The sequence below is a fragment of the Chionomys nivalis genome, chromosome 10 (assembly GCF_950005125.1).
Source record: "Chionomys nivalis chromosome 10, mChiNiv1.1, whole genome shotgun sequence".
In the NCBI taxonomy this organism is placed as follows: Eukaryota; Metazoa; Chordata; class Mammalia; order Rodentia; family Cricetidae; genus Chionomys; species Chionomys nivalis.
The window spans coordinates 27920939-28050056 of NC_080095.1; the positions used below are offsets into that span (position 1 = coordinate 27920939).

The following is a 129118-nucleotide window of genomic DNA, read 5'->3' on the forward strand; positions in this document are numbered from 1 at the left end:
ATGCCTCCCCCTCCATCTCCAGGGCCTCAAACTCTACCTCCATTTCAGTCAATAGCGTTGCTATAGTTCTCAGGGGCTCTCTCTACCTCTGGAGCCACCCAGCCTCCAATCTAGTCGCCATACAGATTCATCTTCCTAACGTGGAAGTTCAGCAATGTCTCCTGTGGTTTGGATATGAAGAATCCTCCCAAAGAGCTTGTTTTGAAGATCTTGTCCCCAGGTAATGATGCTAAAGAGAAGATACTACTACATCATGAAGATGCTAACCTTATTGATGGGTAAATCCATTGGTGAGTTCATACTGAATGGATTATTGTGTGGGGGCTGGCTAGAGGAATTCGGTCATTGGAGCCATATTTTTTTTTAGATTTATTATTTTTATTTATTTATTTATTATTTATTAAAGATTTCTGCCTCCTCCCCGCCACCGCCTCCCATTTCCCTCCCCCTCCCCCCATTAAGTCCCCCTCCCTCGTCAGCCCAAAGATCAATCAGGGTTCCCTGCCCTGTGCGAAGACCAAGGACCACCCACCTCCATCCAGGTCTAGTAAGGTGAGCATCCAAACTGCCTAGGCTCCCACAAAGCCAGTACGTGCAGTAGGATCAAAACCCCATTGCCATTGTTCTTGAGTTCTCAGTAGTCCTCATTGTCTGCTATGTTCAGCGAGTCCGGTTTTATCCCATGCTTTTTCAGACCCGGGCCAGCTGGCCTTGGTGAGTTCCCGATAGAATATCCCCATTGTCTCAGTGTGTGGGTGCACCCCTCTCGGTTCTGAGTTTCTTGCTCATGCTCTCTCTCCTTCTGCTCCTGATTTGGACCTTGAGATTTCAGTCCGGTGCGCCAATGTGAGTCTCTGTCTCTGTCTCCTTTCATCGCCTGATGAAGGTTAATATTCAGGAGGATGCTTATATGTTTTTCTTTGGGTTCACCTTCTTATTTAGCTTCTCTAGGATCACGAATTAAAGGCTCAATGTCCTTTATTTAGAGCCATATGTTTTTGAGGTATACATTTGTCCCTGTTCTCCCTCTCTCCATGCTCTACTCTACCATGCCCCTCTATGATCTCCCCGCCATGATGTTTTGCCTCTTCATAGGCTCATATAACAATGGAACTAGCTGACTATGTGCTGAACCCTCTAAAACCATGAGCCCAAATAAACCCTTCCTCTTGAAGTTATTTTCTTGTGTTTCTTGTCATGATGATGAAAAGCAACCAAAGCCTCTCCCCTGATTAAAACAAGCAAACAAAAAGGAAAACAAAACAAAAATACAACTTAGTGATTTCACATCAAGCAAGGTTTGCGAAAGCCCAAACCCCTACAGGTCTCTCACCCCTTGAGCTCAGCTTGTTCATTTATAAAGGGTTCCACAAGCTGTCCCCAAGCTCCGTTACTCTTAGCACTTAGTGGTGACCCCCTCATCAAAGTGCCTTCTCTCCTAAAGCTCAGCCAGACTTAGTAGGGAAAAGGTGCTATGGAACCAGGCATGGTGGCACGTATCTGTAATCTTAGAATTCAGGAGATCGAGGGAGCAAAAATGTGATATTGAGACCAATCCAAACTACATAGAGCCCTAGGCTGCCTGGACTGTATAGTACTGCCTATATCTACATAATAAAGAGACATGCAAATCATTACCCTGGGATAGAATTGCACACGGTTGTAAAAGATATGCCTAGGTGTGGGAGAATCTTCTTATCTGTATATGAAAGGGGAACCAGGGGTCAGGAGGTTTCCCTCAAATTCTTAGTAATCTATAGCTGCTGTAACAAACCATCACTTAAAACAACACAGGTTTAGTCCTCTACAGTTCTGGAGGTGAGGAGTCTAGCACAGTCTCAGTGGGTTGAAACCAATGTTTGGGCATAGCTGCATCTTCTCTGGAGGTTGTAGGGGAGGCTCTGTTCCTTATTGTTTTCCAGCATCCAAGGCCACTTGTATCCCTTGACTCTTTCCATCTCCAAAGCTGGCAATTCTTCTGCTTCTGCTGCCACATTTCCTCGAACCCTGATTCTCCAGCTGTCTCTCATAAGGATCTTTGTGATAATGTTGGACCCACCAGGTAGTCCAGGATTATCTCCTTAGCCCAGGAACTTACCTTAAACCCCAATGAGTACCTCCTTTGTCATATAAGATGCAGTCTTTGGAGGATTAAGATGTGGCCATCACTGGGCCATCCTTCTGCCCACCACAATGAGGTTTGAAAGTGGCTCTGATACACAAAGGAAGCAAAGGGAGTCAATTGAACAAGGAATAGTAGGAGAATGTTCTAGAAGGGAAAATAGCAGGAACAGGGGCCCTGGGCCATGAAGGAGGAGGAGGACTTGGGGAACTTTAGAGAAGGCTGATGTGGAACCCAGCGCAGGGAAGAAATGTGGAGAAAGGGGAATGGCAAGATTGGGTTGAAGAGGATAGAAGGTGGAGCTTCCTCAGCCTTGGCACTGCAGAAAGTGTAATTAATCGCACGTGTATTTTGTACACGTGGAAGCAGGAGTGGTCACTGGGGATGAGGAACTGGAATCCATTTGAACAACTGACTGACAGTCTCCCGACCCCTCTTGTGGTATCTATGAATCACTTGCACACCTTGCCCAGGAGCTTCGATGTTTATTTTAATAAAAGAAATTCTGAATGCATAAAAGTAGAAGACCAACAAGAAGGCCTAGCAGGTAAAAGCTCTTGCCCTGCAAGTCTGAAGACATGAGTTCAAAGCCCAGTGCCTGTGGAAAGGTGGAAGGAGAGAACCAACTCCAGAAGGTACGCACTGTAGCATGTGGATACCCATAATTATACACCGAACACACAGGAGCTAGTGCCCGTGCCTGTGCACACAGATATATGTATAAGCACACACTCTAATAACAACGTGAAAAAAAGATACGGGTAGAATGAAGGTCATGGATCTGCCCATCCCAGGCTGTGAAGGCTGATTAGTCCATGCCCACTTTTCTGCCGTCTAGACAGTCCCTCGTCCCAGCATTATTTTGAGGCAAGTCCAAAATATCCATAATTTATCCACAAATTATAGATTCAACCTGTTTATATATGGACAAATTTATTTAACTAACTCTGTGTGTGTGCATGTGTGTGTATATATGTGTGTGTGTGATGTATGTGTGTGTGGTGCATGTGATATTGTGATGTGTGTGTGGTGTATGTGTGTGGTATATGTGGTGTGTGTGGGGGGGTGTGTGGTGTATGTGGTATGTATGTGTGTATGTGGTGTCTGTGGTATGTATGTGTGTGTGGTGTGTGTGTGCAGTGGTATGTGGTGTGTGTGCAGTGTGTTTGTGTGTGTGGTGTATGTGGTGTGTATGTATGGTGTGTGTACAGTGTGTGTGTTGTGTGTTTGTGTGTGTGTGTGCAGTATGTGTGTGTTTAGCACATGGAGGTTAGAAGACAACTGAAAGTCAGCCCTCAGCTTCCACCATTGAGGCAGAGTCTCCGTTTCTGCAGCAGCAGTGAGTGTTTCAGGCCATGACCCGCAGACTTCCAGGCAATTCTGTCTCTACCTCTGAATTCATCAGAGGTGTACTGGCATTACAGATACATACAACCACATCCAGCTTTTCACTTGGGTCCTAGGATGGCACCCAGGCAGGATTGTGTGACTAGCACTTTTATCCACCAAGCAATCTACCTATCCTCAAGGCTTTAAATTTAAAAAAAAAAAAAAGAATATTTTAACATCTAAGAAGTCCTTCGTGGTACATTTGTGGAAATAATCAGTGCACGCATTTAGCCAGCCATGTAGGAGCAATATTTCTTTTCTTTTTCTGCTCACAACTTCAAAGCACATTCCGTAATAAAATCCATATCCTCTTGGGGCAGAGGATTTTTCTTCTGCCTTGGTTATTGCATCCTCACCTGAACCTTCTTTGAATGCTTTTTGCAGATGATGAAAACCTGGGAGAGATGGAGCCCATTCATCAGATGGGACAATGAGGCCCCTGGGAACCTGGGGGAGATGGAGCCCATTCATCAGATGGGACAATGAGACCCCTGGGAACCTGGGGGAGATGGATCCACAATGAGGCCTCTGCTCCTGCTCTACTCACAGGGCTGAGCATCCGGTTGGGATGAGTGTCCCATCCAGCCATTCCCATGAGGGAGAAGGCCTTTCCAGCTGAGGCAAGAAGTTTCTGCAGCCCACGCTGCCCAAGTCAAGGGCACCTGCAGCTAGGCGCCTCCATTCCCTGTTCCTCTGTGTGGTTGGATGTGAGGGTGGGAGGAGGAGAAGGCTCTAATTACACCTTTCTTACAGGCCTTTGGTTTTGTGACTATTCAAGGAGGAGGTTGACATCTCTCCTCTCAAATAAAGACACGCCTCAAATGTTTCCGCACTGTCTCCTCTCCAGCGGGGTCTTCGCTGTCTGGTGAGGTTCTGTTATTGTTATCTACTGCTGTGACACACAGCCTACAAACGTGCTGGCTCAAAGATGCAATCATTTAAATATGGGAATAGATTGATGCATTGAGTTCCGGGGATTAGTCTCGGATGTTGTCTTACTTAGGGATTCTGCTGCTGTGAAGAGATACCACGACCAGAGCAACTCATAAAGGAAAACATTTAATTGGGGTCGCTTACAGCTCAGAAGTTTAGTCCATTATCATCATGGTAGAAAGCACGGCAGCGTACAGGCAGATACGGTGCTGAAGAAAGAGCTGAGGGTTCTTACATTTTGACCCTGCAGGCAACAGGAAGTGGTTGGAGACACTGGGCCTGGCTTGAGCATATATGAGACCTCAAAACTTGCCTCTACAGTGACACACTTCCTTCAACAAAACCACACCTACTCCAACAAAGCCAGACCTCCTAATAGTGCCACTCCCTTTGGGGGCCATTTTCTTTCACACCAGCACAGACATATATATCCCTAATACTCTGTGTAATGGCACATCAGTACTTTCTCCTATCCTCAGTTCTTCCTGGCCCAGACTTCCGAGTATCCTTCTGGCCCCTCCTCTTTAGTTCACCCTCTGTAGTTCTGGAGATCTGGTCAGCATGTTTTTTTCTTGGAGACATCTGAATATTACATCATAGGATTGGGCTATGGACACTGATAATATAAAAGTAAACACATGCACTATAGTCAACCCCATGGATGTTTTTCTTTAATACAAATGTCTTCCCATAAACCCATATGCAGAAATATCATGCCAACATGATGTAACTAGCCAATATACAGCACTAAATACAGTCACCTCAATATTGAGAGAACAAGAGCCCAAAGCCTTGTCTCTTTACTCATTCCTGCAAGTCCAGGCTTTATTTGGATACATATTCCCAACAAAATTGGATTGATCATGGCTCTAAATGATGTCATCTTTTAGTCATGGCATCCAGCCTCTTTACCAATATACAAGACACTTGCTATTTAAACACTTACTTGAGAAAAGAGAGAAGCAGAAGTGTTGGCTATGAATACACATGTGTTCTGTGCTGTCAGCTAGGTTGGGGAGCTACCTAATCTTGGCAGAAAAATAAACCCTTGACCCTGCTAGCTCAGGTTTCTTGGACTTTCTTCTTGCTGCCCTCCATTGATGGAGGTGAGATAGGCATGGGGTAGATTGTCATCTGGGAACATAGTTCCTTAGGAGACTATTTCCTGTTGGTGATATATGAGAGGGTATCAGAAATGCACTCACCTGAACATTACCCAGCTAATAATGGCTTAGGAAAGGCTCACATAATGTGTGAGCTTATATTTCTCACACATTATGTACCTGGAGATACAATCGTCTGCTTAAAATTGGTGACTCAATGACATCAAGTGTCTCTGAACTGTGGATCTGTTGACTGCAATTCCAGCCATCATATCTGAATTCCAGGGAGCAGGGAGGGGAAGCAGCAGCTTCAGCAGGTGCACTTCCTCCTCTATTTTTGTCTTTGAGTCAGGTTTGACCCAAGCCTGACCTTGAACTCACTCTTGCCCTAGGCTGGCTATGAACTCTTGATCCTCCTGTCTCCAAGTCCTAGGAGAACAAGCACATACCCTTTATCATGTACTTCCAAAAATCTTCCAGAAGTCTCCAGGCAGCTTTCTTTTAGATCTGAAGGAGTGGAATGATGTCTGAAGTCCACCTCCAGCTGCAGAGAAGACTGGGAAAGCTAGTACCTTGCCTGCTAGGATTGAGACGTAGCAGTTGATCATAGGGACACGCAGGGTGATGCTGCTTTCCAGAGGGATGCAGGTTATCAACTACAAGAGGCAGAAAGGGATGCCAAGTAACAGAAAACAACAGTTTGTTATTGTGATCCAAGACAGACTATTTCTGGATCTAAACGAGTTTTGATCCTAAGGGGAAAAGCTGTGTCTAGACTTGAAATAATAATAGATACCTCAAAGGGGTTTCAGAAAATAAAGTCAACGGCTATTTATTTTTCAGGAATAACATTTTCCTGAGATAACAGACAATGACAACCTGTGATTTCATCAGCAGTTTCAGAAAGGACGCAAAGATCTTTCAAGCAAGCTGATAGGAGCTTTGCAGCATAAGATAGTGCATACGAGATTTCTCACGGGCATCAGAGAAGCGGAATCCTTTCACAAGCCCCCAACTCCTTCTGCCAGCCTAGAGAATGCTGGGCTGTCTCCCTTTCTGATTTACAGAACCACCGAGACTAACCTGCAGCGTTAATATCTGTGGGTCCAGAGCTAAGAAGGCTTACGGGAGATTTTTAGATGAGTCACAGGAGCCAAGTTTCATCATACCCAGGCAGGATTAGTGCTCAAGCCATATAAGCTTAATGGCTCCCTCCAAGCCTCCAAGCAGGGGCTCTTGGTGTAGTGAGACTAGGGGAGCCACTACAAGGTGACATCCAACAGTGTGGGTTCAGCAAGATGGAGGCAGCAGCACCACGGAGGCTGCAAGTTTTCCCAGGAATGGAAAGAAGATGCTGCCATTCCAAGCATGCCCCCAGGAAAATGAAACTGCCAGGGTTGGCATCTTTACTAGGATCCAAGTTAACTTGGAAGCCCTGTCTAACCTAGACGTCTCCTCTTCTTTCTCCCTATCCCCATCGCCAAATAGCCTGAATTAATACTAGAAGTGATTCAAAGCATATCTTCTCTGCAGAACGGAATGGATCTGCTGAGCAGCAATGACCTATTCTGCAAAAGAGCACATGGCTGTGTGGCTGTGTGGCTGTGTGACTGTGTGATTGTGTGTTCGCCTGTTGGTGCCACTGAAAAAAGAACACGCGCAGCCGAAGCCACGTATTACTTTGGCAGTTTCTGGATCATTACTTAGGCAGTTTTGAGATCCCAGGGCTCTTTAAACTTTCCACTCCATGGGGAGGGACTGGAAACCCTTTTTAGGATTCGATTTTAATCTCTCTCCTATTTTTAACCTTTCGATGAAAAGATGACGCCGTAAAAACTAAAAGAAGCTATTATCTTTGCTAAGGTAACTCAACTCCAAGAGAGTCTAATCTAGGTTTTACTTTTTTTAGGCTTTCCAATTCCTTTCAAATTAGAGCAGATGATGGCACGAAGAGCTGGGAACCTGGGGAAAAGATTCTGTGAGTGCCAAGAAACAGAGCCAGATACGTCAGTGGGGCTCCTTTAAATCACACACACTCACGCGCTCCCCAGCGACTTCCATCTACCCCATCCAGCACAACTGAAGGCTGCATTCCTCTCTTTAATATGCCCTCTATAGCTCTGTTGGCATCTCCACAACTCCCGTATTTAACTCTCAGGACCACAGTGAACTCCGCACTGTCTTTAGAAATCCAGGCAAACTCAAACACGGTGATGCACAAACTTTCCAGGTCCTGTCCTGGCACTAGCCATCCTTCCCAAGTAACCTCTGTTCCTGACAGCCAGTGGCCATGGCCCAGCACAGCATGCGCTACACATTTTGGGTTATTTCTTGAGCAAATGTTGCTCAGCCACGCCAGTCACTCTGTCTCCCATGTAATCCACACTTACACTTCCCCATATTTTGTACATTCAGGCCAACCCCTCTGCCAGGTTGCTTTTCCCATTCCAACCACTTGAGGGAACGGGTGTTCATGCCTAGTCTGCTCACACATCAGTGTTCTTCTCCACAGCCTGTCTGACACTCAACTCTCCACCCATGCAGAAACACACTTTGGGTTCCTCTCTGGGGCTCTGCGTTTCTCCAGTGCAGTAGCTCCTGCTTGGATATTATACAGTCTTCCATGCTACAAAGAGATAATCGGGTTCCTGAGGAAACTTGCTTTATCAAAATTGAGTTATGAAGCCATCGATGGAGGGAGAAATGAAAAGATTCAAGGTTAGGGTGTTCAGGGCTCACCGTGACAGCATTTGTTTTCCTGTGGGGGTTTCAGTAAAACTACGATGTTTTAGAGCTCCCAGAGTATTGAAATGCACTCTAAAATATCAAACTACTTGATCTAGAAAAACCACCCAGAAACCACATACCCATGAGCCTTCCAGGTTATCTATGGCCTTGAGCTTCCGACATTGCTGGCATCACAATTCTGAACACAAAGAAAACAGGAGAACACTAAGCACAAACAAGTGTACTTATAATCCTTATCATCACGGGTCCTGAGGTCATGTCTGTGGTAATTATCCACCTGCCAACTTCGAACAACTTTCTAGTGACTCACCTATTGTGACAACTGAAAATTGTTTTTGCTAATTCAATATCCAATTTAATTAATACAATTCTTTCAGTAGGAAATGGCCACCATCTACCTATATTGGTCAAGTATTTTCTTCCATCTAGATGAGAAAGAAGGAAATGCAGAAACAGGGCTAGTGTTTGTGATCCTTAATCTTTGTTATCAACTTGCTTGGAGTGAGATGCACTTAGGAGGTTAGTAGAGAAGTCTCAGGGTTTCTGTGTGAGTGTTTCTGAGAGAACTAACTAATCTGTGAAAATGTGGGGGTATCAATAATACTGCTGTATCATAGTGTGGCGCTGTATTGTAGGGTGGGGGCCTGGGTGGAATAGGAGAGAAAGAAGAATCCTTGAGAGGAGTACCAGCCTTTGGGCTAGGGACTGAGATAATTAATAGAAAAGAGGAGAAAACATGAGCACAGGGCATTCATCGCTCTGCTTTCAGACGGAAGACACAATGTTACGCGACACCAGATGCTTCTGTTGCTCTGGTTTCCCCACTAAGGTGGACTGTAGCCCCTAAAACTGGGAGCCAAATTAAATTCTTTCATTCTTTTACTTTTGTCAGATATCGTCTCACAGCGACAAGAACAATATCTCACACAATAAATAACACTTAACACTTTCGGGAATCATATTGTGTTCTTGCTTGATGGTCATCTGTCATCTGTCTCTTACTTCACACCTACCCTTCTTGCGGAAGCTCCAGATAGGGAGTTATTACACTTGTCTTCTCCATTCCTTCTTCACCAGCACCAAGGATGGTCCTACATTTGCCCTAAGACAAACTTTATGTATACTTCATGAATAAATGTATTCTTGTCGATGCTATCAGCAAATGCTCTATGCCAGTTTGGTCCCTGGGTAGTGGTGAGTTGGGCTTCTGTCTGGGTTGGGAGGAATCACAGCACTGGTGAAGAGAGAAAGACTACAGCTGAAAAAGGGACCAAGAGTTCAAGAACAGACCAACAAGAGAAGCCAAAGGGACCTAACAAGTAATCTCTCAGAACCTACAGAAGGGGCGGTACCCTGAGACATCAGCTACCCTTGAAACATGTGGGTATTCATCCTTCCAGTTTCCCATTGTCTAGGTTACAGCGCTTGGACACACTTCTAAGAGACATTCTCTGAGCACTGCATTTCAATCTCAAGTACAGTGACAATATTCTCTGAACCAAAATTCAAAGCACAGCTTGACAAATATGGGGAGGACAGGACGTGCTGTTCAAGTTAAATTTGCTCCAAAATTTTAGTGACAAAGTCTGGTGTCCCTCCATTCCAAGTCAGCTGGGAAACATTCATCCTTTGAGTCTTGACCCTATGGATGGCATTGACATAGGTAAGGGTTGGCGTTGACTCCTACACACCCTTCCCAGTCTCGCTTGCTTCTGGCATGCTGCAGTGAATCCAATTTCCCTTAACCACTTGGAAAAGTGGCAAATTGTGGGGAACAAATGTCCTTTCCAGCAGAAGGAGGGACACCTGCCTAATGAATCAGCAGTCATGCAGATGGTGAGTCGCAGAAGCCAAGTAGGAACTGGAGCCTGCTTGTCCTGATGGACGGTCAGCACCAGAATAACTTCCCCCTCACTAATCCCACTCAGCTGGACCAGGTGGCTTTCCACACAAATGTAGGTCACTTAAAATGCCACCCCGCATGGGTGAGACACTGGGAAACCTATCATGACAAGGAGGAATTGTTTCCAGGCTAGTGCTTCTCATTTAAAACAGAGAATCCAGATTTTGAGAAGCTGCATTCTGCCATTTTATACTGTGCCATAATTATCGTTCAGTGATGCCCAAAGAGCAACTGAGTTTATGTTATGGGAAGAAAGGACTGAATCCTGCTTTTAAAGGCAGGGGTTAATCTTACACCTGTCAGAATGGCTAAAATCAAAAACACCAATGATAGCCTCTGCTGGAGAGGTTGTGGAGAAAGGGGTACACTGATCCATTGCTGGTGGGACTGCAAACTTGTGCAACCACTTTGGAAAGCAGTGTGGCTGTTTCTCAGGAAATTCGGGATCAACCTACCCCTGGACCCAGCAATACCACTCTTGGGAATATACCCAAGAGATGCCCTATCATACAACAAAAGTATATGCTCAACTATGTTCATAGCAGCATTGTTTGTAATAGCCAGAACCTGGAAACAACCTAGATGCCCTTCAATGGAAGAATGGATGAAGAAAGTATGGAATATATACATATTAGAGTACTACTCAGCAGTAAAAAACAATGACTTCTTGAATTTTGCATGCAAATGGACAGAAATAGAAAACAGTATCCTGAGTGAGGTAAGCCAGACCCAAAAAGAGGAACATGGGATGTACTCACTCATATTTGGTTTCTAGCCATAAATAAAGGACATAGAGCCTATAATTCATGATCCTAGAGAAGCTAAATAAGAAGGTGAACCCAAAGAAAAACATATAGACATCCTCCTGGATATTAACCTTCATCAGGTGATGAAAGGAGACAGAGGACAGAGTCCCACATTGGAGCAATGGACTACAACCCCAAGGTCCAAACCAGGAGCAGAAGGAGAGAGAACACAAGCAAGGAACTCAGGGCCATGAGGGGTAGCACCCACATACTGAGACAATGGGGATGTCCTTTCGGGAACTCACCAAGGCCAGCTGGACTGGGTCTGAAAAATCATGGGATAATACCAGACTTGCTGAACATAGCGGACAATGAGGCCTGCTGAGAAGTCAAGAACAATGGCACTGGGTTTTGATCCTACTGCACATACTGGCTTTGTGGGAGCCTAGGCAGTTTGGATGCTCACCTTACTAGACCTGGAAGGAGGTGGGCCCCACAGGGCAGGGAACCCTGACTGCTCTTAGGGCTGATGAGAGAGGGGGAGTTGACTGGGGGAGGGATATGGGAGGCGGTGGCGGGGAAGAGACAAAAATCTTTAATAAATAAATAAATTAAAAAAAATAAAGGCAGGGGTTACACAATTCACGTTTGAAGGTATTAAAAAGTCCGGTATTCACTTATACAAAGACTTAGAATGTTATTATCTATGTCAAGTCTGGGGGAAACATTTGTCCCTTAATTTGCCAAAAAAAGAAAATTATCCATTCTACTGATTGAATTTACCATTTTTTCAAAAGTATGTCTGTTTAATTCATGAAATTTAATCAAGATCACACTGAGATTTATTGCTTCTCGTTAATGTTTCCTTTGAAGATGAGTGGAAAGACCTAGGGTTGAGAGGAAAGAAAGATTCTTTCAAGGTATTGTAAGACTTAATTTGGACTTCATTAAACCTCATTAGTTCACTAACACAGGATTTATGACATTATGACAGGGAATGGGGTGGTATTTATCTTGGTTTAATCTATGAAAAAGTGATTTTTCTCTGCAGGTGAATGATATGAAAAAAGTCATATGGGAAGAATCTGTTCATGGGATATAATAAATATTCATTATTAGTCTCTTTCTTTTACACACAAGCACTCGGCTGATTTCAAAATTTTAATAGTTTGTTTAACTCATCGGAGTCTCCCACTCAACAGTGCTTTTCTAGTTGTTTATTATTGTTGTTCGTATATTTGTTCTCCAGCCACTTCCAGAACAGACTCTTGCCTTCCTACAGCAAAGGATTATTTTTATAGGTAAAGCTGAGTGGTTTTCTGATTACCAAATCACACGAGATGCAGAAACAGATTTTAACTAGATTCAGAAACTATTTTGAAGGGACTCTGTCTAAAAATATGTGATAAACACGAAATTCATTTTGAAGAGTCCAGAGAAATATTGCAGAAAGATAGTGTAGCAATTTTACTAGCAACCACAAAATAACAGTGACTTCCAAACTACAAACACTCATTTCTGACTAACCTAAGAGAAACTTCCAGCTACTCAGTCTATAGCTGATTAGGGGCTCTTTCCAGTGAGCTCATCTTTTTCTTCCATCTTCAGGACACTTCATGGTTCGAGCCAACCACCATATGCCAGAATGGTACCCCACGTCATGCTCCAGCCAACAGATGAGAAGAAGAAAGGGAGGACCAAAGTCCTCCTCCAGTGCATGGGTCAGCACACTTCAGTAACTCTTAGAAATCGCAGACAAAATTCTCCATGTCTTTGGTCCAAACACACTGTTCCTCAGGGAAGATTTTATTCGTAAGGGAAAAGTAGAGACTTGTTGCTGGTTTTTCACTTTTTACTCTTTTGTGGGGGTCACCCAGCTCTCAAATCAAGACACAGAGGCTTGTTATTACGTATAAATGCCTGACCTGAGCTTGGCTTGTTTCTATCCAGCTTTTTAAAACTTAAATTATCCCATCTACCTTCTGCCTCTGGGCTTTTATCTTATTCTATTCTGTCTGTCTTTCTTTACTTCTTACTCCATGACTGGTTGAAGCACAATTAATAAAAGCTCAGGGGCAGTTATTGGGGTTCAACCTGGAGATCTGGAAAGCAAGGCAGCCAGGCACTGGCTCTTACCTCAACCTTAATCTGAAGTGGTGATCCTGCCTCCAAGATTCCCAGCATGAGATTGAGTCTGAGAGCTATCTCTCATTTTATAATTCTACAACAGAGAATCTTAGGAGGTAAAACCAACCAGTACCTGTTATGTATAGATAGCCATTCTTTAACATAGCTGAACATGGAGTATAATGACAGGGAAATACATAGGCAATCAGAAGCTAAAGAAGTAAAAGAATGTATCCAGCTACACTGGTCGAATAACAGATTGACAATGAGTTTCTTGATAGCTGGGGTAGAAAAAAATTATTGTTACAAAAGGATCAAATTCATCAGTGTCTCAAGAGGGGCATGGCTCATCCCAGAATGAAATTCTCTGTTGTTTCTCACGCAAGTACTACGTGATAGTCATGTGTTCTGCATTTTTAAAAGACTACTTTCATTATTGAATATTCTGTGCCTTTGTTCTGATACATACTCACTCATGCGAGTACAATTTCCATATCAGAATACAGAATCACCAAGGATATGGGAAACAAAAGGAGGTATAATTAAAAGTTCCTGGTAAAGATTATTTCTCAGGGACTATTAAAAGTGGTTTTGTGGGAATTTGGGAGAAGGGATAAGGCAGAAATGTCTTAACGGTGTCATCTGCGTTACCTTTGTGTAAGAGGCTTGGGGGCCTCGTCAGTGCCATGCCTGACTAAGTCCTGGGAGACACAAGACATGCATCCGTGACAGGCTGACTGTTGGGAAGATACAGAGTGCTTTTAGTGTTTCCCTGGTTAAGATGGGAACCACTAACTGTGAATCGATGCCATACTTTGGGTTGATCATAAAAATCTCTAAGACAGGGTCAAAACCTGCTGTGGAATAATTCTCTCGTGCACTGTAAAGATTTGTCACTCAAACTGGTCTAATAAAGTGCTGACCAGTAGCCAGGCAGGAAGTGTAGGCAGGGTGAACAAACTAAGGTTGATGGGAAGGAGAAGGGTGGAGTCTGAGAAGTCACCAGCCAGATGAAGAGGGAGCAGGAGATGAATGTGCTGTGCTGATAAAGGTACCACCATGTGACAGAGTGTAAATAAGGAATATAGGTTAACTTAAAGTGTAAAACCTAGCTAGTAATAAACCTGAGCAATTGGCTGAGCATTTACAATTAATTAATATAAGTCTTTGTGTGGGAGGCGGCTGCCAGTTATTGGTAACTGGAAAGCGGGAAAGAAACATCTATTTACATTTTCCTCTGCAGGCAGATTTACCTAAAAACCCAAAGTAGGCTATGAAAACAAGGCTATAACTTGACTATGAAATGTCCCTAGAAGCTTATGTAGCAGTGGCTTGATTCAGGTCTCATGGCGCTATTTTAACACATTGGAAACTTTCAGAGGTGAGTCTAGTTGGAAGAAGTAGATCTCTGGAGATGTACCTTGGAGGGGACATTGTCACCAGCCTCCTCCATGCTCTCTGCTTCCTGTCTACCATGAGATGAACTCCGCGCATGTTCCCAATACCATGATGTTTTAACTCATCTCTGGCCCAAGAAATGGAGTCACCCAACCATCGCCTAAAAGCTCTGAAACCATGAGCCAAAATACCTCCATCTCTCATTTAGTTTTCTCAAATATTTTGTCACACACACAAAAAAAAATATGACTAACACAGTGTGAGACGCTATACATCGGCGGTAGCTATACACTCATATGAGATAGTTTAACTAGATATTGGAAGACAGGGGAATAATTTGGCTTAGATTTTTCTCCCCATAAGTAAAATGGATGTAGACAACATCTCCTCACTCTATTTTCTATGCTCTTTTGGCAGCCTACACCTGTTTCGTATCATACTATTCTCTCTCTCTCTCTCTCTCTCTCTCTCTCTCTCTCTCTCTCTCTCGCTCGCTCGCTCTCGCTCTCTCTCCCTTTCTTTGTGCGTGTACATGTTATATGAATGTGTGTGCATATGTCCACGTGTGTGCGCTTACCCCCACACAGGTACAAGCGGAGGTCCTTCCTCTATTGCCCTCCACCCCATCTTTTGAGGCAGAGTCTCTCACCAAACTTGAAGCCTGCCATTTCAACTATTCTGGCTGGCCAGCAAAGCCCCAGGACCTGCCTCTCTCTGCCCCCCCAGCACTGGAGTACAGATTAATGTGCCATTCCCAGTTTTTCTGTGGGTGCTGAGGATCTGGACTTATGTGCTCACTTTGTCCACTGAACCATCTCTCTAGCCCGCTTTCTCATAGTGTTCTTTAGTAATGGTCCCATGATCAATCATCACAGCGTGTGTGCTTATCTAAGATAGTTGTCTCTTAGGTGACCTTTCGTTTCTTGGTCCTTCTTCAAGTGCTTCTCTCCAATCTTAACTCCAAGAGGGCAATCCAAGTTGCCATGAAGGCATTATACAGACATCTCCAAGTGTGGGTCTTCAAATGACCTTCCATACATGCCGAAAGCACAGGGTGAGAATCTAGCACTTACCATTCACTGAGGGCTAATATGAACAATTTCCCTACAGTTTTTCATTACATCCATGTAGTATGTGTTGGGAAATTGCTATTCCTGTTTTACAGATAAGAAAACTAAGCCTTGCAAAGTTTATTCATTTCCTGGGTTTGTCATAGCCAAATAACCATGAACTTGATAAATTGAGAACAGGACTGTATTATCGTATCCTGGATGCCAGAAGTTCAGCACAAGGCACTGGCCAGGCTGTGCTGCCTCCATAGGCTCTTGAGACTGCTTGCTGCCTCTTGCAATTTCTGGTGCAGCTGCAGCATTCCAATTTCTGTCTCCAGTTTTGTGCCACCCTCTCCCTGCTTCTTTTCTGTTATAAAGGCACATGCCATCGGATCTAGGGAATACTTAGTAGTCTAGGATGGTCTCCTCTCAGGAACTTTAACCATAACTCCCAAGATCCATTTTCCAAATGAGGCCTTGTTCTAGGTTAGAATATTGGCCTAGCGTTTGGAAGACATTTTTCTATGCACTACAGAGAAATTACATGTCACAATCTGGGGATGTTACTGCATGGGCATGGGTGGGGATGTGAAGGGTGGCTTCTTCTATTTATAGAATAATCTCATAAGTCTTAAAAATAGGACAGAGCCTCACACAAACTCAGCAACATGTATCTCTGCTAAGCATACTGTGAGCATTGCCCCACTGATAAAATACAGAGGAGGGAAATAAGTAGTGAATTTTTTTCTTTATTATAATCCTCTGTTTCCAGGTTGAGTGTTTTTGGAGGGACTGGGCAGAAACTAACCCTGAGAATCATATCATAAGTGAATTAAAAGAAGGTAGACGTTAAGCATCTCTCTGGATGATAGGGTCAAGACTAGAAGTTAATTCTGCTTACAAGCTTCCTGTCACATTAGCCTCTATCTACAGTGGTCTGATGGCATGAGCAGCCATGTCATAGTCCAGGAACAGTGTTGTCTGGCAGATGTGACGGCTGCTTCAGAGTACAAATGTGTCTCCTAACACATCCACCAAGCACCACACTCTGTCACGGACATATGGGTACAATTCAGTCATGCTCTCCACAGCCAAAAGGCAAGAGATGACACAACAGAGCATGGTAAGATACACACACTCTTGTGGAAAGGTTGTTTACACTGTAGAGATGTATCTCTGCCTAAGGAGCCTTCTCATTGGTGAGCTAAATGGCCAATAGCTAGTCAGGAGAGAATATGATGAAAGAGAAACTGGGGGGAGAAATCCAGGTGATCAATTTCTCCAGCAGACTGGGAGCAAGTCAGATGTGCCCATACTAAGAAGTAACCAAGCCACATGGCAGAATATAGATTTAAAAATTATGAGCTAATAAAGTTATAAGAGCTAGTTGGGGGGAAAGCCTAAGCTAAGGCTAAACTTTCATAATAAATATTAAGTCTCTGCATCATTATTTGCAGGCTGGTGGTCCAAAGGTAGAGTCCAACAAGAACATTTGCTACTGCGCACTGCAGGAACACAAATGTCAACAAGGAGGGGGGGGCTCACTTACGGCAGAGATGAGACTTGGGAACATTTTCACAAAGAGGTATTGAGTTCTTTGTCTAAGACTGTATAGCAGATGGAATGAGAGATCAGGCTAGCCTGACTCCAGCACCACACGATGTTCTTTCCATTCCATAAAGACACTGGGGCAAGGGCAAAGCTAATGAAGTAGGAGAGTTCCCCCTAGATGATCTAACCTTGTCCTAGTCTGAGCTTTTGGGGGCTCTGAGGGGTGGATGCAACATTTGTCTGAGTCTTCCGTTCTGACACATCACCTGTCTCATCTGGTTGCTACAGATGGAAAACAAAATGGAGAAAACAACAGCAACAACAAAAAGCATTTAAAGTTTCCCTCCTAGAAGATACTTATGGGTTAGGTGGCTGTTCCCCTGACTGCAGAAACAGGCAATCAAATGATCACACTTTCTTTATTTTTAAAGTATTTTAATTCATTACTTTCTCCTCAACCTTCGTGCATTGTCTTTTAATAGTTTTAACCGACTTTTCCCAATCTCAGCAGGAAAATGGATTTGTATGCTGCTCAGGAGGAAGGTGATTTTGTTTTCCTTTTAGTGGCCCTAGCGGGTCTGGCCCAGATTCCTCGATAGAGATGGTGGAGGTAGAATATTTTTAAGTTTTTACTTGATTTTATGTGCATGGGTATCTTGTCTCCACGTCTGTCTGTGCACCACATGCCTGCAGTGCCTACAGAGGCCAGAGGAGGATGTCAGGTCCCCCAGAGCTGGGGTTACAGGTGTTGTGAGCCACCCTGTGGCTGCTAGGAGTTGAATCCTGGTCCTCTGTAAGAGCAACCTGTGCACTTAATCCCTCTTCCATGGCTTGAGCCCTGGCAGTAGATTATTGTTGACTCCAATAGTTTTATTCAGCTTCCTTAAGAGACATTTTAACCACTAAGAATCTGTGTTAAATTTATCACAGATTCAAATCAGTAAAGCCCACAGATAACATAATTTGCTGGGTACTAATTATCTAAATGTAAGATCACTTTACATACTCTTCTAAATGTATTTTAGGCATTGAATATAATAGGTTTCAAGTGATAATAGAGTTAACACTGTGGCCTCCCATGAAAAGGCTAAATGTTCTCAAGGAGTGAGACACATCTGCAGTGTGCTGTGAGACACGAGATGTAGGGCAGAACGATTTAATCTTAATAGCTTCTTTGTCTTGATATTCTCTTTTATCGTTCCTCCCATTCAATTGTCTAAGGGTGTAAATGAAGTTCTGACCAAATCTTAAAAGAATTTACCTAAAGATGGATCAAGAACTAGACAGTGGGAAGAGAAGACAGAGAAGTCACATATGCCACTTCTAGATTCTAGATTGTTCTCAAACAAGGGACCCAACTATCAGCTACCTGGTAGATACAGCAGACTCCAGAGAGAAGTTGGCAGGTCTGTAACCTTTTGTTGTGGAGAGAGTCCCTAGACCCAAAGCAGCACTGTAGACAGGAACAGGGCACTTTAGTGGGACCTGCCCAGATTCCTCGCTGCTGGTCTCTCTCAGGAAATCTACACCATCTCTCCAATGGGTTGGAACATCAGTTGAAGACAGGCTTGAACTAAAAACCTATGTATGCTTGCTTGCTTGTGGAAGGATTGTTAGACAAGACCCCCTATTTACTACTCAGGGATTCCTTTTGTGGGTCTAGAAGAAGGATAAATTGGTTGCTAAGCAGAATGTGGGTGGTTTTCTGTTTTGATTGATAAGTTTCAGTTAAGTAAGCCTTTGTTCATTAAGCATATAATTTCCCATGATGCATCTGGTCTTAATCTTATGCATACTCATTTATACACAGGTGAAAGATAATAAATAGGTCTTTCCCCTGAATACTCATTTTGAGGACACAATTCGCTTTATTGTACATACACCCCAAACCAGTCTGGGTTAGATTGGACCATTACCTATAGCTTTAGGATTTGGTAACAAACATCTTGAAAGGGCAGTGTTCACAATATTAAATCAAATAGGAAACAGCCAAATTCTCCAATCTCAAGGCCAAATCAGTCACAGGAAGGTTAGGGGGCCCCGTGAACTGACCTGACTGAACTGGACTCCTTTCCCTACACACCCATACATGACAGAGTAATTCCGTAGATGGTCAGTGGACTCCTCAGATCAGCATGGACTGCCTGGGGTACTCCTGCAGCCACCAGGGGAGATGGATACCCAGGAAGAGTCAGTTGGGATTGACCCTAAAGCGATCTATGCCCTTGTGTCCATGAATGTGATCTTGTAATATGATGAAATATTATGCACACTGATACAGCCTGAGGCAGAAGAAGAGTTTCTTTGAAAACCATGTTAAGTGTCTAGGAAGAATTTTCTAGATGGAATTGAAGGGAAAGCTGGCAAAGGAGATGTAGGTGAGACCGCTATGGAGGATTTCTCCCAGGATTGCTTGGTTGATTCGTAAGTTCTCATTCTACGTTGAAGACATAAAAAAGAAACGTCGAAGGCATTATGGGTGTAGTATAAATAAAACAAAGGGCTGTGCATCTGGCTGGTACAATCTGAAAGAACATTCTTTCAAAAAAAGAAACACCAAGGAGATGGCTCAGTATAGCTAAGACATTTGTTGGGCAAGCATGAAAAGTGAGTTCAGATCCCCAAGACTCATGAAAAAGTCCAAGCATGGTGGTGCATGCCTGTAATTCCAGGACTGGAGGAATCCAGGACCTTACTGGTCAGCCAGTGTAGACAGTAAGCGAGCACTAGATTCAGTGAGAGACCCTGTTTCAGGGATTGAGGAAGACATTCGATGTATGTTTATCTCTCTCTCTGTCTCTCTGTCTCTTTTTCTGTCTCTGTCTCTCTCTCTCTCTCACACACACACACCCGAAGAAAGGTCCTTCTCTCTATGAAAAGATTTGTGATTTCATATATATGTGTATGTGTCTGCTTGCATTTGTGTGTGTGCTGTTCAAACCAAACTCCAAAAGCTTCTGTGTGTAGAATATTCTAGAGTGCCACCATCTCATTGGTCTTCTATTAATGATGCAAAGTAGTGTTCAACTGCTGAAAGGGGTGAGCTCTTCTGCTGCTCGAAAAGGAAAGCGAAGAATATTTTTATATGACAAGCCCTTCGCAATGTATCATTGCAATAAAAATCATGTTTAAAATATACACAGTGTAATTCCATTCACGTCAAAAATACTTATGCCAGAATAAAAACTACATTTTGAGGAGCTGGAGAGATGGCTCAGCAGTTAAGAGCACTGGATGCTCCTGGGAGGACCTGATTGGTTTCCAGTACCCACATCAGATGACTCTCAACACCTGTGACCCCAGTCCCAGGGCATCTAATGCCCTCATCTCTTCTCCATGGACATGGCACACATGTGGTGCATGTGTAGAGAAATGAACAAACATTCATACATGTAAAATAAAAATAAATGAAATAAAAACATTAAATAAACATATAATCACTGGGAATATGAGTGAAGTGTGATTTGCTTGTGTTTTTCGTATTTTCTTGTCTGCCTATGATAAATATCATGTGAAAAAAGAATATTAAAATAACTACATCTTTGCTTGGATTAGATACCTGTCTGCACCTAGAGACTTAAGACAGTGGGAATGTCTTCCTCCAACCATTCTCTTTTTATGGTGCTGAAGTTTTAAGGCTTCTTCCCCAGGAATCGGGTGTTGGAAACAAAATCCTCCAAGTTGTAAGTTAGCGGCATTCGGAGGTGGAGACCCTCGGGGTGGGGGAGCAAGAGAGTGAAGTCTCCATGATGGCATTAGTGGCTTTAGAAGAAGAGAGACCTCTTTGCTCTGTGTGGTCACATGACGCCTTCTGTCACGTGAGACTGCAGCAAGAACGTCCTCACCAGATATTGAGCACTTGTGGTTCCTTGCTCTTAGACTTCCCAGACTCCAGAATCATAAGCCATTTTTTTTTTAACTCACCAAATCTCCAGTGATGTGTTACAGAAAGCAGACTACGACAACGAAATTGCCCGGCACATAGAAATGAAGGGCTCACCCTACTCTTCTGTGACTCATCTTCACTAATTGCATCTATAACACCTCTTTCCCAAAGAAAGTCATTGGGGGTCAGGACTTTTCAGGATACGGAGGCTACAAATTCATCTGCTACAAACGTAAGATGGAACCTGCTTGGTTTGTCTCTATCCCTGGGGCCATTCTGCCCATTGGACTTTATCCAGGGAGGTTTCTTCAGTGTGCCCCATTTATTATGTCACAGGAAACAGGACAGAAGAAGGCGGCAGAACCCAGAAGATGCCCACAAAATCCATCATGGGACTTTGTCTCAGCGACACCCCAGAGGAGCAAGCTTTGGACAGGCTCAACATTCTCAAGTGGAAATGTCCCGCCTTGTAGTGGAAGCGCTTCTTCAAGTATGACTCAGGAGGACAGCACCTGGGGTTTCCTGGATCCACTACCTTGGGTCCCTCTTCTCTTCTGAGAATGACCCCCAGCTGCCTCTGACCCTGGGCTCCTCTGTGGACAGTCTGCTCATGTATCTATCCCTTCCCCTTCCTTCTTACCTAAACAGAAGAGCCTCCATCCAAACCCGAGGGTTGACAGTCTGACCTAGGTCATTCTCTTTCTTCTGCCTAGCTGTGACATCTGGGACCACCAGGAAGGCAGTCACGGTGGCCTGTGGTCTGAACCTGGAAGCCAACCCAGCCCCAGCTCACAAGGATGCCATGTTCCTGCAGCCTGCTGTTAGGATTCCTGTCCCCACTCTGGGATAAAGCCCTGTGTTTTGTGGTGAGTGGATAGGGGGCAATAGTATAGTGAATGTCTCCCCAGAAATGTCAGCAAGAAGCCCCATTTTAGCACCCTATGCTCAACCAAAAGAACTGTGGATGCTTCTATCATAAGAGTTGGTCCAGGGAGTGGCAATCCTGAGAATTTCTTCAATACGAGGGGGATCCTTACCTGCTGCCCCCCCCCCCCAGAAAACCATGAAGACAGTGACTTAAGAGGACATACTACCAAGGAGTCTGGCACCAAAGGCCAAGTACAAATTGCAGTTGAGGGCCACCTTCAGGTCACCTCATCACCGAGTAGCTGTGCAGTAGCAGCAATTGAGACAACATCCTTCCCCTTAATACTTCAGAGAGCTGAACTTCCAATGAACGGCCAAGTTCTAGGTCTCAGGATTTCTTTTCTCCTCTTAGCTTTCTCAAGCTAAGTGGATTGAGTCTGAAAGACAGATTACCTATTCTCTGTATCTCCCTGTCTTTCTATATCTGTCTGTTTGTCTGTCTGTCTGACTATCTCTCCTCTTTATCTCTCTTCTTTCTCTGTTGCAGTACTGGGGGTTGAGTCTGGAATCTTGCACACATGAGACAAGTGTTTGGCCACTTGCTAATATATCTAGCCCCTTAAAATACATTAAGACGAGAGCCCATTAAGTTGCATAGGTTGGCCTTGAATTAACTCTGTAGCCTGGGCTGCCCTTGGATTTCTGCTCTTTCTGCCTCTGCCTCAAGAATAGCGGTGATTACAAACTTGAGCCATCAGGCTTGTTTGAGGACGTGGCTTTTCGGGGAGGGAAGTACAAATGAGAGTGAGAACAGAGATTAAGGATAGGGAAACAGGGCTAGACTCACTTGACTAATCTTAAATCCAGAAGCAATTCATCATCTTAGAGGCTACCATTTTCTCAGACGGTACCAGTCTGACACTAACAATGGGGCCTCATTAGCAGAATGAGCAGAAATGAATCCTACCTCTCAGACTTTTGTTTTTTCCTAAAACTCATGACGTGGTATCTCTGTTCCATTGGTGTCCCACTCAAGTATTTTGGGCATCTCTGTGACTGCATAAATGGTTCTCTCTGCTTCAAAAGGGTAGCTGCTGCTGTGGGTAGACTAAAAAAAAAAAGACGCTAGGAAGCCAAGTGAGCCCACATTAGCAAACACCTACCTCCAGCACTTTTTAGATTTAAAAGTTGGAGAAGCCAACTCCAGAGGTAGCTGTCACTCTGATGTCTATAATCATAGAATTTTTTGCCTTAGCCCTAGTCTTTAAAAAAAAAAAAAGTTTTGAGACAAGAAATCCTTCAAATTGTACAGGTTGGCTTTGAGTTTACTTGATGGCCTAGGCTGTTCTTTTTTTTTTTTTTTTTTTTAAGTTTTTCGAGACAGGGTTTCTCTGTGGTTTTGGAGCCTGTCCTGGAACTAGCTCTTGTAGACCAGGCTGGTCTCGAACTCACAGAGATCCACCTGCCTCTGCCTCCCAAGTGCTGGGATTAAAGGCGTGCGCCACCACCGCCCGGCGGCCTAGGCTGTTCTTAAAGGACAGATGTATCAACAGAACCAGTGTGCTGATATCGTGGATGGCTTCTGCTTGTTCTTATCCAAAGAGATTCATCTGTGTTGTTCATGGAACACCATTCCGTGTCTTCTTCGTTACCCTTCAGAGAGCTATCAGAGGGTTATGTATCTGAGAAGCCCCCCTGGTGTTCCCTGTCCATCCATGTCAGTGTGGAGGAAAGTGCTGTCCCTTCAGCTCCATCCAGTGAGAGCTGGTGACAGCTTCAATAAGACGGTGGAGCTAGAAGGAAAGAGCCCCCCCCACATAGCTAAGGAGGCGGGACTAGCTGATGAATAGGGAGCTGTCTTAGGGGCACAGGCCACCAACAGCAAATAATAATACTACAGGTGGAATCTTACAACAGGATAGAGGAGCTAAGGGGAGATCAGCAAACTGTGGTAGTTGTCCTAAAACCTGCCTTCTATAGTCTTTTTTTTTTTTTTTTTTTTTTTTTTGGGTTTTCGAGACAGGGTTTCTCTGTGGTTTTGGAGCCTGTCCTGGAACTAGCTCTGTAGACCAGGCTGGTCTCGAACTCACAGAGATCCGCCTGCCTCTGCCTCCCAAGTGCTGGGATTAAAGGCGTGCGCCACCACCGCCCGGCTTCCTATAGTCTTTTTCCATGGAAAGGAGACCACTTGTGGTTGTTTGAATGAGGACGCTTCCATAGGCTCACATATTGGAATGTCTGGTCCCCAGTTGGTAGGACTGCTTGGGAAGGACCAGGAGGTGTGGCCTTGTTGGAGGTAGTCTGTCACTGGGGATGGGCTTTGAGGTTTCAAAAGCTCACACCTTTCCTAGTTCTCTCTCTCTCTCTCTCTCTCTCTCTCTCTCTCTCTCTCAAACTTAAACTTTCAAGAGAGCACAGAAATTTGAATATTTTGTACTCAAGGCATTATCAATCAATTCATTGGATCATCTAGCGCAATTCGAAAGCCTTGATGTCACCTTCTTTATGACGTCACGTCACCTTCAGTATCTCTTCCCTTTCCAATAGAGAATTCCGGGCTCTCAAGCCTTGCACCTGGGTCCGCTGCTGTTGGCTCGTGGCGAAGGAAGACAAAATGCAACCCTCATGTAGCATGAAGCTTTGTGCAGAACATGAAGATTGGTTTTTGAGCGGAGTGCAGGGCCAGGGAGCAGGGAGCCTGGAAAACGGCTGTGAAATGGCAGTGGGACGCATGTGAGACATTGTTCCTGGACAGCGTTTCTATTTCCCTCTGTATTTTCTCAGAAAGTCACCAGGGAATCCATTCGGCTAAAGCTGGGCCTATGGAATACAGGCAGTGCTCTGTTGCTGTGGCAACCATTATCTGCTCCTAATTCCTTTTCTTTTCTAAAAATAAAGTGTTCTTTCTCAAAGTACCCCCCCCCGGCCCCGCCCGCTTTTTATTTAAATCTCACTCTCTGTAGCAGCCTCACTGCTCCCTCTTGACCTGGCACTGCCTTTCTTTTGCTTGAGGAGAGCCACCCAGGGTGCCCCTGGTAAGCTGACTTCCCTGCCGGCCATCTACAGAGTGTTAAATTAGAAGACCAATGAAAGCTATAGACACAGGGCTACGAAGCAGCCCCAGAGATCTCCTAGAGGGGGTGATGGTTCCTATGCTAAAGAACAGAAGCCACTTGGAACCTGGTATCTCCAGCTCATTATTTTATCTGCTGCTTCCAAGGAACTGCATTTCCATGACAAAAAGAACAGCGGAAAGCTGAAACCCTGGGTGGAGGGCAGAGGGCCAAGGCCCAGCTTCTGATAAGGCTTGAAGCCTTGGACCTCACTCATGCTTTTGATCACTAACTACACAATGCCCCTTCCCTTGGTTTCTTGGCATTGTCCTGGGCTTCCTTTGCCTGCAGAGGATGATCTGCTTCTGAGGCATTTGGAATATTCAGCATTGGCCTAAATCTTGCAGCCTTTGTACATCAAAGACAGAGTCATGATCAGTACAACCATTTGAAAGGGATTGCTTTGGGCTTCTTGAACCAAAAGAGACCGTCCATAGCTGGTGTCCTTCCTGAGACCATCCGCCATGCTGAGATGGTATAAAATAATGGGTCTTATCATGAGTCAAGATTGAAGAATGCATCTGCCAGAGATAAAATAAGGCAGATAGCTGTGACCCCTGCCCTCTACGAGTCCAGACGAAGCCACGTTCATGTGTCCGAGCAGATGAGATGTTGGTGAAGTGGCAGAGACAGCCCTGGCTCTGGGCAGAAGGTGCCCTTTAAGTTTTCTCCATTCTCACTCCTCCCTCTCCAGGCCTACAGGGCCGGGCGGCTTCACAACAGCCAGGCTGCTTTAGCAAGTCCGTGTTGACAAAAAGGCATGTTCTTCCATGCCACGCTAAGAGGCCAAGGCAGGAACAGACAATATTAACTTTGGCTTATAAACATCTGTGTTTGGAGCCCAGCATGTTTAAGGGGAACCTTAAGATTTTCCCATCATAAATATGGTTAGGCAAAAAACACATTATTTTCATTCTCCTCTTATGGTTTCAAGTATGTGTGTGTGCACAAGTGTGTTCTTGCACATGCATATTCCCGTATTTGAGGGCAAGTGTGCATGTGCCACGAGTGTATGGAAAGCAGAGGACAGTCTTGGGTGTCAGATTTTGCCTTCTACAAGGTTTCTTACTCACCAATGCGTATAGTGAGGGAGCTGGTCCACATGCCTCCAGGATTCCCCTGTCCTATCTCCCATCTTCTAGAGGCACACTACTATGAGCTATGGTAGTTATCCTTAATGGCTGCTTCGAATCACCTGGGATGAGTGGCTCAATGAAGGATTATCTACTCGCGTTAGCCTGTGAGCATGTCTCTGGGGGCACATCTTAAGTGAATAGCTGGCCCACTATGGGCAGCACTGTTCCCTAGGCGCGGGGGGCGAGGGGGGTCCTATGTATGTAAGAGTAGAGAGAAATCAGTGTGAGCACAAACCAGTAAGCTTGTGTGTGTTCCTTTCTCTCTGCTCTTGACTCTGGGTGTGACATGACCAATTGAAGTTCCTGCCTTAACTGCTTCACAATGACGGATTGTAACCTGGAAACAGAAGATGAAATAAACTCTTTTCTCCCTAAAGTTGCTTTTGTCAGAATTTTATTCTGAGCAACAGAAATAAAACCAGAACACATGGGTTCTGGGGATCTGAACTCATGCTTTTCTGGTAAGCACTTTATGAGTTGAGCCATCACATAAGTTTTCATCCAATACCCATTCTTACTATAATATTGTTGCTGTGGACAGTGGCCCTTCAACACTGCTAATCTGGAGCCTGAGCTTTGAGATCTTTACTTTGGATATGTCACTTGCTATGACCCCAAGTGTATGCTATGGTCAGGGGCCACGTGGTACTGGCTGAGTCAGTTGGTTGGGTTGAAAAAGAGTTTTTGAGAACTGGTTCTCATGGCTAGGCTGCAGCCAAAAGTCCCCACGGCACTGAGTTCTGGGCTGTATCTTGAGATGGAGGAGTTGGTCACAGGAGAGAATGCTAACCCAGGTGTTAGAAGGACTGCCCAGTGAACTATGGGAAAACCCCAGAGCAAGGACTGCATTGGTGGAGGCGGGAAAGATACAGGAGGAAGGTGCTCCAAGGTGCTCCTCTCTACATACTTCCCCTTGATTTCCAGGGTCTGAGCCCTGAAGCCTCAATCTCATAGAATCACACTGACTTTCACAGTGCTTTCTCTCACCATAGACTCCCCAAGTTTCGTATTAATATCTGAGCAAAGAAAACTTGTTGACACCAGAGAATGGAAAGCAGGATCTCAAAGAGCTACATGTCCACGTCTGTTGAGGGCGGTGAAATTCATGACTAACAAAAAGGTAACACATCCAAGTCGCCACTGACAAGTGGAGAGATAGACAAAATGAGGTGTACACACAGTGGTTTATCATTAGTCAATCTTAAAGAGGAAGAAAATCCTAACACCCACTGCAACATGGATGAGCCCTGGGGAAACTAAGCTAAATGAAATAAGCAAGTCACAAAAAAGATAAATACTATGCTATATGATTCCACTTACATTATATTTTCATAGCAAGAAGTCATGAAGACAAAAGACAGAGAGAATGCTTGTTGCCAGGGACATGGGGGGCATGGAAGATGATTAAAAGTTCCATTTCAGGGGCTGGAGAGATGGCTCAGAGGTTAAGAGCATTACCTGCTCTTCCAAAGGTCCTGAGTTCAATTCCCAGTAACCACATGGTGGCTCACGACCATCTGTAATGAAGTCTGGTGCCCTCTTCTGGCCTGCAGGCATACACACAACAGAATATTGTATACATAATAAATAAATATTATAAAAAAAAGTTCCATTTCAGTCTACAAGCTGAAGAGTCTGGAAGTTCACTGTACAATAAAGCGAATGTAGTTAATTACCCATTTAAACACTTAGGATAAGAAAGCTTAGGCTATACGTACTTAATATTTTAAAACTATTTTTTGTTTGGGTTTATGTTGTATTTTTCTCATAAGTTCATCCATATAGAGAGTATCATATAGTTAAAACCTCCCCATCATTCTGCCGTTTTTCTCCTCTATCCCATAAAATTGCCTCTTCCCAAACCGCCTTCCTACTTTGTGTGTGTGTGTCCCACTTCATTTAATTATGGTCTCCTTTTTGAGCATGGGCTGAAGGTTCGTTATTTGAAGAATGGGGAGAGGCAGTGGCTATATCTCTGAGAAACAGGATTCCTCCTTTCCATCATCCTTGCAATCTGCCTGTAGCTTTGAGATCAAACATAAGCTATGTTGTTTAGGCTGTCCTTGAACATATGACACTCAAACAATTCTCCTGCCTCAGCCTCCTCAGTAACCAGGCTTACAGGTATGTGCTGCCATGCCGAGTCTATGGTAACTTCGCAAAACCAAAATCATTTATGGAATGAGCTCCATCTTCTCCCTGCCACTGGATTTAATTGAAGCCTCACAAGTCGTGTGACCTCAGAAACCCATGAAATCTTTCCGAGCCTAGCTTTGCGAGAATTGGGGCTAGTCATAGTACCCTGGAGGATCATGGGAGATATGAATTAAAATAGACAGCACTAAGCCCACAGTGCTCAACCTGTCGTCTAGAGGCCTTCAGTTTGGTAGGTGATCAGACATTAGGGAAGGAGGGGTGAAGAAATGTGCCGCCCTGGGAGCGAAGAGATGGCTCAGTTAGCGAAGTGTTTGCAATGCAAATCAGAGGACCTGGATTCGGATTCCAGCACCTACATAAAACTTTGGGTGTGGTGCTGCTGTGTGCGGAGGTGACTATAGGAAGATCGGTCTAGCTGAGCCAGTGAGCTCCGGGTTCAGTAAGACAGCAAAAGAATGTGAAGAGCATTAAAGAAGGGGCACCTACATCCTGCTTGACTTCCACATGTGTTCACCCATACGCTCATATGCATGCATCCCATACACACACAACATGCATGCATGTGTGTGATTGTGCATGCGTATGCACGTGCCAACACACGCAGACACACACACAAAGAGGATGACGGTAATTCTGCCTGCTTCACAGGCTTGTGGGAAGGGTTAAACGATTCATTATTTATGGAGTGAGCACTTACCGGGTTAGACATGTAAATATAACCTTATAAATATTTGCTTAATAACTTCTCCAACATTTCAATCCCCTAGATATATTTGCTGCCCCCTCCACTTGATCTTCTCCCTCCAAGTTAGCATCCAAATTCCCTGTGAGGAAAAGCTCCTCCAGACCCAAGCCCCGGCCACGGATATGTCCTTGGGGAAGAAGCCTGACTGCTACTAAAACTGGCTTTCAGACCTCATTTTCTAGTTAGTTGCCTAATTTAGAGACCTTGTCAATTTGCATTACATAGAAATACTGCGATCAGACTTCAAAGCTGCTTAGAACTGTGCCCTGCAGCCCATTGCTCTGAACTTCCCAAAGTAGGTTGGAGCAAGCATAAATTATTCCACAGCATGACACTTCTATGATCACAGGGATACTTTGGGGGAAAACAATAGCAACAAAATGGCCAAATAAATGGGCCGTCTCCTCCCTGAAGATGGAAGCTAGCTGAAATGAAATCTCTTCATAGTAATCATGTGGATGAATCCTCACTGCCACTTTTATTTCTTTTCTTCTACTTCTTACTAGTAATCTAATAGATCCCCAATCAATTAGCTAAAAGAGATAGAATGCACCAAGGCTATCAATACCAAGATTTTCAAACAAAAGCATCCGGAGGCCCAGATGATCCTCCCGGTGGCTGCTCTTCCCACCCCTAAGCATCAACTTACTTTTAAGGGCCCGGAAGATTTCTATTTTGATACTTAACATAAAAGGAGTCCCCCAGAATGTGTGGTCTGGGATCTTGTACTGTTAATTTTTGTCAACTTGACACAAAGTAGAACCACCTGGGAAGAGGAAACCTCACTTGAAGGAATGCTTCCGTCAGATTGGCCCGCTGGGCATTTTTTCTGATGAGTGTTTGATGTGGGAGGGGCCTAGTTCACCGTGGTTGGTGCCACCCCCAGGCAGGTGGTCCGAGGGTGTGTAAGAAAGCAGGCTGAGCAAGCCAGTGAGTAGTATTCTCCCATATCGCTGAGTAAAGGATGGACAGTTCTCTCTTTGGTATTTGTGTTTTCTTAAAACTTCACACACACACACACACACACACACAAGTACACTCACACCCCAGTATCTTAAAACATCCTAGTTTTTTTTTTTTTATGATTTATTTATCTTTATTTTATGTGCATTGGTGTGAAGGTGTCAGATCCCCTGGAACTGGATTTTTCAGACAGTTGTGAGCTGCCATGTGGGTGATGGGAATTGAACCCGGGTCCTCTGGAAGAGCAGTCAGTGCTCTTAACCGCTGAGCCATTTCTCCATCCCAAAACATCCTAGTTTTAAACAATGGGAAGGAAATCAGATTAGCGGACTAGCTGTCTGAGGGTGGAATTGGGAACTGGTTTATTATTTGCTCCAGGTTTTTGCTTGACACAACAAAATGTAGAGCGTGGGGAAAATGTATTTGTTACACGGGTGATGTAATTGGTTGCTTTTTGGCACGTGTATCATTTGACAGGAAGGGTACAAATATAATGAGCCCATTGCCTAAAGAATATGACGACTAGGGCACAGAGCCCTCAAGGTGCACGTCTGGGTCACTCCTATCAGTCAGGTCATTCAGAGCAGGTGCTCGCCCGGGATGCAGTCTGTGATGGATGATAGATGAGGGAGGTGTTACAGACCAGCTGTGTTCCCAGTGAAGACTACAGGGGCTGTAGCTTATCTTACTTACTTCCTCTTCTGGGATCTCCCATCTCCACCAAAGAGGCAGCAGACTATGCTTCCAGGGTGTATTTTAATCTGAGTCTATGTACACAAAGATACTATGGTAGACACTGATACTCCACCTAGATTCCCTTTTAGGAAGAGCTTGTGACAGCCAGAAGCACTGTTGGTGACTGTATTCATCTGTCAGCACTGCAGGCTAGTCATGTGTTGTGACCAAATGTATGATCTAAAAAGCTTTTTCTGACTGTTATTAAAGGGAATGGACCAGATAAAATACTCCAACTATTTTTTTCTGTGTAGCAGATAACTCCAGTACGTTAAGTGAATTACATTATCAGGCATTTGGTGTTATTTGCATTACATGAGGGCTATAGATCAGTGATTATAGAATTAGTTCCATCCTGTCAGGATCTTCTGGAAGGACTGTGGTGGGTTTTAGAGAAGTTCAGCATCACCTGGGACTGGAGGAGCAGCCCCTGTGTGTGATGTACTGTGATGGCAACAATTCCACGGGCTGGAGAGTGAGAGCACACAGCTAATACCCTTCATGTATTGGTGAACCGTGAAGCAGAAAGTGGGGGAATGTTGGCATTTTTCTGATACTTTCCTTTTTCATTCAGTCCGGTTCCCCAGCCCCTGGAATTAGTGCCATTCACATTCAGTATGTGTCTGTCTTCCCCCTCAGGTGTACCTCTTTGGAAATTCAAAGATATCCCCAGCGGTTGCATTTCCCACTGCTTCTCTAGGCATTTTTAATCAAATCCAATCAACAAAATTAACCAGTTCACCTTCACTCATCCCAAATACCTTCAGAAACATGAAAAGATCCACACCGCGTGAAACCACGCGTGCAAGCAATGTGGGAAAGGCTTCATTTCTTAGAATTGCTTCCTCTGAAAAGAAATCTCCTGGCGCAGCCATATCTGATGAGAACGGCAAAAGTCATAAAGCCAGCACAGCTGCTTGACAAAGATCCAGCGAAGCTGAGCCACATGATGGCTGTCATGCCCCTTTTGGTTTTTAATCTCCGCATGCTGCATGCCTGGGGGGCTTTTAATATTTGTATACTTTGGGATATCAGATTGATGGAGATTCTGTATGAACCATTTGTGCCTCTCCCAGGAGTACTGCTTCTTAACTTCCCCAGGAAAATGCTGAGCACACAACCCCTCCCACTTTAGGGGAGATATCCTTATCTACTTGAAGGTCTTCCTTAGGTTTTAGAGGTTGTGACACACTAAAGAAACCAGAGATCTCTTTAAGAGGCTCTGAGATATGATTAAAACATCCACCTCTATACTTACTCAGGAACAAGATAATCAAAACTAAGTAGATTTATAAAGGTCAACAAGATTCTGCGGGCTAGAGGAGTTGGCCACACTCAGATTGCAAACCTCTTCCCACTCTACTACACTCAGCAAGGAAGTTGGATTAGCTGAAGTTAGCCCAGCCCTACCCAGAGACTTATATTGATGGGCAAAGAATGGAACGGAAGGATGATAAGAGAATGGGGTGTCAGGACCTCCCTTTCTTAGCAAAGTTAACTTGCACAGAACCACTGTGGTGCCATATGACCAAGGAACAAAAGAATGCTAGGATTAGACATATAAATACATTCTATAAAGATACAAAATGCAAATGTTGCATTATGCCAGAATTTGAATAATAACTGCAGCAGTTTTGGCCCGAAGATTTTTCTTGGGTACTCTGACAATAAAGAGCTAATCTGCTGCTCAGGACATGGCAAACTGTATGGGCTGCCTCGGAGATGTTTTTTTTTTTTCTTTCTGGCATCTTTGAAGCTACAAGAACTGCCAGCCTGAGGATTAAAAATTGAATTATGGGGTTATGAGTAAAAATGATTATAAAAGATACCTCTGTTGACTAAACTTGGGGCAAAATGATTGTAAAAGATAACTCTATTCTGCCATGGTCTATCAATGATGACTAAACTTTATTCTCCAGACATATAAGAGGAAAAAGTCGAACACATCCGGCAAGAAAAATGATGTGGTCTATGTTTTGGAACAATATGACTCTATCCCTGCATATTGAATTCTGTATAGATAAAGAAGCACTCTGATTGCTAGTCAGTCAGCATGCAAGATTCTCCTGACCATCATGCTTGGCTAATCCTTTCCTTGCGGACTCCTTATATCCTCTTTGGGGACCTGGCCACCACTAAGGCTTATTCTTAAAGGGACAGGACAGATCATTACATGGACTACATGGTGAGAGCCTATGTTAAACAGACATGAAAAAGAAAAGAAACTTGTGTGTTATGACAGTGTCAAAATCCTGTGAAAACTCCTCATGTATTTAAATGAAGGTAAAAAATATAGAGGACCTGATACAAATTGATTTTTGAAATATGTTAATAAATACAGACTTTAAAAAAAAATACCTTAAAAGTAGGTGTGTAGGTCTTTGATTCGGTTCCATTGGTCCTCCTGTCTGTTCTTATGCCAATACTAGGCTGTTTTTAGTACTGTAGCTCTGTAGTAGAATTTGAAGTCAGGGATTGTGATACCTCCAGAAGTTCTTTTATTGTACAGGATTGTTTTGGCTATGCTGGGTTTTTTGCTTTTCCATATGAAATTGAGTACCATTCTTTCAATGCCTGTGAAGAATTTTGCTGGGATTTTGATAGACATTGCATTGAATCTGTAGATTGCTTTTGGTAAGATTGCCATTTTTACTGTGTTAATTCTACCTACCCAAGAGCATGAGAGATCTTTCCATTTTCTGGTGTCTTCTTCAATTTCTTTCTTCATAGTTTTAAAGTTCTTGTCATACAGGTCTTCCTCTTGTTTGGTTAGAGTTACTCCAAGATATTTTAGGCTATTTGTGGCGATTGTGAAGGGTGACGTTTCTCTTGCTTTGTTTTTTCGGCCAGCCCATTTATCATCTGTGTAAGGGAGGGCTACTAATTTTTTAAGTCCTAAGCTTCCTGCACTTGCATCCCAAAGCTCCTGAGAAGCAGGAGCTGCCACTGGCTGAGATGATCGAGAAAGAAGGCAAAGAGGCAGCTCCAAGAGGGCAGCGCCGGTGGATGGAAGCGCCCCATCCGGTCCGCATCCACTTGCTCTCCTAGGCTCTTCCTCCATTTGGCTCCGCTGTGGGCTCTTCTTTCCTAATTTAAGTTTATAAAGGCCAATTTTGCAATGAGTTGTCACAGAAATTGAGCCTGCACCTTTTTTCTCCCCGCACTGCAGTTTGGCTTTTAATAGCTTGATTAGGTTAAGACATCCAACTTGGGAAAATTGCTTTGTTTCAAGGAGGCATTTAGGGTTACAGGGGAAAACAATCTTTACAATGTAGCGTGCTTAAAAAAGATCGGGCTACAGCATATCACTTTAAAAAATTCAAATCAGATATACTGGGTTTAATAATGTGCAGCAGGTGTCCCAAGTTCCCCCTCTCTTAAGGTGAGCACCCTTAAGAATGCCACCTGATCCGCGATGCTTCCAGGGAGCAGGAGGTAGGTCATTATGCACCGTTTTCTAGCTGAAACTGTTTATGGAGCTGCCTATATGTCTATCTAACGCCAAAGCCAGCATTAGGATGCTTCCCCTCTTCCCAACTGCACTGCTCTCGGCTCCGATGCTCTGCAAATTTCTCTCTTCTGGATGTCCTTGCAACAATCCAGTTCCTACCAGTTTCTATTATAGTTCTCAAGAAGGTGCTGGGGACATGTTGTGTGAGACCTTTCTTGGGGTGATGAAACATGCCCTTGTCTACTCATCCTGTGAGGACCTGAGTTTGCAAACTCCATTTTATTTATTTATTTTTTTAATTTGAGGAGGGGGTTAAGACAGGGTTTCTCTGTAGCTTTGGAACCTGCCCTGGAACTTGCTCTTGTAGACCAGGCTGGCCTTAAACTCACAGAAATCCACTTGTCTCTGCCTCCCAAATGCTGGGATTAAATGGCTTAGTTGTTAAAGGCTAGACTCACGATCAAAAATATATGAGCAAACTCCATTTTAAAGAAGGGGCTTCATCTTAAGCCATATAATGAGCTGGGGGTGGCAGATCTCAGCCCAGAAATGTGCAGCGACAGCAGGAATTTGAAAGGATGCCCTGAAAATACCCAATTAAGGAGTAGGGAGCACGACCATTAAATCTAACACGGTCCAGATGTTCTTGGGAGGCATCCTGTTCTTGAAGATACCTTGTCAGTTATTTATGGCTCTCCGTTAGGTTTTCATGCCCCAAAACTGACCAATGGTTTCTGAAATTACCTTACCCTATGCCCTCATTACCTAATCCCAAAATGACAGGACATAAACTCCCCTGACTACAGTGTTGCCCCTTAAAAGTCCTACCCTTCCAGGGCTCCCTGCCACACTTTCTGTGTCCACCATGCTGGGGTGCTGGAAAGGTGTTGGTTCAAACTTGAGTTTGAATATTAAAAAACTCTCATGTAATTTGCATGGGAAATCTGGCTCCATGAATTCATTTGGGGATCAGAAATTTGGGCATAACAATCCCAGAATGGGAGCCCATGAATCCCATCCTATTCTTAATCATCTATATTAATGCCATTGTTTGTGTTCTATAATGCCCCCTAATTAATGCATGTTAATCATCAGTATATAAATTTAAGAGGGACATAATTCAGCTTAAAGCACACTCTGCCTCTACACCCCACTCCAAGCACCCTGGCCTCCAGTGTGGTCTCTCAAGCATCCCAAACTTTGACTCTTTGCATCTTGACTTGCTATCTTCTTTATCGTGACCTCCTTCCCCTAGATATGGTCTCTTCTCACCATATCTACCTTGATCTTCATGCTATGTGGGCTGATTCTATTCCTCTGTGCTTTCACTTTCTTGCCATGAAAAGGAAGCAATAATGGTGCTTCCCTTATAGATTTAGTGCAAAGATTAAATTCGGTCGCACACACAATGCACAGAGTCTGGCACCAAGAGATTCTCAAGTCGGGGTTGTGATTATGGTTGCCATAGCACCTGATATCTTCTTTCACCAGAAGGATGTTGTGCCCAGCACCTGAGATGTGGCTGCTGGAGAGTCAGGGAGATGGTTAGATGTGGACTAGATGGCAGGAGCTAGTGAGTAGAAAACAGCTCAGCATGTCACCTGACTAGGGAGGTTGTCCTTTACCATACTAAAATATCTCCATTCCACACCCCCAACCCCCCTCACACACCCACACATGGGCAGGCAGGCATGCTACTCTATATCTTCTTTATTCTGATGTCACCATTAATAACATGTCACATGAAATGTGATTATGTGTTTGTTTATGATCCGCTTTTATTATCAATTGTATGAAAATAAACAGGGCCAGAACTTTGCCTCTTTTATTTCCTATTTTATCTTTAAAGGCTAACATGAGACTGGAGCTTCTAGCTTTCAAAGAAAGAGGTAGATTAGTGAGCTGTTGTGGGACCAGGCTTCCATGATCCTGTCTCTGTGGAAGAGCAACCACTGTACTTGATAAACAGAGAAAGGTCACAAACAGCAAGGGTTTGAGGAAACGGTAGTTTCTTGGGGAGTTGTCTATTGAGCCATAAAGGATCCAGCCTGCAGGGAAGCTTATTAACAATCAGGAAGTAAACAACTGAATAGTTTGAGGAAGTTCTTAAAACGCACCAGATTCACTAGGCACCTCTTTCCCCTATGTAAATATAAACAGTAAGGACTGCTGGGAGATCCTCTCTGACCAGCTATGGTGCCTCGAAGGTACAGTAGCCAACTGAGCAGAAAACAAAACCCATAGAGATCAGCAGAATTACCCAGAAAAGATCCTTTCCAACCTGGTGAGCTACTTGCTGAGTATGCAGTTTACTGCAGGTTCCTAGCATTAGAGACCCATCACCCATACCTTTGGGTGGGCTTTGGTAATGCAGCTGTCTCTGAGTCTTTTCTGCTCCTGTAAGTATCCCCTTCCCCATACTTCTGTAAGCAGCCCCAATAAAATTCACTGACTCGCCAAATTGGAATTTGGTGTTATCCTTACTTTGGTCTGAATGAACAGAGGTTTGTTCTTATCTCCCTGGGAAGAGTACCACACATCCAATAGAGACAGCAGTTGAAAGTGTCCACAATTTTTATTTGTGAAAATTTTCAGGATTTGAAGACAATCCCCCCCCAAGTCCACTGACAGAAGATAACCACCAAATGGGACCTTAGAGAAAACCGCAATAGCTGACTCATAATACCAAAGAACAGCGCTGTTGTTTTTTAACCAGTCGTCATGAATATCTTTGAGACTCGTAGGAACAATGGGAGAGAGTCTCAGAAATCTGGAGACTCAGTAACTATGGAGGGACACGAGACAGAGCCATAACTGTTCTGTTAATAGAAGCCTCATGTGGACCGAGTCAACCACTGTGCTGGGTCTCATCTGTGGTCCTTGGGCAGGACCCACCTTAGTGTGATCTCCCTAGCACAGCAAGAAGGGAAGTTTGAAGACTTCAAGGGTTTCTGGGGACGAGAAGCACTCGGCTAAGGCTGGAAGAAAATGGAGGCCATGTTTCTGCTTCCTCGGTGGTGGTTAATCACCAGAGGATGCAAAGACCAGTCTGCATTTTCTGTGCTCTGGAGATTGCCATGCCTCCTCTTCTCCCTGCTTTTGTTCCCCCAGCCCTTAAAACCATTTGGTGACCCATTTTCTACCCTAACCGCTTCTCTGCCGGAATACCTACAGCAATCTCTGCCTTCTGACTCACAGCCTTGACGAATGCAAACGCGCATCTTCCACTGGTAGGCTACTTCACGGCTTTTAAAAGGCTTTTGAATCGTCTCATTTAAATTTTATGACAATTCTGTAGGGCTGACAAAGCAGAGGCTATTAAGACCATTTTTTATATGGGAACAGAATCAGACCGGAAGGAGCCTCAGAACTGGTCTTCCTTTTTCTACTAAACAGTGGGAATGTTTCGTGCTTCAGTTCATCGTCTATAACATGAAAAGACTGAACTAAAATTACTAGTTTTTTTTTTTTTTTTTTTTTTTTTGTTTTGTTTTGTTTTGTTTTTCGAGACAGGGTTTCTCTGTGGTTTTGGAGCCTGTCTTGGAACTAGCTCTTGTAGACCAGGCTGGTCTCGAACTCACAGAGATCCGCCTGCCTCTGCCTCCCAAGTGCTGGGATTAAAGGCGTGCACCACCACACCCGGCAAAGAATATTCATGTGTTTTCTGGGAATGAGAGATTTTTCTTTTTTCTTTTTTTTTTTTTTTTTTTTTTGGTTTTTCGAGACAGGGTTTCTCTGTGGTTTTGGAGCCTGTCCTGGAACTAGCTCTTGTAGACCAGACTGGTCTCGAACTCACAGAGATCCGCCTGCCTCTGCCTCCCGAGTGCTGGGATTAAAGGCGTGCGCCACCACCGCCCGGCTACTAGTTTTCGAATAGTTGCGTTTTCTCTTTTCCCACTGTAGTCCACCATAAGAAATATATTCTCTATTACTTCCTAGCACTCACATCTGCATGTCTGGAAAACACTACACAGTTTTAGGAGAGAGATCCCTAAGAAACACAGCACTCTATTTTTTAAAATTGATTATATTCATTTTTAAATTGTTCTTGCTGACCCACAAAGAACACTGGCTTCACAGTCTAATTATTCAGACACGCAACACCAATTTCCTGGGTTTTAGTTTCCTCATCTGTAAAGGAGGAGCAATAGGCACTGGTCAGCAGGTTGTGACTCTTGCCACGGTGGAAAAGAAGAAATAGTTTTCCATGGATGCTCAGAGGCGGCTCTAGACACAAATCAGCCCAGATTTGATCACACGATTTTCATCTAAAGTGGCCTATTTCCAGGCTCTTGCCCAAAGTCCTTTGGATGGATTGTCTTAGGAGGGGATTCTTAACTCCTTAGAATATCCAATCAGGTTCCTGTTTTCACTTAAACAGACCAATCCGCCAAATCAGAAGAGAACCAACCCTGCCCCACACCCTGCCTATTAGAGTATAAAAGCACAGGCTCACCAAAGGGTTGAACCAATACAGATTTGGGATCCCTTCCCTTTCATGGGGAGTCTGTTTCTCTGCACTGGATAGAACGTTTGTTTTGTTCTTTGCCTTTTTTCTTTTTTAGATTTTATGTGTTTAGCCAACGTGTGTGTCTTTGTGCTACACATATGCAGTGTCTTTGGACACTGCAAAATGGTGTTGGATCCCCAGGGACTGGAGTTACAGATGGTTGTGAGCTGCCATGTGGGTGCTACCATGTGGGTGCTGGGAACTGAACCCAGGTCCTTTGGAAAAGTAGCCAGTGCTCTTAATCACCCTTGTTACTTTCATTTTTAATAAACCTCAACTGTGCACCCTGACTTCAAACAACTCATCTTATATATTTTTAAGAGGTGAAGATATAGAACCGAGAAAAGATGCCTAGAGTGCATCACCACCAAACTTGATGACTTGAGTTTGATCCCAGGGAAGGAGAGCATCAATTCCTGCAAGTTGTCCTCTGACTTCTGCATATATACCAAGACCCGAGCAGAGCAAATGTGAATGCGTGCATGTATGTGTGCCTGCATATGTGTGTGTGTGTGTGTGTGTGTGTGTTTGTGTGTGTGTAACAATAGGACCTTATTGATAGTATCCCATCCCATTTTTATCTACGGGGGACACAGCCTTAGCATCTGTCCCACTCCCACCCCTATGGAAGCTGGAAACCACAGATGGTACTGAATTCATCGGGTCTCACCCATGATGTGGTTGTAACTTTTGCTATATAAGAAAAACAACAAAAGTAGCACAAATTTCATTTTTCATCTTCACAACTTCAAGGATAGAAGGCTCTTAACAGCCAGGGCACACATTTCTCTCTTTGATTCTGAGGCTGAGAACCTTCATCTTAACACTTAGAGGAAGACCCTGTACAGCTACTCTCTGAAAACTGAAATGCCAGTACCACTCCTCTTGCAAGGCAGTGCCGCTATTAAATCAAAGAAGGGTTTCTCGCGCATGAGGACTGTGCAGACGGCCTACACTGGATTCACCAAACAAAGGGTGGCTCCTGTCCCAGCAGGGATGGACTGTAAGATTTCCTCACACTACTTTAAACAATATGCAATTTAAGATGCACAAATTTACTATCCTTGCAATTTTCCAATAATATTTTCAGATTTCGGTTGGCCACAGATAACTGAAACCTCAGAAAATGGATCCCCCCCCCAAAAAAAAGAAACAGGGGCAGGGGACTATTATATGAGGTTATGATAGAATTAAGTATAATTCTATCTCTGGGTTTAGCTCAGAGTTGATGCTAATTTTTACCCCTATGACCTAATACATGAATCAAGAGCCTGCCTAGGACTAGATCACATTAAAAGTGAAGATCAGGTTACAGAAATAGTCTAGGGCAGTGGAGGATTGAAGTGGTCCTAATACCAGAATTCTAGTTATGCTAGGTACTTCAAACTTCCTCTGTGGCTGCGAGGAATCAAATGCAGGAATACTCACTGCCGTTATACGCTTTGAGGGACTGGAGGTGAGGGATAACAGCTCACACTGGGAAAAGCTATAACCTCCCCATGGCAGCACATGTGTGAGGGAGTCGCCTTATTTTAAGCGCTTGGTGTGTTCCTAAGCAGATGCATACTAAATGCTCATCTGAGTACACACACGACAGATCTGCAAAGGACAACAGGGGCTCTGATGGAAACTGGATCATGGCTGTAACCATACAGGAAAACGATTGCTTTTCTGAGAACCTGATGCTGAAGCAGACATCAGAAGAACAAGTGGAACTTGGTGAAAAGAAAAAGTATAAAGGTCCAAGTCTGTAATCAAACATTTTTCTCTACCTGCCCATTCCCAAATAAGCACTCAGAAGCTCAATATTAGCTATAAATGATTGGTCAATAGCTCAGGCTTGCTACTAGCTGACTCTCACACTTAAATTAGACCATAATTTTATTTATGCCTTGCCACGGAGCAGTACCTTTATTAGCATGGCACGTTCATCTCCTCCTCCCTCTGCATCTGGTTGGTAACTCCTCTGACTCCACCCTTCTCCTTCCCATCATCCTTAGTTTGATCACTCCGACTATACTTCCTGTCTGGCTACTACTGATTAATCAACATTTTATTAAACCAATTAGAGTGTAAAATCTTTGCAGTGTACAAGAGGGTTATTCCACGGCATTAATTGAAACAATGCTGGAGAAGCTGGGGAGATGGCTCAGCCGTAAAGCGCTTGCTCCATAAGCACAAGGAACTGTGTACAGGACCCCAGCACCCATTTCAAAAGCTGGGCGTGGACATCTTTGCTGTTCCAGCGCTGGGGACGGGGAGGCAGAACAGTACCTGGAGCTTGTTGACCAGTTAGTCTCACCAAACAGGTGAGCTCCAGGTTCAGTGAGAAACCCTGCTTCAAAAATAAGGTGGAGACCCATTGAGGAAGGCAGTTAGGATTGATCTCTGACCTCCACTTGGATATGCAAAGACCACACACATAAAAATTAATAAATAAAAACTCTCTTTACCTTCTGAACTTTAAGTCTTATGTGTCTACCTCCTGGGATGTTGGAGGTAAGTGAGCTAAGTACCTAAGGTGGTATTTACCACCCCTGTTGTCCCGTATGCAAACATGTCCCCAACTGGGAAGACTACCACTCAGGTACACACAGCAGCAGCATTCCATCCACCTCAATAGAAGCAGAAGACAGAGATTTTCTTCTAGCTCCTGACAGATACCATGAGGGTAGGTAATGCAAGCTGGGCCAAACACTCCTGTCTGAACACTGAAACCAAGGTAAAGAAGAAAACAGAGAGGGCATCTGAGGAGACAGCTCAGTCTGGAAGTTCTTGGCACTCAAGCACAAGGACATAAACCATAAACAAGCACGGAAACTGTAGGGGAGAAAAGTCCAGGTGTGTTTGTAATCCCAGCACTGCATCTGACTTCAAACGCAAGGTAGGTAACTCCTGGGGAAAGGCACCTGTGGTTGGCCTTTGACCTCCACACACATGCTCCTGAACACACACACACACACACATACACAAGCATACCCATAATAAACAAGAAAAGAAAGAGTAGGAATATAGTGATCATGCATGACAGCTTCAGGATTACACTAGTCTGAAAAAAAACCAAGAGCCACAGGAAGCAGAACATTGATGATGATGATGATGATGATGATGATGATGATGATGATGATGGTGGTGGTGGTGGTGGTGGTGGTGGTGGTGGTGGTGGTGGTGGTGGTGGTGATGTTTGATGTGTCTTGAGAAGATGTTTCCTGTGGTGTGCCCTTCACCCATCCTGCCCCCTTCTCTGACTTCTGTCTGACCCTTAAAGCTGTTGCTCTCATCATTCCATCATTTTGGGGATCTGTCTCACACCCTTCCAATAACATTCACTTCCTACCTGTGGTGGTTAGAATAAGAATGGCCCCTTAGGCTCATATACTTGAATGCTTTGTCACCATGGAGTGGCACTACTTGAAAAGAATTAGGAGGTGTGGCCTTGTCCAAATGGATGTGGCCTAGTTGGAGGAAGTGCGTCACTGTAGGTAGGCTTTGAGGTTTCAAAAGCTCAAGCCAGGCCCTGTGTCCCTCTCTGTCTTCTGTCTGTGGGTCTAGATGTAAAACTCTCAGCGACTTCTCCAGCACCATGTCTGCCTGTGTGTCACCAAGCTCCCCACCATATAATGTACTAAATCTCTAAAACTGGAAGCAAGCCCTAGTTAAATGCTTTCTCTTATAAGAGCTGTCATGGCCATGGTGTCTCTTCACAGCAATAGGACACCAAGACACCACCAAAAGTTATTCAAGCTTCTAACCATTGCTTGCAACCAAAATCCCTGACCTTTTTAGCATCTGATATACTTAACCTTGAAAAAGTCAAACCCCAAATCCAAGGCATCTAATTGCTGCTGAGAGGACCTGAAATCATAGAAGTAAGGAGGTGAGCTTTCTTCTAAGTATGTACCAGTTATAACTATACTTTAGAGTTGGGGCAGAGAGCTCCATATATAGAATGAATGCTAATTTTAAAATGCAGTTGGAAAAATAGTCCATCTCTAGTTAACCACTTATGAAGCAGCCCTTATGTCTGTAGTATAACTCAGCACTAAGCCAGGGCACCGTAACATCATCATTGAGTAGATGGATACTGACAAGTGCACAGGACATAACTGAGCTTTAATTCAAGTCCTAGGAGGTCCCCAGAGATAGAAGCTGGCCTGATACATCGCAGTTATGGGACAAATGACTTTAGAACTTAGAAGTTAAAATTATTTAGGCAGCAATGGAGGGGCAGGGGCTTTACTGGTACATCGCATGATGGGATATGTCCTCCAGAATTTAATAAAGTTTAGATTATCTGAATCTAATTGTGAGGCCATTTGCAAAATCAGGTTACTACATAGCATCTTTGGAAATGAGTCATGTCCCTAGGAAGTGCTACAGCACAAATGGTTTTCTGCATCATCCCCGAAGGGTGTTCTGCTTGTTGTGAATCAAAGCTCATGGAAGACCTGTCACATGTCATAAAACCTGGCTTGGTGACAGTTGCCTGCAGCGGTGGAGAAAGGAGACGTAGCGTAGGGAATGTGTTAGCCAAGCAGGCAGAGGAGGCTGTAACCTCTATCCCGGGCTTGGACCACTTCTCAGCACGTCTCGTGTCTGGATGCTCTGATGATTGTTTAACCCGTGTCTGGTAAAGAAAACCCAAACCAGAGGCCACTGTTTAGACACACCCCAAGGCTAACCGCCCAGAGTCATATAACTCAGATTCAGGCCATCCTGATGGCCCTCAAACACTCAAATCACAAACATAAAATGTTGATTTACATCTTTATTGGCATGATTCGGTGAAATTACACCAATTAGCCATAGGCAAATCAGTACAAATACCTGCTTGCCCTAAAAATAATGACAATACATACTATATAATCATAAAATCGGTTGCGATTATTCCTCTGTTATACTTGAGGCTTAAGTAAAACTTCTTCCAACCTAGTTTAAAGTCTTCCAGACTATGACCCATTCATTTTATTGCATGACAGCTAACTTTAAAAAATGTTTAAATCTGATCTGATTTTACCTTTGGCATCTTATTTCTACTCTCATAATGCATGTATACAAGCCTGCAAATGCATGTGTGCACACAGGCACATACACACGCCTGCCTTGTTCCTCTTTGCCTCACCTAATCCCAGCCATTCTGATCTGTGGTGGTCCTTGAACAACACAAAGCACGTTTCTACTTAGCTCACCCTCACAGTGTTTCAGGTCCAGTCCCAAATGTTACTTTTTCTATAAGGTTTGTCTTATATTACCTAAAATCACAACCCATGGCTCCCCTGAGATGTTTTTCTTTAGTACGTACGTGGGCATGTACATGCTTCTCATATACTGGACCCTTATTTATTAGTACATGATCTAAAGCTTGTCTTTCTCATCTGAGACAATATAAGCCACATAATCACAAGGTTCTTCATAAGTTTTATCTGCTACAGTATCCTCCTAGCCTAAACTAGAAGTGATCGCTGATGGATGCTGTCTTGGTCAGTGTCAGCTATCAATAATATATAACACCAACGTAGAGCACTCTAGGAAGTGGGGCTGCAACCAAAGAGTTGCCTCCATCAGACTGGCACATCTATGGAGCATTTTCTTTTTCTTTTTTTTTATTATTTTTAATATTTTTTCCTTTTTATTTATTTATTTATTTATTTATTTATTAAAGATTTCTGCCTCCTCCCCACCACCACCTCCCATTTCCCTCCCCCTCCCCCAATCAAGTCCCCCTCCCTCATCTGCCCTAAGAGCAATCAGGGTTCCCTGCCCTGTGGGAAGTCCAAAGACCATCCACCTCCATCCCGGTCTAGTAAGAGGAGTATCCAAACTGCCTAGGCTCCCACAAAGCCAGTACGTGCAGTAGGATCAAAAACCCATTGCCATTGTTCTTGAGTTCTCAGTAGTCCTCATTGTCTGCTATGTTCAGCAAGTCCGGTTTTATCCCATGCTTTTTCTGACCCAGGCCAGCTGGCCTTGGTGAGTTCCCGATAGAACATCCCCATTGTCTCAGTGTGTGGGTGCCCCCCTTGCGGTCCTGAGTTCCTTGCTCGTGCTCTCTCTCCTTCTGCTCCTGATTTGGACCTTGAGGTTTCAGTCTGGTCCTCCAATGTGGGTCTTTGTATCTGTCTCCTTTCATCGCCTGATGAAGGTTACTGTTCAGGAGGATGCCTATATGTTTTTCTTTGGGTTCACCTTCTTATTTAGCTTCTCTAGGATCATGAATTCCTCAATGTCCTTTATTTATGGCTAGAAACCAAATATGAGTGAGTACATTCCATGTTCCTCTTTTTGGGTCTGGCTTACCTCACTCAGGATAGTGTTTTCTTTAAAGATTTATTTATTTATTATGTATACAACATTCTGCCTTGATGTATGCCCGCAAGCCAGAGGAGGGCGCCAGATCTCAGTACAGATAGTTGTGAGTCACCATGTGGTTGCTGGGAATTGAACTCAGGACCTCTGGAAGAGCAGCCAGTGCTCTTAACCTCTGAGCCATCTCTCCAGCCCCCTATGGAGCATTTTCTTACTTGCTAATTTATGTAGGAGGGCCCAGCTCGCTGTGAGGAATGCCATCCCTAGCCAGGTGGGCCTGTAAAAGAAAGCAGGCTGAACAAGGCATGGAGAGTAAGCCAGTAAGCAGCACCCCTCCATGGCCTCTGCTTCACATCCTGCCTACAGGTTCATGCTTGGGTTCCTGCTCTGGCTTCCCTCAATGCACTGTAATGGGTGAGCTGAAATACTCCCTTTCCTCCCAAAGTTGTTTTGGTCAGTGTTTTATCACTGCAATGGAAGCAATCTAGAACAGATGCCCAATAAGATTCTGTAACTCTAAACCTCCATGCAACAGAAAGGTTAGGGTTTGGGATAAATATGAAAGGGAATTAATTTTTTTCTCTCTGCCTCCATACTAGAAAAATATTGGAGAGGGAGTAAAGGAAAATGAAGAAAGCAGATTGTCTGGTACGTTATGAGGAACAGAATTCATATGCCATTGGCAGAGTCTCAAGACCCTAGCAGGGGATGGATATGAACTGTATTGAGGCACAGAAGACCAAAATCAAGATCTCCATCAGATGCATACTCCAAGAGGGGCAGAGCCAGAGAGAGAGGCACAGGATCAAGGATGGGTGCTCCTGAACCTATTTACTCGTGCCTCCCTATTGATAGGCCCATTCTTGTGCAGAACTAGTACAAGTGTCTAAGATGTTGAGTTTGTGCTTATAATGGCTGTGTTTTGTGCAGTAGGTGGCATTTCTAGCCATTTGACACAGTTTCCAGCTCTTACATTCCTTCTGTAGGAGCCCTATCCTACTGATAGCCTCAGGCAAAGGGGATGAGGGGTCACTGCTTATACTTGTGTATCCACTCATGGCCCTCCAAGACTCCAGTGGATCGTCCCTCTATAACAGTCACATCATGGCCCTGGTTAAACTAAGCAGACCATAAAACAAAGCCAATGATAGGTATGTAGATGGATATTGATAAGGATAAGAGGGAGATATAAGATATGGTGTGGGGGGGCTGGAGAGATGGCTCAGAGGTTAAGAGCATTGCCTGCTCTTCCAAAGGTCCTGAGTTCAATTCCCAGCAACCACATGGTGGCTCACAACCATCTGTAATGGGGTCTGGTGCCTTCTCTGGCCTGCAGGCATATACACAGACAGAATATTGTATACATAATAAATAAATAAATAAATATTAAAAAAAAAAGATATGGTGTGGGGGGGTGGAGTGAGTAACCATAATGCATTACGTGTGTGTGTGTGTGTGTGTGTGTGTGCATAAAAATGTCAGACATCTAATTTTAATCAAACTATTCCATGGGTCATGACAGAAGAGGGGAGGTCTTGGGGTAACCTGTGTGAACACACTGTCTTCCTCTGAAACCTTGTCCCTATTGAGCTGTTGGAAGAAAGGTTAAAATCAAGGTAGGTTGAATTAGGCAAATATATTATTATGCCTCTCCTCTGCCAGAGTCCAAACTGGCCTCATTTTATTCAAGATTAAAGATAACCACTATTATTCTCAGGAATGAAATTAATTTTAAAGAAATGTTGGTGATGTGGCAGGCAGAGAGTCCAGCTTTTTCCCCCTGGAGCCTGGGATGAGCACGTCGTGTCATGTCCTCTGCTGACCTTGTATGTGCTTCTGTAGGGAAATTAGAGATGCATTAAGTGTCTGCACACAGTAGAATAATTGCCATGGCAACCAAAGGCCCATCACCTGAGCTTTCTTCCAAACTGATTTGTCAAGAGTGAATTGCAGATGGTCTCACAAAATGGAAGAGGAAAAAAACATCATATTCTCTCCTTCTTCCCTCCTTTCTCATCTTTGGATATCTGGGTTCTAAAAGTGGTTCACTCATGTCTCCTTTTTCTAAAATTATTCTAAATATGTTTTTTTTTCTTCACCGAGTTGCTGTCTGACTCATGGATCCTGTGCTTGATGAGGAGAGGAACTGGGATAAAATCATCACACAGAAGTTCCCTTGGGGGAGGCGGGGGTCAACCCACATGTCTTACATTGGCAAGGCTGGCAGAATGACTGTGCGCCCTTGATGAGGCCATTCTGGGACAAGAACGTCTCTGCTCTGTTAAAGGGGATCCATGACCTTGTCAATTCACTGTCTCAAATGAACTAGACCCAAGATAAAATAGTTCTGTGAATGAATAAATGACAACTTTCTGTCCACAGCCTTTTAGAGGTTTGTTTTTCCTCAAATCCATCATTTGATATAGAAGACAGTAAACATGAACTGACCTAGAATATGGTTCAGATGATGGGTTCTTTGGTTGCTATGGTGATCACTCAGCTATTAGTCAATGACACTTCTGTAAACAGTTCCAACACATGAATAAACATAAAAGACCAACCATGAGGGTAGAAAGAAAATGCTTATCCCTGAGAGCCTCATGTGGTGTGTGTGTGTGTGTGTGTGTGTGTGTGTGTGTGTGTTTCTGTCTTGAAACAGGGTCTCATTATGTAGCTCAGACTAGCCTTAAGCCCAAAGTCTTGCCTTATGCTGAGATAACAGGCAAGCACCACTATGCCTTGCTTGCAGTTAGGTTTTAGACAAATAGTTCTCAGAGGAAAGGTGCCCATTTAGGTAACTTCAGGCCACACCGAGAAACACAGAACACTCCAAGGTTTTCCCTGTAAGTAAATGCAATGCCATAAGCTTTAGTGAAATGTCACAGGCTTGCTGAAATGCCACTAACAGTTGACCATAGGGAGGAGGTCTTTGCAGCAGTGTGGTCTTCTACCTACCCTAGGTTTGTCCCCCTCGGGCTACTTCTACAGCCTCAGTTTTCTCCTGTGGCCCCTACATAGGCAGTTAAGAAGCCTGTGGGCAAATGACACAAAACTACCAAACTCTGATTATCAAACAGACTCACAGGCAGGAAAAAGTTAATTCTACACTATTTGATGTTAAAGTACTTTTTAAAGAAAACTCAGAATAATGATTTTAGGGGAAAGACTTTCATTTCCCATGAAAGTTAAGTACTACCTCCTAGCTCAGTTCTGAAATTGTATAAGAAATGGATTTTACATATCCGAGTTTTCTCTAAGAAGCAATATAGGACTTATGAAAAGTTTGCCTGAAGGATATATGCATACGCATTTTGGGGTGGAAGACTTCAAATCATCAAATATATGGTTATATTGGGCTGCAGAGAAGTAGACGGGATTGAATTAACTATTGGACTTGAATTAAATCTGTTTCCAATTATCCCCTGAAAGAAGGTGAGCTAATGGATCAGTTATATCTTACAGACCAAATTACTGTTTTTAAAAGGCACAAATAATAAATCATGAAATTTTAGGCTGGGAGCTGCCTGAGAGGCCCCATTGTTGTCGCCATGTTCACAGCTTCTATAAGGTTCTCAGAACCACTCAGGTTGTCCTCACTGGAATTTGATCATGCTGCCCATGGGATGCGTTCCCTGGGACTCAGCTGCCATTCAGCTCTGCTGCGGGAGAGTTCACTGTTTTTAGGATTGGGTTCGACTTCCAGGTACGTTGTAAGGTCTTCAGTTTGGTCATGTTTGGGGAGGTGGGTTAGATGAAGGGGATTGTTTGAAACAATGGCAAAACAGTACCCTCAACAGAAAGGCGTCTTTGAAAGAAATAATCACAGGTGATTATTGTTGTGTCATTGAACGCAGTGTGGCCATAATGACTGTTGTGCGTCATTGCTCTTGTCCCCGACTTGTGTACCCTGCCCCCGTGTGTGTGTGTGTGTGTGTGTGAACTGTTAGGGTTTCCACTTGGTTCTTAACACTATACCTAAAAGGGGGTTAGCATAACTGCATTCCTGTGTCACTGCCTTGTGATCCCCTGAAATTCCACCACTACGGGGACTCTTTACCCCTTTCATTATTCTGCTTGCTCCCTGGTTCATTATTATGTTCCAGCATAATCCCAAAGCAGGAGGCAAAGGGCCAAAGAGGAACAGTCCAGCTGCTCCATGCCAGGACGTGCCCCATGATTAGTGCACAGAGGTATCAGGGTGGCTGTGCACAAAAACATGTCCTGGCTCAGAAACATGCTTCCCCAGGCTGGCAAAGGTGCTGGGATGAGTTCCTGGTCTGTAAATAATAAGGGGGGCGGGCACAAAATTCTTGGTGCAGGCTCTTCCAGCTCCAAACACTGTGATTCCATGATCAGCTGTGAGCACTCCTTAAAATGTGGCCAAATAAATGGATTCTACCAGGTGCTCTGTGGAGAGAGGGAAACCCTTCGGGTTCTGTGTGTACCCCTGTGCTTTGGTCAGTGAATACACCTTTGAGGAGAATCATCGCTGAACTTGTCTTTCCCAGATAATTCCTTTCCTGCTAATGTCCCTTTACTTCACAGCCATTGCCACCCTCACACTTTGAGCCTATGCCATCTCTGCCTGAAAGCTAGAACCCCAATTCAATAATTCTACCACACATGTGACAGCCCTTATTCCTTCTAGGAGGTTTTGTTACTTCCACATGGACTCAATGGAAAGGTGGCTTCTGGAGTACAGAATATAATTCCTCTAAGGCAGTGGTTCTCAACCTTCCTAATGCTGTGACCCTTTAATACTGTTCCTCATGTTGTGGTGACCCCCAACCATAAAATTATTTTGTTGTTACTTCATAGCTATAATTTTGCTACTGCTATGAATCATAATGTAAATATCCAATATTCAAGTTATTTGATATGTGACTACCCCCCCAAGGGGTCATGACTTATAATTTGAGAATCACTGCTCTGAGTTCTTTTTTTTCCTAAACCCTTCAGGGCTTACAGCTATAATCTTCAGTCTCTTTCCCCCATCAGGGCCTGCTTTTGAAAGAGCAATATTCTCCCTATGCCATTTACAAAGAACTTGTTTTCCCAATACTTGAAAGCTGTTCTCCAGGAATTACCGACCTCAGTAGAAATGATGGGAGTGGCAGGCTTCCTTCAATAGACCAAGCACTACTTCCCTGTACTGGACTGGGCAAATAGCTTCCTCTAGTCCTCGTCTCTCCCTGAAACTTCAGTGTATGCTGTTATTTGGACACAGGGTCCCTGAGGATATATAGTTAAGAGGATGTTATATTGTTCTACGATGTATCCTGTGTAAGCGTCTATTTTCCGTTCCTATAACCAAATATCTAAAATATTTATAAAGAAAAGAGGCTGATTTAGCTTGTGATTTTGGAGACCTCACTTATTGGGCCTCTGGTGAGAGCAATGTGGCTGCCTCACAGCATGGCAGACAGCCTCATGGTGGGCACACGTGCAAGTGAGAGAAATCACAGGCAAGACAGGCGATAAGAAGGACGCAAGGGTCAGACTTCTCTATAACAACAGCACTCTTGAGAGAGCTAAGTGGGTCCATAAGGCCAGCATTAACCCCACTGACTTAAACCTGTGCTGGTCTCCACGCCGTCAGGCCCACCACACTAGAAACCATGCTTCCAGTGCATAGATGTTCGGGAGCCACAATGAAACCATATCCAAATCACATCTATGACTGGGGTTCTTAGAAACAAAGGACAGGATATATAGATCCCAGAGGGGAGGTGATCGGGTGATGACAAAGGCAGAGGCAGAGGCAGCCAGGTCAGAGAAGATAAGACAGTTCGTGAGCCAGGAACAGAGGGGAAAGGAATATTCCTGAGAGCCTTCGGAGGGAGTCCATTCCTGCGGATGACATCCAGATTCTTGCTTCCAGAACTGTGAACTCCCCAAATAAAATGATGCTAAGTCAAGAAGATACCATTTAGGAGTCTATGGTATCATGGCACTATAGAATGGAAGCTTATTAAAGGCTTAAACCATTCTGAGGACAGGGAGAAGAGAAGGAATCAGATGTTTCAACTCATGCTGATAGCAAAGTGCCAAGCTGAATGTTTTACATGTAGACACATGCAATTTTATGTAATGCACAAGTCAGTATCCTTTACGATGATATATATGCTATGATGTTGTAGGCTTGCATAGGTGTAATGGACAAAAAGTAGTAAGGCCACAGGTTTATTGAATAATAAACAGAATAAAGTGTTATATGTCACACAAAACAAAGCCCAATGGCTCTCTTACAAATAATATGCAAATAGTTGTCTGAGGCATATAGCAGGTAAGAGTGGAAAATCCATAGCCAGATGTTACTAATATGAAGAAAGCCAGTGATCAAATTAGCACTCACTTGGTAACTGTAAATAAGCACCAATAATACCAATAATAATAACAACAAATGAGTGTTTTGAAAGACACAAATAAGGTGAAATTAAATTACTGGGCATGTAACATGACATCTCAGTTTGATTTCTCTTGCTGTGGTAAAACACCATGACCAAAGCAAAACGGAGAAGTTTATTTTAAGTTACACATCTCCATCACAGCCTCCACCATAAGGGAAGCCAAGGCAGGAACTCAAGGAGGGCAGGAACACGGGGCCGGTCCTGAGCAAAAGCCACAGAGGAACACTTTACTTTCTCGCCATGGATTGTTTGGCTTGCTTTCTTATACCACCCAGGACCATTTGCCCAAGAGTGGCATCACCAACAGTGACTAGGCTTTCCATACCAATCACTTAATCATAAAAACACATCTAGAGGCCAATTGGATGAAGACATTTTTAACTGAGGCTCCCTCTTCCCAGCTTGTATCAAGCGAACAAAAAACCAAAATAAATGAAAACAGACTAATTAGCACACAAGGTAAATGCAATGTTGAAGGGTCTTGAACAATATAGGGCAAGGGTATCAATAGCAAATTTAGCCTTCAACTGAGTATGCCTCTTACATAACAAGAAAAGGCACTATTCTGGCACTGCAAGGACTTACATAAGGTCCAGTCAGGGCAGACACTGATAGAAATGTTCTCTGACTCTTCTCTGGGGTCAGCTACTTAACTCTGTCATGCAGCCCTAGCACACACCACCCTGTGACAGAATGAGATTAGTGTTGTGCAGCCAGTGACTTTGCTGTCCCCATTAGCTGTGGCCAGAGGGAAGGAATAGGGACATGCTGGAAAAGCATGCATTGGAGTCAGGGGCTGCCTCACTTCCACATACATGTCTGCTCCAGATGGCAGACTGATACACAAGTTTAATCACATGAATATCAATTATCCCCATATTAAAGCGGAGAAGAGATTTTAATTTTCCTGAGTGGTATTTACGGAGCGACCTTCAGTTTATCTCCAGATAAACACCTAATTTCAAAAGAAGGAAAATGATTCTCTCCACCACCCACACCTACCCAAGGTACACACACACACACACACACACACACACACACACACCCTGAAAGGTGTCATCTGCCTGGCACCACGTGGGCAGCAATAGATGTGGGAGCTAAGCCAGCGTAGAAAGTGTCTCCAAACACTTACTCATCCTCCCACCGCCTTCCAAAAACACTGTGTTGAGTTTACAGCTTTGAAAATGTAATTAACACTTTTACTTACGGAGAGAGGATCCTGCGAGTTTCAGCAGGCTATACTAGAAACAGCCTCAATTCTCAATGGCCTCACTCAAAGGGTAACCCAAGTATAGACACTCTCTTTTCGACTCCCAGGAGCCTGGAGACCAATACAGGCTTAGGTCAACCTTTCTTCCTCTTCATCCCCACCCCACTCCATCCCCACCCCACCCACAGACTTAAAAGTTAAAGCCGCACCCGAGTACAGCACTAAGCAGCGCCATGGTGAGAGCTTGGAATAGTTACTTAGAATTAGATTCTGTCGTAGTTCGGTTTCCATTGTTGTGATAAAGATGTCATGACTGAAAGAATTGGGGGAGGAAAGTGTTTATTTCAGCTTACAGTTTCACATCACGGTCCATCAGGAAAGGAAGTCAGGGCAGGAGATCAAGGCGGAAACCTGGAGACAGGAACTGAAGCAGCGGCCATGGAGGAGTGCTGTTTATTGGCCTGTTCCTCACCGCTTGCTCAGACTGCTTTCTCAGCCCATCTGCCCAGGGGTGGCCCCGCCCGCAGTGGTGTAGGGCGGGGCCTTCCTACATCAATCATTAATGAAGAAAATGACTACAGACTTGCCTTCAGGCAATCTGATGGAGGTATTTTATTAACTGGAGTCTCTTCTATCAGATAACTGTACCTTGTATCATTCTGACAAAAAGCAAAATAAAACAAAAAATCCAACAACAAAAATACCAAACAAACAAAAAAACCAAGACAGGTTCTACAACTTTCTGCCATGGTAGAAAGACTTTAAGACTAGATTTACCTAGAGTTGTATCTTTACAAGGAATGCTATATATAGGGGTGGCATGACGCATAGTATCTTGTTCCCAGACCTCTTTCCTATAAGTCTGTCATGGCACCTAGGATCTTACATGAAAACACCAAAGTCTTTTACTTGAAAGGAAGAAGCAAAACTATCATGATTAGACAGTGAGTTGGCAGTCATTATGGAAGGAAGCAGACTGGGCAAATTTTGGTAAGGAAACAGAACAGAAGGTGCTGCTTGGTGGTGCCAGGGTAGGAATCTGGGCCCTGGTGTTCAAGCAAAAGCTGGTTCCCATGTGAGAGAACCAGCTTCACGATGCAACAAAGCCAAAGAAAGAGGCAGACAAACCCGGGATTGCACAGAGTATAATTTATTGGGCACTTAGGTAAAGAAATGTATCTTGAAGCAAAACAGGTGAGTACTCACAAACTGGATCAGAAGAAGGGGGAAGATAGAATCCAAGCCAAGAAGAAGGGGGAAGATACATCCAAGCCAAGTTGGAGCTGGTTTAGCTCCGGCTAATACCAAGGACACAGGACACATTCCTGGTGCTGATGGGTCTAGAATCTTGGTCATAAAACTCTTCAGACTATTTATAGATTCTGGGGAAAGCTAGTCAGAGTCACTCGGCATGGTCATGGTTCTTATAACTCAAAATGGCTTCCTCATGTCAAGTTGAAGCCCCACACCTGTGCAAGGGCAAAGGCAGGTAGGGAAGTCCATGGGGTAGAGGGAGATCAGAACTTGTTTCTTCTGGCTACAGCTGAAACACATGGACACCACTGGGAAAACACCAGCTAAAACATTGGCCCCTGTCCCAGAGCAGCTGCCATATATGAGGATATGGGAAACAGGTTTTATGTTAAAAAAAATACACATTTCTTTGGGAGTTAATTGCAAGATTCACATGTTATTTTAAACAGAGAAAGCTTTAGTTTCAAATTCCATGCATAGAGTGGAGTCTTGGGATGGTGACCTGCATGCCTCAGCTTTTTCCCAGCTCTGTCCTCACCTGCTCCTGCTAGTGAAGGTCACTGGAGACTTTAGAGAGATGCTTTTTAATGAGCTTCAAGGATATAATCCTAGGAAGCCTTGTCATGATCAGAGAACAGTACTAAGAACATGAGTTCTTTGCACTCAAAGAGCCTTGAGGGACTTTTTTTTCTGCTTGGAATTCTGTCAGGGACAATCAGATAAAAACAAGCCCACTTTAAAGTTAGGAGAGTCAGAAAGAGGAATTAAGGAACATAGTCCATTTCTATGGCAGACCACCAGCATCATCTACTTCCTTTGCAAACTGATGCACATGCGTAAGGCCCACTGCCTTACTGCATGTAGTACGCCTAAGAGATGGTCAGTATGGCTGAGTAAGAATGTTTCCAAGCACAGGTCTAGGGAGACCTGGATAGTTTAATAAATACAACTTTAACCTGGGAACTAAACAGATAACTAGTAGAGTTGTGACATTACAAGCAACAGGTGCATAACACCTGTTAAACACTATTACGATGTTCTTTCTCTACACATTTCTTACAAAGGACCCAAAGGATGGACTGGAGTCTTTAGCTTAAAGCCCTATTTTCAGGAACCCGAGGCCTGTGTTGGACTTGTACAGGAAGCTTCTCATTGTAGTTGTATTGATAGATAGGTTCTTTAACAGCTACAGGGACACTTGGGTTATCTCTACTTCTTAAGGGAGCTTCAATGGTGACTCAAGGGATTTAGAGGCAAAAGTGCTTTTAGGAACCATTTAGCAAAGCGGTTCTCGACTTCCACACTTGTCAGAATGACCACAGCCCTGCACATTTACTTCGAATATTTTAACAAACACTGTAGGAGTAAATATTAGTATTTTCTTTCTCCACAATTCCCAATGAAATACAGAAACACTGCATGACAAGTCGCCCTGCATGTGTAGACAGACAACAATCTTGTTGAGAAAACTGCTTGGTGCAAGCTGTAATTAATGAGGCGCCATCTGTGAGAGGCAGGGCTCTCTGCATAAGCTGTGACTATCCAAGCGAAGTTCTTAGGCTTTTTAGCCAGATGGGAAGAGAGAAAAGGGTGTAACAAAGCAGAAATGTGGGGTGAATTATCTGATCAGTAACATATGCTATGTGGTTACATTTTATTTTATTATCTGATATATAGATTCATTTTCACACTCTTCCTAGAAAACTTGGTTTAGAATTTATATCTGACTTTGAATTCTTCCACTTGGTTTGATAGTTTTGCATTTATTAGTCTCTCTCTCTCTCTCTCTCTCTCTCTCTCTCTCTCTCTCTCTCTCGTGTGTGTGTGTCTCTGTGTGTGTGTATCCCCTGCTGTGGAGATCAGAAGATAACTTACAAGAGTCAGCTCTCTCTTCACCCCCACATAGGTCCCAAGGATGAAGCTCGGGTCTTCAGGCTCTGCAGCAGAGAGCTTAACCAGCAGAGCCATCTCACTTCTCAACTCCTTCTTGATTTTAAATTGCATCAACAGATCAGCTCATACAAACTGCTTGCTTCCTCCCAACTCTGAATAAAACTCCAACCCCTCTGCTTCCCGGTTCTTGCATGGGTCACAGAGTGAACTCATGACCAGCCCACTCCTGCTATTCAGTTCCCACAGAGCCATATCTGAGTGACTGCTAAACATGTCCACCCATTAGCCGGGCCTAGAACACCTCTCTATAACTCCTCCTGCCATATCTCACCTTTCTCCTCCCTTGTCAAAATCCCAGTGACTCTCCAAGGCAGGACGCTTCATCCAAAGACTTCCCCCATATGGTATCAATGTATCTTCACGTAAGCAGCATTTACAGGCAACTATAACTTCTGATAACTCAGTGCCTATAAAAACACCATGCCATGTCAGTTAACTTGCAGACCTGAACACTTTTTGAAAATGTGTATACATGCCTCTGTGTGTACCATTGGGAGTGTTGGCAAAGGCCAGAAGAGGGTGTTGTGTTGCCTGGAGCTGAGTTATGAGCAGGTGGAAGCTTCTGATGTGGGTACTAGGAACAAAACTCGGGTTCTCCAGTCTAAATAGCTGAAGAATTTTTAAGCATATCTATTTAAGGATAATCTGCATATACTAAAGCTGACTTTTGGTAAGGGCACAATTTCCTTGAAAAACTAAAGCAATTTTAATGAGACATAATTGACCTACAATAAAGTGTATGTAAATATATATTTGTAAATTTTATACATACATTCATAAAGTATACAATATGGTAAGATTGATATATGTATGTATATATTGATAAAGCTGTTACCACCATCAAGGCAATAAATATGTCCATCACAAGGTTTTTTCACGTGTCTCCCTGTAGGCAACAGTCATTAGGATGCACTTTCTGGAACTTTACATAAGGGGGAGCGCCAGCGCATGCTCTCTTTCTTGTTTGGGTTTTGTTTGTTTGTTTTTTGCTCCAAGCTTATGTGGTTTGAATGTAATTGGCCCACATAAACTCATAGGGAGTGGCACTATTAGGAGGTGTGGCTTTGTTGGAGTGGGTATGGCCTCGTTGGAGGAAGTGTGTCATTGTGGGACAGGTTTTGAGGTCTCATATATGCTCAAGCCATGCTCAGTTTTTCAGACCACTTCCTGTTACCTGTAGGTCAAAATGTAGAATGCTGAGCTCCTTCTCTGAGCACCACAGATGTCTGCCTGCACACCACCATGTCACACCATTATCATAATGAACTAAACCTCTGAAAATGGAAGCCCAGCTCAATTAAATGTTTCCCTTTGTAAGAGTTGCCATGGTCATGGTGTCTCTTCACATCAACAGAAACCCTAACTAAGACAACGGAATTCTCTGATATTCATTCATGTTAATGTGCTTTAGCAACAATTCGTTCCTTCTTAAAGCCAAATAGTATTCCACTGTATGGCTGTATCAGTTTATCCCCTGACCTGTTAATAGGCATTTGGGTTGTTACCAGTTTGGGGTTATTACAAATATAGTTGCTATGAACATTCACACCCAAGTCTGTTAAGTGAACATTTTATTATTCTTTTCTTTTTTCTTTTTTTTTAAGTAGGAATAAGGACTGCCAGATTAAGTGAACATTTTAAAGTTCCAACTGTTTATATGATAACCAGAACTCAGTCTTATCCATTTCTTAAGTTTCAGCTATTCTAATTTAGTTTTAATTATATTTTCTTCATGACTAATGATATGAGCATCTTTTCCTTTATTAATTATTTTTTTAAAAAACTATCTTTTCTCTTTTTACATATGAATCCCAGTTCCCACTCCCTCCCCCTCCTCTCGCTCCCTCCACCTTCCACCTACACTCAACTCTCCCTCCTCCATCTACTCTTCAGAGAGGGTAAGACTTCCCTTTGGGAGTCAACAAAGTCTATCACATTACTTTGAGGCAGGACCAAGGCCCTCCCCACTATATCTAGACTGAGTAAGGTATCCCTCCAAATGGATTCCAAAAAGCCAGTTCAAACAGTAGGGATAAATCCTGGTTGAGATGAGCATCTTTTTGTGTGGACATTTGCCACATATTATATGTCATTTCTGGTAAGGTTTCCATTTATTTTATGGTTGAGATAGCTATATGCTGTGTAGCTCAGGCTGGCCTCAAACTGCCCCTACCTCCTCAGTGTTTACTGGCATGCACCATCATCTCCAGCCTTTTTACGTCTTTTGAATTTCATTCTCAATGAAAGTCATTTATAAACTACATACTGCCCTTAAGAATATTTCCTCCCAGTCAATGGTTTATTTTTCTATACTCAGTAATGCCTTTGGAAGCATGATAGGCTTAAAGGTCCAAGAATTCAAATTTATGAATGTTTTTCTTTTTTTTTTTTTTTATTTTATGATTCTAGAGTTTCAGCTAAGAAATCACTGTGTGGTACCAATTTACACATGTTATTTCTTCTAAACATCTATATATACATACACACACGTATATATGCACATATACATATATAAGAGAGAGAGAGAGAGAGAGAGAGAGAAAGAAATGGAGAAGGAGGGAGGGAGGGAGGGAGGTAAGGAGGGAGGAAGGAACGGAGGGAGGGAGAAAAAGTTTGTCCATAACTCATAACTTGTTTTGAGTTAACTTTTGTCAAGCTGTGAGCTGCTGGGCATCTGGGGCACACATTAGCTAAATACTAGTAGTGCATCATTTCAAGTAAACTTAAGATAACAGTTTGATATATAAGATTAATGGGCTTCTAAAACTAATTTGTATCATCAGAGATAAATGAAATAAAAACTCATGCAAAGTGAAAAAAATGTTTTTATATACACAAGTTGAGTCAGTTTCAGAGAAACAAATATTTTGTTTTCTCTAAAGTGTGGCCTCTAGATTTTACTTAGAAACTTAAACTACTAGACGTACAGATGACATGAAAGTGGCTGTGACACTGGGTGGAGGACAAAGGGAACAATGGGGTGAGGAGTATGTGGCTGACGTGCACCCCACATACATGACATAATTGTTTGAAAGGGTCTGTATCTAACAATGAATTTTTTTAATTGAAAAGCAAAACTAGGAAATACTTAAATCTTTCTCTTAAAATATTACCTTATAAAACAACAAACTTCTTAAGGTAGGTTCTGGTTTACAGTATTTTTGTTTGTTTGAAAACAGGGTTTCTCTGGCTTCCCTGGAACTCACTCTGTAGACCAGGCTGGCCTAGAATTCAGAGATCCACCTGCCTCTGACTCCCGAGAGCTGGGATTAAGGATGTGCGCTACCACCGCCAGGCTTGGTTTACGGTCTTCTATGCTACCTTCTTAGGTCTGCATGACATTATGGCTACAAATGTGTATAGTACATTGTTCTCTCCTGTGCACTGGCCCTTCGTGGAGACATATTTGGTCCGAGGACTGATCAGATCATAGCAAAGTGCTGCTTTAACTGCTTGATTAAGTGCTGTGTGTCCACGTGCTCTGGAAATGCTGCTTCAGACTTCTGAGCTGCAACATAGCTTCTCTGAAGATCTCCAATCTGTAGGAAATACCAGATCAGGAACAGAATAAGATCTACGTATTGGAAAGATGCCAAGAGTTCTCAAAAGTAAATTATTCAGTTTAGAATTATCTAAATTTTAAATCCATCATAAATAATGAGGTAAATAAAATTATATAAGTAACATATGCTTCATTATAGTTGTTTAGTTATGAATCAGAAATGCGTGTTTTCTCTCTCTGTTGCTAAGTATAAAAGGGCATTTGCGGAGACTCAGGCCTATATAGCTATAATAAATGAAACATCCAACAGAGACATTTGATTAGCATAGTATCTCTTAGGCAGAAAATTTAAATAAAATATATTAACTTAAGATATAAAAGCCAGGCACTGGTAGCACACAGCTTTAATCCCAGCACTCAGGAGGCAAAGACAGGAAGATCTCTGTGAGCTCAAGGCCAGCCTCATCTACAGAGAGAGTTCCAGGACAGTTAGGGCTACACAGAGAAACCCTGTTCCAAAAAAGATAAAGAAAAAAAAAAAAGACAGGGTGGGGGTAACTGGAGATATGGCACAGCAGATAAGAGCACTGGCCGCCCTTCCAGAGGATCTGGGTTCAATTCCCAGCACCTACATGGCAGCTCACAACTGTCTGTAACTCAAGTTCTAGGAGATCTGATACCCTCATACCAATGCACATAAAATAAAATTGTTTTTAAAAGATATAAATTATGTTCTGAGGGGTTCTAAGTGATACTAAACACAACAATGCAGGGAAGATACTGGTTTTTACGTTTATAAAGGGTATCTCTAATGTTAAATGAACTCTGCTTACGTCCAGTACCAAAGAAAAATAATCTGCCTTCATTCATGTATGTACTTCTAAAAAGACAGAAAATTTTTAGTATGTGCACAAAAAAATCTAGATGATTCAACTCTGATAGATTTTTAATAACATATATATAGTATGTATTTTATATTTAAATGGTTTCCTTTTAAAATCATAACATTGTCAACATTATTATTTTATAATATATCAAAACATTGCCAACATTACTCAGATTTTATAATATTTTTCTGAACTATCTTATAAGAATTAAGAATTCTTTGAGCTAAGAATCATAAAGGCACACTGATCCTCAGGCGAGCTGGTCTTCCTATAAGAAAGTGTCTGTGCCTTTAACTAAGTGGCAGCATGGCACAGTGCAAGACTGAAGGGCATCAAAGGAGCTGGGCTTCCGTTTGGAATCTCACGCTGCTAGGTGGCTTTAGGGTGCGTCTTTGTTTTGCTTCAGGTTTATTTTTTTTATCATTTTTAATTATGTATAGGTGTGAGTGCATGTGGGTATGTGGAGGTGTGTGCAGGTGCTGCCAAAGCCAGAGATGCAGAATCTCCAGGAGCTGGAGTTGCAGGCTTTTGTGAGCTGCCTGCCGTGGGTGCTAGGAACCAAATTCTTGTCCTTTGGAAGAGCATCAAGTGCTCTTAATCACTGACTCATCCCCCGAAGACCCCTGCTGTTTGGGTTTTATTGTGACTGGATCTTGTTGGTCTAACCTTGAACTAGGGACCCTCCTGCCTTAGCTTCCTCCACCCAGTGTTTTACAGCCTCCACACCCAGTCCTATGGATGCCTTGTAACCTCTGTGAGCCTCAGGTTCCATGAAAATGCAAGCATCAAGAAGCAGACGTTTTCATCTGCTTCATTTTTTGCTATGTCTTCTATGCTGACAACAGGGCCTAGAACAGACAGGCTCAGCAAAGAAACCTTGATGGGGTTTTGCAGAGAATTCAAGAAGGTAAGTAAAGCGGCCGCAACAGAAGCTGGTATCTACTAGTTGTTCCCCAAACTGTAATATGAGTGAGAGCTTTTTCTATTTTCAAAACAGACACATGGATAATTTCGTGATTATGTTATAAAGATACAGTGCTTATGTCTTTAGTAAATAAAACCCTGTACTTATATTACAAACATTTTGAACTGTTTCTTAATCCTCAAGACAGACTTACTTTTCAAGGGTAAAAATGCTGAGATGCTTTGGTGCCCTGGCTTACTCATCTGTGTTTTATGAAAACAGCTCACTCTTTCTGTTGACTTCTGGATATTAACTGATTGGCAACAGAATATTAACAGCTACCTTCCTCCCGTATTGCTCATAACGAAACAGCATTCACTACCAGCCTTAATTCACAGCAATCCTGAGAAAGGTGTGGTGGAAATATGATCTGCCGATAATGGGCAGGATTCCTTTGCTGTAAAAGTCTATTATAAATCCTTTTTGGGCCAGGAATTATCTAACAAGTGTTCTTTAGTGATTAAATGTGGTATTTCAAAATGTAAGAGATTTCTTCTGCAATTTATAGTGGTGTTTTAGTCAATACCCAGTGATAAAGTTTATTACATAATCTCCTGAAGTGAAGATATTTGTGATAAAAAATTTTAAAAAGTCATTTCTTTCAGATTGAAAATAATCAACCTTCTGTTCAGAAAGATAAGGTTTAAAATGTATTCAATGTGTATTTTTTTAAACCAAGAAAGATCAAGAATGTGTCAGATGATAAATTAATAAAGGAAGAAAATACCTTATCAGAGATGGTTGCAAAATTAAAATGTGGCTCATACATATGGGGTGCTAAAGAGGATGCCGTCTGTAAGAGCGCTCTTGCCTGTGGGGAAGAAACGAGGAGAAGGCAGCCATAGAAACACATGTTAGACTACAGCTATGACTTCTTTAGGTTAAAACAAAACTTACCTGGGACAGGAACTTAAAACAATCCCATGGAAAATACAAATGACATTCCTCAGGAAGTGCAATGATGTAACAAAATATAGCTTACTCTGGACAGCCTGGCAAAATTATGTTAGTGATCCATACTTCAAAAGAGGAAATAAGAGAATTGAATAGGGTAGATGTAAGTTATTTGAGAACCGCTGCCTCATAAAGTTTGCATTTCAGTATGCTAACATCATTTGAAATACGATCTTCTCAAAGCTTAAAAAAAAGAGGTCTTCTTGATTTAAGCTTTTTCGTTGGAGATCAACTTAGGCGGCTTTAACAGTCTGTTCCCTCATAACAACTTGACATCAATATATTTCACAGTCATTTCAAAGTCCAAAGTTGTGTGTTGGATGAGATGGAGCCAACATTCACGACCCTGCTGATCAGTCCGCTAAGTGAAAGCAGCAGGAGGTGGTAAGCTTTCTCTAAAGTACTGTCCCAGTCAGGGTTCCTACTGTCGTGACAAAACGCCATGACCCAGAGCGAGCTGGGGAGGGAGGGCTTATTTGGCTCACACTTCTGCATTGCAGTCCACTACGGAAGGAAGCTAGGACAGGAACTCAAACAGGGCAGGAACCTGGAGGCAGGAGCGGATGCAGAGGCCTTGGAGGGGTGTTGCTTACGAGCTTGCTTCTCATGGCTTTCTTATAGAATCCAGGACCACCAGCCCAGGGATGGCACCACCCACCATGGGCTGGGCCTTCCCATATCAACCACTAATTAAGAAAATGCCCTACGGCTTGATTTTTATGGAGGCATTTTCTCAACTGAGGCTCCCTCCTTTTCAGTGCCTCTCCTTTGTGTCAGGTTGGTATGGACTAGCCAACAAAAGTACTCAAAACATGAAACAGGCTACATTTCACACGATCATGTTTTGCACAGACCATATTTTGCATAACAGGAGATGGTAATGCGTATACCACAGTTCATACGATGCCACTAAACAACCCCCTCCCGCCGCAACCCAAAGACCCTGAGAACAAATTCATGCATCACTTTTTTTTTTATCACCTTTTTTTGAAATGGAAAAAAGAACACCAACTTACATAAGACAGTAGATACTAGATTTTACTATAAAATGGGGGTGGATATAAAACTTTTCAACACATTTGAAATCATATGGACACACACACACCTCACAGTACTGAGGTACAGATGTAGGCTGCAGTGGCTTTTTAAGTGGGTGCTAGGGATCTGAACTCAAGTTCTCAAGCTAGTGTGACAAGCATTTTACTGACTGAGCCATGTCCCCAGCCCCTTCAGCAACACTGACTTAGACTTCCCATATGCCAGGTGCTGTTTCTGGTGCTGAGAACGCACAAGTTACATAACAGACGCGGTCCCTGCTTTCAGCAGCCAGCAGTCTGCTCTACATACCAATAGCTAGTAAAACAAGAAAAAGGAAACACCACAAGATGTGCGAGGCCTCAGGGCTTTTCTTAGACTGATGCTGGGTTTTTCCAACGAGATGACACTTAAAGCTCATGTGACGAAAAGAAACTTGTCACGGCAAGATCTGGAGCACTGAAAAGGCCCAAAGCCCTGTGTGTCTGTAGAGCAGTGGGATTGCTCATGCACCTAAAGCCGGTGAGAAAGGAGCACACGGGTAGTCTCCAAGGTGGGGACCAGAATGCAGGGCCTGCACAGGCCAGGCCAGGACGCCTGGGCTTTAGTCCAAATGGAAAGAGAAGGAACTGGAGGGTTTTTAAAAAGCACTAATAAAACGATAGTTTTATAACAAAATCCATTAGGTTCCTCAGAGGAGGATGCGCTACTGCCTTATTCATTTGTCATTAAGCCGCTCGGTAGTCTCCCTTGTAGGAGGGTGTGGGGGCGATGGCTTAGTCAGTAAAGTGCCCACCGTGTGTGTGTGTGTGTGTGTGTGTGTGTGTGTGTGCAGGAAAGAGATGAACATGGGGTAGAGAAGAGGGACCACACCGAGCTGGGGTGACAGGATTGCCAAACAGTGTGGGTGCAGAAGTGCCAGAGAGGGGAGAAAAGAAAAGGGGGACAAAAGGGGGCTGCTAGGGTGCTGGCAGGAGCAGCTACAGCACAGGTGGGAGACAGTGTGCTTCAGGTGGGAAGACCATGGAGGTGTACGTTATTCCCATAAATCAAATGTTCAGTTTTGGCCGCAGAGAAGTGAAGTGACGTGCCCAAAGCCACACAGCTGGTAACAACAGAGCTGGGATTAAGAGCCAGGCCTGCTGGGCCCCAGAGCTATTTTAAAAGTGTAACAGATAATGATGGCTAAGTGTCCCAGCTTTCCTCTGAGGAAATGCAGCTCTCTGACCTGTTCAACGTGGCCTTTCCGCATCTCCAGCACGGCCAGGTTGTTGTAGGCCTCCGCATGGTGGTTGTTGTGGACCAGGGCCAGCCGGAAGCACTGATGGGCCAGGTTTGTATCCCCTATCCCCTGAAAGGAAAAGTGCACGTGCACACACGAAGCCACACGCTCCCCACACCACACCCCCCTCATTTTGAATATACATCTCTCCAGTTACATAGAGAAAACCAGCACCAATCACAGCTGGGAAGTGTGAGTTCTGTGCATGAATTTAACTTGAGGATATAAAATGACGAAAATCTCCAAACTGTCAGTTGGATTTATTATGTCTGAGAATTTCTTCACATGAACATATGGTGACTTTGTCCTTAACAGGAAACATGCACACGCATGCACCACACAGACACACACACAACACACACACAAAACATACCACAGCAATGTGCCCCAGGTTGTACCAGACGTCAGCTGCCTCTTCTTCATTTTCCGCCAGGGAAAGGGCACGCTCAAACGAGGTCAGAGTCATATCATACTGCTGGGCGTAGAAGCAGCACAGCCCCAGGTTGTTGAAAAGCTGGCAGTTATAAACTCCCATCTGCAAGAGGCGTCTTTCCAAAGAGAAGCACAAAGTTGCTGTTAGACTACCTTTATCAACGTTGTTAGAAGTCAATTCATTTAATAATTTTAGGATCCCTGGTGAACATTAACACAAGCATATCAATAAATGTTTTAAACAATGCTTATAACTTGTCATAGGGCACGTGTTCAGGGACAAGGTAGGGAAAGTGGTTTGTTTTGTTTAGTTTTCTCCCTGCAAAAGCTTTATTAGAAAGAAAGGAGAAGTGGTCACATAAGTTCATACATGTTACCTCGGAGGCCTCAGTACCTGCGAGGAATTCCCTGATGCCTGGCCCACCCTGAGGAGTGTGCTCCGTGCTTACCACCAAGTCTTCAGTAGTGCCCTAGATTCTGCCGTGTATTGTGTGGTACAGGTGTGGTACAGGCTCACTCCAGGGAACCTCTGCCACGGGAGGTGTAACTGGAGGTGGGTCTCTGTGTTCCACACTCAGCTGTCCCAAGGAAGCTCAAGAGCCCCACTTTGCTTCTATGCACCACTAATCCAACAGCGCTCAAACACACAAACGAAAAGCCAGCCCAGCCCTTGAGAAGCCTGTGACCCACTTTAGGGGTGGAGAGGACAGCCAGCTGCAGAAGTGCAGGGCGGCATCTGTTTATTTTATGCTTCCAGCATGTGTTTGGAAAAGCTTGTCAGCTGCCGGTCCGTCCCTGTATATTACAAGGGCTAAAACCACCAGGTGAAAGTGAATTTTAGGGGCCAGTGAGATGGCTTGGTGGGTAAAGGCGCCTGTGCCCAAGCCTGATGACCTGAGTTTGATCCCAGGGACTCGGGTAGTAGAGGAGAGCCCGAAGCGAAGGGAGCTAGTCTTCACAAGCAGGCCATGCAGCATGTACCCCCCCGCCACCCGACATGCACAGATAAACAGTGAACGCAATGATCAAAAGGTGTAGCTTACAAGCCACATGAGGGACAAAATAAGTATGTGCTCAAAACAGAACCAGACTATAATATACTTGGGAAAAGCTGAAAATGTCTCACAGAACAGGCGATCCTGTCTTAAGTCCTCATTAAGGCTCAAAACACAGGGCACCTGCAAACCTTCCTGCTCCAGTCTCCCTGCCTTTAGTTTTGTGGTATTAAGGGGCAGTGGCAGCAATAACTATTTCAAGAAGCTCTTTAGCCTCTGTTGTTTCTTGACAACTAGCATGAACTCACACGGAGCTACAATGAAAACTTTCCAGGATGCCAGCCTGCACACCCACAAAGTACCAAATACCACTTTAACCTCAGGAAGCAGCCAAGAGACGCAGTTCTTAGACTTATACACACGTGGCCTTTCTAGCATTTCTCTACATTTTCTTTCCATCCCTGTACTGTCTCACCAACTTTGGCTGCAGACGCAATGTAACGCCCACCTGTAAAAGCGGAGCGCAATCTCTGGCTGGTCAGAATAAAAATGGTTGCTTCCGATGCAGGCGATGGCTTCCACGTGAGTATTGTCTTGTTTCAGAACTTCTTTGTAGTACTCTGCCACAGAGGAACTATTGTTCATTTCCTAGTCCCCATCCAGACAGAAGAGCAACGTTTTATTAACACTGGACAAGAAGCTGCTTTTTTTTTCTGACTAAGTTCGTTCATTCAACAGTATTTATTTCGAGCCTGCCATATGTCAGACTCTGTTCTAGACAGTAGGGATGAAATATGAACAAAAACATGAAGTCATCGTCCCCAAGGAGATGACAGCTGGTGGGGAAGACAAACAAGTGAGTCAGTGTAATGTCAGGGAAGGATGAGCCATGGAAAGAAACGGGGTAGGGTGAGCGGAGAGCGAAAGGGAGGCAGGGGCTGCTTGTTCTCAGTCACCTTGGAAGAAGCCCTGTCTAACAGAGCTATAAATGAAGAGAGGTGTTGGAGCCAGCATTTGGGGTCGGGGGGACAGTCTCATTTGGCAGAGAGACCAAAGCACACAGGCCTAAAAGGAAAACACTTAGAAGGAACATTTTCAAGTGAGCCTGGAGAATGGGCAGCCAGAACCTGTTGAGGCCACGTGGAGAGCCTCAGACTCCATACTAAGTTGAGAGGCCATCAGGGGATTAGAAACAGCGGCATGCCCCAAACAAATTGCCTCGTGTTTAAGGAGTCGCCCGGTGGCTGACTACAGGCTCTACCAAACAGGAAGAAAAGGCCAAAGAAAGACCAGATCTAGGAATGAAATGAAAGCCACCCAGACCTGGTTTAGAAATACATACATAGGTTAAAAAACCAAAGGAGCCTTCTGCAGTTGCTGTATTCATTTGTAAAACACTAGTAATCACAAATAAATGTCTCCAAATGTTCCAACCTACAAAAGAAATCAGGTTTGCAGAAAGAAGTGGGCACAAAATGACCTTTATTAGGGGAGAAAGCATTTTGATGAGGGACAGTCACCATAGGCCCCAAAGTAGGGGAGCATCTGGAGAGACTTCATCAAGGGAGAACTTCAATTCCCAAAACGGAGCTTCATCAGGTGAGATGCCCACCATGCTCAGCCTGAGGGTCCTGAAGGAAAAGGACCTCCATGGACAAGGGTGGTCGCTGCCTCTTGCAGGTTCTTGGGATGGGGTGGGGCAAGCTCCACACCAGGCTCTACCCTGGCCTGGCCTACCTTCCAGGGGTCACAGAAAGGGAGGCGCTAGGTAAAAGTACACAATTCAAGGCTGTCCTAAGTCCAAGGATCGGGGCTGGGTTTGTTCATAGCTCTAAGTGGAAGGGAGGGAACTGAATTCATTCTAAGTGCTGGAAAAATCACAGCACATTTTGTCAGCTCTGTCCCAGAGCCAAGAGGGGTGTGGCCTGAGTTCCAGGATGGGGCAATTAGCAGGTCTATGACATAATACTAGTTTTACTAAAATTTGAGGCATATTCTTACCATGTTGTCCAGTCTGGACTTGAGCCCAAGCTTGAGCTATCCTCCTCCCTTAGCTGCCTGAGTAGGTGGACTGCAGGCAGATGTGATCACATCTGGCTCAACAGATACTATTAATAAAGGTACCACCTCTTACATCTACCTCAAGACCAGTCTATCCCCTACAAAGCTTTCTTTATGTCCAACTTCACACAGATCTCTTCTGCCTCTCAAGCTACATGACACCCACTATCACCCACACACTTGGTCTAACCACAGGAGGACTCTTATTAATGTTAGATTTGAACCATTTTTTAAATCAAATCCAAAAGATCCTGCTAACTGCAAGAAGCACCACACACTGCTTCTTTAAACACAGAACTAGTGTTTGGTACAAGACTCACGTGACCAGGCTTGTACCCCAGACCACATTTGCATCTTTATACATAGAAAGAAGTCTGTAAAGTAAGTTCTTTCATACACACTCAAATTCTTCCAAGTCCCCGTTTCACTTGGTCATCTGTGTACTGTCTGTGCACTCGGTGCTTTGCTCTTTAAATTTTATTAATAACTTTATATGTTTGTGGGATACAATGAGCAGCCTTGACAGACACACAGTATACAATGAACATATCGAGCTATTACCCACGTCTGTAGCCTCACCTACTTCTCATCTTTGAGATGAGAGGGTTAAGATCCACTACAATGCTCCAGAGTTCCCCACCACTGCTCACGATTCCCTCCAAACAGTGCTCCCCACCACTGCTCACGATTCCCTCCAAACAGTGCTCCCCACCACTGCTCACGATTCCCTCCAAACAGTGCTCCCCACCACTGCTCACGATTCCCTCCAAACAGTGCTCCCTACCACTGCTCATGATTCCCTCCATAGAGTGCTCCCCACCACTGCTCACGATTCCCGTGCAAGCTCCTGCTTTTGGAAGCTGATGCCTGTGCTTTCTGGATTTAACCAGCAGGTGTCAACAAAAGCTTTCAAGCAACAATCAGAAGTAATCACCATCTTCACCATGCTGGCTAATTGGAATCATTGCCAGGTCTTCACAGGGGCTGTGGACGAGGAAAACTACACAACAGCTGTTTCTTGTCTACGAGGAGCAAAAGAAAATGTGGTATAAACGAACACAATGGAATACTATTCAGCCATCAAGAAGACAAAGTTATGTCATTTGCAGGAAAATAGATAGAATTGGAGATCATCATGTTAAGGAGAAGCCAGGCTCAGAAAGACAAGTACGTTTTCTCTCATATATGGAATCTAGACTAAAGAGAAAAAAAAAACAACAGACTTGAAACAGAAAAGTAGAGATGACCGGGGAAGGAGGAGGGAGGACACAAGATAGCGAGGAGGTGCTAAATAAGATCAAAGTACATGAACCCTATTACTTTATACAACTACACACAAGGAAAGATGCTACATATTGTTTGATACACCCCAATGTCAGAGATGTTCAAATATGGAAAAGGGGTCTTGTGTGTCTATATGCATATGTGCGTGTTTTACTATGCGTATGGATGCATGTGTACATGTATGGGCATACATGTGGAGGCCATGTGTCAACCTTGGCTGTCACTCTTCAACTACCAGCCACTTTGAATTTTGCGACAGGGCAACTCATTGACCTGCAATCCAGTTGGGTTAGGCTGCAGGTGCTTGAAGACCAAGTGCACTGAGGCATGGTTCTCTCTCAGTGAAGGGGCCAATGGTCAGCCAGAGCACTTTTTCTTTCTTGTGTGTGACATTATTTGTGCACACCTTTGTCTGTGTGTGTGTGCACATGTGGAAGATGGATGCCAATGCTGTGTGACTTCCCCTATTGCTCACCGTATTTTCTTTTAAGAACGGGTTTCTCACTGAAACTAGAGCTCATTAGTTTAGCTAGACTGGCTGGCCATTGGGTTCCAGGAATCTTCCTGTCACAACCTTCCCATTGCTGGGGTTACACGTGCACACCACCACATTTGGCCTTTTTTCTGTGGGTTCTGAGGACTGACCTTGAGACGTCTGTCAGGTTTGCCAGGCAAGCACATTCTTAACTGAGTTATCACACCAGCCCATTGTGTGTTCATATTTTCTGACCAAAACATGTCACATTCTCATAAACTACCCAGTTCCTTTTCAGTGAACCTTGGTTTCTTTACATCTTTTAATCAAAAGAACAAGATATAAAACATCTCTGCACACTCTACTAGAGGGAAATTCCGAAAGCAAAAGTGCCCCCAAAGAACCTGGTTTGACCTCTCCTTGATGACTATAAAAGCTTCCGGGTGGGCTGCATCAACCACGTATCAACTGTCAACAGTGCTTACACATGGAATTTGTTTCTTCACACCCTTGAGAGCCTAGGTTCTGTGGAACTTTTTCACCTCTGCCAGTCTAATCAACTGGGAAGTGGCCTATGGCTGGTTTAGCTTTTAACTCTTTAATTCTGACAGAGATGAGGCACTTAACATATGAGACATCACATTTGCTTTTTCTGTGAGTTGCCAATGTGTGTCCTGTGTCTATTTTCTTAGCTAGCCTGCCTTTTGCCTTCTATCACTGGCATTCTGTGCTGCTGTTGCAGAATAGCACAGGGAGAATAATCTATAATGAACAGAGAAGTGTTCAGCTATGTTTCAGAGGTTGCTGAACCCAAGATCCAGAGGTGGCATCTGGCACGGCCACCACACCTACCAGATAGTCACCTGCCATCTTCCTCAGGCACAACAGGCATTTTCACTGGGTGATATCCTAACCTTTTAAGTTTGATTTTATTTAATTTTTTTCTACATAGGATTATTTTTTGAGCTCATAGGGTTCTGCCTGCCTCTCCCTCCCCAGTGCTGGGATTAAAGGTGTGCACCGCTGTGCATGGCTTTGGGATATAGGACATCTACGTAGGGACTGAAAGTTCTCACACATCAGTCTTTCCTGTTATGCCTTTATTACTTAGCTTTGGATAAAAAGCTTTTCATCAGGTAGAAGACAGATGGTTCAGTGGTTAAGAGCACTGGATGCTTTTCCAGAGGCCCTGAGTTCCATTCCCAGCACCCACATGGTGGCTCACAAAAGGATCTAAAGCCCTCTTCTGGCCACAGGCACCAAGCATGCACTGTGATGCACAGACTTACATCCAGGTAAAACCACCATACACAAAAAAATAACTGAATAAATAGAAAAGATTTTCCTTATTCTAATTTATACAAATAATCTGCTTATGGTTTTGTTTTGTTTTTTAAATGTTCATGGTTTCTTTGCTGGATGGTTTTAACTCTCAACTTGATACAACCAAGAATCACCCAGGAGGAGAGTCTTAATGAAGACTCATCTAGACCAGGTTAGCCTATGGGATGTCTGTGGGGGCTGTATTGACTACTAGACCAGGTTAGCCTGTGTGATGTCTGTGGGGGCTGTGTTGACTATTAGACCAGGTTAGCCTGTGTGATGTCTGTGGGGGCTGTGTTGACTATTGCTATAGGGAAGATCCAACACATCATGGGGCTCACCATTCCCTAGGCATGGTGTTCTAAACAGTATGAAAAGAGAAAGCTTGTTGAGAGCAAGCTAGGTGTGCTTGTTCTCTCTTTGCTCTTAACTAGAAGTGAGATGTGACTAGCTGCTTAAGTTTTTGCCTGGACTTCTCCCTCGGTGATGGGTTTTAATCTAAAATTGTAAGCTGAATATACCATTTCTTCCCTAAGTTGTTTTCATCAGGATATTTAACAGAATAGTTTCATGTTTTGAAGTTTTAACTCTTTTTTAAAAGTTTAAATCTGCGAGCTAGGGACATGGCTCAGTCAGTAAAGTTCTTGTCTCAGAAACACTGAGGACCTGAGTTCAAGGCTCAGAAACCACACTAAAAAGCCAGCTGTGGTGATTCGTAGGTTATTTCAGTGCTGGCAAGGGGAGTCCTGGGGCCTGTGGGCCAGCCAGGCAGCAACTAGCCAGGCTCCACTAATTGATGAGCCCCAGTTTCAGAAACAAGTGAGATGGCTCCTACGGCCTCACACCAAGGTGACCTCTGGCCTCATAGTACACATACATGTATACACACACACACAGCTTAAATCTGGCTGAAATCATTGTTTTAATACATGAAACATTTGTTCATTTGCTCTAACTTTAAAATATTTAATTAATATCCAGTAACTCAATCTTTGTCACATCCTAAATTTTCACGTGGAGTCTCATTTGGTCCTTAAACTTATTCCTGCATCAGAACTGGTTAAATCATAATAGTTCAAGAATAGATCTTAACAGCATATATTTAAAATAACATTTCCTTGTATGTAAATATTGCCTCAAGTGTGCAATAAACTTGATATTAGTTTAAGTGATTTTTAAAGTGGTTATTTCTGAACCAATCCATGAAATATGAACTATACTTACAGCTGAATTATTTGAAGTAAAATTGCAAATAGCTCAAGGATGTGAATTCTGCAGTGGTTTTGCTCAGAATAGCAAAGGAGCACATTCAAAATACAAAGGCCTGCGACAGAGATTGATGGGCCATACTTCTTACACATGCCTGAGGCAATTTCCACACACAATAAAGTTGAAAGGTCACTAGAATAACATTTCCAGGATTAGGTTTCTAATTTCAGACATTTTTTGGCAAAGAATAGTTAAAATGAGGGCCTTTCTACTAAAATGCCTCAAAAAATTTCAAAAGCATCAAAAATTTAATAAGCGTCTTTGCCAAGCGTCTGTAAGCAAGCGTCTGTAAGAAATGCAAGGAAGCAGAGATTATGCATGCTCACTGTAAAGCAGGAAACACGCAGACCATGACAGAATGAACGCAGAGGTAAGGAAAGAACACTACAGGGGAAACCCTAGAGGAAAGCAAAGTCCTCAGAGGCAAATACAGTGTGACTGCAAACTAAGGACTTAGCTAATTATCCTCCAAACCACCATCACACAAGAGCAAAGGAATCCTCCAGAAATCTGGCTCTGGCTGGTAAGCTTTGGCAGAAAGGAAATTAACTGCAAAGGCGGGGTGGAGGATGAGGGGGACTCTACGGTGTCCTTGCAAGTAGGCCACTCTCCTCTTCCTGCTGCCAACTCCGCCCAGGAGAGAAGGGAGAAGGTAGCCAATAAAAGACTGTTATCTATACGACCACTGGGTGTTGTGGTGCACAAGGGCAACCCCAGCACTCCAGAGATGGGGGCAGGAGGATGGCAAGTTGAAGGCCAGTCAGGGAATCTGTTCAGAGCCTTGGCCTGTCCCAGCCTTAGCAACAGTGACTGCATCAGACAGGAATAGATGGAATTCTTCTGAAAAGCAGTCATAATTAAAGATGCTGACAGCTAAATCTTCTATTAAAAGGAAGGACAAAGGGTCTGAGAGATGGCAAATATCAAACTGACTTTTAAAAATAATGCATTTCTATCCACCATCATCAAATAGAAATTACAACATTTCATTCATACTAATACATTCATTCATAGTAGTACATCCATTCATGTTATACCACGTGTGCATGGAAGAGTTAACAGAAGACCTGAGGTTGCTATTCTTAGGAAGGTATGCACTGGGAAACTCAGCTGATTCCTGCTCTCATACAAACTTTCGCCAGATGACAAGAGCCTTGCTAATGCGACACTATTGGTACCGTGTGTTTTGTGCTATTACATGCTAGCTCTGGTACATGATAGGCATATGGTGTCCACACACAGTCTCTAGTGAGACTCCTGGCAGGCAACACTCTGCAGGAGTTGTCACAACTTGTTGCTGGAAGAATTAAGTGTGCTCCTTGTGACTCCATGTTGTGACTACCCTGCAGAGACGTGCATTAAAAGGGTGTTCTTCTGCACAGGGCTGAAACATTCCATCCTGCAGGGACGCTATTAAGCTCAAAAAGTGAACAACTCAAATGCCTCAGGAAGTCCCTGAAACTGACCAGATGCACTGGGTTCCCCTTTCCCCAAGCATATATCCACTGTCAAGAGAAGCACTGTCAGAAAAGCTGAGCTGCCTAGGAGAGGCTCAGACAAGATGAACCAGCCAACCCCCCTGGGGGAAGCAGGAACCAACCAGTTCAGCTGCGTAAGAGAAGCAAAGATCAGCAGACCTACACGGAAAAGCACAGACCACTTGCACTGCCTGAAACAGACAAGTCTCCAACCTGTGAGCTGGCAGTATGCTCCGGGTTTCCAGCTTTTGTGAGTTGTCACCCATGCTGGGATGGGCTTTGGTGATGCAACTGTCTATGAGTTATTTCTGTTCCTGTAAGTAACCCTTCATCTATACTCCTGTAAGTAACACCCCCCCACGCCCACCCCAAAATCACTGGTCCCCTGATGTGGACTTCAGTGGTGTCTGCACTTTTGTCTGTCACCGGTTCCCTAGATGGGATAAGTAGATGTTGGTAGTGTCAATTAACACTGCACTAACCGAGATCTTTTGGAAGCTTATCCCTTGCTTCCTCTGAACTTTGCCCGCGAGCCTTTTCCCTTTACTTTTGAATTTGTTTTGGGTCTTTTTCCACACAATGTTCCTTGCTGGATGTTTTATGCTGTGTTTTGGGAGTCTTAACGAAAGGACTCAATTTTAGCATGGCTTGGTGACACCCCTGACAACTTTTCTGGGAATGATCACAAAACATTCACTGAAGGACAAAAAATGAATGACGCAACTACAGAGTTATGTCATACTTGAGAATGGAAAGAAAGGCAACCTACTCACCCACCCTGTCAATCTAAGTCATTATGCCTGCAAGGCTAAAAAGAAATATATCTCTCAAGGCACCAGTCTTAAAATCAATATGGAAGAGCAGAGAGATAAATTTTCAGTTGTAAAAGAGAAAAACCAGGGGGTAGGATTACCTAGTCTATCCTCAGGATCATTGTAATGCTATAATAATTAACAGGAAAGAGAAGTTAATGAAACTTTTCTGCTGAATCTGAGAACATTTTTCTAAAACTGTATAAGAATAAGAGTCCAAACTGTGAAGGCAAACCTACCCGCTACCATTAGAAAACTACAGAAATGTAATTAGAATGAGCTTGGTAAGAGGCTGGGCAAACAGACCAATGAAACAGATAGAAGGCTCAGGCATGTCTACCAGAAATGGGGAAAGCAAGCAAACAAACAAAACCCCCACATAGCTGGTGTTACAGATCTTGAGAAAGGATTAAGTGTGCTGAGATAACAGGCTACCCGGGGGCTGCAGAGATGGCTCAGCGGTTAAGAGCATTGCCTGCTCTTCCAAAGGTCCTGAGTTCAATTCCCAGCAACCACATGGTGGCTCACAACCATCTGTAATGAGGTCTGGTGCTCTCTTCTGGCACCAGAATATTGTATACATAATAAATAAATATTTTTTTAAAAAAGATAACAGGCTACCCATGCAGGAAAAATAAGTTAAATTCCTGTCTTGTATCATTGACCTCTGGGTGTTTAAAATACTTCATTATAAAAATCTAGCTGAATTAAAGACACACAGCAAAATCTCTCCTTATACTGCTAAATCACAGTCAACGATCTTAATTTTATAAACTGCTCCCTACTAGGACCCCAAGGGCCTATGAGCTTTTTAAAGTAGCACACAACCTCAATTTTATACCAGCCTTAAAAATAACGTGAACCTTACCTCATAGATCCTGGCAATTCCACAAAGCAGGGTCACCTCGCCTGGAAATTTATCTAAGCCTTGTTTGAACAGATTTAAAGCAGTCACGGGTTGATCCAATATGATATAAACCTAAAAGCAAGATATATTTCAATAAGATTACTTTAAGCAAGATTTATTTCAATAAGATTACTTTACTGGTTTTTAAAATAATAACATTTATATAACAAGTTTTAATTATTGGTTAAAAACAAATTTTCTCCCAGAAATTAATGAATTTTCATGGACATAATTAGATTCTTTTTTTTTTATGCTAAACCAAAACTTCCTTTATACAAGTATTAAAATACAATCACATTTCTAAAGTGAAACCATAGGTACACGGCTGTAGTCGTAAAGCTACACAGAGAAGCATCAGTGGGGCAAATGTTTGACGAAGACACTCCTGAATTTCACGTTTTCACCGAGCATCGAAAACCACCAATCTTTTAGTCCTTTTCTTGTACATTATTCTGTATCCACATTCTCTGCATCTGATTGGATCTCTGGACTTTATTTCATTTTCGGTGTGACTCTCTCCACAAATATATATCATCGGCTGCTGCTTTGGGGGTTGGACGTCTTTCTGGGTATCCATTGTTAGTGCCTCGGCAGCTCAAACAAGCTCTGTGCATGCAAAACCTTTCTCCACATAATTAGATTCTAATAATGACTTTACAGTATATCTGCATATTGTACATAAAATTCATCACCCCAAGAAATGTTTACTGTAGGGATATTCTTGTCACAAAGACTGGGTAATACATAAACGAGAAAGGGCCAGGGGAGCATCTTTCCGCTGCCCACATCAACCCTCCACTCCCTATGAGTCTTTCTGATATTCACATCTTTTTGGTTTGTCTCTTGACTCACTAATTTCAACCAGGGTAATGTGCATGACTATGGGTTTCAAGCTACCCACGGGAGCCTGGTGGGCTCACCAGTGGATACACAACTGAAGACAATGACTGTCCTTCACCTACAATATACCGGTAGCCAAAAGTTCAGCGGGATGGAATGTGGTCTTACAAGTCCTTTGTTCAGCTGTAACGGACTGATTTTAGGCTTAGGCTCATGCAAGCAATTCTAACTGCTATGAGATCATGATTGCAACGTCTGTGTTTCGTCTAGAAGACAGCAGTTCACAGCCCTTTTCTTTCCTTCCCTGCTCTTTTCCTGCACACAGCACACTTCTTAACTTGGAAACTTTTCCACAGATGACCACAATAACGTAATACCTACCACTTCATCAAGTGTTTTCATTCAAAGAGGCCTTGATGAGGCTCAGGCGATGACTTTATCCCAATATAAGTAGAGCTTCCCTTCTCAGAAATGTTTTACCACAGAAGTATTCTCAATTTCTGATTTTGGGGTATTCTGGGGGTATTGCGGAGCACAAGTCTAAACGTGAAATTCATTGATTTTTTAAAAATGTTTTCATTTTTACTTTGTGTATAGGTGTTTTGTCTGCATGTATGTTTGTGCACCATTTGTGTGCCTAGACCCCTTGGAGGCCAGAAGAGGGTGTCAGATCTCTTGGAACTGGAGTTCAGATGGTTGTGAGCCACGATGTGGGTGCTGGAAATCAAGCTGGATCCTCTGGAGGAGCAACAAATGCTTTAACTGCTGAGCCATCTCCAGCCGTTTCACTGGTATTTTTCCATGTACATGTAAGGCAGTTTTACACAATAATTTTATCGCACCAGTGTTTCCACTTGTGGCAATCATACGGTGGCATTCAGTACATTTCATATTTGGGAGCACTCCAGATTAGGATGTTCAGTCTGCACTGAAAATTCTAGGTGGCCCAGGTCCTGGAGCTACAGTCACATCATACAGCACAGTGGACTTGAGCTTGCTGCTCTCAGCTCCGTGATGCTGAAAATTTGACCTCCTGCAGTCTCATTTTCCTTAGCAGCAAAAGCCAAGTATAAAACCTACCTTGTAGAGTTACTTTATAGATTAAATTAACCTGTCTTTACTAACAAGCCTGCTACAATATCCTATACTGAATCGTGCTCAGAGCTGAGTAACTTATGTCCTATAAAGCAATCTACGAAACGGTCCCTGTTCTTAGAGCAGGGTTTGCTAGCATAGGCCTGGAATCTCAGCTACCCAAAAAGCTGAGGCAGGAGAATGGTGAATTCAAAGTCTATCTGGACTATACAGTGAAATCTTGTTTTGAAAACAAAGGGGCTTGTTTTATACAACCTGCTCAGGTTTGCGACAAAACAGATTGCAGAAAATGCCTTTTTGTTACCTACAGGGTGGTGAGTCTATGGTGTTTCCTTCTGTCCTAAAAAACAATCTGTCAAAGGGATTTTCTTTTTTTTCCACAGCCATCAACTCCTTGTGCCGTGGGTACCCTCCATATGCTATTTTTAACTTGCTATAAAAAATAAGTCTGAACATATTAACTTGCCAAATATTCCAGAAGGAACTGGCAACTTTATCCCATTCAGTGGCCAGCACCCTAAGTAGACAGTTTTCACTCAAGTTAAGAATATTTACTTACTTTCGCCAGATAGAGAAATGTGTCTACCATTTCCTGCTGCTTCAGGGCTGACTTAAACTGCTTCTCTGCTTCACGGTACATTCCTAACCTAGAAACAGCCATTTAAAAAAATCAGACATGCAATTGGAAAATCATTGTTTTTCAAACCCTGAGGATATGAACAGATACATCTCACCCTAGAACAAGCATATACCAAAGCAGGTGATGCTGGGCACACAGACAGTAACAGGTATGCTAACAAAAGCCAGCAAGAAGCCACCTGTCTCCCAGAGTCATGAGCTATCTAAGCCTTGGATGGTATAAAGACTACAAGCATGTTGCAGCAGGACCACAAGCTGTCTCTAACGGGGTCACATCAGGTCACCACTGCGAGAGCTTATGATCAGCTGCACATATGGCAAGTGACCTGGATGACTGTGGAGCTGCCACTTCGCTGGAGAGCTAAAGGACAGTGCTTCTTTGAAAACATCTCCTTCCCTAAGACAAGCCCGCCCCCTTTAGTTATCCTATACTCTCTTAATGAAAGCAACAATCGCCAGGTGCATCCTACAGCTATAGCATCGCTTTTCTACAGATCTTGCTTTCCTCTGCCCTTAGTGTCAGCTCCTCTGTGAATCTGAAACTTGATCCTTGCTTAAGTGATTGTTTTGATGTCAATGTCACCCCTGTGGCCCAGGAAGCATGGTTACTACCAGGACATTCACCAAAGCACATATGACTTTCATTCAGCTTGTCCTGAGTAGACTTGTTCTGCTTTCTGATAACTATTCACTCTTAGCAATCTATGAGCTACTTCGATAGGCTTTTTCTGTAAAATAAACTAAGAATTATTTACAATATGATCTATGGTGCTAATTTCACATGCAGTCTGGAAAGAATAGCTTTGGTCATTTTTTTCATGATCTAGACTTCAAGCATTGCTGTAGCTGACATACTAGCAGCTGCTGGAAGATGGGATTAAAGTGATGTAAGGTGACTTCAACAGATTAGTGTAAAGTTAGAGGGCATGTAAGGAGGCAGAGGTCCCTTCCTCTTCACAGACTATGTATAAAATATTATCAAAGAACCCAAAGTTCTGAGAAATAGAAATAATAAACAATAAAATGAATTTGTCACACGAATTATTGAAAAAAGAACAGAGTACAGCATATTCAAAGATATCTAAGGAATGGGGAAATTGCTCAGTTGATAAAGTACTTGAAATAGAGCATGGGGACCAGAGTTCAATCCCCCAAACTATATACAATCTGGGTCTGGGCCTAGTGACATGCACATGTAATTCCAATGCTGGGGAGGCAGAGACAAGCAGGGAGATCACTGGACCTTACTGGACAATCAGCCTGGCCCAACTGGCCAACCTCAGACAAAGAGAACATGTGAGAAAAAGGTGTAAGGCACCTAAGGAACGACACCTGAAGAGGACCTCTGGCTTCCACATATGCACACATCCTCTCTCTTTCTCTCTATTCCCCCCCCACACACACACTTTCAAGAAACACATTTAGACACATATAAATAAATAAATGAATGAATGAATGAATGAATGAATGAATGAAGACACAGCAGTCAGGCTCATAAGCTCGGGCCAATGTCAGAGCCCAGAGAGACAGTGCCCTACCACTGCCAACCGTTTCCCTGCAAATGAACCTCACACAGCTGTGAAGCACCACCGTACCACATTTCACGATGTTAAAGAGACGAAAATGAAGAGGATAACAAGCATGCCCTTAATGTCGTGACAGAAAAGGGCTAAATGTGTTCACTGACTTAGATGGCCAAGAGAATAGTGGATGAGGACTCAACTGTTGGGTGTGTGCTGGCGTGCATTTCTGGGGGGGAAGCAATATGACATACGCACACAGACAGGAAAGTGGATGGCATGTAGGGACAGACTGAGGGGTTCATTTAACTGAGAAGGACATAACAATGCAAGCAGTGAGAGACATGAGAAAGCAGACAGACAGGAACAGCACTAGACTGCACTAACTGGAGTCATCAAGGAGCCCAGCAGCAGCTGTCTGTGCGATTCCCCTCACCCTACGCAGGAAGGAAGTGCTTTTCAGCCTGTGGGTCACAACCCCTTTGGAGGTCAAATGACCCTTTCACAGGGTCACACACCACACACATATTCTGCACATCAGATATTTACATTGTGATTCGTAACAGGAGCAAAATTATGATTATGAAGTAGCAATGAAAATATTTGATGGTTGGGGTCACCACAACCAGAAGGACTGTATCAAAGGGGCACAGTGTTAGGAGGGTTGAGAACCACTGCAGTAAGTGAAAACGAAATGTCCAGAATTAGGGAACTGCAGTGGGGCTGGGCAGTAGGAGAGGAAATTGAGAGTGCAGAGGTAAGGTCAGTAGGATGTAGTGGCCAGGACCAAAGGCTGAAGTCAGCTTCAGGCCACATCCTCTAGTAAAGCAATTCTGACCTCAACAGTTGACGTCACAAGCTCTTTCTCTGGGTTCCCAGTGTGTCATGCCCTTGCTTCCATAATAATAGGAATCATCATAATAATTATTTGTTGTCTGTCTCAGCATCTGAGAGTAACATCTAATAAATCTTTGTGGTCCCATCTGAGAGAGGTTACTCATTAGTGTTTGGCTAAGTGGATGACTGTGAACGAGGGAACTCTGAATGCATATGATAATGTAACATGATAGAATGCGCTCATCTGAAAGGAGACTCATCATATAAATGGCATCACCTATGGGCAGTAGCAAGCGTCTGAGTTATGCTTTTCTTTAATTATCAACCACATCTCGAGGTTTTGTATAAAAGCTCAAGATATTAAAACTGTCTTTAAGAATTAAACTCATAAAATTTTAACATTATAATGATCTCACATTATCGCTCGTACAAAACATGTTTCAATTTATTAGTGGGGAAAAATGATTCAGAGCTGTACACAAGGTGTCTAAAGCGAAAGTCTCCTTAATTTCCACAATAGCAAAAGCACGCTTTCCACCCACTTCTTCCTTTTCCTCACAGAGCGCTGGTCTAGAAATGCTGATGGTCACTCACAACAGCTGAAGCCTATCTTAATTCTTACTGATAAAAAGCAATTCACCATTATAAAATATGACTGTTCTTCCTTTCCATTTTCCCCAAAGGTTCTAAATTTTCTGAATACCAGCAGCAAGCGTGAGATTGCACTAGAATTAGTAATGTCTCTGCTGACCTCTCAGTTTGTTTTCTTTTGGATGTATCTAAACATTAAGCACATTTAAAAAATATTCTGGTCCTAGAAAAACCATAACGGTTATGGAAACAGGAGCAGAGTGTGGAAGACTGCTGATGCTGACTTTCCAGAGATTGAGGCAGGAGGAAAATGAGAGCCAGTCTGGGCTGCATGGTCACATTCTGTCTGGACTAAATAAATAAAGCATTAATAAAAGATTTTGAACCAGTAAATGAAACTGAAATTCTTGCTATATCACTTCTTAGCTCTATGAATTTTGACAACTTGCTTCACACTACCCAAGCTCAATCTTTGTCAGCTGAGCAGCTGACTCCAGATGCCGTGAGTCTTAAGCGAGCTCTCCAGGGCGCCCTACAGATGTGAGGATTTGTGTAAGTGAGGAACTGAAGCCAGGAGGACAAAATGAAGTGAACACTCTGGGTAGAAGTCCCAGGTCTGTCGCTAACCAGCTCATGATTGAAAATGACAACTGAGCTCTGGCCTCAGCTTCCTTGTGTGACAAGTTCTCAGGGCACATGTCCTTACTGCTGTCATGTGATGGTCCAGAAAACGTTTGCTTAAATAAGCCCAAGTTGCCACTGCTTCATGAGGAAACTTGGTTATTTTTTCACTATCATATTGGATGACATAAAAATATTTCCACTTTTAAAGCCTTCACAGATGGGAAGGTTTTACCTGTAGTAGCATTTTCCGATCTGGACTTTCCACCACCAGTCCTTGTACTGAGAATGCTCTGTGGAAAGGGATGCCAAATCCAAAGCCTTTGAAAACAATTCATTTCCAATTACAAAATGCTTTTCTAATGGCAAGCAGGCAGGAGGATAAATAATTAAATAAACCACATAATTAGCATCAATCAAAACATGTATTAGAAATTAGATAGAAATTCCAGTTGCCCAAGTTTCCAGATGGCCCCACAAATTCCCCCTAAATAATCAGTTCCAGGCCAGAGGGCTGGCAGCACAGAAGTTGGAGACATTGGATGAAGGGAAGCAGATGTACAATAAATCAGAATATAATTTTAATATACAAGGCACACAATTGAAATTTAAAACACTAGGATTTTACTGTTCCGACTTTGAAGCTACTCTCTAAAGATTCAAAACGCCTCAAAACTCAGTGATGGCAAGCTTTCTGTATGTAAGGTGGGTCCAGGGGCAGTCCCCACTTCAAACACAGCTGTAGAGAAAGAGAAGGATGAACTAGGTAGACAGAAGAGGGGTTTGGAAGAGTGGGGGCCATTGCTCAGGAACAGGGTATTTGCCTCATCTGCATGACCAACCCTGGGTTTAATCATAATCACTAGCTACAGCAGAGGAAGAGTGAGGCATTGGCTTGCTTTGGGGCCTGGGACGAGGGCTTCAGCAGGCAAAGTGCTTGCTGTGCAGGCATGAGACATGAACTCAGGTCCCAGTCCCCAGGAAAAGCTGGGTGTGGTACCAGGTACCTGTAACTTCCATGTTAAGGAGCATACATGACTTCAGAACAAGAAAGAAGGGGGCTTTAGAGCGTGGGATGGCACAGAAGAGGCTAAGAAGTCAGTACTTGGGTTCCTGCTGCCTTCAATGATCAGAACTCAAGGCTCTGATGTCACTTTACCTTCTAGTAATCAACATTTTCCTCCATATTTAATTGCTTATCTGACATCTTTTTAAAAGAATTTCTGTGTGTGCATGTGCGTGTGTGTCTGAGTGCAAGTGCCTGCAGAGACCAGAGACATCAGATCCCAAGGACTTGGAGTTACAGGTGGTTGTGCACTTCCAGATGTGGGTGCTGGAAACAGGAACTAAACTCTGGTCCTTGATAAAAGCATATGTCCTCAGCCACAATCACCTCTCTGCCACAATCCCATATCTTCTGGAGCTTTTTCCTTCTAGTGTTTTTACATGGTCAGACCAGACACAACCAATTAAGAATTGGGATTTTTAGAGAGAGGAAGTGGAAAACCTTTTGACAGAGGAGAAAGGGAGTAAGTTTTAACACAAATTTGAAGTTCACGGAAATCTAAAAGTTTTATAAAGATTCACTGAGTAGAACTGGAATTATCAGTTAAATGAGAATTCTGAGTTTTAATACTTATTTGTCTTCCCAATAGAGAGACTGCTTTATTCTGGAGTCAGTGTTAATATAATCATAAGAGTCAAAAGTTCCATTAAAGGAACACTTGGATGTTTCAGTTCTATTATCTCAAAGTGCATCCCCTATTACTGTCCTCTTTAATATCAGCTCTCTTCTGAAATTAATGCCAGAAAAGCCCCCTCAACCTACTATTGCAAAATTAATTACTTTTCCATGTGTTCTCTATCTCACTTGCTCCAGGGGAGACCTCTGAATATGCAAACTACTTATCCAGGAATGGTGTCACCATGCTGAGCCTCTAATGGACCTAAAAAATCAAATCTTTACTTGAATGCTATGGAAATGAAAAACAAGCCACATATGATTATACTTTCATGTGCTTATTTTTCTTTTTCCCCTCTAGCCAGAAATAAAAGTGGAGACAAAAAAAAAATAAGCGAGAAGTATGACTTCAAGTGGCATTATCTCCGGAAACACTAGGAAACGTGTGTTTTCAGAGGGCTACATTCAGGCATGCACTGCAAATATCTTTGCGCATTATCTTTGACTCAACCTTTATTAAGACCATTCTTAGCAAGCAGATCACATTCACTGTCATGTTTAATATAAACAGACCAAACCTTCTACTTTTTTTTTTTTTTTAAATCTTCCATTTGAATGCTTTTATACCCTGACTTTCTAAGGCTAGATTCAGTGTTTATGATTGGTGGCCAAGTTTGCCTTCAGATACAGTCCTTAATCAAATCTTCCCATGGAGGAACCAGATGTTCCCATTAATCCAATTATGGAAAATATAAATTGCTGAGACAATAAAAACGGCAGGAAAAAGTTACATCTTAGCAATTCTTATTTACATGAGAACTTGGGCTGAATTAGACAAGAATTCTTGTAATGACTTCTGAAGGCCCCTACACTCCCCCAGGGGAGACCCTTTTGTGGGAGCTTGCATGAGACTGTTCCTATAGGTTTCTGTACTTGAACATTTGGTCCACAGTTGGTGGCACTGTTTGAGGAGGTTTAGAAGGTGTGGCCTTGTTGCAGGATGTCCCTAGAGGCCAGCTTTGAGAGTCATTTCCAGTTGTTCTCTCTGCTTTGTGCTTGCAGTTCAAGAAGTGAGTTTTCGGCATCATATCCAGCTACCATGCCTGCCTAAGACCTCCAGTCAGCACTATGGACTCTGACCCTCTGGAACCCTAAGCCGACATAATCTCTTTCTTCTCTATGGACTCTGACCCTCTGGAACCCTAAGCCGACATAATCTCTTCCTTCTCTACGGACTCTGACCTTCTGGAACCCTAAGCCGACATAAACTCTTCCTTCTCTATGTGCCTTGGTCATGGTGTTTTGTCACAACAACAAATTTGAAGGTAACACATATGAACGCAGCTCTGATTTCATTAGCATGCTAAAAAAATCCTTATTTTTTTCTTTTTACAGCTGACGTTAAAAAATATATAAAAGATTAAAAAATGTCCAGTTTGTGCTCATTATCTAAATCCTTTTTGGGAAATAACATTTGTGATAAAATCTAAAATGACATTTTAATGGAAGAGTCTGGTCCAAGGAGAACCGTGAGCAAGGATGTGCGTGCAAGCGTGCGAGCTGGTGAGGGCGGGGAAGAAGGCACAGGCATATGTCCTCAGCTCCTGCAGTCAGTCACAGCAGCAAAGCAAGGGCTGCAGCAATTATTTGCTTAAGGAATAAACCTGTCATCTCACAAGTGCAAACAGGAAAAGAAAGTTTGTAGTTTTCACTAAGTAAAAACAAAAAGAGCTACCTCCCTGAGTGTTCCACACTGGAGTGAATAGCACATGAAAAAAATATGGGGGCCCAATTATGAGCATGTAAATTTATTGAGGTACTTAATCTATAATAGCAACAATTGCTATTAATTCAGGAAACAGACAAAAAGTTTGAAAAAAGAATATAAAATGAGACATCATCTCCACTAGTGCCACAAGGCCAACCTATTTGGTTGATGCATTGTGGGTATTCATAAGCACATATGGAATGAAGATCTTAAACCTATCCTCAAGAAATAATCCAAGTATCTGTCTTAGGTATATGTGCACATGTATTTAGTTATAATTCTGTTTAGCATCCTGAATGGATACTTTTTGACTTAACAATAGAAAATAAATATTTGCAATTTTTATGCTTTTGGTAACTATTATTTTACTGGCTGTATGAAAGTCCATTTGGCTGCTCATTATAACATCATATTTATCTTCCAGCACTGAGCATTTATGCTGCTTTCCAAGCATTTTTTTCTACCATATCTAACACTATAGTGATCATCGCAAATAAAGCTACTTTTCCTAACAATTGTTGAGAACTGAAAGTACAGCATTATCTATAATATGTAATAATTTATGACACTGTCCCTCAACATTTTAAAGTCCTTTGTTTTATATTCCTTGTCAGCAAGAAAATACCTGCTTCCTGCTATTTCCCCCAATGATCTCTCACTGGGTCATGTCTATGCCCATAGGAAGCTCCCTAAGGGTTGGGGAAATGACTTTGTGGGTAAATCTCATTCTGATCAAACATGAGGACCAGGAGTTTGGATCCCTAGAACCCACAGAAAAGTTGATTATGTGTGGTGAGCTACCTATAATCCCAGATCACAAGACGGCAGGGAGGATAGTGGGGGGCAAAGTCTAGTATGCTAGACTAGCTGGAACGGCAAGGTCCAGGCTTAGTGTGAGACTCTGCCTCCATATATACAGTACACTGTGATCAAGGAAGATACTTAACATCAACTGCGGGCCTCCATGCGTATGCAAGCACATACACAATGATACATGCATGTGTGTCCATACACATATGAACACATACACATACTGCATATATGCCAGAAAAGGCATTCTAAAATATTCAGATAATCTTTTTTATATATGACAAATAATGTTTAAAATCACCCTGTAGGTACATTTTTGCCTGCTCACCACTATATAGAAATTACATACAAGAACCAATCAATTTCTTACCATTGTGATTGCTTCACAAATCTAATCCAAGAAGCAGTTTAACTGTTGAACTCTGTATGCTTGTGTGTGTGTGTACACATGTGCACGTGTCCATGCATGTGCAAGGCAAAGGTCTACCTTGAGTGTCATCCCGTCAGAGCCAGCTTCTTTTTCTCTGAGACAGGGTCTCTAGGCTGGCTCATCAATTAGCTTAGGCTGGCCAGCAAGTCCCCAGGAAAGTGCCGTCTCCGTTTCCGCTGCCCCAGCACTGAGATTATAAGCACATGCCACCATGTGAGCTCTGGGGATGAAGCTCAGGTCCTCAGGCGTATGAGGCAAGCACTTTACTGAGCCATCCCCCAGCCCTAGTTTAAAGTAGTTTAAATCTTTAGTAACTCCTCAACCTAATGCACAGAAGAATGTCCCCAAACAAGCTCCCCAGTTGTCATCTAATGATTCAAAGAGATCTACCACAAAGAGTTTTACATTCTGCTCAGCACCGTTTGTTTCGAATATATTAAGTCTTTCATTATTCATGAACATAATCTTACAAAATTTATAAAAGTCTGGCTCCCAATAAGATTTGGCATCATTTTCTTGTTCCTGGGATATATTATTTAAAGGTCATTTTGTGATGCTTTCTTTCTACTAATTTGCTAATTTCTTTTGATGAACTTCCTTCCCTGGTGAGGTTGCTATATGGAATTTAAGCTTTCAAGTGCTCAACTCTATTTCTCACATTTGAATACATGTTTCCTAGTGTTTCTGTAATTCCAGCACACGTCCTAGAGCAGTAGTTCCCAGTCATCATGAACACTAACTAGCAGTGCCTGTGGAGTTCTTAACAACAGCAGAGTCACCACCTCCCCTGGGGATTCTCATCTTGGATGTGTAGCACAGACCCACACACCATTGCTACTAAGTTACACAGGTAATTAAGAAAGAGAGGCCCTTTTTGTATTTCTATTTCTAAGTCAATGAGAATATAATTTGCAGATATAAATATAAAGTGCAAAGACTTGGGTTGGCTGGCCTCCCTCTGTCCTTGATCTCAGGACTGAAATGGTGGCTGATAAGCTTGTCATTCAGAATGACATTGGATGAAAGAGCAGATATTCCCTCAGTAAATAAATTATTCTTCAAAAACCCAAGAGTATAAAGCCAGATGTGATGGTGCACACCTGTAATCCGAGCACTTGGTGGGCAGAGGCAGAAGTGAGTCTGAGGTCAGAGTGGGCTACATAGTAAGATCCTGTTTCAGAAAACAAAAGAGAAGAAACCCTTCTAAAAACAGATTTGTGACAATTTAATAATTAGAGATTTGCTCATTTGTGAAATGGACTGGATTTGGGTAGCATTACATATCATTCCACTAAAAGGCTCTATGAGCTGTACAGCAAGTGAAACCACGGGATTCTGTTTACAGAAACGCACATGGTTTCTTGGTGCGCTAACCTTAGACTCCGCTGCTCCCTATGTGACCACACACTTGACTTCTTCATCACAGGTGAGTCCCACATTGTCTGTATCTGGCGTAGGCTCTTAGATGTATCCCTGTACCCTACTCCTCAGGGCATGCAATTGTATCTTCACACAGAGATACAAATTCCCAGAGTCACATCAAACACAAAACTCTTTGAGTCAATTACGCAGCTTCATTATAAACTGATGAGTCCATCCCAGGTCTGTCAGTAAAGCTATCAATCACCCTCACAGCACCCTAGGTGGCAGCTCTGACTGGTGTCCCTTCCCTTGATGTCCTCAACATCAAGCCCATCATCAAGTTCAGTCATTTCTTTATACTGTCTCTTTGGTGCCCTCGTTTTTGAAGATAAGTCTTATTCAGCGATTGTTCCAGTCTCTGTTCGTGGTTTCCCATTTCTTTACAGCTCTTTTGCCACATTTCCAGGAAACCCTGCTCACTCGGTGGATGTTTGCAGCATCCACCACTGCCTGTCTTCCCTTGGCTCTCCTCAGTCTAGCAATCAACTCTCGTTTGTCTGTCTTTCACACAGGTCTTACTCTGCAGCTCCGACTACTCTTAACTCATGATTCTCCGGATGCAGCCTCTTGCGTGCTGTGACCGCAGGTGTACACCCCACACCCAGGGCCAGTTTACATCAATTTTAGTTTCTATGTTAGAATGGACAGCTCACAGAAGCAGGTGTGCTATCATATTTTCATTAGCCTGCCCTATACACTGAATTGTGGCTGACACATAGGAAACATAACTGAGGAAAGTATTTTTCTGAACACTCAACATGTGAACATAGTGTTTTTCCTGGACTCATAAGAAATTGGGGAAATTGTTATCCGATATTATAGAATTGACTTCATTTGACTTAAACAACTTCGTAAGACTTCTCCTCATATTGGCTTATATAAATTGAGGCAAATTTGGAAAATCAGATGCATCTAACCTCAAAATTCATTAGTGAGAAGCTAGCATGAAAGTGACTCTAGCTAAAGCTAGATAGGAGTAACGTGGGCTCCTTGTGTTATTATTTCTGCCTTTGTGTGTTTGAAATCTTCATGGTAGAGGAGGCAGAAGACAGCAGAAACACATGTTAGTAAACTTCTAATACTCTGTGGTCTACAAAAACAATGGACCAGTGGTACTATTAGCATAAAGAAAACATTTTAACAGGCATATGGTATTTTCAGTTATCTTGCCCTTTAACAACAGCTACATAAGCTATGAACCAGGAATAAGTCTTATCATGTCTATATTTATACAAATGTCATCACTGAAACTGGAACTTTCAGTTCCCTGCATTTTTAATGATTCCCCCTTTTTAAGGAAATAAATACAGTATTTCAAAATCTAAAGCTCCAAAGCCTGAAAAATTACTAGGAAAGAAAATAACAGGAATTCATCACTTACCATCTTAATATCATTTTCATGGTGAAAAATATATTCAAATAAAGCCTGGAAAAGACAAAATGTCAAAATATACTCAGCTTTATTTTAATAAAACACTTGTTATTGTTATACAAAAACTCAAAACTTAGTTGACTCAAAGTGCAGGATACTCTGAAGTGCTAGAAATCGGTAAATAATAAATGTGACTGCCATTTGTCATAATAATCCATTTTGAAATTCTGCAACTCACAATAAATTTTGTTTTTAATACTGAGAGGCCTAGTTAACTACTAATTAAGCATATATATATATATATATTTCATCCTTTTGAACATCCTTAAATCATACAAGAGTTGAAAATTATTTTTCTGAGAACAGTCCAAGCTGAAAAACAAACACATCCACGCCCAGACAACCTCAAGCTTCGATCTGCAAAGGTGACTCTGCCTCTCTGCTTTCTTTGTTGCAAATTATTGTTGTTAACCAGGGGAAGGGACTTTCCTATAATAATTACATATGTACTTATTTCTGATCAATTGTACCTAATTCAAGACAAAGAGAATTTTTATATGTTACACTAACTAAATTCTCCATTTCCTACAAAACCATGTCATCATACTTCTATCATTACTGCATAACTTAGAAGCTTTGGAAGCACATACCTTTGCCAACTTAGGTTTCTGGGAATATTTTGTTAAATTCAGTCTAGATAAATTTATAAATGGTCCATCAGGACTTGTAAGCATGGAAGCCTGTGAGAGTAAAAGAAGAGAAGAAGAAATTGAAAATTTCTCTTGAAACATAGAGTTTCTTCTGCATAAATATTGTAGTAAATTATAGAAATTATAGAACAACAAGAATTACCTTCAGAATTTCTGTTTAATTCTCCACTATAATACTAGTGGAATATAAAGTTACTTGAGTAATACATGGTCCTGGGAGAGCTGACAGAACCTACCGTCCCTAGTCTGACGAACCTTCCAGATGAGCTAGTGATAGGTCGTGCTGTGTAGGCAGTTCTGGGTGTTCTTATGGCCTGCTCCATTGTACCGGGCCTTCCACTCTGTGTGCTAGGCCTAAGGAAACCCGTAATGGGTCTTCCAGCTTGAGTGATTGGCCTGTGGAGATTGACAGCTGATATAACACAAACAAGATCAATTAAGGACAGTCTGGTCAGGATTTAGAGACAGAGGGATGAACTAAAATACAGACCTGATAGCTTGACTCGGTCCTCCTGCCTGGTTAGTTCCAGGGAGCTTCAAAGATGTGCCAGGGCCTACAAGATAGGATGGTTATCAACTTATCGATTACTTATGAATTTTTAGAAACACTTAGCAACTTAATTTTCAGACTTATCCTGGCCTGGGAAGAAGAGGGTATGGCAGGAAACGCTTTGAGGAAATGAGTTTGAGGCTCATCATCAGGGCACGTGTACTGCTCTGGTCAGCGGCAAGAACCTGGTAGAGTGGGGCCTAAAACTGAGGCAGACTAAAGTCTCAAGCAATAGCCAGCTTTATTCAGAGCATCACACAGTGAATACTCTGGGGTTAAGACAAATCACATGAGCAAGATGTTCAACCACAAGGACAAGTTCCATGTGGCAAAAACATGTTTTTTCACAGAGGGATATGAACAACGGCAGCTGAAGTAGACTCATTCCTATCCATTACACATGGGAGCAACATGAAAACCCATTCCAAGAACAATTTTGTGTTTTGAAGAAACTGGGATCATAAGACTCTTATTTCCTTGGAGTTTTCTCACAAGCACTCAGAATTCTAACATGACTCCATTCTTGAACTGTGTTCTGACAGCTGAGCCCCTGTCACATGATTCGTGTTATCATTTGGTCTGTAAGGAAGGTTTAGTACTAAGCCAGTTAACAGAGGCTCAAGGAGTTAAGCTAACAAGTCACCTTAGTAGCAGAGTTTAAATCAATGGCTCTGGACTCAAATGTTAATTATTTTTCACATATCTACAAATAAAAGATTGTGTCCACAATTTACATGTTTTAGCAAGTCAATGAGGAAAAGAAGATCTTAACAACCAATAAATTACCAACAAACCAACATATTATGACGTTCCTCCAATACCATTTATTTATAGTATGACCCGGACTTGGACTCCAAGGCAATCCTATTATATATGTGTTTATATAAAATTCAGAAATATATATACGCACATGTTCCTCTTCTATACCATATCCTTCCTTTAACTCAACTCAATAAGTACTTACGTGGGACTTGGGCAATGGCATTTTCATCCAGAATCATCTCTGCGATCCCTTCATGATCCACATCAATTTCATCTATGTACACCATTTCAGTCAGCGCTCGTGCTTTCAAAATCCAAGCTGCCTAAAAGGCATTGAAAAAAAAATTCGGTAAAATAACATAGTGCTTGAACTGGCCTTTTGGATAACTTGCTCAGCCTAGATATAGTGGGGAAGACCTTGGTCCTGCCTCAAAGTGATGTACTAGACTTCGCTGACTCCATATAGAAAGCCTTACCCTCTCTGAGGAGTGGGTGGGAGGAAGGTGGGGGGAGCGGGAGGAGGAGAGGGAGTGGGAACTGGGATTGACTGATATGTAAAATGAAAAGATTGTTTTAAAATAAATTTAAAATATTATATAAAAAGTTAGAAATGCACACAGCTTTGGTAAGAAGCTAGGTGTGTTTGTTAATGTACTCTGTACTCTACTTCAGGGCAATGACATCCAGGAAGTCCTTCTGTTTCAACCCGCAGGCATCCTCTTGTCTTTCTTCCATTTCCCTTTAGGCTTCTGGTCTTGTACACATGCTGTATTTGACATGCAGCGTGATTATCTGTGCATGTGTTAGTCCCTGCTCCCAGAATACAAGCATTTCGACCTTGTGCACTCTTGCATTTCCTAGACCTTTAGGTTTTTATACATAATTGGCTGTTCAGGAAATGTTGCTTGATTCGAGCTAAGATCAATTTCTCTAGATTCTAAATCACTGCTTTGTGATCTAGTAGGGAGAACTGGCTGACGAGAACGGAGGATGGAAAAGTAATTAAAGCTCTAAGCGGAAAGCATCATCAGCTTAGTCGGAGCCTGAGAAGGGCATCATGAAGATGTACATACTTAACTTTCTTGCCAAACACATGAAATTGCTTTACTGAAAAACTTGACCTTTCTGCCTTTTTTTCCAGAATAAAAGCCAAGGACGATGATGCTCAGTGTTCCTTGCACAGTCTGAGAGGAACGCGAGTCTGGAAGTGGTGGCACAGACCTAATTCTACAGTCTACAGGAAAAATAGCAGAAATCTGGGGAGGAACTGAGGCTCGGTATACCAGGAGTCTGGCTGTGAGGGAAACAATGAGGCTGCAGGATATCGGCAAAGTCCCCACATGTACAGAATTTTGCCCACTTAGTCTTTTTATTAAAGCCCTCTTAGATTATACACCCACTATCAGACTGAGTGGGAAACAAGCTCACAACATGGATCTTACCATTCCTGAACACACCATCATCCAGTGGATTAAACAGCAAAACACACAGCAGTATGTGACTAGGTGACAAGTGTGTGGTAGAAGAAAATGGGTTTTATAGAAAATGGTTGAAAGAAAGGAAGAAAGAACAGCCGAGATTGTAGTGTATGCTTGTAATCCCAGCGCTCAGAAGTTCCTCCTTGACTGCACAGCAAGTTCAAGGTCAAACTGTAATACATAAGTCTGTCTCAAAATAATGATGGTTACAATAACAGTGATGAAGGCTTTGGCTCTGAGGTCAGGCAAACCTGCTCACAGCGTGTTTAGAAACACCCAGTAGCTGTATTGTTGGAATGCTGGTGAAACCGTCTGGACTGAGAGACCAGCCAGAGAAGAGCACGTGTGTCACAGTGAGGTTAGGGGGTTTTATTCTGATAATGAGGAGCCAATAAAGCTTCTGGAACATGACTTGGAGTCTAACTTAAATCCTTCTCAACCAATCTGCCCTCCTCTCTCACCTAACCCCCAACCTCTTTCTCTGACAGGGTCTCACAATATAAGCAGGATGTCCTTGAACTCTAGACCCCCTGGTTTAACCTGAGTGCTGGAATTATAGGCATGTACCACCATACTCATATTACATCAAGTTTTTAAAAGTCAAATTTTTATAATTTTAGGCATCAATTACATAATCAGTTATTAAACATCCATGAATATATTTTAACTAGCTTTGAGTTGTTAGCACTATTTCATAGTCCAATCTGTTATGCTTGATATCTAGCTCCCTATTAACCTCTTAAATGTTAAGATTATGTAAACTTTCTTTGCTGAAATAATCAAAGCAAGGGAAGTGAATCCATGATTCTCCCTGCCCTGAGTAAATAGATAACTACATCATAAGTCCAGTAGGAACATCTATTTTTCACTCTCTATGCTTTTTAATACTTAAGTCTTAAGAAATGGAAGCAATGATATGAAAATTTGATATTAAAAGATCTTTAGAGACCGGGAGACTGCTCAGTGGGTAAAATGCATGCTGTGCAAGCGTGAGAGAGGACTGGCACTCAGGTCTTCAGCACGCATGTCATGCACAGCTGCAATCTCAGCACTGGATGGTGGAGCTAAGAGGGAGAGACAGGAAAGAACTAGAAGTTCTGAGGAAGCTAACCTGTTATAAGTAGTGGCAAACAAGAGACCCTGTCTTAAACAAATGGTCCTCTGATATCCACACATGTGCTGTGGCATTCACATGCTCACACATACACATATACACACATCACACATACATACACATACATAGATATCTCATACATCATATATATGTACATACACACATACATATCATACATTCATTGACATATATACACATATCATACAAATACACACACACAAAAAAACGACCTTTTAGAGATCTGAAATAAAACATACATTGCTGCTTAGTTTTTGTGAACTTGATACAAACTAAGATGAGGGAACATCAGTTGAAAACTTCTCCTATCAAGCACCGGACTGAAATCCCAAGGTCCAAATCAGGAGCAGAAGGAGAGAGAGCACGAGCAAGGAACTCAGGACCGCGAGGGGTGCACCCACACACTGAGACAATGGGGATGTTCTATCAGGAACTCACCAAGGCCAGCTGGCCTGGGTCTGAAAAAGCATGGGATAAAACCGGACTCGCTGAACATAGCGGACAATGAGGACTACTGAGAACTCAAGAACAATGGCACTGGGATTTGATCCTACTGCACGTACTGGCTTTGTGGGAGCCTAGGCAGCTTGGATGCTCACCTTACTAGACCTGGATGGACGTGGGTGGTCCTTGGACTTCCCACAGGGCAGGGAACCCTGATTGCTCTTAGGGCTGATGAGGGAGGGGGACTTGATGGGGGAGGGGGAGGGATATGGGAGGCGGTGGCGGGGAGGAGGCAGAAATCTTTAATAAATAAATAAATAAATAAAAATAAAATAAAACAACAACAACAAAAAAAACTTCTCCTATCAAACTGGCCTGCAGGCAAATCAGTGAGGCATTTTCTTGTGTGATGATTGATGTGGGAAGGTTCAAAGCACTGTGGGTGGTGCCACCCTTGGGCAGTGGTCCTGGGCTGTATAAGAAAGCAGGCTGAACAAGCCTTTGAGAGAAAGTCTGAAAGCAGCACTCCCCCAAGGCCTCTGCATCTGTTCCCACCTTGGCTTCCCCCTCAAAGACAGACTGGGACATGCCATAGTAAATCTTTCTCCCCAAGTTGCTTTTGTCTTTGGTATTTATCACAGCAATAAGACTCTAACTAGGAAGTTGGAACCAGGAACATGGGGTGCTGTGGTGATGGGTCTGACCAAGTGGATTTTATGCCTTGGATAGTCTTCTGGGTAGGATTGTGAAAGCTTTTGGAATTTTGGGTCAGAAAAACCACTGAGTTCTCAGTAGTTAATGGGCTATTCTGCAGGAGGCTGGAAGATAATGCTAACGGTAACACAGATAATGAAGGCCTGGCTCATGAAATTTTAGAGAGAAGTTTGAGAGTCAGTTCAAATATTCTATTGGGCTGTTTGTGTGGTGCATTTGGATTTTTAAAAAAATCTATGGAACTGAAAAATTAGTTTTATTGGGATTATCTGGGACTGAAAAATCTGTTGTGATTAATAAGAGAAGAGCATCCTTGAGGTGAACTCTTCTGGGAAATACTTCCTCAGGGTCAGACACAGAAGCTGTGGTCCACAGAGGGCAAAGGTTACAGCTCAAGTTGGCAGCCACGCTTGGCAATGTGTAGGAGTCTCACACATGGTACACACTTTAAAAGCATAAGGGAGTCATGGAGAGTATCTGAGGGCTGCTACTGTGTGGCAGGGTTGGAGTCTCCCTGAACAAAGTCAGTAGGGGCCACTGGTGAAGGTGCAGCCTCAATTGCAGTGGAAACCCCGGCATGCTGGAGATGTCAAGATCACGGACGAGAGTTAGCCTAAGCCCAAGACCATCGGAGCCCAGATCATGAGTGAATCCTAGGCGGTGGACAATGAGTGATTTACACTGTAGGAGTTTGGTTTCACTTTAATCTGACTGTTACTGTGTCCTGATTCCTCCCTCTTAGAATAAAAAAGTACGTGCTGTTTTTCTTTTTAAAGGAGGCCACAGTTAAGAGATTTTGAATTTTTTTAGGAGACCTTAGACTTTTAAAGTTGAACGATGTTTTATATTGTGATGATAACACAAGATCTTGGGATTAAAAAGAGAGAAAGGGTATGGTTGGGCAGTGATAAAGGGTCAGCTATGACGCTTAGCTTTTGTCGAGTTGACAAAAACTAGACCTACCTAAGAAGAGGGAACCTCAACTGAAGAATTGCCTCTTTTAGATTGGCCCATGGGTATGTCAGTGGAGACATTTTCTTGATTAATAACTAATGTAGGCAGCTCAGCATATTGTAGGTGGGGCCGCCCCTGGGCAGGTAGTCCTGGGTTCTATAAGAAAGCAGCAGGCTGAGCAAGCCATGGAGAACAAGTCAGTAAGCAGCACTCCTCCATGGCCTCTGCTTCAGTTCCTGCCTCAAGGTTCCCGTCCTGAGTGAGTTCCTGCCTTGGCTTCCTTCAGTGTTGAACTGTGACACGGAAGTAGTTTAAGATGAAGTAAACCCTTTCCTCCCCACGTCGCTTTTGGTCACAGTGGTTATCACAGCAACAGAAACCAAACTAGGACACATACTTAAACTATTATTCAATTTAAAATTTCATCAGTGTTTCAGAAAAATTAATCTTCCTGATTTTTCTTCTGTCCTAACAAAAAATGACCTTGAAAATCACATGTTACTGCTGGATTACACATCAGAGTACTTAGAAAAAAAAAACAAACCCACTACTCCTGACAATGTGAGTAATTCTTGAGATTTTAATGAAAACAGCAGATGGGGCTTTGGCTTAAAAAAAAATTCTTTTTTGGAAATAAGCCAAATATGTTTTACAGTTCTAAAATCCTCTGCATATTAAAATAAAAGAAACATGATCAAGCATACACAGGAATCTCTAATTTTCCCTTAAATCTGAAAAAAACTACAAGTTTGTTTTATGTGTTATGTTCAACTGAATAATTGCAGTCATCCAGCTTAAAAACCGACCAGGTGCTTATGCACGTGACTATATTTGTATTACAAGGTCTATAGAATCAATAAAAAAATGCTAAAAAGATGCTTTGGACATTTTATAAAGAAGAACAGTTTTCCCCAACCTAAATGAGTAATCACCATGCTAATTTACTTGCCTGCACATCTCTTTTGCAGTTCCTATCAATTCTTTGATAATTCCACACAATGATCTTTGATCATTCCATATAATGCATTATCAATTCTTTGATCATTCCACATAGTGCATTATCAATTCTTTGATCATCCCACACACTGCATTATCAATTCTTTGATCATCCCACACACTGCATTATCAATTCTTTGATCATCCCACACACTGCATTTTGATCGTATTCACTTTCTTGACCAACTCATCCCAGGCCCCACAACCTTCCCAACTTGATGACCTCTTCTTTTTTTTTTTTTTTTTTTTTCCTTTTTTAAAACCCATCAACGCTTTTCTGTGCTGGATGGGGGCCCTCCACTGAGCACAGTCAACCTGGCAGGGGTCACCCAAGTTACTCACCCCCGAGATGTCTAAAGCATACCCTTGAGGCACAGACCTACCAGTTTAAGGTTAATTCAATTTCACTTATGAAATAAAAACTCAATTAGCTGAGAAAATACATTTTAATTATTCTGTTCCTTTTGATAAGTAATTCAAGGCCAACAGGTTAAGGCATGTGAGAAATAATTTTTGACTATTAGGACAAATCAACCAAGAAAATAATTTTTCTGATATGATTTGAACATCATAAAAAAAACTGGTAGAGAGTCAGGCAGTGATGGAGCACATCTTTAATCCCAGCACTTGGGATGCAGAGGCAGGCAGATCTCTGAGTTCACGGCCTGTCTGGTCTACAAAGGAAGTTCCAGGATAGCCAGAGCTGTTATACAGAGAAACCCTGTCTCAAAACAAAAACTAAAACTAAAACTAAAAGCAAAACAAAATTACAAAACCTGGTAGAGCTACCTGACAGTCGCCCTATAAAATGAAATTCTAGGCACAATATATTAAGTTGTCCCTGTGAGGCTTTTTTAGGGTTTGGTGATGGAATCTCCAATGCTCATGTATAGAAGACAGTCTCCAGCTGGTGGCACTATTGAGAGATGACAAGGGTACCAATCTCAGCAATAGATTACTCCACTGATGCCCTCATAGCAGGACTATTAGGGGTGGGGCACAGGTCTAGCTGGAAGAAATGGGACGCCTGGGGCCTGGCCTTTGTAGGGCATATCCTGTCCCCAATTCCTTTCACTCTTTCTGAACCCTGCCACCATGCCCTTCTGTCTCACCACAGGCTCCAAACCAACAGCCACCAACCACAGAGGCCCCTCTAATAATCAGGAGGCAAATCAAACCTTCCTCTTTTAAGTTGTTTTTGGTAGGTTTTTTTTTTTCTTTTTGTCTCAGTGGCAAAGAGCAAGCATAAGTTGTCAACAACATGAAAATATGAATGAGGTCAGCCTTGCTCCTTTGTACATCTTTACCTGGTGATAATTGGATCTACAGAAACAAAACTAGAAACTGTTACTACACATAAGGGCTTATTGAAACTTCTTGCTAGCCTGAAATGTTTAAATACCACAGACAGCTTTCAGTCATGTCTACAACGCAAATTACTAATGCCTCAGTTTAATTTTAATAAAAATCTTCCAAATGACTAAGAGCAAAACTATACTCATTTATTTGGAAACACATTACATTTCTGATTAGGTCTGTCTTGAAATGACTGGATGTATAGTATATAAAGTATAATCTTTAGCCTATATTCAAAATCACATTTGGGCCATTTTCCAGTGTTGGTCTAATACGGAGGTCTCCATTAGAATACCTCTTGACTTGTTTTCCATTCTGAAAGACTGGATCACTATCATAAGTACCTTGGGTGAAGTTCAAATCACTCTTGCATGACGCTGCTAGCGCTGTATCTCACGTGGCAGGGCAAGCATGGAGCAACATTTAAGCTCTCCGATTTACTACTCTCATCTCTCCTCCTATTCTCAGATCAATAGCGAGCCTTCTGGATGAAAAGTTTCACTGGTCAAGTACTATCCTCCACAGCTGGATGCAAGCCAAACCTCTTCTCCTCCAGAGATGCCTTCTGACTCAGTCTCTTGTTTCTTACTCAGTTAGCAGTTCTCTAGATGTCATCTCTAACCAGCAGCCATGGCAATCTGGTCCCTCCCTCCCTCCCTCTCTCCCTCTCCCTTTCTTCCTTCTTCACTGGGACAGCTTTGTCCTCCCTGTTAGAGCTACCAGGTCAGTTAGAAGCAAGCAGAGTGGGATTACTGGATTCAAAATCTCTGCTGCCCATCACAGTTCTGCAGATACTTGTGCCTCTGCCCATAGCCTGGCTCCCTCCTAAGTCTGATTCCTTTTACCACCATGGGGTTTTTGGTTTTTTTTTCCCATCATTCTACTCAATCTTGGCAACTGCTACAAGCCCACGTCTTAATAAGCAGGTCACATTGGTTCTACAAGGCTATTAAATAAAAGCTTTAGAAAAATTAAAGTTTATTTATGCACTAAAGAACAGAACAGCTGGTAGACGCAGCTAAGTTGCTAATACTATGAGCAGATACACAACGCATTTTCTAATCTTCAGTAGCAAATAAGCAATAGCAACTAAGCTACTCTTTAATGTTTGCAGCTAAACCTTTACCTGAGATACTGGCAAGTCGGGAGCTGGTTCCTGGAAAGCATGAAAGGTTGTAAACATTTTAAGACATGCAATTTCTAAAATCAAAAGATCTTAGTGAATACTTATTCAATGAAAGTTTAAATACTGCGTATGTGCATGTGTAGTGTACGCATGTGTATGTACAAGGTGAGTTCCTTGGCCCTGAGTATATGCATGCAGAGGAGAGAGGCTAACTTTGGGGATCTTCCTGATTTGCTCTCCACCTACTTTCTCTGAGACAAGGTCTCTCTCTCTCAACTTAGAGCTCGTAAGTCAGCTAGAGTGGCTGGCCAACAAGCCTTGAGATCCACCTATCTCTGCTCCCCACCCCGGTGCTGGGCTCACCCACACACACTGCAAGACTTTCTGCACACGGTGACTTTCTCAACACGGGTCCTCATGCTCACAGAGCATGTTCTTCACTCATGTCCCAGACTGGAAATAGAAATTGCAATCTTTTTCCAAAAGTACTCTCAAAAACATAACATACACAGACAAGTCCTGTTTTTTTTTTAATCAGAAAGTTCTGCTTATCCAGAGTACAGAGAAAATGTAGCTCAATTACTTGTTTTAAAAAGTCAATAAAAGGCCCATGACACAGCCCAGTGGGTAAAGGCATTTGCCACCGAGCCTGAGGACCTGAGTTTGATTTAAATCCAGAACCCACATGGTGGAAGAACAGAACTGCCTCCCAAAAGTTGTTCTCTGGCTACCACCTAAACTACTCCTTCACACACACACACACACACACACACACACACACACACACACACTTTAAAAAGCCAGTACAAAAGGAAAGTAGAAGTAATAATTTTAAAACAATTATTTCAATAAACTTTATTCATGGAAAACGACTCAATAACTATGAAAATAAGAGTAATTTTAAACTATACTAAGGAACTATTTCCTTGCCTCCAAAAGTAAGATATTTAGACTTTAATCACTCATGGGGCAGAAGGAAAATCCACATAATATAAACCTTTGATTCCACATAACCACGATAAGATTAGTGGCTGATAGTAAGAAATTAATTCTAACTACAATGTTCTTATAGAAATGTTTATAAAGACTACACAATATATATTATATTAGTGCTGGGTGTTGATAAATGTGGCATCTAAATCTTTTCTTTCCAACATAAATAGGAACCCATCTGGCAATCAGATCTTACAACAGACATCTACACTCCCATGTCTAGGCAGCAGAAGCCAAACAAGTCATCTATGCCGTGCTTTACTGGAGAAAATGCTAAGAAACAGAAAGATCCTTGCTCTCTCTAGTGCTATGATCTGAAAGGAATACTGTGGATATATTACATACACTATCTGCACAAGCAAAGGGCAAGCTGTGAATAGATATATGAATTCTTTAGCATGGGGCATGACAGGGACACGAGAGAAAAAGGCTAAGCCAGGCTGGACAATGAACGCCCCAAAGGACCGAATTTAGAGAGGATCTTACAATGTACTAAATAAAACAAACACAAAACAGCAGCTGGAGAGCACAGAGCAACTACAAATTGGATCTAAAAGCAGCACAAATTTCCTAAGCATGGCTCATACTTCAGCAGTGTGAGAGAGAGGGGAGGGGATGGCAGACCCCGAATATGCACCTTTCTATTTTTTCTTGTGTATGTGTGGCAATCTCATTCAGATATCATAACAACAGTCTACACAAATCAAGAATTACGAATCAAGAAGTATCATCCAGAAATACCAAAACAGAGAATGAAAACAGATTTAAAGACAGTAATCCGTTCAAGGTCATAGTGCTGACTAATTTAGATGGGTAACTTGACTGAACTAAGAAATACCTAGGGCATTAAGGAAGCACACCTTTGGGTGAATCTGTGAGAATGTCTCTAGAAAGATTTAGCCTAGGAGAGAGGACACATACTGATGTAGGCAGCACCATCATGGGATGGTGCCACTGCCTTGAGGACCAGCGTCCAGCAGTTCAGGGTTTAAGGGAGAGCCATGGAGTCGGTGAATTCATCACTCAGCTTGAATTTTCTATCTGAGGGAGTAAAAATTCTGAGGGAGCTGGTGGTGGGATGAGGGGCAAAACTTAACTCTCTGGGGCTGGCAAAAAGGGAAACACACACACACAGACACACACACACACCTCCAACATGGCAGGACCTCACCCAGGGTGCTGATGAACGGCAAGCCTTCAGCAGGTCAGAGAAAGTGAAGAGGAGATGCAGAGCAGGACAACCACTGGACAAACAGACACACGGGGACTTTTCTAAGGGCCAAAGCTTAGTTCTTCATTTTAGTCTTCTTTCTGTTGCTTGTTCCACTCTATTCTTCTGGTGTTTTCCTTCTGTCTCTCTTGACATCTTCCTCCTAACTTTCCTTCTACAACTTTCCTGGGGTTTTTCTTCTCTCGTCTCTTTATTTTTCCCCCCTCACAGCATATATACCCCAGCAAAATCTTTCAAACAGTATAAAATTACAATGTGATTATATTCTATTTTCAAGTGAATTTCAAATGAACACAAGTAAAAAACAGCATGTCTTCCATATCCCTTACATGATTAAACATTTTACACACTACAGATGAAAAACAAATTGGCCCAGGAACCCACATATATTCATGTCCAAGCAACTTGTTACAGACTAACAGAGTGTAAGCAAGCAAGGTATTTTTCTCAGCCAGTTCTTTTACTGGCAGGCTGCATTTTATGGTTACAAAGAAAGGATAAATTATTTTATTAGCTATCTCAAAAGGTAATCTTTTCTTTTCTCTGTAGCTTTGGAGCGTGTCCTGGAACTAGCTCTTGTAGACCAAACTGGCCTGAAAGTCACAGAGATCCACCTGTCTCTGCCTCCCGAGTGTTGGGATTAAAGGCGTGCACCACCACCACCTGGCTCAAAAGGTAATCTTAAAAAAAACTTTAAAAAGAATCTAACCGTGTGTGTGTGTGTGTGTGTGTGTGTGTGTGTGTGTGTGTGTGTATGTATATATATATATATATATATATATATATATATATATATATATAAAACCAGTCAGCTCTACTTTAAATCCCCAGGGTGGATATTTACTCATCGGCAGTTTTTTTACACCAGGAAGCTGAGGGCAGAAATGGGCACTAGGAATTCATCATCATCCCATCCTAGCAGGACAGATATGTCAGCCAGCTTTAGTCAGGCTGCCATTCATTGCTCTTGTTTCTTGGCCTCAATGAGTCCTCACTGAACTACTAAAAAGTATGCCTTTAAATTGTTTTCCAAGATTTTTTTAACCTCAAAGTCATTAACAAAAACATCTTAGCCTAACCTTAAGTCATTGTTTAAGGCTTTGTTTTAGCTATGAAACACATCTCTCAACATTAAGATTAAAAAATTTGAGCTAACAGCTTCTGGGACTCAATTGTTTCTCTTAATCGTTGATCCAAACCACAGTCTATACGGCTCCTCAAGAGAAACTAGCTGTGTGACTTTTCCAGTTCCTATTTTCTATCCTCTGCAGCCACTGTTTTATCAGGGGCAAGGATAACACGTTAAACAATACAACTTAGGAGGAAACCATCTTTGTAATCCACAGGTAAAAATGTCCAGTAGAACGGGATATTTCATGAAATAATCACACTACATCAAGGTCCATTCACACCAAACCAGATACCAGAGAAAAATGGCAACGGCAAACATGTAAAGGCACCGCAGTAGCAAGAGACATTCTGGGGCTGAAGCCCCTGGGGGCCTTGCCTATCCTGAGATTCACCCATCAGCGCTTTGCTTCCTAGTGGACCGATCCCCTGAAGTCATCTGCCACCTGCTGCTCCCCCCCTCCCCCGACATGGCCACCAGCAGGATGGAGTCCAAGGCTGATTGCAAGGGGAAAGGGAGAAAGGCAGCTGAGCACTGGCCGTCCTTTCTCCGCTCCCTCTTTAGCGCCACAGCCCATGCATAACCCCTGCCTGGATGCCTTCTCTGCTACAGTGGATTGCGCTCCTCTGAACCATGTACCGAAACAAACCCCTCCCTCCCTCCCTCCCTCCCTTAAGTTGCTCTGGTTAATGTTTGGCTACAGCAAAGAGAGGAGTAACTAACACAGTTATACAAATGTTTGTGTGAACCAAGAGCACTTTTTGTCAGCTTAATGGAAATTTAAATTTTCTTAAAAGCCAGAAATAATAAGGCATGCCAAAGTAAAAAGTAAAGTTTAGATGGGAGGCTGGATTACATCTCAGTGGTATAAGGTATGTTTAGTATGAAACCCTGGATCCATAATCTCTAGTACCTCAAAATGTGAAAAACCAAATTAAGTTTAGAATATTTGTAAGACAGGACCAATATAGAATTGAATGGGTATAGTGGTTTGAAAAGAAAATGGCCTCCAAAGGGAGTCGCGCTCTTAGAAGATGTGGCATTACTGGAGCAGGTGTGGACTTGTTGGAGGAAGTGTGTCACTGTGGAGGGGGCTTTAAGGTCTCATATGTGCTCAAGATAACACTCAGTGTCTCAGTTCGCTTCCTGTTGCCTACCGATCAAGATGTAGGACTCTCAAGCTGCAGCACCAAGTCTGCCTTCATGCCACCAGGATGACAATGGACTGAACCTCCGAACTGTAAGCCGCCCAGTTAAACGCTTTCCTTTACAAGAGCTGCTGAGGTCATGGAGTCTCCACATCAGCAGAAATCCTCACTGAGACAGTGGGAAAGATCAACAACAAAGACCAAAGGCGATTGCAGACAATGTTTGAAAAGGAAGAGCAAACAACTAAACGATCAGAAATCTCTAACAAAGCTTTTGCCTGGTGTTCCTTATTCTACCAACAGGAGTTAGATTCCTCCAGTGGCTCAAACAGAAGCCACCAACTCAGCCTCACTGGGTTCTGTTTATCGATGAAGGACTTTGTGAGCCCTCTATCCTGTTTTCCATCTATCCCTTGAGGACATATGTGTAACTGTGCAGGAGAGGAGCAGGTAGGAAAACAAGATGGTCAGAGAAGAAAATGAGGGGCCTAGAGGGTGGGGAGGACAGAGTAGGGGGCCGGTTATGTGGGTGAAAGTGTGGACTGAAAACAGAGGCAAGGCCTAAAGGGTGTGAGACAGAGAACATGTTCATTTCACAGCCTGTTCCTGGCAGTTCTGGCACCCACCAAGACGCTGCAAACACTCTACAGGGGAATATGCAAAATTAAATAAACTACAACATAATATGGTAGGTGCTGTAGTTATGGAGTGAACACATGTCAGAGAACTCAGGTGGAGGGGAAAGAGGTAAGGCGGAAAACATGGGAAATGAGAAGGAAGTCTGAGGAAGGGGAGATTTGTCTGGATCTCTTAAACAACAAGGGTTCAGGAACTATATTCAACATCATCTCACACCCATTCACTGAATAGATTCTTCACAAATGCCTTCCAGATGACCAACAATCCTCTCAGAAAAACATGAAATAACTGAACCCCGCATGTAAGTATCTCTAGAATAAAAGTGGTCAGAATCAAAATGAAGCTGCTTATGTCGAGGTGTAATGAAAAATCAGGCAGAGTGGGGTGATCTCATGAGTACATATACCTCTTAACAAGAACAGCCAGAAAACACTGCCAGATGTACAGCCTCAAACAACGACCACTAAAATCTTATTCAGAAAATCTATCCCCCAAACTGTCCATTCAACTTTAAACTTCTTCCACAGTCTCAGTGGTTCAGTGGTTTCGGATTGTCACCATCTTTGAATGCCCTTGTTATTAATCCTGTGGCTGAGGATTACCATTTCAAAGTAACTTATGTAACATTCCTCATTTTGCCTTTAGCCTGTCCGTGATTTCAATGTCACATGTGCTCCCCACTGCAATAGCCCTTGTTTATTCACTAATAAATACTATATTTCTCTGAAGGGTCCTTTCTTTGTATGTTTGTTTTGATGCGTGTTTTATAGAAACATGAGCTAATATTTTTGGTCGTTAACCACATATTAGTGAAAACCTTCACATAGCTCCTTGGCATACTGGTATAGTACCATTTTCACTACGAGTGAGATCAAGTTATGGAGGCAGTGTTTAAGCCTACACGCCCTGAGCTGAGAGCATTCCCTATGCTAAGGATATGAGATGATATCAAGAGAGGAAAACTGACCACCACAAGATACAGACAAAGGGAAGGCATGTGTCATTTGAAGGCCCATCAGGAGCACAACCATGAGAAAAAAGAATTTTTCATTTCAATTAAACATTTTAATTTAAGGCTAAATTTTAATTTAAAATTATTTTAATTTAAAGTTAGGGCAATACTCTAATTAGAAAACACTGCAGCCTTTAACTTGGAGTCTGTCTAAATTATATTTTTGTGTGATTAAATTCATTCCTCTATATATTTTGGAAATCAGCCCTCTGTCAGATACGATATTGACAAAGATCTTTTCCCATTCTGTAGGCTGTCATTTTGTCCTATTGATGGTGTCCTTTGCCCTACAGAAGATTTTTAGTCTCCTGGGGTCACATTTATTGTCAAACTTGGTACCTGAGCTATTGAGGTGTTCTGTTCAGGAAGCTGTCTCTTATGCCAATGTGTTCAAGGCTATTTCCCACTTTTCCTTCTATCAGGTTCAGTGTATATGGATTTATGTTGAGGACTTTGATCCACTTGGACTTGAGTTTTTGTGCATGATGATAGATATAGATCTACTTGTATTTTTCTACATGCTGACATCCAGTTAAAACAGCACCATTTGAAGAAGTTTTTTTCCCATTGTATAATTTTGGCTTCTTTGCCAAATATCAGGTCAAGAAACTAGAAATCAAAAACCAAATAACCCAATTTAAAAATGGGGTACAGTTCTAAACAGAGAATTCTCAACAGAGGAATCTCAAATGGTCAAGAAACACTTAAACAAATGCTCGACATCCTTAGCACCCAGGGAAATGCAAATAAAAATGACGCTAAGATTCTATCTTACACCTGTCAGAATGGGTAAGATCAAAAACACAAGTGACAGTTCATGCTGGAGAGTTCATGCTGGTGAGTTCAAACTTGCACAGATGCTTTGGAAATCAGTATGGTGGTTTCTCAGAAAACTGGGAATCAATCTACCTCAAGATCCAGCTATACCACTCTTGGGCATATACCCAAAAGATGCTCAATCATACCACAAAGACACTTTCTCAACTATGTTCATAACAGCTTTATTAGCAATAGCCAGAGCCCAGAAACAACCTAGATGCCCCTTAACCAAAGAATGGATAGGAAAATATGGTACATTTACACGATGGAGTATTACTCAGCTGTTAAAAACAATGGCATCATAAAATTTGAAGGCAAATGAACAGAACTTGGAAAAAATCATCCTGAGGGAGGCAATCCAGACCCAGAAAGACCAACAGTATTGATGCCTAGCCCAACTGTCATCAGAGAGGCTTCATCAGCAGCTGATGGAAACAGATGTAGAGACCTAAAGCCAAATATTAGGCCCAGCTCAAGGAATCCTGCTAAAGAGACAGGGAAGGATTGTACAAACCAGAGGGGTCAAGGTATTCACAAGAAAACCCACAGAAAGAACTAACATGGGCTCAAAGGAGCTCACAGAGACTGAACTAATAACCAGGGAGTCTGCATGGGACTGACCCAGGCGCTCTGCGTATATGTGACAGTTGTGTAGCTTGTTCTAGAGAGACTCCTAACAGTGGGAGAAGGGCTGTCTTTGACTCTTTGATGGATTTTGGGACTCTATTCCTCATATTGCCTTGCCCAGCTGTAATATAAGGGGAGGCACTTAGTTTTACTGCAACTTAATATGTTGTGTTTTGTTGATATCTATGGAAGGCCTGCTCTTTTCTGAATAGAAATGGAGGAGAAGAAGAACTGGGGTGGGTAGAGAGGAAGCAGAGGTTGGGAGGAGAGGAGGGAGGAGAAAGCCTACAAGACTATACAGGGAATGCACAACTGATGGACCAATAGACAGACCCACAGGAAGTGTATACTCCACATCCACATGAAATAACTCATCTTGCAGAGCTGCAAGAACACTTGTCTTGGAAAAGTCACTGTCATATCTGTGGAAACTGTGAAGCCATGATTCTTCCATTCAAAATGGGATTCATTCCAAAACACCTCAGTAGTGTGACTTCTGCAGGGAAACAGAATGACCTTGCTCCATTCCCCCACACCATGAGGCCTTAGAGCAACAACAGGCAAATTTGTTCTTTGTTCCAACAGGCAAATTTACAGAGTCAATCCCACAAAATTACCTGCTAACAGACCACATAGAAATTTCTATAGAAGACAGGCACTGAGCAGGAAGGCAGCATGCCCCACCTTTGCTAACAAACAAATCTGGACGTGCCCCAAGCTCGTTATCACCAAAGAGATTAGATGAGGAGACTGGGTGAATCCAGGATTCAGAGATGGTTTGTAACTTTATCTATTGGTTTGGAATGTCAGGTACTTCCCCTTGGATGCTGGCTCTTCCCTGGGTCAGGTCACCTGTTCCAGAGTACAGCTTTGTCAGGTTCTACCTGCCCTTTTTGTGATTTTGATATGCATATTATCATTGTTCTTGCCTATGGAATTTTCCAACTATGTCTGTAAAAGCTAGAAACCTCGTGGAGATCAGCTCTTACTCTTATTCTTCTCCAGCAGTATGCCTCTGTGACAGATTAAAGTGATGGTCAACTTGACAGAAGCACCTAGGAGACACATTTTCTGGACGAGTCTATGAGGTATTTCCAGATTAAGTAAATTAAAAGGTAGGAAGACCCATCCAAAATACTGTTGGCACCGCTCCACAGGCTGGGGTCCTGAGCTGAATACAAAGAAAGAAGTGGGTTGACAAATGAGCATTTACTACTTTCAGCTTTCTCAGTAAGAAGCAATGTGATTCGCTAGCCTCCTGCTCCAGCCACCATGCACTCCCCACCGCAGTGGACTGTATCTCCTAAGACTGTAAGCCAAGAAAAACACTTCCTCCATTAAATGGCTTCTTGTCAGGTATTTTGGTCACAGCAACTAGTAAAGTACCTAGCACAGTCTCTTTCCTTCCTCCCTAGGGGATGTTTCTCTTACGCTGTTGTTATTCCTTCAGGGAACTGAATCTCCAGATATTTCAAAACACAACTTCCTAATTATCACCAACACTTACTCCAGATCTAAAACTGCAGCACTGTCATTCAGAATTTAGTCATAGCAGCAAGGAGAAGCCTGTAAGGAAACAAAGATGGGTGGGTTTCAAAAGGCTAGGAGGTCAAGTGACCAAGCCATGTGGCAATGCAATCTGTATAAGCTGGGAGGACAGAAACCCAGGCAACCAAGTGTCTGGCACATACAGATGAAACCAAAGGATGAAGCCTCCATGGCCCCAAAGAGGAAATAAATTAGGTAATTGGACAGAAAGACAAACTGGGGTGGGGATGGGAGTGAGGATTGTACCATCAAATCATTGCACTACTCACTCACCGAAGACAACTTGTTTCCTATCTTTCATCTTCCAATCATTTGCCTTCCTCTTTGTAACATCTGTTTGTGTAAGGGGAGACTCAGGGCAGGAGAGGAGAAAGTGAACACTCCAAATATTCCTGCCTTCAGAAAGCTACCCCATTCAAGAACAGAGTGTCTTCTTTTAAACCCCACTGCCTATCTGAGTTCCATGCTGTAGGGAATGTGTCATTACAGAGGGACTCCACATTCAGCACTGTCTTGAAGGCCATTTATCTGACACATGGAACACAAAGAACAGTAATCAGATTAGGCCACTAATCAGGACGATCAACAGGAGCCTGGGAAGCCAGCCCTCCCTCTAGGTCACACTGCTCTGCCAGGGTGGCTTTGTGTCTCCTCCTTTCACATCTAATCACTTCTTGCCACACTTTTAGTCACAATTAAAACAAAAGACAGGGCTCCTCACTGTAATTGGTCATCTTTTTTTTTCTAATGAAAGAAAACTATGGTAAATGAACCCACTATCTCTCTGGCTTTACTCTTAGGAGACCCATATCCTCCAAGCTTAGGGATCCTGGCTCTGCCTCTCACTGTTAATCATACTGTTTCAGGGGAAAGAACTCGCAAGCCATGCTCTCCAAGAATGTTTCTCCATTACCAAAACCACATATCTTATATTCACCCCACTCTTGGCCCTTCCGTAGCCAAATAAAACAAGAAACACGTTGTTCCTGGTCTGGATGCTTCTGTGGGAAGCCCAACTGCCCTGACTTACCCTAACTTTGGCTAGAATTAAAAATAAATAAAATCTGATGTCCTACTAAAAATGCAAGGCACTAAGGATTCTTGATGGTACTATTTCACAGGTATCCCATGTGAAATAAAAGCAGATGAGAGGAAGCAACTCAATGATGGGGCATTTGCCTGGCATGCACAAGGTTCTAGGCTCAATTCCTAGTCCTGTGAGAGGAAAAAATGAGTCAGATGACATAGAGAGAGGCTTCATCCAATAGGTCCACATATGAAGATATATGTTATCTTTTGATACTCCCTGGCCCAGCTTACACGAGTAAGAAATATCAAATCACTTTACCAAAGCTCCTTCATCTATATGGAATAAAAATAAAGAAATCCAAGTTGAAAAAAAAAATACTTTTGAAAACAAAAGTTCTTACCTGTATTTGAGGAGAGAGAAAAACAGGGGCCAAAATGAACCCACTGGCGTAGAAAAGAAGCATTTTCATTTTTTTGTCCCACTATGTGTCTGGGAACTGCTCCAAAGAAACTCGTTCACACTAAAATCAGTTTGATAGCTCAAGAATGGCAATTAAAATAAACCGAAAGGATTCTGAAAGGAGGAAGTTCAGGAAATGCTAGTGTTTCATCAGGTTGACACGAGCTAGCATTATTTAAGAAGAGGGAACCACGAGAGAGAGAGAGAGAGACAGAGAGAAAGAGAGACAGAGAGAGAGACAGAGACAGAGAGAGAAGAGAGACACAGAAAGAGAGAGAGAGAGAGACAGAGAGAGAGACAGAGAGACAGAGAGAGAGAGCAAGAGAGACAGACAGAGAGAGACAGAGAGAGAGACAGAGAAAGAGAGACAGAGACAGAGAGACAGAGAGAAAAAGAGAGCACAAGGTGTGGCTTGTGGGCAAACCTCTGGGTCATTTTTTTCCTTTGGGGGGTGGTGAGAATTAATGACTGATAATTAATGATTGACCCAGATCACTGTGAGCATTGCTAACTCTAGGGGGTCTAAGAAAGTAGGCTGGAAAAGCCATGAGGAATAGCATCCAGTAAACAGCGATCTCCATGCTCTCTGCTTCAGTTCCTGCCTGGAGTTCCTGCCCTGGCTTCCCTTCATGATGGACTACACGTGTGAGCCAAATAGACCCTTCCCTCCCCAGTTTGCTTTTGGTCACAGTGCTTTATCACAGCAATGGAATCCCTAAGACATATTTACCCAAACTGAGTATAACTCCTGCTCATATCAACAAATTACAAAGGACAACTCTTCTGTGGTATAAATTATGTTTCACATTATGAAGTCTTATCACAAATCCACAAAAAATAGACTGACGTAATAAGCTAAAACCTAATAAGATCTCTATCCATGATGATCCGAGCCATGCTAATCAATCACCCAGCGGCACCTACAGCAGCATTCCCAGTGGGATCCCATGTCTGTTTTCTTCATCATCATCATCACCATCACTGAAACCACACGTTCACAAAACAATCTCAGACTGGGGGTAAGACATAATGAGATCAATACAAGAGACCACACTAAGACCCATTTATCTTCTTTCGCTGAAAATATGAGACTGTAAACAAAGCACTTACTTTGTTTTCTCATTTTTCCTGGAAAAAAAATCTTTCCTGTGGCTGTCGGTTTTCCCAAACAGTATCTTCGTCAAACAATGGAGGAAATTTGTCCTCCTGTTTCCCTCCAGTCAAATAAGTTTTATTATTTGGCTAAATCAGAATCAGAACTTTTTACCTCAGGACTAATCAGAGCTTTTAATCCAACCACATAGATGTGTCAAAATCCTACACCAGCTAAAATCTTGGAAGTAGAGAGAAGGCATGTGAGAAAAACTATACTGGGAAAAGTTCAGAAGTAGTTTTGAAAAGTTTAGTGGCAACCTAAAGGGCTTGTTTTGCTAGCTTTGTTCTTTTGGACACACTTCTGTGTCCTGGATCATGTGATGGGGAAAAATAATTCCAAGCCCTAAAGTAGCTGAGGATTAAATGAGATAGAACAATAAAATTCTCAGAACCAAATCTGTTGTTTTTGTTACCTTCTTTACAAGGTTATTTTAAGTATTAGAAAATTATTTACTTTATAGAACTTATGCTTGGGAACTCATAAGTAGTCTATAGATGGTCACTGAAATGAACACAAAGAGTCCTGACATAATCTAGCACAAATAAAATTTCAGCTCACAGGTGTAGTACTGAATGTCACTATGATCTCAAGCTCATAGGGCCTTACCCATTAATAAGAACACTTTTGCTAACAATATCTACTCCAAATAATAAGAAGTACATTTGCCCTAAGGACAAAAAAAAATCAGTACTCAAGTAAGTTTCTAAATAAGTAAATTTCTAAGCAAATAAAATTTGGCAAAAATCAGTTTTATTTTCTTCTGAACTATTCAGGGCCTTTTGGGCACATCTGAAATCTCTAAGAAGGGCGTGTCTATCTTTCACTGGCATTAATGAGGAAACTTCCAGCCAGCAGCTCTTGGGACTCCTGTTTGTGGAAACCACCCCAACTCAATGGAAACAACACTCAAAGTTCTTGAGACTCTTTGTGCCCAGAACAATGTCTGATACATCAAAACTTCTTAACAAACTTCCCTCGTAACAACGGTAACAAGATCTTATGTTATCTTATTGTTTCAAACTTTTGCCGGAAATGTCTTTTGCAGCATTCGTAGGACTAACGGGCCAAGAGACACTCTTGGAAAAATACTTGGTTACAGACGCACAGTCCTTTAATGAGGTGAGTACCAAGTCCAGAAGCTCGCTTAGCATCACCACTGTTGGGCAGGCCGGATGCAATCACTAGTTACTTCCATCCATTTGCTCAGAGAGTAACAGAGCCCAGAAACAGCCTTCACACTCGGATCCCTGCTTTTCTAATGCCCCACCTTTCCCTAACAATGCCCCAAGGCAATGCCACGAGAGGAAAAGCAGGGGAATCAGAACTGTATAGATGCACTCCACATGTACTTGAAGCACTGCCAAACTGCCACCATTCTACTATTAACCTCCCATTTTTCTTCCTCTTCCAGGAGCCATTTGCTCAATGGCGTTGTACCTCTCCCGTTCATTATTACCTTTTCCGTTTAGTACACACATTACTACATTGTTTCTTTCTTTCTAAAAGCAGGTTCTTACCTGCCAGGCCAGCCTTGAACTCTCTACTTAGGGAAGGATTACTTTGAACTACTGATACTCTTGCCTCTACCTCCCAAGAACGGGGAATACAGAAGTGCACTCTCACGCTGGACTGTTAAATTTCCCTTTAATCAACACTTTTCTCTTAGAGGGATTCTATTTTTCCCTCCTACAAGTATAGTTTCTCCTGCCCAGGTAGTTTCTTTAGAAATAAATATATCCTGTATCCTGTCTCAAGTTGAACTCATGACTCAGAAACAAAAGCTCCTTGACAATTGAACATTGAGGCAGGAAGATCGCACGCTTCATCTGTACCAAAAGATAGCTGTGTTTAAAGGGGGCAGCGTCTCAGATCTTTGATCACATACGTCTTTCCTTTTTAGAAATCAACGAAGTCAAGGGTCTGACCAGTGAATGACCAATGAATTATCAGAGCTCCTCACAAACTTAACAGAGTCCCTTTAAATGTAACTCTGGAAAGGGGGTGCTGTGGTTTACAGCAGGAGCTGTCAAGGCACAGAACTCAGGGTCCCCGGATATGTAAAGGCCAGGGACCCGCCATCCAGGACTCCAAAGAGTCTTGCTTCGGGTGCCTCTGCGGACCACACAGGTAACTTCGCTTAGTGCCCTCCTCCCAGGGCTACCCCAGGGGACACAGGGATCCCCCAGGGCCCATGGCCATAGCAAGAGAATTCACCGACTGCCTGGGGTCAGCAGGTACCTGGTCATAAGGGGATTTCTCCAGCATCTGCGTGCATAGATCGGCGCAGAGCTGGAACTTCCTGCGCCTAAAATAGCTCCAGGCCCGGAGCAGAGGCTCCATCTCCGAACCCATGGTGGCCCCGACAACGCTCCAGTGCCCGGGGTCCGGGGCCCAGGGCCCTGAGTAGGGAGGGCGGGGTCCAGGAGCTGCGAGCGGGAGGATTCGGGCTCTGCCTGGCAACGCGCAGCGGCGGTGGGGCCTGGCGTGAAAGGTGTCCACAGCGCGCCTGAAAACAGGGGAAAGAAAAGCCGCCGTGAGCCGACCTCATCCAGAGAGTTTACGCAGAATTGGCTGAAAAAAATTATGTGGTCTTTTAAAGACAACAGCTTTCATTAATTTTTAAAAGCCACCACTCCTTCAAACAAAACAAAACAAAAACAGGAAGTGACTTAGACAGCTTGTCTGGGGGCCTCCGTGCATACAAGAGATGCAGTTGCCTAGCAACCGCCCCGCTGCTTCCCCAGTAAATGCAAAAACTACCTAAATTGACCCGGGTTGTGCCCCTTACTTCACTCATTCCTACTGCGCTCATATTTCTGACTCTAGAAACATAAATGCGGAAACAGCTTCTCCTCTACCCTAAAAAAAAAAAAAAAGCAAAAAACAAAAGAAAAAAACAAAACAAAATACCTCTCGTAGTTTTCCGTCTAACCCCGCCTCAGTGTTGAAATTGTAGGGGATCTGAGAGATTGCTTGGTCCAATCCATTCATTTTAGAGATGAGAAACTGAGATAGACTCCAAAAAGAGAAATTAATTGCCTAAAGTTGCCCGGAATTAGGGAGCTGTATGACGTCAGGATGTTGATTTTGAATTCTAAATCTACGGATTAATGGCATTTTATCCAAAGTAGATAATTATGGAAAAAGGAATTTGATTTTTTCGATTTTGTTTGATTTCTTTTGGTATCAGGGTCTTGCTATGTATCTTTGGCTAGCCCCCAGTTCAGCCTCCCCCGTGCTGAGGTAACAGACATTTGACACACATTACAGCAAAAGAACTTTTGAAACACCATCTTCGGGCACATGTGTCATCTGCCACACGTTTTTGTGTGCACAATATTTTTCCCCCTGCTGAAGACCGAGTCCAGGTTTTTGGCATGTGCTAGGTAAAGAGTCTATCATTGAAATCCTTGAGCTAACTCACCAGACCCAGAACGATTTCTTCGGGAGCTGTGTCCTTTCCTCTACAGATTTACAGAGATGGCAAATATTTCGTGGTAAAGCCAGTTAAACAGAAATGTGGCAAGAAGTCTGGGGGTGGCTTCTTAGATCATCCTCTTGCCCCCTTCGTACCATGATGGAAGATGGAAGCGAAAAACCTCCATAGTCAGCGTTTTCTGATAGTGTCCAAATTTCCTTTTGGAGATAACAATCAATAAAGACGAATATTTTGCAGTTTTCTCAACACTAGAGAATGACGGTGCAGACATTATATTTAAACCAAGTAGCTTTTGCAGATATCAAACTGAAGTATAAATTTCAAAACTAAGGGATGGATAGTGAATATTTCTTTTTTTTCTTTTCTAAACAATCCTTCTAGAACTTTTTGCATCTTGAAAGTGAATAATGATAAAACTTGTTTTTACAGTGATGTTTAACACTAGTCCATTTGTGTTTCGCTGGGGGTAACTCTAGAGATGTAATTTGTGAAAAGGTCCCAGTAAGGCAGTCCATGTGAAGGTCAAGCATGTGTTGGCAACTGACAGATTCAGCAGTTCACAAGGGCCTTTTATTTTCTGATACAGCGTAAGAAGATTCCTATGGAAAACTGACTATAAAATGAGCAGTTTTGTCTCAACTTTTAGACTGTTGTGGTTAAAGGTATGGACCGTTACAGTACATACATATATATTTTAATTTTTTAATGTTCTTTTATTTATGTGTATGAGTGCCTTGCTCACATGTTTGTCTGTCCACCGTATTTGTGACTAGTGCCTGCGGAGGCCAGAAAAGGATGCCTGGTTCCTGGAACTGGAGTTATTAAGTGTTGTGAACTGTCGTGTGGGTGTTGGGATTTGAACCTGGGTTCTCTACAGTAACAAGTGCTCCTAACCTCTGAGCCATTTCCATCCCTATACACATTATTTTTTATTTCAGAATAATTTGAGACTTGCATTTTAAAACATTGTGCAGATAGCACTAAGTCCAATCAATATATTCCTACTTCGTTCTTCCCATTGCCAATATCTTACATTGCCAGGGTATGCTTGTCACAACCAAGGAGCTAACAATGATACATTATTAACCTAAGGCCATACTTATTATATGTATTTCAGTAATTTTCTGCCAATATCACTGGCATTCCAAGTATTCAGCAATTTTTAAACATAGATTCTCCTTCAAATAGTATCAAACTACAAATGAGGAAGCCCTACAAAACTGATCCCTTCCCTGAAACTAAAAATCTTCTCAATTTCTACGTAGGAGCTATATTACATTAACCTCAAATTGTTGACCATCTGCCAAGATTCATTTCCCTCCCGCAGCCCTCCAGTGAATAACCACCTGGAAATTGACTTAAAAAACAAAAAGCACAATTAATAACCATCTCCTTTGGTTCTAAATTTGCTTTCTTAACTCTGAATTTCACAGGCAATTACACGTTAACTAAGTTGATTCAACTAGGTGTTCTTAGGAATATTTATGGCGTCTTTCTGATTCAAACCACATCCAGTAGTCTGAACAGCTCTAAATTGAGTACATAAAGAGAGTGAGTTCATTCAATTGCTTTTTCTAGCAGCCTTCTTGTATTTAGCAAACCATATTCTAAAGTCTGAAATTGAACTAATTTTCAACAATGAAAGTCAGATTAGAACATTGTTGGTATAAGTTCTGTTTGTGGAACAACCAGCCCCTGGCCCATATTATCCCAATGGGAGTTAATACGAGCTGAAAGAGCACCCTTTTCTGTTTAGTGCCAAGGAATCATAGCATAATCCTTCAACGTGATTTTAAATAAAAAGTAGTTTCTTTAAATAACATCTTCTATGTGTGACATACATATGGAATCATAGCATAAATACTTGAAATGCAAAATATAAGTGCTTTTAAAAGTTCAGTAATGTCTTACATCTTTACTTTTGGTCCACAAAGACTCATGGCATGTGTGAGGGAAGAGGGATGAAGAAGAAGGTATCTTTGATTAGGCTAGAGCATTGGTCTTTAAAAAACAAGGTCCAAAATGCTTTACCACCACAAACCCAAACTTCCTCCCTGCACTTTGAAAATGCCCAGGTTCTAGCTGTGAACTGTCTCTCTGGGTGTATGCCACCCCTTACTTCCATGACTCCAGTCTCCGTGCTGCGCCTTGATGGGCTGAGCAAGAGCATTTAACAGCTGTGATGGCCACGGTTTTATCCAGGCATCCTCCTGCCTCACTGTAGAAAGTTCCCCCCATTGAAATGTCACGTCATTGATCAGGTCCCTTTTCAAGCCATCAACATTTCATTTCTGTGCCATGTTTTTCTCCAAGTCCCCTATCACTAAAGATTCTTTCCACTACCAAACCTTTTCTTTTGAAACGGGATCATATATAGCTCAAGCTGGATCTGAGCTATGGAGCCAAGGTTCGTCCTGAAGCTCCTGATTTTTTGCCTTCATCTCCTAAGTGTTGGGATTACAGGCACGTACTAATGTGCCCACCTTTCTTTTTTTACCAAACTTTTAGGTTTCTTTAAGCCTTTTCAATACTTGATCCTTACCACGGGTTTCTTTGTTCTTTCCTACAGAGTTCAGTTATACTAAGAATACTGCTAACTTGGTTTACGGAGAATCTCATCCTTATACTTGACTACCTCTATATCTGATCTATTCTTCATTTTCCATCATCTCCCGTGTAGTCTGCTCATCCTACTCTACCTTCATCAGAAAGTCTATTAAGTGAATTTAACAATAATTCTTCCCAATTCCAATCTCATCTCAGAGATTTTTCTGTTCATGGCTGTGCTGGTTAGTTTTCGTCATCTGGACATAAACTAGAGCCATTTGGGAAAAGAGAATCCTTAATTGAGCATATGTCTGCATCATATTGCCTATTGGCAATTCTGCAGGGGTATTTTCTTGATTAATGACTGATGTGGACGGCCTAGCACACTGTGGCTGGGACCACCCCTGGGTAGGTTGTCTTGGGTGCTATAAGAAAGCTGGTTGAGCAAGCCATGAAGAGCAAGCTAGTAAGCAGCATTTTCCCATGGTCTTTGTTTAGTTCCTTCCCATAGGTTCTTGCCTTGAGTTCCTGCCTTAGGTTAAATCAATAGACTGTGACTTGAAATCTATAAGCCAAATAAACCCTTTTCTTGTAGTTACTTTTGGTCATGGTCTTTATCACAGCAATAGAAAGTAAGATAGGACAGCAGTCCTCTATCCTCAACATCTCAACCTTTTCCTTGGCACTAAATCTTCATCTTTTTCTTCGTATTTGAAGTGGACATTAGGTCCTTTCTCCCTTACTGAAATAGTATCTGGATGGAAACATTGGCTTCTGGCTTTCTTTCGTGTTACCTGTTATATTTTATATGTAGTTTTGAACATAATTGCCATGCATTTATATCCATCCAGTCTTCTCCCCAGAATATAAACATCAAGAATAGAGACTTTAGTTCAAGGCCAGCCTGGTCTACAAGAGCTGGTTCCGGGACGGGCACCAAAGCTACAGAGAAACCCTGTCTCGAAAAACAAAAAAAAAAGAAGAGAGACTTTGTTGCATCTTCAGGGCCTAGTGTTTGACACGCAAAAGGTGCTCAAAAACTACTTGTTAAATCACTGGTTTTCTTTTCAGAGATACACATCATGCAAGTTATGGGTCACTTATAGTACCAGCCCTGGGAAAATGAAGGCAGACGCGTCTCTGGGACTCACTTTCAGACAGCCCAGCCTAGTCAGTAAGCCCCACATCCTAGTGAGAAAACCTGCCTTAAAAAACAAATAGGATGCCGGGCGGTGGTGGCGCACGCCTTTAATCCCAGCACTTGGGAGGCAGAGGCAGGCGGATCTCTGTGAGTTCGAGACCAGCCTGGTCTACAAGAGCTAGTTCCAGGACAGGCTCCAAAGCCACAGAGAAACCCTGTCTCGAAAAACCAAAAAAAAAAAAAAAAAAAAAAAAAAAAAAAAAACAAATAGGATGATTCCTGAGGAACAACACTTAAAGTTGTCCTCTGGCTTCTACACACGTACATATAATCACACATTTGTACCTGCTCAGCACACACGCACAACCAGCAGCCACCTATTAACTCTTGGATTTGCTCCTACTCCTTTTCCTGCACTACTTTCTGTTCTCTTTCACTGTAAACCTGGGTAAGAGCAGAGCAATGACTATGCCTTAGTCTCAGTGCTATGCTTTCTTAAAACTTCTTCCACCAAATTAGTCCACTGCTTTTGAACTGAGACTCGCTCTTCTTTGCATGGACAAACGGTAGCCAGATCCTTTGCCAGGCTGTAGTCTAATTTCTTATAGGTTTTCTGTTGCCCCTTCGAACCCCATGAGCAAGCCTACCATTGTCCTCATTTGTCTCAGAATTCTGTTCTTTTGAATTCTTACTAGAATGGCCCATCAATCTCTGATTATAGTGTTGATATGGTCTCTGGAGCCCAGAGCTCTAAACTCTTCTAAATGCCTTCTACAAACCAGTTCCAAAAGCCTAAAAATCACATGGTTTCAACACTCCTGCTCCTTCTTACCATATTTCCATATTACTTTCCTCATTGGTCAGACAAAAGCTCTTTGATTAAGGCAATCCTTATTTGGGGTCCTGGTTTGAAAGGATACAGTCCATCATGGTATGGAAGGAATAGTGGCAGGAGCAATAAGTGACTGATTGCATTGCACCTGTGGTTAGGAAGCAGCTAGAGATGCACGTGGGTGTTCAACTAGCTTTCTCTTTTTTATTTAGTCTCAGATTACAGTCTATGGAATTGGTACTGTTAATCCTAGCATGCAAGAATAAGACCACTCCCACAATTTTTGAGCCAAATTTGAAACATGCTTTAATTAAATACTGGCCAAGATGATAAATTCTGGCCATGTCTACTCCAGGCCTTCCCCCCCACCACCACCAAAAAAGTGGCAGTGAGTTACCTTTTGCAGAGGCATATAAAGGCAAACCCATAAGACGACGTATTTCCCACCAGGTCCAATCAGGAACAAGCATACATCCTGATGTACTTCCTGCCTGTGTTCCTCCTGCCTACATCCAATCAGGGGCATATATACTGATGTATTTCCTGTCTATGAGCCTCCTGCCTACGTGTGATCAACTACATCCAGTGCCGTTGGGCCAAATAAACCTGTTTAGGGGAGTAAAAACATGTGACTTGTATTTTACATAAGTCTCCTCCAGCATTTCAGGAAGTATCTGTCCTTGGGCCAGGGGGCTTATAGGTGAGAGGCATTTTGTTTTGTGGCTTTCTTAGGCATAGTAATTAAAACTTCAAATATAACTCTGACTCTTAGAGTACCATCCATATTTGGGTAAAACTCTCTAGAAATAACTTCATAAACATACTTAGACATAGTGATATATTATTTGTGTTTTAATAAATAAAGCTTACCTGAAGATCAGAGTGGAAAGCAGCCACATTAGTTAGCCATACAGGCCAGGCAGTGGTGGCACACACCTTTAATCCCAGCAGCCACACTAGCTAGCTAGAAGCAGAGTGGTGGTGATGCACGCCTTTAATCCCAGCACTAGAGAGGAATATATGATGGGAGGAGATAGGTCTCAGACTCAGTCTCAGTCTGAGGATTCATGGAGGCAGGATTACCCATTTCAGTCTGAGGTACAGGAGAATAAAGCATCCCGCTAAGGAATCTGAAGATCACTGAACAAATATGACATCTGAAGAAAAAGGAGAAATCATCCAGAAAAAAAAAAAAAACTGTTTCAAGAAAAAGAAAAAATTAGCCTATTGGTGTATCACATTTCTAACAGGATAAAATTTCATAAATCTTCCCAAATGTTTGTTTCTGCTGTTCTCTACAGACATTTAATGCAAATGGTCTTTTGTAGTCCTAGTCTAATTAAAGATTAAAGCTGGCTTTGCAGTTGGAGTGTGGCTCTCTCCTCCTCTAAACCCAAACGTGCTTATTAAAGTGAAATCCAAAATCTCTGTCTCATATCAGAAGAGCTACCTGATATAGGACAGAAGAAAACAAATATTTAAGGTCTATTTTATTGCCACTAATCTCATAATCCTTTGGTTTTATATCGACTCTTTAACACTTTTTCTTAAGGTATAAAATGTATAAGATTATATATTATATACAATATATATATATAGTTTTTGTCATGATGTTGATGGTCATATAGAATATTAACTATCCTAGAAAGAAGTTTTCTTTACCTTCCTGTACATGATTTCAGGTTTGAGTCTCTATCAGTCTCCTGCAGTAAACCATGAGGATGCATAACAATGATCTTTGAAGTCTCCAAAAGGAGAATGGGGCCCCACAAAAATCCCTCAAGGACTATGATAACACCACTAAGCTGAAAAACACCACCTAAAAATCAACTTTGGACTAGAAATTGCTCAGAACAGTTTTGAGGTGGCTAGGTGAGATGATCCAGCCTAACAGACAACTTTAGCCAGGACTTGAAATAAGCCCTGCACCTTCCCATTACACAGAGACTGAACAACAAATGATAAATCTACCTCTCCCAGAACTTGATAATTAACCCAAATCTTTCTTTTCATGATCTCCCTGAAGATACCATAGCCCCCAGACAGCAGTGAGTAAATTTAAGAGTACGATATCCACATTCCCAAGAGGTGGGGTGGGTGATTTACGGTCGTTCAATGAGTTATGGATATCTGTCATTGTTAGTTATAAGTTGTTATTGGTTATGGTCAGAAGGAAAACTGAACAAAGGAGACTAGATTCAGAGCTATTGTTTGAAAAGAAAAAAGTGGATACAGATATGATAGGAAAAAGGGTAAATTATTGAATCTACTCTGAAAAGACAAAAGGGAGAATATAGATACGATATGATGAAAAGGTAAATTATTGAATCTGCTTTTAAAAACAAACTCCAATTTTTCAATATTTTACATCAGATTGGACTTTTGTATATTATATGCAAATTTTATATATTGATACAAATTTGAGATTAATTTTGTTAAAACATATTGGACATACATTTCTTATCTTGTTCAAGGTGTTGTATCTATATAGCTCATTTAAGAATGGAATGCAAATTTCTAGTTGTTAAAAGTTATTATTATCAACTGTTTAGGATAATAAAGAAATGCAGGTTAGTAATTAGTCACCTAATATAATCGAACTCGCAGTCACATTACGTATGTTTTCAAGGTCAAACAGAGATATATTTTAAATAAACAAGTCATCTTCAAACACTTCAGAGATCTACAGAACATGGCATTTAAGATGTTTTAATAACATAGGTTATTTTTTCTTTTTTTATGACAATGAGACATGTCTGCTTCTGGCAATACCAATCTACTTCAGAGAAGATAATAGGCATCGAAGAAACCCTGCATGGAGTTTATTTTCTTTGTGGCAAAAGTAAACCAATGGGCAGAAAAAAATACCCTTGACTGCTGACAGTATGCTGTTCTAAGTGGAGAGGCAGGACATAAAAGAGAGTGACTGACAAACATTGTCAAGACAAGGAGGGGCAGCCTTCCAGAATATCCTGCTTCACAGAAAAGTCTGTTGGATATTCTAAGCCTGTAGGCCAAAGATGGATGTCCCAATATTGCAGAGGAACTTTGGGTGACTGTCCAGGCGGTCACTGCTTCTGTCATTTTTCACATTTTTTTTGGAAGTTGGCTTCTTGCTCTTCCTGCTTACTCAGGAAGTTAATATTATTTCCTTCATGGGTCTCTGAGGGAGTTGACGACTAGACAGTTATACTTATATTTTTCCTTGTTTACCAAACTCAGAAGAGAAACTCACTAAAGAGGTGTAAAGTGTAAAAGATTGAGAGACATTAAAAGATAATTTGATAATGCAAATTAAAATAGAAAGTGAGTTAGGTACAACCTTTTGGACTCATCAAGATAGGATAGACATGGAGTATTTTCTCTGAATTTGTCAAATGCAAAAGACTAGACATATTTAATGCCTGTATATATTGTATATAGTTATTGTACTTAATGTATATAGTTTTTCTTATATTAGTTATAGCCTTTTTATTTTAGACAAAAATTATTTGTGTTTTAATAAATAAAGCTTGCTTGAAGATCAGAGTGGAAAACAGCCACATTAGTCAGTCATACAGGCCAGGCAGTGGTGGCACACACCTTTAATCCCAGCAACAACACTAGTTAGCCACAGAGGCTGGGTGGTGGTGGTGCACGCCTTTAATCCCAGTACTAGAGAGGACTATAAGACAGGAAGAGAGAGGTCTCAGGCTCAGTCTCAGTCTGAGGATTTATGGAGGTAGGCTCACCCATTGCTGTCTAAGGTAGAGGTAAGAGCTAGTGGCTTGCCGCTTTGCTTTTCTGGTTTTCAGTTTGAGTCACAATATATATCTCTGGGTTTTTATTATTTGTGCTACACTTAGAGGCTTGCCTCCAAAGTGATTCTAAATCCTGTCACATTGCTGATCAAGCAGTGATAATTGCCACATTGGAGCACAGATTGCCTTTGTGACATTCAACATTTTTTATTTTGAAAAACAGCAACACAAAATAACACATCGGTCTGCAAGTTACGGTGATGGAGCTATTAGCAGTCCCCCTTAGAGGGAATGAAGGAGGCCATCCTGCCTTTCCTTTCTGCTGCTCTCTCCTGCCCTCCACTGCTGGTGGCCTATGGATGAGTTCCTAGAGTATGTTGACTGAAGACAGAACTTCAGTGAGTTAGTCTCCCTGAGTCCTCACTCATCCTGGGATGAGAACATTCTGTGATATGACTACTTTTGAGTCATCAATGCTGTCATTCACCTTTCATTCATACTTCTGGAAGCAACCCCAACAAGCTCATTGGTTCACTAAGTGGTATGGTGGCTTGAATAAGAAAGGACCTCATAGGCTCATATATTTGAATACTTAGTCACCAGGAAGTGGGACTCTTTGATAGGGTTAGAAAGGTTAGGGTGTGTAACCTTGTTGGAGGAAGTATGTTACTGGGAATGAGCTTTGAGGTTTCAAAAGTCAACACCAGATCTTGTGTCAGTCTCTGCCTGAAGATCAGGATGTAATTCTCAACTACTTACTTCTTTTGTACTATGCCTACTATGCCTGCTGCCATGCTGCTTATCGTGGTGATAATGGACTAGACTCCGGAAACTGAAAGCAAGCCCCCAATTAAATGTTTTCCTTTATAAGAGTCGCAATGGTCACAGTGTTCCTTCACAGAAATAGAACAGTGACTAAGACAACTGGACTTCAACGGAATCACTCTTTAGGTCTGACTGTGTCCTATTTGGGGTGAATAAATGTCTCTGCACATCTTCCCAGGAAAACAAATTGCATATGATTACTTTTCCTTCAGGATGCCAGAGTGAACTGTATTATTGTCACCAACTATACATTTATATCTTCCCTACAGGAAGATCAAACATCCTTACCTACATGCAATGTCACCTGCAGTACCCACTGCCCTTCCCTGAGAGTATTGTCATTCTTTCCTTCCTGCATGGACTTTGGGCTTAGTCATACTACTTGTCAGTGAGTTAAGGACAGGACAGATGTGCTCTTTAGACCCAGTGCTGGAAAGAGAAGTGGAACAAGTCACCAAGTCATAGTACAGTTGTTGATCGCATCGTGAAAAGGAAAGAAATGGACGTTATTAGCTCCTGGGATATGTGTCTTCATCCTCATCATACAAGTCTGGTAGTTCTGAACTACTTATCTCCTTATTCTTCTTTATTTTTCTTTACAGACATGCTTGTTTACATATTTATTATCTGTTGTAAGCCCAGGAACATAATCTTCATAGAATAAGGACTTTTATCTATTTTGTACACTATTGTGTCCCTGTCCTTAGAGCAAAGCATGATAAATGGCTATCACTCAGTGTATATTCACCAAAAGTTAGTAACTCTGAGATTGTTATTCTAAGCATCCATCGAAAATTGGTTTTTTTGTTTTGTTTTGTTTTGTTTGCAGCACTGGGGACTGAATCCAGGGATCGTATATGCAAGGCATGTACTCTACTGAATGAGTTCTTTGTCAGTCCAAGATGTCCTGTGGAGTTGAAGGAGCATCATGGTGTGCTAGCTAGTGTTATGTCAACTCAGTGCAAGATGGAGTCACTGTAGAAGAGGGATCCTCAGTTTTGAGAAAATGCCTCAGTAAGATTGGGCTATAGGTAGATCTGTAGGGTATTTTCTTAATTAGTGATTGATGTAGGAGGGTTCAGCCCATTGTGGGTAGAGCCACCCCTGGGCTGGTTTCCCTTGGGTTCTATAAGAAAGCAAGCTGAGTAAGTCATGGGGAGCAAGCCAGTAATAGCACCCCTCTGTGGCCTCTACATCAGTTCCTGCCTCCAGGTTTCTGCCTTGCTTGAGTTCCTGTACTGACCTCCTTCAGTGATGGAGTACAATGTGGAAGTGAGTGTAAACCAAATAAACCTTTTCCTCCCTAACTTGCTTTGTGGTCATGATGTTTCATCACAGCAATAGTAACCCTAACTAAGACACAAGTATACATGGAAAGTGTTAACACATGCATTTTATTATTCAGTCAGAAAAAAACATAAAGATATTAATAAATTAGTAGTTTGTAATTTTTGTATTTCACCTCAAATATTCTTTCCTTGAGAATATATCATCCTTGAGAAGATTACAAGGTGTAATAATTATCAGTTAATATTCATTCCAAATATAAAACAAAAATTTGATGTTAAAATCTGACTAATTCTTCACACATGATACTAATTAATTGTAATTTTATATTATAATTTTATAGTGAAGAAACCCGGAAGATCCTGTTAACCAAGGGAATAAAGTCAATAAGGCCAATGATGGAATGAATAGTCATGAGTCTCTTGACATGATGTACTGAGGACACACAGTGCCTCTTGCATCACTGCCAGAAATGTATGCACTGAATCTAGCAATGAGAGAGACCAAATGAGGAACAAGGTGCAAGAAGACGGTGTGAAGGCGATGGATGATAAAGACAGAAACTATTGCAGACCAGAAGGGACATAGAAACCAAATACAAGATATAAGCAAGACCTTTTAAGTTTTCTCCTATAAGAAACTTTAATAGAAAAAAATTGAGATGAGACTTATAGATTAAGTAATGCTACCATGGCAATATTGATTTCATTATTTTGGTAATTGTGAAATATATTCAGAAGTATTTTTCAAAACAAAGGTAAACTGAAAAATGGCCAGATTTTATATATATATATATATATATATATATATACACATATATATGTATATATATAAAATCACACACATGCATATATGAGAGAATGAGGAATCGATTGACAGTTGATGGTCAAGGAAATAGGATAAATGTCAATATTGAGGAATCAAGATATATGGATAAAAATAAAAATATATAGTAATATTTTATCATGTATGCCAGTCTGTATCTTAAAAGGGGCAGCTGGAAAGGTGGCTCACTGGTGTAGTTGTTCTGGCAGACATCCCAGGTTTGGTTCCTAGCACCCACATGTTTGTTCACAACCACCTGTAACTCCAGTTCTGGGTGTTCTGATACACTCTTTTTTCTCTGTGGGCACTACACTCATATGGCGCACTTATATATATGCAAGTAATACACATTAAATTAATCTAAAAACTTCAAGAAGAGATAAAAACTTCCCATCAATAATTACTCTAAGCCTATTGGGGGTGGTGCACACCCTTAATCCCAGCACTTGGGAGGCAGAGGCAGGTGGCTCACTGTGAGACTCATCCTGGTCTACAGAGTGAGTTCGAGGGCAGCCAGGAGTGTTGCACAGAGAAACCCTGTCTTGAAAAAAAATTCTAAACTGTACTTATGTGAGAGCCAGTCTAAAACAACTTGATAAATTTTAGCTTGTGACAAAAAAAATTACAGTTGCTTTTCTGATTTTGAAAAATTATCACTCTCAAGATTCCTAAGGTGCAGAATGAGAAATATTTCTTAGCTCATTTATTATCATCATCATTCAAATTGACTGGCTATGATTTTTCATGGCGCCCTCAAAGGAATTTTCCTCCTGAAATACTTATGTGTTTGGAAATTCCATTGAATGCTATTAGCACTCACAAAGGCTTAACAAATTTTTTGAATTACTGTAACCATTAATAAAGTCCATTTGTAACGGACAATGAGGACTACTGAGAACTGAAGAACAATGGCAATGGGTTCTTGGTCCTATTGCACGTAATGGCTTTGTGGGAGCCTAGGTAGTTTTGATGCTCACCTTACTAGACCTGGATGGAGGTAGGTGGTCCTTGGACCTCCCACAGGGCAGGGAAACCTGCTTGCTCTTTGGGCTGAGGAGGGAGGAAGACTTGATTGGGGGAGGGGGGGAATGGGAGGTGGTGGCGGGGAAGAGGCAGAAATCTTTAATAATTAAATAAATAAATTAATAAAAAAAGAAAAAAATAAAGTCCATTTGTTTTGTTTTGCTTTATTTCTATTTTTCCATTTTGGGTTTTGAGACAGTCTCTCTACTGCTGCTACAAGTACCAAGGAGCTCTGGCTCCTTGAACTTGCCACTGGGGACCACATTAACCTTGGACTCACAGACATCCACCTGCGTCTGCTTCCCCAGTACTGGGATTAAAAGTGTGCACCAGCATGCCTGGATCATTTCTTTTTCATTTTATTCTCTTGGTATATGTGACATTTTTAAAGTAGACGATTTGTTGATTCTATTTTTTTTTTAATTTTTGTGAAAAGAACAAGGCTTTTGTAGCTCAGGTTGGTCTTAGACTTACCATGTAGTCCAGGAAAGCATCAAACTTACCATTTGAGACTAATACCTTCTGCATTAGTCTCCCCAGAACTGGGATTATACTGGGTGACCACATCCAGTTTTGAGTGTTTTTACAGGAAGTTTAAGACCTTTGTTCCTGTAAATATTATTGTCTTTATTCACATTTTTCAATGGAATGACCATGATGTGTGAAAGAGATTATCTATCTATCTGTTTGTCTATCTGTATCTATCATCTATCACATATCCTTCTTGAGATTTTTTCTGAACTTCTTGGATCTGTAGCTAGTTTTATAAAACTACCAGCTCTCATTTCTTTAAAATATGTCTTTGTCTCTGTTTCCTCTTCTCTTGAGACTTCAATTACACATCTATTAGTATGTTAGACTATTGGCTGTCTCACACAGCTTCTAAATGCTCTGTTTTTCTTTTCCACTCCCTTTTTGTCTTTCCAATTTGGACATTTTTATTGGTGTAGTTTAAAATCACTGATCATTTCCACAGTGGTGTCAGTCTGATAATGAATATGCTAAAGAAATTCCTGGGCAAGAGAGATAGCTCAGCAGATAGTGAGTCTTCTGGCCTTAGACACACACACACACACACACAGAGAGAGAGAGAGAGAGAGAATGTAAAATGTTAAAGAAATTATTCATCTCTGATGTTGCATCTTTTATTTCTTAAAGATTTTTTTGTAGCTCCTACTTCTACTGAAATCTCCTATTACTTCTGTGTGTTATCCATGTTCTTCTGCCAGATTCTTTTACATATTAGTCATAGTTATTTTAAGTTCCTTAATAGATTTCCCCCAGAGAAAGAAAACCAACAGTGTATATATAGAGAGAAAGAAAGCAAATTGTTGTAGTGGTTTATCATGTGTCCTTATGAAGATGAATGTCCCACAATCTGTCATCTTCAAAGAGGCTCAGCCCCAACTCAAAGTACTGAGGACACAGAAGCCAATGTGTAATTATCATGTCAATTCCAAAGGCCTCAGAGTACAAATATCTAAAGCTGAACGAGAACATACTGGCCAACATCAAGATCAAACCCGCCCACTTCAATTTTTAGTTCTATTTGAGGCCTCAACAGATTGATGTTGCCCATTTGTATAGGTAAGGGTGCTCTTTCTTTTTCTGAACATAAGTCCTTTAAAACAGCATGTACGCTGATTCTCTATGTTACTCCCCCATAGTACCAAACTTAATGATTCACACATGGGTGCTCAGTTTCTGTTTAGGAATAATTACGGTTGTGAGTCTTAGCCCTTTTCTTTCTGTGAAATGCTTTTCAATGGTAGGACTTTTGATGATGTTCTTGAAGGAATTAGAGATGTAAAGGAACTTGAAACAATTCAGCAGTAACTACAGAAAACCACTCCAACAATATATGACAGTTCTTTGAATCTATGCCAGTATCCACAGTTACCGCATCTTCCAACCCTTACAGCGCTGTTTGGGGATAATTGTTTATGAACCTGAAAATACCCTGCTGATTCAATGAGCAAAGAGTTTTTGTGTTTTATTAGATTGATGTCAAGGTCTACTTCTTAGCAGGGGTGCTAGCACTGAACCGTGTTCTCTTATCTGCTGTGACTGAGTGTTCTCAGTTGTAGGGTTGGGAGAAACAAGGTATCGGAGCACATGCTTAGCATGTCACGACTCCGGGCTCAAGCCCAGTGGGATAGGGGAAAGACCGAACTGCTGAAAAAAATGTGTTTTAAATCAATTGTAGTTTTACCTGTCAGGAAATCAGTATCTTGTGGCAGCATATTGGATCTGTGTTAGGAGACCATGTTCATTAAGGCTCTCATGTTTCTGCATATCTTGGAATGGGAGGCACTGACCACCCAAGCCCTAGACCACTTTGCAAGGAGCTGATGACCACTTGTGGAGTAAATGACCACAGAAAATAAAGATA

General features: G+C 42.3%; 2 protein-coding genes across 4 annotated transcripts; both read right to left on the reverse strand.

Annotated features, from left to right (window-relative positions):
- Positions 1–57636: 57636 nt before the first annotated feature.
- Positions 57637–113519, reverse strand: Ttc8 (tetratricopeptide repeat domain 8). 3 transcript variants are annotated; one of them, XM_057782447.1, is made up of 14 exons: positions 113306–113519; positions 91279–91399; positions 90255–90318; positions 90001–90160; positions 89705–89794; positions 89064–89108; positions 81807–81892; positions 77923–78010; positions 75390–75500; positions 66328–66467; positions 64766–64940; positions 64339–64461; positions 61849–61932; positions 57637–59307 (listed from the first exon to the last, which is right to left on the reverse strand). In XM_057782447.1, exons 1-14 carry the CDS (start codon positions 113417–113419, stop codon positions 59191–59193), a joined length of 1518 nt encoding a protein of 505 aa, XP_057638430.1. In that variant the 5' UTR covers positions 113420–113519; the 3' UTR covers positions 57637–59190. The 3 variants fall into 3 exon arrangements, with proteins under 3 accessions (XP_057638430.1, XP_057638431.1, XP_057638432.1); XM_057782448.1 differs by lacking the exon at positions 64339–64461; XM_057782449.1 differs by lacking the exons at positions 90255–90318; positions 91279–91399; positions 113306–113519 and having other exon boundaries at positions 90020–90147.
- Positions 75730–76048, reverse strand: LOC130882415 (DNA-directed RNA polymerases I, II, and III subunit RPABC4-like). Its single transcript, XM_057782450.1, has one exon. It carries the CDS (start codon positions 76003–76005, stop codon positions 75829–75831), a length of 177 nt encoding a protein of 58 aa, XP_057638433.1. The 5' UTR covers positions 76006–76048; the 3' UTR covers positions 75730–75828.
- Positions 113520–129118: the final 15599 nt, after the last annotated feature.

Coding starts and splice junctions, on each gene's coding strand:
- Ttc8 (XM_057782447.1), bottom strand. CDS start 113,419: ATGGGTTCGGAGATGGAGCCTCTGCTCCGGGCCTGGAGCTATTTTAGG. Junction 91,400..113,305: donor AGAAATCCCCTTATGACCAG/GTACCTGCTGAC, acceptor AATGCCTTTTAG/GCAGCTTGGATTTTGAAAGC. Junction 64,941..66,327: donor ATTGCGCTCCGCTTTTACAG/GTGGGCGTTACA, acceptor CTCTTTGGAAAG/ACGCCTCTTGCAGATGGGAG.
- LOC130882415 (XM_057782450.1), bottom strand. CDS start 76,005: ATGGATACCCAGAAAGACGTCCAACCCCCAAAGCAGCAGCCGATGATA.